Here is a 143,325-nt window from a genome sequence, read left to right on the forward strand (position 1 = left end):
TTTTAACTCTAATAAACTAAATAAAATTCAAAATCAACTATGAAATTATTAGTTGCTCTCACCTCAATTTCTGTAATATTCAAGAAATTGCTCCATAAATATAATGTAATGAGCAATTGATATTTCAAGCGAAATTTTAATCCTTTGTATGTTTGAGTTATTTATAGAGTGTCCCTTTAAATTAGAATTTTTTTTAAAGGAAAGAGCGATATACTTTATATAAAATGACGGTTCTAAATAACATATGTTGAAAGGGAAACATGATGTTTAGTAATCTATTGTATTATAATTGTGATAATTTTTAATAACAGTCATATTAAAACTACCACAACTTATATGTTTTTGTAGTGAAAAATGAAAAATATTTAATTTGGTATAATTGTATATGCGAATTATGGATTTACAATAAATCATTACATTTGAAATATTATTCATTTTGTAATTAAAATTTTGCTTTATTTGATTTTATCCTTAAGAGATTCCACATTTAGTTAAGAGATGAGATTATTTATAAATTATCATTGACCTTAACTCTTAAAGAATGTGAAACTTTTGGATATGTCGTAATAAACCCCTCAATTGAGAACTAAGAGATGAGAGTGACTTACACCTCTTTATTACGTTTTTTTTAATCGACAAATAATAAATTGAAACATTTAAGGAATGTTCTAACCTGTATACAAAACAACCTAAACTAAACTTATGTTCCCATATGCATACAAAAAGACAACCAAGAAAAATCCAAGAGAGAACATTAGCTAACCCTTAGAACATACATGCTAATATGAAACATCTATACCAAGCTACCATAAAAGATATATCTACACTAACCAACTTTGAACATATCAGTTCCACAATTTATCAGATTAACTAGTGTAGCACTAATGGCAGCACAAATAGCCACTCAAGCAAAAAAGCCTCTTTATTAAGTTAATATTGTTAAGGTCAAAAAATGAATTTGATATATTTTCCATTTTGGTGCTTAGACTTGTATAATTCATGATTTTGTCCTTGAAAGATATCTTTTATGGTGTATTTTTCTAGGCGCAGAAACATTCAAAGGAAGAAAAAACAAAGAGTGTGTCAATTTCAAGAATTTGAAACTTAAGAAAATGTTAAAAATGAGACAAAGTTATTTGTAATAAAAACTTTCACTCATACAAGAAGAGATTTATCAAAAAGTACTCTTCACTTCAAAAAGATAATTCATTATATTTATTTTAATAATTATGTTTATTATAATAAAATAAATAAATGAGGGTAAAAATATTAAATTAATATATTAAACAAATTAAATTATTCTTAAATAATTATAATTTATAAATCATTTTAAATTTTTATTTTACAAATTATTTTTTAAATATATTAATATAAAAAAAGTATTATATTATATCAATCAAATCATTTACAATATTTCTATTCAAATCCATTATATTTTCCTTAAACAAAATAATCTCATTTTCTTTAGACTTTTTTTTTTCAAATCAATCATTTTTCACTCCCTCATATCTCTTATCTAATCCAAACAAGCATTAATGACAAAATCGTGATGGTTCCACCAAACTTCAAAGTGAATAATATATAAAATTAAATGATTGATCATAATTATGAAAAAAAACACTGATAATATAAAACTCTCATAATTAATTACAAAATTATGACAAATTTGAGCTCAAAATCTAAATTAAATAATACTTCAAATGTTATAATTAACTTTAACAATACTAACAAACTTAATGTTATAGACAGTTATCAAAAACAAATAGAAGAGTTTTATACATACTACCAATATTCCAACTTTAAATGTTCTAAAATAACATTAGTATGATGAAATATCACATATAAAATATCATTAGCTATTGAGGTTAGTGTAGTATCACAAACAACTTCAAACATAGTAATATGGATTGGAACAATAGGATCTGAAGAAGCTTAACGAGAGACGTTAATTGAGTGGAAGCAAAAGATGCATTAAAAATGTAGATGTTCGTTTTGGGGAATTGGTAGTAATAGCTGGGAATGAGTAGATGAGCAAGTTCGAGAAGAGATCGATGGCGTTCTCCTCATTCCACTTTTCTGATACACCGAATCTTCCAAATAGATTATGATAATAGTTGGACTTAACCATTAACGTCTTACATCTGTTGATGATTTCAATTTCGTCACCACTAATTTCCACCGTGCATTTCACACTTTAGGACTATCCCAACTCACAAATACCGTTCAACTTGTCCCCTTTCTTTAAAGTTGAAAGTGCCTACAACCCAAGAGCTTGGCATAAAGCAAATAGGGTGTTATTACCACAAAGGAAAATGCTCTTGTGGGGCACTCACATTTCTTCAAAAAGCACCAAACATTGTTCTGCCAAAAAGGACCTGATACCACCATTTTTGCTTACACATAAGCCACGAGGAGGACTCCACCCTTTACGAGTGATTGAAACTTAAGATAAGATAGAGAAACAAAAAAGAAAAAAGAAAAAAGAAAAACAGCTCAATAATAAGCAATTGTGAGGTACGATGTTAGTGGTCGTGTGGGATACATATATTTTGTTTTTTCCGCGTCCTTTGAAGTTTTAGCTAATAGCTTAAACTTACATTCAAATATCATGTCAATGTAGACACATGTAGCAGTCAATCAAGCTTTTTTTCAGAGAACAATTTAGGGTCCCATCTTTATCTCTTTGTTAAATAAAGCCCCTAGAGTTCAAGTACATGAAGAACCTTGAGCAGAGACCTCAACCAACTTTTTCTGCTAACTACTCTCATATGCACCGCAAACGTTTGTCTCCAACTTGACCACAGGAGCTTTTGGAACCATAGAAATTAGAAAGACGTACCAACCAAACTACTGCTACTTCCTCTGGAGCATGCATGTCAGGCCTTAAAATATCTCTCACCCTTTCACCTTTATCACTTATCTATTCATCTCCTCTTTCACAGTGGAAAAGGATAAAAAGATAAAACGGATAGAAATTCGAATGGTCTTGTCTTGCTTTTCAGCTTCACAAGTACCAAAGGGCATATTGTATTTCAAGTTTTGGAGTGAAAGAAAAAATTAGCTATTTTGGTCACATATTCTCTATTCTCTGTATGACGTTATTGAGTTAACAAGGTTAGCCGTTCAAACAAAGCATCTCATCTCATCACATCTCATCTCATCTGCAGGCAATTGCAAATTTCATCACTCATTTGACAGCAACAATACATATGCATGCCTTAAGATAAGAATATGCCTTAAAAAGTTAAATAAACTTTAAGCTATATTTGTCTCTAAGTTGCTATCCATAAAAATATATCTGGCATACAGTATTATGTGGTACAAAAAAAAGCTCTTTATACCTTGTATCTTCCTTGCTGCTTCCCACCCTGCAATCTTAGAATTTCTAACATTAGGGTCGTTAAATCTTGTAAGGTAGGTATATGCAAATCATGAACCATACGAAACTTGCATGAGAAGTAGTAGAAAAAAGGGAAAATTGAGAGTTACGCGTGAGAAAGGGATACAAGGTTTGGTGCCTGAGTTAAGTGATGAAAAATAACCTTTTCGGCGGTGAAGTAATAAATTTCGTATCTATTACAGCTGCACGCTAGGAAACAAGGCAATCTAACTTTATCAAAAGTACGAGACAAGTCGGGGACAATCACACATGTTTCACCTAAAATTTTGATAGCTAGTCACTGTGAAACAATTCGTATACTCCAATAAAAGGAATAAGTGTTAGTTTCGCATAAACTGGTCCTTACAGTTGCTGCCACTTCATTTTTTACTGATAAGACTCCTAAATAGTTCATAACTAGCACTGTGATCTGTGCTTCTTTGAGTGCACCAAAAGATGGATGGTTTATTAACATCTTCCTAAAGTTTTTCAGTTGTTTTTATCAACACAAGTTATTTACAAAATAAGGTACATCACTTGAATTTAAAAAATTCTAATTTATGATTACTTTTCAACTATTCTTTTCCAGTTTCACACGTAATTATTTTCTTACACGAAAATTGTGTACTCTTCTTCCAGTTATAAGATAAAGAAGATGCTATTGCACATGAAAAGAAAAGTACTGGAAATGTTGTGGTAGCCAGAGCCAGAGCCATGGTCAAGTCCAATGACTCATCGAACCCTAAGAACACGCACCTTGTGTTGGGTTGTCTGAGTATTCTATTAAATGAATCCCTCACCTAAGGCCCCCACTTTCACGGGAATAGGTTAGAATGTACGCACACCATGGAACTCAATTATATATAATCACTGTGTTCATCACTCATTATTGTAAATCATATACTTATAATTAGCTCAAGTATATACTTTGACCAATGTTAGCCATTGTACCAGTCTTAAACCCTAACTAGAAATTCAGAGTATCTTTGTAGGTTCTAATTCCTGCACTGCATCACTTGGAAACACTCACGGAAAATATCACTGTTCATAAAAGCAGACAAAAGTATAAGCACTGACTGATCTACATGGGAGGTTCTGGGGCACTAACTTTATAGTTTTCCTCTATCAAATATAGATGTATGATTATAAATTATTCCATAACTTGAAATTTAGTATAAAAAACATGAGTATTTCATGTAAGTGAGTATTGCTTTGCAACATAAGTTTGTTGAATCCATTATCATACATCATACATATAAGGTGATTATTCATTAAAACATTATAAATTTTAACAAGTTATAATGAGATTATCTATAGGTGGAATAAAATGGATATAAGATGTTGTAAACATTATTAATTGTATATTGCAGGTGACTCTTAATGTGGTTATTTAAAACTGAAAAAAGGTAGTAAAGTAAATTTAGCATTCACCTATATATTCAGAACGGCTTTGGAAGCTTTAGCAGAAAGATGTTTGAAAATTCAAACAGGAGAATTGCTGAGTGAGAGTGATTTCACATTAGAAAATGACCTAAAACTTCATCCTTCCTGAGAAGCAAAAGTACTGAGATGCTTTTGGTAATACTTTATTTTTGTTTTTGCCTACAACTTTTCCATTTTTGGTTGTTGGTGTTGTGATAAATGTGAAATGGGAGATTAATTTGAAGTAGAGTTTCGTGAATAGTTAAAGACCCCACCCTGGGCATTAACATCACGCAAAGCCGGATCGTGCGGCTTTGGATCAGTGGTCCTTTCTTTTTCCAACTTCCAAGAACTGGTTGGTTGACTGAATGGTTACCATCGCGTGAGAAAAAGTTGAAACTAAACTTGGGATTGTTGCACACGAAAATCCTTCATGCCTTGTTAGTTTTTTCAATCACCCCCAACTTACTCACGTAATTTAATCAATCTCTCATTCCACGAATGTGTCAGGTGAACCAATCGTGCTGCATGTCAACCAACAAATCAACACTCATCACTCACTTTAATTCTTCTCTGTAAAAGGTTAAATGATTTCTATGGCTTCAAAGAATTAAATACTTTTATGGCTTCACACACGCTTTCTTCATCTTTTATGACCGATCTTTATGGCCAATTAACAAATAAAGTTTTCTTAGCTAGCCTAGGTTCATCACGATTGACACAAACTCGATCAAAAGTCACTGAAGTGCCTAAGACAAGACATCCAAATGCAGATCACCACCTAGTATAAAGAAAGCTCTATCAAAGTATAACCACTTCAATAATAAATGCCTAGGTCTTTACCTCCACATTTCATATCATCATACTTCTCTTTTGGTTACAAAATGTTCAGATTCAATTCATATGCTCCTTCCCGGATAAAAAAGAAAAATTATAAAATTTATATATTAAATTAAGAATTTTAAACTTAATTTAATTTTATAAAATTAATTTATAAGATTAGACTAAAGAATGAAATATTTTAATATCTAATTGACGTATTATATACTTAAAAAAAAAACATATAAAAACATTTATACGTAGTAGGTATAATGTTATAGTTACTGTTATAAGGAGTATGTTTATTGGTGGAACTGTTATGCTAAATGTTAATATTAGATTAGATAAGAGGATAAATATAATATAATGATAAAAGTTAGTCAAATATTTTTTTTAAAAGATATTGTTTAAGATTTTAGCTTTTTTTGTGTATATATATTTATGTCTAGAAACTTTACCTTTTAAGATGTTTTGTATAGAAGTTGTTCCATTCATTAGATGCTCCAATTTATTTAATTTTTTATTGATAAAAAAATCAACTAAAAAAAACTTATATATTTATATATGAATTAACTCTCTTAAAACGTTTTTTTTTCCCTTTTAGAAAATTTACAACATGAATAAATAAGTCCTTTTATATACTATCAATGAACTTAAATTATCTTATATCTTCATATTTGCCTTTGTATTGAGATACCTCTAACACTCATCAAACAATTTTATCCTTAATATATGTATTAATTGGAGCTAACTAACATGTAAATAATTAACCTATATCATATACAAGATTTTCTTTGTGTCATATACAGGTTGGATCAAACTTTCGAAAACAAATATTAAATAACTTAAGATTATTTTTTATAGTAGTGATATAAATTATTTATAGAACGGGTATTCTCCGCCCAACAACGTGAGCATTTCATCATTAATATATATATATTTTTTGAAACTGAATAATTTGAGTATCATTAGTAATCGCGTGAAATAATTAGATCCAAATATTAAAGGTGCGTGCACATCACTGCTCAAATTGACATATACAAAACTCTTTACACAAGTATTATATATGTATCACATCCTCTAATTGATATATAATTCATACTTTTTCCGTATTTGAAATAATTCACAACGTCATTCCCATTGTGTATAACTTTTGCAGTACATGCTCTCTTATTTCTACCATTTAGACATTTTTTATTCAAACATTTAGACAAGGACAATAAAACCATCCATTATATACGAGGTTCATTTTTCTGAGAAGATTATAAAAAATGTTTCCACCCAGTCACATATTCTACTCTTGTGTGCCTATCACTTACCTAACAATCCTCCTTAGTTCATAAAATTAATACATTCTTGAAAACATCTATTTTATCTTATATAGGGAGCGACTCTTAATTCCCTATAATTCTCCAAGTATACAATAACCTAAAAGTATATATATTTTATAGAGTAATTGTTGTAATATCTATGTACTACTTTTTTTATACACAACTGGATGAAGATGCATGTTAAGTTTGTAGGTAGTCCATCTTAATTTTCACAATCTACTTTAACACTACTTTAACATAACGGAAGGTATTCTGAAAAGGAGGAATGCATCTGAATTTGTTAATTTAGTTTTGGGAAGTGTGTAGATTGCGATAATAAGGAAGAGTTGGTGCCATAGGAATAAAGTCATTTTCAAAGGTGGTGTGGTGGATCACTCTGATTTTTTTTTTCTCAACAGAAGACTTAGTCTTAGGTTACTTCTAAAGTTCTCTCTGCTTGCTTCTCATTTTTAGATTTGTGTCTTGACCCCTGGTATGTCTATATTCGATTTAGTTTGTTGGTGAGTTATTGTTGTTGGGGTGACTCCTGCTTGACTGTAAGGTTGTTCTTTGGTTGTTGTTGGTTTTGAGGCGATCTATTTTTAGTTTTAAGCTCTGGTGCTTTCCTTTTGTTTAGTGTTTGTTATGGATTTTCCGGTTTGGTGATGACTTCTCTTGATGTTCTGGAATTAGTTGTTAAGTATTAGTTTCTTTATGAGTTTGGGTTATGTGGACGTGACATTTGTTTTTGGTGATTTCTATAAAGATTGAATTACTCAATTCCTATTTATTTATTATTTTCTGCTGATAAAAAAAAGTTTGTAGGTTTATCAAGAACCTAATTTAATTTATTCAAAATAAAACAATTTAAAAAAAGTATTTCTTTTTTAGATCGTTTTCTTTGCAATTTAGATAGTAACATGGTAATGGTAATAGATTAATCTAAATGACTTTTTCTAGGATATATAAATGCTTAAAAATACTTCAACATTCTACTTTAATTATTAAACGAGAAATAGTAGCGACATTATATATTGTGGCTAACAGTATCTCCAAAACTTTTGTTATTGTTGAATTTTCATTTATCGCAAATCACAATTATGTACCTTGTTGTGTTTGTGTTCATTTATAATAAAATTTAATAATTAATATTTATCTTGCTCACTCCCTCCTAAGAAAAATCTTTTCACCTTATTAAAATGCTTAAATATTATAGTTACAAATCTCTCTAACTGATTTTTTTAAAAAAAAAATAAAGACAGATATTATTACTCTGAGAAACAAGAGAAAGAAGCAGAAGGAGTGGCAGAGCATTGCAAGTGAAGTACAATAAGCAAACAAAATCATAACATTAGAAAACATGAAAATAGGAGCAAGCTGTCATCAAAAGTGCAAAACAGAAGCGAACAAAAGTATGGGGAGTCAATAACGCTGAAAGTATCATAAAGATTAATTGAAAGTTTGAGAGAAAACTTCAAATGCAAGTATCCCACAGATTTAGTTTTATGGAACTTGCCAAAAGAAGTGTTGCACAGTTTTGAGTTGATGATAGCACTAGCACAGATACTATTTGTTCTCATGATATTCAAGTGATACAGCAAACAAAGATTGAGAGAAGTCTCAGATTTTATCCCTTTTTTTCTCTCTTTTTCAATTTCCCCATCCAAAATAATTTTCTGAGCCATGATTATTCTACCTTTTTCCAACCATGCATATGCAATGGAAGCAAAAGGTCCAACAAAAATCATTATACCTAATGCGTCCGATTCAAAAAGCAACACTTTCATGCATTATTACTCTAGCCAACTCCCGCTAATTTTAGCAACTTCTCTATTCTATAATGTCAAGAGAATACATATCTCACACTATATAACTATAATTTATAATTCTTCATCACGTTTAATCAAGCTAGATATTAAATTACAATTTTTTTTCTATTCTTCGGATATATTTTTATAAATCTTTTTTACATTTCTTTCCTCTTTATCTTAGTATTTCACCATCTTATCTTTTATTCTCTTTATTTCTTATTCATTGACACTTTTATTTTGAAGGAAATATTAAAAGTTTTTTTTTCTAGTTTTGTCTTCAATTAAATATGTAATTAGGTATAGTGAGAAAAAAAGTAACAATATTTGAGTAAAATGATCTCACTGATTGAAAACATTTGTTGTTTTTTTAATTATTTTTATCAACAAATAATAATAAAAAAATTAAATATTTTAGGGTGTTTCGAAGTTCAATACATTGTGAAATTAAAAACTTTAAATAATGTCAATAAATTGTTAGTTTGGATTAAATGGACTTGTATCTTTGATTAAAATCTCAACATATAAATGAAAAATGTGAAAGGAGATATTCTTGTAGATAAATTTTTAATAAATATTTTTTTTCATCAATAATAATGAATAAATAAATATGGGTCACTTCAGGGATGATTCAACCCTTATACAACACCAAAACAGCCGGTCAATATAATACAATCCAAACTACTCAAAAAGCCATTTAAACTAGTCTAAAACAAGAAGTTCCAAAACCAGAAACAAACAAGCAAAATCCAAAACTAAATCAAGTATAAACAAACCATAAGTTCAAGACACCAATTTGAATAAGAAAAACAAGCAAATGAAATTTTAAAAAAAAATCAAATATAAACCTTCAATAAAGATTAATTATTAATAAAATATTACTAATATTTTGCATGATAACAAATAAATAGGGATTCCTATCTTGATCATAGAAAAATTGTTAGAAGTGTAATAAATAGAATTTTGGTACTAACAAAAGTTGAGTCTAGCAAAAAGACTAACTTTCAATGATGTAGCCAATTGAGACTCAAATCCCTACTAGAAAGGTGCTAATATGTTTAATGTGTGAGTGTAATTTAATTAGGATTGCTCTACATTACGATTTTTTTAAGAGGGTAAATGCTACCAATCCTCATTTTAAATATTGACTAAAATTGATTGAAAAATCATAAACTTTAGAAGATTTTCCTTCTCATGTATTTGAAAAATAATATTTACAGAATTTGTCTTAAAATTATAACCAACTACCTGCTTCCAAACAAACACTCACAATGAGTTAACATGGGGAAGCCAATCAATGTCCAAGTTTGTGGGGATGAAGATGAAAAAGAAAGGGAAAAAATATTGTCTTAGTCATCTTCCAACTCCTACAATGTCCCTTTACATCATAGTTGTGAAATACTCATTGACCAATAGTGAAAAGCTATGGTACATAAAGACAGACTTTGGGAGGAGTAATTAGCAAAAGTCATTATCTACTATAACAAACAAACCTTGTTTTCGTGTAGATTGGGTATGATGTTTAATACACTTCATGAGCGTAATGGCTGAGCTATTCTCTCTTAACTTCTTCATCAACCTCAAGCCAATTAGAATGAAGAGAAATGACTTCCCCGTTAAGAACCAATTAAAATTTCATGGTCCCAAGCTACATGCATGTTTGGAGGGCTAAATTTCCTTTAAAAAATGGTGAAAGTGCATTCCATTTTGGGATGTATCAGTGGATGAAAGAGAGAAAATAAAGGAAGAGAGAAAAATATAATATGTAGCCAGAAAACCAAAACAAAAATAGAAAGAAAAACCAGACAAAAAACACAACTTTTTTTACTATTATGAACACGTACAAACTTAATAATCATGTATGTAATTGGATTAAAGTGAGTAATAAGAAAGCAGAAGAAGATGGGTTAGGGGTTAAAAAAATTACAAGAAAGCTTGACTAGTTGGTGACTTGCGTGTGTAAGCCATGTTAGATTAACTTAGGAGTTCAATAGAGCTATAATATTGTTTTAATTCTATTGTGTAAAAGGTTTCTTAGTTTCTTTCCTCACCAACCACAAAGGATAATTAACTCCACTGTGTTGAAAAGCTCTAAAGAAGAAACAATCTTTTCTAACTGCCCAAGTTTTCAAATGTAATCATCATCATGGTTCCAAAATGAACCAACCTTTTTGTTCTTCCACAGATCAAAATCAAAGTTACCAATCCAAGGAAGCAAAATAAGAGAAAGGTAAAACCGAAAGCATATCCAACCTCTTAATAAAATCTAAAAATATTCATATTCTTCTCTTAACCCCTCTTGCGAAACCAACTCCACCTGTTTCCAACTAAGATAAATTAAAACCAAGATTTTTGCTAAGCAAGGCAGATAGAATCATCCACCTTAGCTTTTATTTAAAGTGACCAAATCTTCTTTTGGGTTTGACATGTTTGAATAAAATATTTCAATTTATATATATATAATGGGTGGCAAAAGCACCGACCTTGTGTTATCCTAATTCCATTTAGTACACATTCAATATTTCTGAACTTCACTTTAAGTCATGAGAAAGATATAAAGATCGAGAATTTTGGGAATATACCACTTGTCAACATGACCGTTTCTGGCTAGCTCATCACTCTCTTCCCCCAAAATTTATTCCTTTCTGTCCTTAGGAAAGGGTTCTTGTTGAGATATAATTTTGGACCTCAAACTATTTCTTCACAACTGTTGATTGAAAAAGATACTGATGTTAACAATATACCACAATTTATCATGAGATAAAAGGTTTCTGCCATCAAATATTATTATAAAGTGAATTTTAAATTTAACGATCAATAGCGGATGGTAGCGGATGGTGTGATAAGTTCACAATTTATCGGCCATTAAGTTTAAAGTCCATAAATTTAACAAACTTTTGTTAGAATAGATTTGAGATGGTTGAATCTAACTTAATATAATAAAATCGATTTATAAAATGAGATTTGTACACATTTATAAAAAAAAATAAAAAATTATAACGTTAATTTATTACATGTTTGCATATTTTTAATATGAGAACAAACCCTGACACAATGACAAAGTCGTATCTCGATGGTGTGTTGAGTTTAAAATCGAAAATGGTCTCTTTGCATATGCAATTATATATAATAGTTATCTCTCATTTTTACACAACCAAGAAACTTTCTAATGCTGGAGTGTGCTAGATTTTTTTATATATTTTTAATGTAATAAACAATGTATTTTCTGATTAAAACTTTCCCTTTTTAAATACTAGTAAAAGGCTTGTCTTTACTCTTACCCACAAGTCTCTTCAGAGTAAGCAGCAATTCTTGTCTATTATTTTCTCAACAAATAAAAACCCTCTCTGTCACCATCCTTGTGTTTGGACAGCAACTTATTGAACATAGATATATAAAGTTTGTTCAGTGAATTATGGAAGACAACGAAAGATTGTAGCAGAATGAAACACTTTTTTTTTCAATCAGCTAATCAAAGTAAACTGCATTTCCAAATTACCTTTTCTCAGATATTAATCTTCTTGCTATTGGTCCCACATTTTATCAACTCTTTTATATGTTGAAGAAGAAAATAAGGTACCAACAAAGCATCGAAGGGTTAATATAGAAGCTCTCAGTGTCTAGAAATATTGCAATATTAATATTTGACGTTGTTTGAGAGACATAATAAAGATCTTGAAAATCAATTAAGGGAAAGAACGGAATTAATTAATACATCAATCTTCTTCCAAGATTCTATCTCTTTCTTGCATGGTTACTGTTATTGAAGCATATATATTTATACTGACAATTTATGTAACAAGGGACACAATTATTTGGTTTTTCATTGATGTCTCCAATCAGCTATGAGGTATTCGTGTTTGATAAGGCATCAAATGTGGCATTATAACATGGTGACAGAAAGAAACAGACCAGTTATCATTCCCCTCCTCACCCATCATATGTTGCACAAAATGTTTACCCAGAAGCTTCCCCTTTACACTTGAGTAAAACTTAATAATTATTGTTGATTTTTCGTTTTCAAAGCATTCCTTGAATCGTGTCATTGCTCAATAATAGACACAGAGCTTCATATGTTGTGACCACGTGATTCTGACAGTATTGTTATTCTCACGATTAACCATTGATCCAAGGACAGAAGCAATAAAACCATGAAAGGAAGGTAAAAAAGATTGCGTACTACTTTCTGCATAATATGTACACACATGTATCTAACCTAATTAAATACACACTTATAAAATCTTCCTTCGTGGCTACCAATAATTTTTGGAACTGTCATTTTGGCCTTAACTGCTATATTTATCTGTAATTTCCAGAATAGTTAAAGGTTACAATGAAAATGTTGGCTTAGATAATCATATATATATATATATATATATATATTTATTCTGATACCATGTAACAAGTATTGGGCAGTTACCATACGTTGGAATGCTTTATCTTTTTCTGATTTTTCACCTCAACTAAGTACAATAGTTTCATAGACTACTGATGATGTGAAGAAACTTTTGAACATTTCACAATCACAGCTGAACATTTGTGAAATTGCTCATACTTTTATTTTGATTATGCTATATTCTAATAAAACCTTTCACTAAAAATTTACAGCTAAAATAATTTTGAAACCCACTCTTATTACGTTAATGGCTTGAAATGATTTTACTGAACATTAAATGAATGGTATAATATTTTCACATTGATTGTACTTTCTGTGCACAGTCTGTCTAAACACGTAGTTGGTAATATAGTAACTATGTCTGTGTAAACACTTTAATTTCTTTTTCACCACAGGAATATATGTGGTTATAGCTTGAACATCCTGGTAAAAAATCCAAATCCAGTCTTCAAATCTTCAACACGATAAAATAAATATCAGATATGTTAAAGTAACAATCCAGACATAAACATCTGATATACAAATTGACGTTTTAATTCTCTTAAATTAATGTAGTCGCTTGCCCACTAGCAAGACTTTTCTGACATAAAAAATTAATTAAAAAAGCTAATCATATGTTTTCTGGTTATTGAAAGGTATATTAGCATCCTTTCATTATATTAATGGACCACAATGTGCTCAATAAGAATAGTGCACCGATTCCATGCTAAAGATTACAAATATGAGCATCTTTATTAATGATACTAAATTGATTGTTGCAATAATTTTATATATATAAGTGAGCTAAAACTCTGATGAGATCTAAACAATAACTTATATAAGTTACCTACACAAATTAACTCACTAAAGAGTATAACTGATTAAGATACGTTTTCTCGAGTTTAAGGTACTAATTTTGATTTATTAATTAGGTACGTTTATCAATTATTTATTAGTCTTCTTAAATCCGTTTAGGTGTATAGTAAGACGAAAATTAAAAAAAATAAAAAAAACTTGTAAATGTAGATTGGTGATGTACAAATTTTGAAGGGTAGAAAAGAGAAGTAAAAGGAAAATTAGTGGGTGTGAATTTATATGAGCAGTTGTAATGTGTACTAAGTGAAATAATTTACGTGAAAAAATAGCAATTAAATATGAAAATGTACAATATAGGAAGCTGAAACAGCTAATATATATATGCCCTTAAACGGCGCGTCAAGCCTGAACAAAGAGACGGTTACACTCACTGAATTTCAAGCCGAGCTGAGCCAAGAGGTCACGGCGCAGCTGGCGCAAGACTAAGGTGCAAGTCCAAGCCCCATGCATCATCAAATTTGGGCCCACCATCCCCTTTGGAGAACCTACTCAAAGAGGGCCCATCAACCGTAGCGTGGTGGGCCCGGGCCTGCACCTGCACCGTTGACAAAGCTAATTGCGAATCACCTACAACGCCAACATAGGGAAACATCCCTGCACCCGCGGATTTCACACCCGTTATGGTAACGTTGCTATTGTTATTACTACTCAACCCGTTGTGGCCATTCGCCGACGGGAACGCACAACCGTGCGATACTGACACGTGGAAGGGAGGAGGCGCGGCACGTGGTGGCACGTACACCCATGGAGAACCCGGGACCACCATGGACCCCGGCGGAGCCAGCAGGTGCGGCGGTGGGGCGAAGGCGGAGATCATAGGGTTTCGCGTGAAGGAAACGGCGGCGTTTCGCGTGGCCTGTAATTGTGCACGCTTCAATTGTTGACGCTCTTTTTTGTGCGCGTTCTGGTGCCCACCAAGTGCTTGTGAATTTGCGAACTCTCGGCAGCAGTATTGGCACTCGTATTTCCGGTCGCCGGAGGACGGAGTTCCGGAACCGGCACCGGCGGAGTCCCGCGAGGCAGATGGGGAAGTGGAAGAGGCCTTGGTGGTTGTGTCTTCCGCGTCATCATGCATGACCACCTCGTCTTCCTCTTCCACGGTGATGTCTTCATGGACGCTGAATCCGAAGAGCTTCAAGCTCGTTGGGGAAGTGGGGTTTGCTCTTTTGGTTTTGTAGTCAAGTTGGGTTTCCATGGGCGTGATTTGAGTTGAGTTGAAGAAGGGGTAGTGAAAGTGTGGAACAACAAAGGTAGGGGTAGTTTAATGTGCTTGTATTAAGGAGTAGTTTGTTGCATTGGTTGGGGTCTATTTATACCCAGGATTCAATGGGTTTTGACAAAAAGCAAATTTTGTGTAGAAATTTAGAAATAAAAGGTGAGGAAAGTGGGGTCCTTGCGGATGTCCCAAGGAGAAGAAAGTGTGTGAAAATATGGGAACACCACCCTAGAAGACCCACATCCAAGGGACCCAAAGGCTTGGAATTTGTCTCTTGATACAGTTTTTATCTCCATTGCCTTTTTACTCCTTTCTTCAAATTACAAAGGTATCCCTCTTAAGCCTGTGCTCAGATTCATAATCACTTTACATTTTCAATTAATGTTCTGTATTTGGTTTAATCTTGAAAGTGATTATAGATATAAAGTTGATTCAGAATTGAAATAGATTTATATACTTTGTTAACTTACTTTTTACATAAAACATTCATTTTGAAATTAATTTCTTTTCAATTTTGCAAATGTTATTTGAGTTGTGAACAGTCTGAATGAATTATTTGAGCTGTGTGAACAGTCTGGGGTAAAAGAAGAATTGATATATGCAAAAAATCGGAGGGGAATGGAATGAGAGGGAGGTTTGAGAATGTGATGCATGTGATGGGAGTATGGCACGGGATGAAAGTGTTAATGATTGGGTTTGGAACGGAGCCATATATAATTCTCTTTTCTGCCTCACACACTTAAACTCCCTCGTGTATGTACGAGGCACTGTACATAAAATTATGTATAGTTGGTGTGACTCACCAACAAAATAAAGGGTAGCTATTTTGAAGGGCAACTCATAGTCTCTTTCAATCAACTTGCATTTGGTGAATTATTTATATGTAGCAGCATCAAAGGCATTAAACTAGCTGACTAACATATTCACAATTTAATAGACAGTTGGACCCATTCCTTGGTTTATCATCCCAACCCATCACAGACTTTAATAATTGGTATGTCTAACTCAAATCACTCATTGGACTCTCTATTTATGAATTAGGGTTTGGAGAAATTTTAAGCTATATATATGCTGTCTTACTATAAGTATTCTAGTCAACATTAAAACTTTGTGAGGATTTATGTTAAAAATAAACTCTACATTTATATATACATGTTTAGTTTTAGCATGATGCCTAAGGATTTTTCAACAGGTTAGAAAAGTTTTTGAGATATTTGGCCATTTTCAACCTAAGTTCATGCATTTGAACGTTGCTTAAGATGGCCAATCAAAAGCTTGCCACCTTGCATAATCTACTGATAAACATTTGTTAAAGGTCTGACTCAACATGAACTTCAGCTCATTCAGAGCCAATTCATTCATGACACGTACACACACATATATATCACTCCATAATGCTCATGCCACCCTTTTCTCCATGACTTTATTTAAGATTGCTAAACAATTAATTAATCAGGCATCAATTCACAAAACAGATGTTCCATTTCAAATCGAAAGTTCTCTTTATTGGACACTTTTGACATAACATATTCTATCATTTAAAACATATTATTATTATTATTATTGAATATTGACGAAGGAACGAAACCCAATAAACCACCGTGAAGCCCATGTCTCTATCCTCCCACCCTGGCTTCTGCTGACTCCAACTAATTCTGCAGCTGATACAAAGAATTATGAAAGCTATTGAATGTCCCAAAATCAGATATTGAATCCATCCATACCTCACTACCTTATTTTATTTCTTTCCATTTTTAGCTTCTCTCAGCATCACGTGAATGAAAATTCCTACTACTACTTAACAAAATTCATAGAAAACTCATCTGAAAATTTAAAATTTTCAGAGCTATATTACTAGTATTTGTTGATTGAGTCTCTAAACCGACAGCTTCACCCACCACCATTGCACATATCTCTCTCTAGAAAAAGCAGATGGGGCCCTACAAGTGAGATAGAGAAAACAGCTTTCATAGTATAGCATCCAAGATCCTAAACCAGACCATATATGGCGCTCAGATCTAATTAACACCGCCCCACTAATCACTGCTGCATGTCCCACGTGTCAACATCGTATTCACTCCGTATTCATCTCAGGCTAGATACCTTCTTTCAGACAAGGGATGTGTTTTTTGGTATAAACACAAAAATGCTCCAACCAACACATGCATCATCTATGGATATTTTTGTATTATAATGTATCAGCTTGGACAATTTTTATTTTATATATTCATTTTTTCTAGTGCTCTTATACTGATATCTTGTGTGTAATTTCAGACAGATGTTTGTGAGAAATAGGAAAGAATTTGCTACATCTTTATCCTTTCACATTATTCCAAGTTGGATTCTTGTAATACATGGCATGGCATGAGAAGCCATGATGGCAATTTAGTGAGTAAAGTCAAAGTTAGAAGAATAAGCTTGGAACATGGCTCTGTGGCTGATACTAAGTTTTGGGATAGAGAGAAAGTTTAGTTATTGTAGACTTCCCAGTTGGGGTTGTCTGAAAGGGCATGGTAATGTTATGACATGGAGGGCATTGAATTGAATATTATAAGGTTCAGGTGTGTTTGCGAAACTTAGGGTTTGGGTCCCCACCGTTACGTGTTGATGATGATGAATTATTGTTTATGATGTTTGCGTGATTGACGTTGAAATCTATATAATTTATATATTGGTTTTAGCTTTGAGAGAGATCTCTGCGAATCTTACTAACTCCGAGAGAGAGTGAGAGTGAGAACTTTTTGTAGGCTTGTAGTCTCCCACTTAAAAAGCATAATTAATCATAATCCTAATACTTATACCAATATTTATCATACCAAATTTTAAATTAAAAAGTAAAGCCTTCTTCAATTCTAAAGTTTTCGTCACAACTCCTAATGTGACCCACCGTGTCCCCTCCTTCCAATATGCGTTATATTTTTAAACCATTCCCTCCAAATTAGTCAAATTTTCAACAAAAATATATATATTTCCAATATCCCTTGACACATATAACCTTTACAGTGAATGTTTATATTCCTTTTTAATTGCTGCCTAGATTCGTAATAATAAACTATCATTAGCATAATCTCTCTGTCGGTTCCAATTAATTAACAAGATGATTTCTCTTAAGGATCATGGATCCAATTCAATAAACTTAACCTTCAAAATCTGTTTTATTTTATCAGAATGAAGAATCAAAATATAGATGACAAGTTCCAGAACGCCATGACACGATCCTATGTTAGTATATAACATGATTGATAAGCTCTTCTGTATTTGTAAGAAACTTTTAATATTCCAAAAAAAAAAAAAATCGGTAAAATTCATTAAGTTATGGATTGTTATTTGCAAATTATTATATTTAATTTATTGATTTAAAACTATGATTTAAGCTTAACTCCACTGTTTGTTGAGTTTGACTCTTGGGTAAGGTCCTCCAGCATGATGACAAAGACCTTGTTTAGTTGTTGGATGTTTATCTGTGTTTGAGGGTGTGACCTCTCTGGTGGGGTGATATAACTGTATTTGTTGGGCTTCTTTACCTTTGTCTGGGATTTTAGCTTGATCTATAGTACAATATTTGTTGGATCCTTAGTTGGTAGGGTTCTAGAGAACCTGTTTTTGGGAGTTTTGTATAAGGGTTTAGACACCTCTGAAGTATCTCATTTTATTTTATTTATTCTTTGCTGATAAAAAAAAAATTAGCTTATAAATAAAGTTTGTATTCATTTATATACTATAAAATGTGAGATTTCCAACACAAACTTTCATGTTGAGATTGTCAACTATACATGAGACTATATATTTATTGATAATCCAATAATGGTCTGATAATTAGTAACATGATAAATTCAACAAATTCGGATAAATTATAATAACTCTAATACTATATTAATAAATATACACAGAGTTATATGATATAAAATATCCTAATTGTAATAAATGTTGGAATCTCCAAGATGTTTTAACTTATAATATGAACTTGTAGTTTCTGAAATGTAGCCAGTTGCATTAAATATGTGAAAGAAATATTAATTTCTTAAAAGAATTTGATGGAAGTATATATAGAGATGACAGAAGATGAATTAGTTTGAATAATATATTAAAGTGAATAGAAAAATGTAGGTTGGGCAAAGTAGGTGGAGGTGGCCACTAAAATTGGAACATGAGGATGAAGAGTGAGGATGTGTGGCTACAGGCCCCCCTGAGAGAGAAATGAAAAACCTTACAGAGGGAATTGACAATCTCATATTGATGTGTGTAGTCTGATTGAAAAAGGTTAAAAGGAGTTTCACGTAGAGACAGTAGTTGTTGTTGGGACCAGGGGTGACCAACCAAAATGTTTGTACCAATTTTTGGCTTCATCTTGTGTGTTGTTGCCTTCCATAAATGGCTTTCTTAATTTCTTCTTCTACCCACTTTGCTTTACTTTGTTTGATTACGATGTTTGACACTGCTAAGTAATTTCCAAATCATATCCTCACAATCTGCTGCAGTAACATTTCCAATCTCCCATCTACTTCTCACTCATTCATGCATCCTTCCAAACCTATTATGTCTATACTTTACTTCACAAAGTTCATTTTCACTCAATTTCATTTTTAAGTCATATCATTTCTATTTCAACTTAATCTCATCAAAAACTTCCCCAAAATTACTTCCAACTTTCTACCAAAATCAATACTTCAATATGAGACTAAAGCATGTAAAATTTGCATACAATCATGTTAGTTTAAGAGATAATGTATTTCAAGTTCAATTAAAATTATAATATACAAAAAATTTAATTTAATTTAATAGGAAGAAGGGGTGATTTTAGGATTTAGTATCGGCGTTTTAATCTAGTATTTTATAAATTAAAAAATTATTGATATTTAAAATAATTTTTATTATTAATAAAAAAATTATAAATTAATTTTTTAAATTGTTATTTAATTAGTTGAAAGTTTTAACAAATAATTAGTTGATTACATATAAAGTTTTTTTAATTTTTATGAAATTAAAAATAATTATTTTTATCTCCAGTAGTTATATATTCAATGAAATATTAAGTGTCAATTTAAAATGTTGTTTATATAAATTTTAATTAATAATAAAAATTATTTTAAATTTGAATATTTATTTTAGTATATAAAATAGTAACTAATTATTTTTTATTTTATAATTTATTGTTATTTAATATTTTTTATTGATAATTAAATAACTTCTTACAAAATTAACAGGTAATATATATATATATATATATATATATATATATATATATATATATATATATTACGTGTTAAGGATTGTGCATAATTATTTCAAATCTTACAAAAATAAAAATATTATAATAGGAATTAAAATCATATTTAATTTTCCAAAATAAAACTTAACATGATTAACAATGACAACATGACGTTAGACAGTGTTAATATAACATTATTTTGATTATATGTTGTGCTTTTTTATTTAGTCCATACACTGAAAAAATATTTTTTGGCTTTTATCACTATAGTTACCAACTTTTAACATTGGATAAAACACGTTTTGTATCCTTATTGAATTTCTAAAATATTAAATGTCTTTCTAAAAAAAATTGTATTATTCTCGTTTCTCTAAAATTTGAACATATTTTTAATACATTCTAAAATTTAAATATAAATTAAAAAGTATTATATGTATCTTTCTAACAAATTTTGTAAATATTTTTGCTTGTCTAAAATTTAAATATATTTTTAAGTCTGTATTAGTAATAATGATAGATGAAAAACTAACGTGAATGATAATCTTTACATAATATTAATTATATATTCAACCAAAATTACTTTTAATTATAAATTTTTCATATTAAAATTGTTATCCGTATAAAATTTTCATATTAAAATTGTTATCCGTATAAATTTTTCATATTAAAATTGTTATCCGTATAAATTTTTCGTCTGCATTCTTACTAACAAGACTTAAGAAATATTTAAATTTTAGATAACAAAGAATAATATAATTTTTTTGAAGATATGTAAGTAAAGTTTTCCAAGACGCGAAATACATTTTATCCTTTAATATTTTAGTATATGTGAACATTTTTTATATCTTAATACTCGTCAAAACCTGTCCTTATTTTATCGTCTTCTCTTTATCCTCATTAGCCTTTTTTTTTAAAAAAAACCTCTTGCATTAATTAACATTAACCTTTTCAAGATTGCAGGGGCTTCGACTAATTTTTTTTAATAAGACATGGTAGTTTGGGAGTAGCATTTATGTGATAGTTTTTTTTTTCTTTCATATTGATGAATTAATTCACCTAATTTATGGATGCCACAGAGCAATTAATATATCAACTACAACATCTTTTGCATTTTTTATTCCCTTTCTGTTTCTTAATTAAATACTCCTATATATTATAATATTAAAATTACTACCAATATATCTTATATTGTTTATGAAATATGTTTGAACTCTTCAATTGCAATTCTTATGATATTTTCTGATGTGAAAATCTCACTACCACTACAAGAAAATCATGAAATAGAAACCAATTTGTAGAAATCAAAATAATTAGTTGCAATAGTAACTAAATTAGAAATCATTTTATAAACTAAAAATAAATTTGGTTTCTAAATTAGTTTATATTATTTTCTATTATTGTTAAATAGTTTCTAAATTGGTATCTAATTAGCAACCAAGATTTTTCTACCAAATTTAGAAACTAAATAATTGGTAGTTAAAATCTTAGTTGTTAATTAGATACTAATTTAGAAACTATTTAACAATAATAGAAAATAATATAAACTAATTTAGAAACCAATTTTTTTTTAGTTTCTAAAATGATCTCTATTTTAGTTCCTATTGTAACTAATTATTTTGGTATCTAAAAATTGATTTCTATTTCATGATTTTCTTGTAGTGTACATACTGCAAGAGTAGCTGGATGGAATATAAATTTAATCTATTCAGTGTCTTTTTTCTATAACAAATTCAGGTTTGTATGGCATGGAAATAATTAGGCAGGGAACACAGATATATATATAGATGCACCTTTTTTTTGTGTTAATTTTGTTTTGTTTTGTTTTTATTTGTGTATTTTCAACACTAAATATGAAAAGTTGTAGTTACAAGGAAAGAAAAAAGAGTGAGAAAAAACATAATAAATTAATATCGTAAACAATCTAAGCACCTACTTAAATTTAACAGGCGAGACAGAAAAATAACCGATGATAGAAAATACAAGAGAAATTATGGATAACAACAAATTAATACATAAAGAGTTAATCAATATCAAAGTTAGTGGTAAAGAATTTTCTAATACAACTCTATAAGGTTTATGGTGTTTTCATTTCTTTTGACTTAACAGATGTACTTTTCTTGTATAGCTTTAGTCGGAGTTTATGTCTTGCTTATACTAGTCTTTTTTGGAAAGTATTTAGTTTATTTTCTTAGACTAATATTTATTTAGATCATGTGGATCTAAATGGAAGTATATACAATGAGATTAGATTTTTTGATGGATTACTTTTATTATTTTTTTTATAAAGACTTTGGTATTCTTTAAACACTCTTGTTAATTTGTTAATAAAAAATGTTTAATCTCTTAATAAACACAAAATAAGTGACTTGATTTTTTTTATAAAAATTATCATATTAGGTATCATTATGAAACTTGACATCTCAGCTAGACTGATATATCAAATAACAACAATCATCTGCCACCATATAAAAAAATATATTATTAAAAAAATAAAGAAAAAACAAGTAAATATGGAGAAATAGATTAAAATCTATACATTGACAAAAACAGATAGCCATAAACAAATCACTTGATTTAAGGTCAATATAATTAATTGATAAGTTGGTAATATAAAAAATAAAGAAAAATAAGAAAGTCAAAAGAAAAAGAAAAATATTCAAATAGACTAAAAACAATATATACAAACATATTTCACTACAAGAAAATGATGAAATAGAAATCAATTTTTAGATACCAAAATAATTAATTGCAATAGTAACTAAATTAGAGACCATTTTGGAAACTAAAACAAAAATTGGTTTCTAAATTAGTTTCTATTATTTTCTATTATTGTTAAATAGTTTCTAAATTGGTCTCTAATTAGCAACCAAGGTTTTAGAGACTAAATTTAGAAACTAAATAATTGGTAGATAAAATATTGGTTGCTAATTAGATACTAATTTAGAAACTATTTAACAATAATAGAAAATAATAGAAACTAATTTAAAAACTAATTTTTGTTTTAGTTTCTAAAATGGTCTCTAATTTAGTTACTATTGCAACTAATTATTTTGGTTTCTAAAAATTGGTTTCTATTTATGATTTTCTTGTAGTGATTGTTTTGTATGTATCAAGATCAAAATATAAAAAGAGCATATAAACTAAAATGAAAAATGAAAAAATTAACATCACATAATTGTTAATAAAGTTAAGTTTTATTTAGTATAATAATAAATAAAACATAAATATCTGCTATAAAAATAGGAAACAAAAATGTTAAAATTATGCAAGTACAAGAAAAAAAGAAAGAAAAATAAACTGATTTAAAAAAGACAATGAATATTTTAACCCTTCTATAAAGTACTATAAACTTACAAAAAAGTAAATACACTGATCTGAATAAAAGAGCAGACTTTTTAAATAAACCCAAAAAACATGACTAAACAAACAAGTCATCTCAAAAACAGGTTCATATCCAAGCAAGAATGCAAACCCAAAATTGGATAAAAAGGAGCAATACAGTACCAAACTTATAAAAATAATTTCTGGTCTACCTTATTTCAAAATACTTTACACAATAGCTCATGAAAAAACGTTGAACTTTATTTTTCTTACAAGTATTAAAATCATAAAAAATTATCCAATGAAATTTTGATATTATAATTTTTTTGGGGGGACCACATGAGTTTTATGGCATGCACTAGAAGGCACTTGATGAGATGAACACTTAAAATGTGTCTTGATATAAGTTGGGCAATGACACTTTAGAATTGTTATTGATTGATAAAGAACTGTTGTGAAAAGAATTAAGTAAGTGTTAGTTCCTAATATTATTTTAAAAATTGATTAGAAGTTGTTGTAATGGTTTCCACCATGAATTTTAGAAAAACGAGTTCCGTGGAGGGCATTAATCATGCTTTCTTTTGTTGTTGTTGATTGAAGTGACGCCGATATTATCATTAAGATCACCCGGATCCTAATTATGGCCCACCAAGTTGTGCTTATAGTAAATTTAACCAATCAAATTATAAACCAAAATATTTAATAAGATTATTGATAGACATGATCCTATCATATTAGAACCCCATTAACTTTCTAATCATCTTTCTTTCTTTTTGCAACCATTACTTTGGAAGCATCCATAAAGGATTAAAAGATAGCCTCAATGTGACTTAGATTTCAAGTTGGAAATCCTTTTTATAGATATGTTCCAAACTGCTTTTCTAAGCACCCCAAACAATGTTTTTCTGACTCAATTGCCCCTCCATCTATTCCAACTCACATTACCTACTTCATTTTAAAACTATTATTTCCCCTTTTTCAAAACCCATTTTCTTGGATATTTTGTGGGGTGGAGTTACCTTTAAGTATATCTACTTCTTCTTCTTCTCTCTCTCTCTCATATAATTAACAAAGGAACAATTAATAATGTAATTAACGTGAAAGGTAAGCTAGAATTAGATTAGATGGTGAAGAATGTCCACATTTATAAGAAATGAAAGAAGAAAAACGTAATTTGAAAACCCCTTGCACTTTTTATGGGGTTTAAATATGCATTTAAAGTTTTGGAGAATGAAGTTTTTGATAGATGAGAGGGAACTGTTGTAGTCAATCAATGAGACAAGAACAAGTGCTTGGTTTGCTAATAAAGTGACCAACATTTAGACCACTATGTGCTAATGCAATATGCCACTCACATAACATATAACCCAAACCCATCCATGCCTAGGGAACATTTGCACGTGACATTTTTTTCATCTAACATTAATTATACATCACCCTTATTTATATATATATATATATATATATATATATAATGATTTTCTTATAGTGTCGGTTTTACCTAGTTAATACATACGTACTCAATAAATCAGGTAAAATCAACACTATAAGAAAATCATGAAATAAAAACTAATTTAGGGTTTAAACCCTAAACTAATTTCAGAGATAAAAGATAATTAGTTGCTATAATGATTAAATTAGAGACCAATTTAGAAATTTTTTTTTATATAAATTAGTTTCTATTATTGTTAAATGGTTTCTAAATTGGTATTTAATTAGCTATCAATGTTTTTGCTACCAAATTTAGAATCTAAATAATTGAGAGTTAAATTAGATACCAATTTAGAAATTATTTAACAATAATATAAATTAATCTAAAAACCATTTTTTTTAATCTCTAAAATGATATCTAATTTAGTCAGTATAGCAACTAATTATTTTTTATTTTTAAAATTAATTTACATTTCATGATTTTCTTGTAGTGGGATATCAATATTCTATACAAAGTACGTAAGAGAAGAAAAACAATTTTGTTAGATCACATGCCCACCAAACTATTTTCATCACTCCAGATAATCTTCATTCATCACTCATCATTTACCAAATACCAGTTTCTGTTGTTTGAACCTCATTCCTATTTAATTAAGTTTCATTGATCTGTATGATTGGAATGCTTTTTGATCTCTATATGTTCATTTATCAAACCTAGATTCTCCATCTTCATTCCCCCCACTTTTGCCAAACATAAGACAACTTTGATTTTTCTGGAACTCTTGTCTTTCTTGTAAAGACAAATGTTGATTCAGATTCCTATAATTAAAACTAATTAATATTATGCAATAGTTATAAAGTTAACTAACATGTATTTAAAATTAGATACCTCGACTATTGTTCACCAATATGATACAAATATTTGCTCTATAATTCAAATCACGCCTCATTCACTATTCTGCTCTCCTTTTTTTTATATATTTTTCAATTGCATGCTAAGGAAGTAGAAAATATAAAGTGTATTGTAATAGAATTGTTTATGAGAAGAGAAAACTCATTATGTGCACGTAATCTTAATGTGAAGAGAACTTTCAGAATAGAACCGTTGAGCAATTTAAGTTCTGTCCTTAAACAACAAAGAGTGATAAAAAAAACATGCTTTACTTTGCTACCTACTTAGGTACGACAATTACATAATTAATTGCAGTGGAAACTATAAAAAAATATAATTATTAGATTCTCATTCCTTGAACGAAGGAGGAACCTAGTTGAGTAAATCCAAGACTGGGAAACCAAAATAAATTTGGGAACCTGCATTTAAGACAAAAATAAATTAGAAAAAATATTTTTTTGTAATTTTAAAGAAAAAGAGAGAGATTTAGATATCAACTGGTTTATAATTTTGTTGGAATGTCGAGATATCATTACTTTTAAATTCCTCAAATCTACTTTGTGCATCTCAAAAAATTATTCACTAAGAATTGTTTTCAAAAGTATCTCCAATTAAAATTACAATAGTTGTTATAAATAAGAATATTATTTTAATATAGATCTTGCATACACGAGTATTTAAATTTAAAGAGAGTTATTTATAAATTAAATAATATTGTTTTGATAAACAACTCCAATTTTAGACAATTTATGTGTAATCTATATTAAAATAATATGTTTATTTTCAAATAACTCTTATAACTGACTTCAATTGAAGATGCTCTAACGAATAATTGGTAGATTCACAATTCTGAAGTTTTTGTTAAGATGTGTTCCATGTATAAGAAAAAAAAAAATTATAAGTTCAAGTTTGAAATATAAGCCTTATAATAAATAGATTTCCATTGAAATAAAATTTATTTTTTATCTTATGAAAACTTACATAAAAGTATAAATATAAAATCATGAAAGTGTCGATTTTATAAATACAAAATTGTAAAAGTGTAAATTATAAATTATAAATTTTTGCATTGAAATAAAACTTTGAAAGTTTGGGGTTGCAATCGAGGTTCTTTTGGTAACTAGATTTGTGACTTTTATTTGCATCACGAATATCTTTTTCTCTTGAAGTTGTTTGCAAAAGATTGTGATACATTTTTCTTAACCTTGTCTGTCACGAAATAAATATGAAATGTTCATCAAATGATTGTCATAGATTTTTCTTTCAAGTGCAATTATTTAACTTAAGATTTGTCATAAAAAATTTAAATTACATGAATTTTGCTACACCTCTATAAATATTTCAGTCAATAATTTCATCACAATTTTTTATTAAGTTATTATCAAAAGATATTGTAGACATTTTTTAGAAATGTGTTATTTAAATTCATGGATGTTATATATAAAAGGTTACTTTAAAAATAATTTGAAAATAGTTATTTTTGTTTTTTAAATCCAATTCTAAAAAGTAAGTAAACCGCTATTTTTTGAGTGATTTGATTATATGTAAATTTGTATATGTTATGATGTAGTACTAAATTTTCTAATGAATCCATTGAAAAATTAGGAAAATTATGGAGTTGATGTGTTGGTTAGGAATAAAAGGTGGAAAAGGAATAGAGTAAAACCAAGTCAATGGCAACTACACAGTGTAGAAGAAACCTGGGTCGATTAGGTTTGAAATATATTATTAAATTTTACTTTATGCACCCCATTTTTAACTTAAATCTTCATAATTGGATAAAATGACTAAATTGCCCTGTCTGCTTCACCTTCACTACACTCCACTACTGCTGGTGATGCACAGTCATCACAGTAGAAGAAGACAGGGAAAAGGTTGCAATTAAAAGCAAAAAAAAAAAAAAAATCTTGTTCGGAAAAACTCTTTCAGGAACATATGAGCATAAAATGTGTTTCAGATTGTTTCAAAAAATTCATTTTAAAATATTTTAAATATATTTCATAAAGTTTTTTTCCACAAATTCTATTAAGAAAGGTTGTTATTTCATGTGCTCTGAAAATTTTATTATAAAAATCTTGTTACATAAATCTTATCATGTTCATGAATGTATTTCATGAATTCTGAAAAATGTGTTCTGAAAAGCTTTCAGAATGTATAACCTGGAAATCAAAAGATAAAATAGTTATTTTAAAAATTATGGAAGTACAAGTTTAAAAATGGGAGTGCAATAAGCAAAAGACTTTATTATTGTTTGGAGCTTAATGAAAAGATGGCAATAACATCTTAGACCCATTCCTTGTTGGGAGTCAAAAGGTAAGGACAATCAATCTATAATGCCTTCTTCGTATCAAAACTCTTTAGGCCGTTTCTTCTTGCACCCTTACATTTTTCTTCCTACACACCCTATATTCTTTGAAATACCAAAAATATCCTTTCACGGTTTTGGGTGATTATGGAGTAAGGGTTCGTAAGAAAAAAATGTTTCTAGAACAGGAGTTCTGTAAGCAAAGAGTTTTCCAAAATTTTTATTTATTTTTGGATTGGTAAATCCGCAATTAATAAAATATATTCCAAAAAACATGTTTCAAAAATATTTCAAAAAAATAATTTGGAAGTCATTTTTAAAAGGAGTAAAATAGTCTTCTTCGAAAGATAGGGTGCAGGAAGAAATTTGTTAGAAGAAGAAACAGCCAAACTATCAACATATGTCTAAATGGTAATAACTATTAGGTCCTCTTTGGTACATCAAGCTAAATATACCATAAATAAAGAAACAAGTGAGAAGTACTTCATATGTTGAGTTGTTAATCTCTTTTCCCCCAATATCTGTAATTTAATTAAAAATAAATTTTCAATGAATGATGAATAAAAAGTTTATAAATAGATTATAATTCTTTAATTTTAAACTATCTGAACCCAAACTATCTCTAAACTTTGTAGGAGTTTGACGTTGAAATACTACTATATAAATATTTATATAGTTGTTGAAAGTTGAAATCATGCTCTTGAAGATGAGTTAATTATATTAGGTGTTTAATTAATGATTTGAAAGGTGGTATACGTGTTAAGATTGTAATGTATTTTTTCTCGAATAGTATGTATTTATAGACTTGATATAGCTGCTCAAGCACTAGACTATCATTAGAAAAAAAATACCCAATCGGTGAATCATTATTGTATATGCAGCTTAATGTTGTTGAAGTTAAAGCTGATATTTACCAAAATCTTGGGAAACTGGTGTTTTACGTGGCATTTTAACACATCAATATCAGAGCAGCAAGACGTGAAATAGTATAGGGCAGAAAAACTGGTGTTTTATGTTAAAATACTAATGAATATCATGTACATGGTATAGTATTTATAAATATACAAGAAATGTAAATAATATACACAAAATCATTAAAATTATATGGATGACAAACATGTATGTTAGTGCAGAAAAAAATAGCATGGAATCAAATTGATAATTATAAAATTTGTAAAACCATAAATATGTTTTGCAACTATTAAAAAATAATAATTTTAACATACATGAAAATATATGAATAAATATTAGGGTAAAACATACACTAAATTCTAAACAATTTCTACAGAAATCATCGTCTTTTAAAAAATACAGATTCAAACATACAATATAAAAATATCTACACAATGTTGTATATGCAGAGAGCATGGATGAAGAAAGTAACTTACAAGAATGAATTATCATTACAAATAACAATATCAAAATTATAAGTGTTGATGATAGGATTCTACAAGGAAATTGGATGGTGAGGGTCTTGTTTGTTTGTAGGAGTACAAAAATATAGGAAACAGTAAAACATATACTGTATACCTTCGAATGCATCACATACCAATGAACTGATTAACCAACTTGTCGGAACCAAGCAAATGAAAAATATTCCAGACATAAACTGCAACTGCAACCCAAGCTGATTCACAGAGAAGCAAAACCAAGGGCACTAACTAAAATATTAACCCAACCTCTTATCAGAACCCCTAATATTCAAGTTAAACCATTTCTTTTTGCCTGACTTGTCCTTCCCATCTGACCCTCCATCTTCCCCGGGGCTCTCTTCACCAGTCATTTTGCTAGAACTTCCATTGCTCAAATTACTACCATTTCCAGTAATACTGGTTGAATTCACAATGGTGAAGGAAGAATGGATACCATCCCTTTGTTTCAGAAGCTCGTCTACCTGCATACCAAAGCAGATAAGGCCTCAATAAGGTAAAAAAGACATAATAAAAAAACAAGTTTTAATTTATTCGCTTCACATATTTTTCACCAATAACTACAAAAGTATCACTTTATTTTCTATTTTAAAAAACTTACGAAGGAAATGGTGTAATAAACTAAAACATGTTTTCCGCAAAATTTCCCCAATATCTTCAGAACAAGTAAGTGAATACATGTACTAAACATTAAAACAAACCAAACCAAACCAAACAAGACTCGAAGTCTCCACGAGATAGAATTTTGATTTTGTAAGTCACAAAAAGAAAGCAACCGGAAATAACATTTTATAGGAAAAATGTTTACAATTCCAGAATACATAACTCAAGTCATGTTATAGACATGAAGTCTGCATTCATGCACCCAAAGGACATCCTATGCATTTAGGACTCGAGAGTAAGGGTTCTTTAACACCACATAGGAGTCAAGTTTGTCAAACTCTCGAGTCAAGAAACGAGTGAACAAGTTTGAAATCATGTAATTTTTGTCTGATTACCTCCACAACGACAATGTTATATAAGGGCTCGAATTATTTGAAGAAATTGACTCCTTTTTCAATTGCTTTCACATCAAGAATTTGTTTTTACAAATTTATATATAATTTAGGTGACTATGTAGTTTAATCTTATTTGGCACTAGTGTAAGTATCATACTTTATTATTGTGATTTACTACTTTTCTGTAGTATGAAGTGGAAATATTGAACTATTGTAGTATTAAGAGTATTATGTTATGCATACATGTCTTACGAGTTGACATCGGGTCTACAAAAGCTCCTCTCCTCGACCTCTCAAGTTTGACAATCTTGGCATGAACGACCCAGTGATAGAGTCTGCTAGTTGCCTGGAAACTATAATTGCTACCAAGGTCTGAGTGGGACTGCAATGTTTTCATGCTTGATGCTTCAAGCCCAAGTGACTAGAATTTGAATCTTATCCCAATGTTGAGTAACAAAATATGGTCATATTAGAGAAAGAAAGATAAAATCTTTATTAAACAAGGACTCACCATGATTTGTTGCAAGACCCGCAAATTATATTTGATAATTAATATGATTTTGTCCCCCCAATATGACCATATCCTGTTGCTTAACAAGAGAACATCCAATCCTAGTAACCATTGTATAGGGGTACATTAATAAGTTTATTTTAAAAGTCAATTCTTTGAAGTCGAGTACATCAATCATGTGATAATGTATATTAAGGAGAACCTAAGATGAGCATTATATGGCACAATAGTTGAATTATTTCCTTCGTCCCTTTCTTTAGCCCACCCACACCAAAACCCCCAGTATTAAAAAGAACGCAAATGTCTGCACTTAAAAATATACATTGATGTAGTAACTGTAGCACAAGTTGAAAGAACATACAGATTGTTTTTCTTTTGCGTATCTGTCTGTCACTTCCTGATAGCGCGCCAATGCCTGAAAAGTATTACAAGAAACAACAGTCCCTTATAAGTGTCCCAACCCAAGAAATACAATAACTATGTATGAGTAAAGGAAATAACCCTTCTATATTCTGCTTCAAATTGGCGTAGCTCATTCCTCTTTCTTAAAATTTGAGCTTCAACATCCTTCAGTTTTTGGGTGGTATCTTCATACGATTTTGCACATACTGCCTCAATCGTATAGCTAGCAGTCTTAAAGAAGTTATCTCCTAAACAATATTAAGTTGAATCAGGGTAGATGTAACTTAAACAGTTTACTTAAAATATAGCCTAAGTTGGCAAAAGAGCAATGTGATAAAATAAATTATTCAGACCATAAACAGCAAATATGTGAGTGCCGGCCTTTAGTTCTGAGAGTTCACAAGGCTGAAGACCTTCCAACCTCTTAAAGAAGGCCCCATCAGGATCCTTGGCCATCGCTAACTGCACATAGCACTTACAGTAACCACCTTTTCCAAACAGCCCGCAGCAAAAGAAAAATAAACCTAATGGGCATAACTTTCATACCGCATTCACCGTTGAATCCATTCTGTACACTTGAAAATGTAAAAAATACATTCCTGCAGATGTCACCTTGCCAGTCTTCTCACTATCTTCCTGTATAGAAAGATAGATGCATGCAATATCAACTACATATACACGCAATTGGGATCTCATATGCATTACGTCAAAAGATAACTAGCTGCAGTTTGTGCAATCTACAAATTTTACAAGTAGCTTAACAATAATCACATGGTGTAGCTTAATATTATTCATGCAAATAATTGGTTACAACTTGCAGGCCATGCAAAGCTCTTTCACAGAAAAATGGTGTTATGTTTCTCTGACTTGTGAGGAGCGGCCACTTACTCTATATAATCTATCTGCATGAAGCGTTTTGCAAACATTGGCATTTTGGGGGACTTGGTTTTATCCAGATGAGAAACACAATTACCAATAGTCTAAAAGGTTTAACAGTGGTCATGGAAGTACTCAAATTTGTGCCGTCATGCTTTTCAGTTTATTTAAAATTAAAAAAATCCCCGTGTTTTTTAACTAATGATCAATGACTATCAACATTATGTTACAAGGGAGAATCTAGAGAGAGAAGTTCAGCTATTTGTTCATGGATAACAGTTGAATAACCTAATAGTTTAGACTCTTCCACAGTTGAAGAAAACACTAGACTTCTCAAAGGTTCTGTACCTTTCCCACAAGAACTGGTTTCACTTTCACAACATTTAAACTCTCATTCTCAAGCCTAAATGGTTGATAAGGCTTACCATCCCACTCACTCACTGATGGTATAGTTATATAAATCTATTATCCATTAAACCAACAAGTCCAAAGGGTAGAAAGTGTAGAGCAGTAGAAGCACAAGAACAATGAAATTTACCTGCAATGCCAGACCATAGCCTCCATTCACATCTTGTTCAAAGTAGAGCAACTGAAAAGTAACCCTTCAATATTTCAATCCAATACCAAAACCAGAAGCAAAACCACAAACGGACAAGGGAATTGTTAATAAAGACATAAAAGAATAAGTGATACCTTGAATTTGCTTTGTGCTGTTGAAGTAACTCTTATTACAATGCCCGACTCAGCTTGCTGTTCGCTCATTGTCACACCAAAAAAATGAGCACATTGCTTCTCTACCTGCAACAAATTGACATAAGTGGAACACATACACCACCAAGAAGACTACTGTTTTGCTTCATCCATCATGAAGAAAGTAAGAACCTTTCCACTAACTGAAGTTCCAATTGGAAGGGGTCTGACTGTAACTGTTCCGTTCAGAGCTTCTTCAAGAACATTAGCTGAAATGGTAGTCTTGATAGGGACACCCAGTTTGCTGTAACAAAATAAAATAAGAAATAAATCCAAGCAAACCAAAAATAATTTTGAAGACAAATAGTCGTGCACTAAAATGTACACCTGAATAAAGCTGCAAACATTGTGTTCACTGTCCCCAGATTAGACAAATCAATCTCCATGTCCATGCTATCAGCATCAAGTGCCTGATATGTATTGGCAGAATATCTTAAAGAATGTTGCATATCAATTCGAGAACTATATCGGGAAGAATATGAACTGAAATGTTTAAAAGCTTTTAAGAGATATATACAGATAATACTACATAAATAAAGACATTTACAATACACCCATAAAAAGAGCAGAGTAGTGAAGAAAAATTAATTTTCAGATAATCAGAAAGCCAAAAGAATGAAGATGGATGTATGGATTGAAGACAAAGAAAATAGTATAACAAAATAAATCAAAGATAGGTAAACAAAAAGGTAGCACTTACGTACACGAAATCAATACTGAAATAAATGACAAAATAGTCACAACTAACGTGTATGAAATCCAGTTTTGGTTAAAAAAGTATCATAAGTGTATATATGCATTCCACTTGAATTCCAAGGTGCAGACAGGTAATATAAATGTTTTAGCTCCTCTCTCCCGAGATGTAAATGTTGTGTAATAATACAATCTGGCAGGTTCAATCATAGATCACAGGAAAATTAGGATGTTAAAACATGCAGGTCATGCTTCCCAGAAAAAAAAATACAGCTACCCAGAGAACACACATTTCTTCTCTGTCTGCTACTTTTCCCACCCAGATAACTTAAGATTTGTCCAATGTCACAAGCCATAACTTTTTTCACATTGTAGGAAGCGTTGGGAAAGAAAACAGAAAAAGGAAAGAAAACAGGGTTTGATTTCGGATGTAAAAGAAAGGAACCTCAAATCCAGCACTGTCATACTGCCTTCTCTTTTCTGGGTCAGACAAGATACTATAAGAATATGCAACCTCTTTAAATAGCTCCGAAGCTTCAGGATTGCTGGCATTTTTGTCAGGGTGATACCTGCCAATCGTATAGAAATGTGTAAAAAGATCCCATGCATGTTTTTCATCATAATTGGCATACTTAAACACAAAACAAGTAAACAAACTCCTTTTTTCTAGAAGACCAAAACAAAAAACTGACATCAGTACTTGTATATTGGTTTAAATTATGGATAAAACTTAAACGTAGTTCCTTATAGATGCTTTTGGTGTTATTCTACAATAAGAAATAGAGTTTCAAATCTATGTTATCTTTAATGCAAACTCTGTTTTGAATCCCAAGTGGCCAACCTCAAAAACAATGTAGTGGGATAGCTGTTATTTGGAAAGTTTTTATATAGTTTATATAATATAAACACACATTTTCATAAATAACAGAAGTCACTCAATATATAACGTTCACAATTAACAACAGAAAGTCACTGGTGTCTTAAACAAAAACATACTTGTAAATACCAACGAAAGTCAAATACAAGTTTCCTACATAGGAATCGTCAATCATCATCTTCTAAATCCAATTTTCCTTTACCATTTTCACCACCATTATAGAAGTAAATTTCATTTTTGGAATTGAAACCCCAGAAATAGCACCCGTAAAGTATAGTAACTTTTCAGAGGCTTTTGGAAAAAACTCATAGCACCGTCATCCCAGCCGCTATTCGGCCCGGCACAGGCCCCGATGGTGGCCAGCTTCCGCTATGCTGCTACAGAACACTATTTAAAACCCTAATGCAAACCTTTATTGAGTAGATAACTAAGGTGAAACTCCAAATAAGTTCCGTCCTTACCAGATTTAATCCTCCTCCCAGATCTCCGCACCCTAGTCCCCTTCTTTGATTCAGTGCCATTTGTTATAACATGAGAGGTTATTATTACTACAAATTATAGAAGAATGTTTATCACCTTCAAATGTTCTTCAATGAGCTATCTCACTTAAGAAGACACGCTAGTGTTTTACATAAGAAAAAATTCAGAGAAACCCTCTTTTTCATAAAAAATATTATCAGAAATCCAACAAGACAGACACTACTCCATTTGAATAGGAAAGTAAATCACTTAAAAACAAACAAAAATCCAAACACACTTAAAGAAAACAAAGACAGCAACTTCCTAAACAGACAGAACGACATGTGCAAGATGTGCAAGTACTGATTTCATAAATGAAAACAATACTAGACACACAAAATCAAAAGGGGAAATTGAAAAATCAAAAGAAAAGATGGAAACGTACTTAAGAGCAAGCTTTCTGTACGCCGTTTTAATTTCTTGATCGGTTGAATCCCTTGTCAAGGACAATACCTCGTATGGGTCACGTCGATTAGCAGGGGTAGACGGTCCTTCCATTTTTGAACCCATTCCCATTCGCTACCCCGTCTCTTTCTTTCTCTTCAAACACCGGGCAGCTCCAATGGTAATAAAAAAATGACCTTTGTGTTTCAGAAACAGTGTAACATGTTACTCATCGACCCAGCTGCCCCAAGATTCGAATTCAAAAGCAATAAGATGTTCCCACCGAAGGAGGATGGCACGCGATTCAAAGCGGCATTGGATCGGTCGCGAATTGGCTTCTTTCCTCGGAATGAGAAAAAGCAGAAAAATTGCGTGGTGGGATTTGGGATCCAAGCGAAACCGTGAGCGAGGTCAATTTGAAATGAAAGAAACGAAGCCAAAGGGAAAGATTGAGATTGGGTTTTGAATTTGCAGGAAGAGAAAGAAAGAAGCTCGATTGAGTCTCGTAGGTATGGCTTCTGTGTGATACGTGCCGCTCCAAGACAAAACTTCTTTCTTTTTATTTTATTTTATTTCATCTTTTAGTTTATTGGGAATTACGAATGCTCAAGGGTTAATGTTTGACCCCAATTACTCCTCTCGCTAGATTTTACTTTTTTGACATCTAATTTAGACTTTTTTATGAGGATATAAAATTATAATTTTGGATTTTTAAATACAGGTAACTCATTTTGAAAATTTTCTTTTTATTTTTATTTTTATGAAATTAAAGTGTTAAATTTAATTTTACTTTGTAACTCCTTTAAATAAGCGACTTTCGCGATAAATAGAGTTAAATGTATACAAAAATTTAAGATAAAATATATATTTAGATTGATTTTTTATTTTCAGTCCCTAAAAGATATTTTGTTTAATTTTTAGTAAAATGTAGTAATTATATAACAATATGTTTAACGTGTATTAAATTAGTCATTATTTTAGTATTTCGTGTTTTTATCAATTAAATTAAATTAATTAAGTACATCGATATATATATATATATATATATATATATATATATATTTGTTAAACATTTTAGTGTCCAAAGTTCTTGGTTTGTGATGGCGTAATGTTTTTTACATATAAAAAAAATACATGTAAAGTTTTTGAACTCACCTACTGCACTGAACCAACTCATAATAAATTAAGTTTTGCAACCACTGGGGGTGGCCCATAAATATTTGTAATACACTTTTCAGAAGTTTGTTTCAACTGTCTATTTATTTTGGAAATAATAAATAGTTAGAAGGAGGGACTGAACTTCACAGTTCCTTTGGCAATGGCAGCTCACAGACTTGCTCTCGTAATCCAAAGCTCTTCAAAGGACGATGAATTTCTGCTCCTGAAGCAGTCGCGCCCTCCCAAATTCCACGACGAAGAATACGACTCTTTCGTCGATTCTGATCTCTGGGACTTGCCCTCGGCGCAGTTAAACCCGCTGCCACCAGAGTCGGACCCACCGCTTCTGCTGGAAGCTGGGCCCTCGCATGCCGAATCCGAGGACTTCGATTTGAGGAAATTCGACATCCGTTCGGCTCTCGACGAGGTAGTGTTCTTAAATTTTGGATGTATCGAGTCTTTGTGCTTTGGTGATGATGAATTCGTGCGAAACGATTTTCCGATTAGGTGTTTGGACAACTAGGGTTTGGGGCGGTTGAAGGAGGAGGTTGGAAGTTCCTTAAGTATGTAAAGGAAGCTGCCTTTGGACCTGATTTGCCCGTTAACACAGTCTTCATTGTTGGAAAATTGGTAGCGGCTGAGGACAAGAACTCTATAGGTTTGATTGTTCTCATGTTTTTCGTTTGCACTTATCATCATCATCATCATCGTTACTAAAATTGTTTATTTCTAGGTGATATATGAATTGGGTTGTCTGCTATAAATTTGTAGAGAAATTATATTGAATTTTATCTGTGCCCAGGCCTCGGACTGCCTCAAGATGGTGATGCTTGTTTTTGTTTATCTCTGTCCCGTTAGTTTATGTTGCTCTGTTTTGTTTAAATTAAATGTAAAAACTCACGAGAATTCCTACCGGAAGGCTCCTCGCTATGTGAAGGTGTGAGAGATGGTCACTGTAGGCAGCCTTATCTTTGCATATGCAAAGAAGCTGTTTTGGATTCAAAGCTATGACCAACAACTGGTGACCTGGACTAAATTTTAGCCCCCACCTTTGTTAAATTAGATCGTTGAGAAATTTTTCTGTCTAAGAAAATATGCATTTTTTTTTCCTTTAAACAGAACTTGGAAAGCTGAAGGGTGTTTGTGTCTCTGTGACTGTGTTACTTTGTTTGTTATTTGTTAAAGGTTAACTTCCTCTTTCATTTGGATTTTGGATGCGTTGCTAAAGGTGTTTTGGAAAAAACCCAAGTCTCACATCCACTAGAGTAAGTGTCAAAATAGAACATATAAGTCCTCAACTCACAACTCGGTTTTTCTAGGGTTGAGTAGACCTAAACCACTTTCCAAGAATAACCAAACAATTTTTATTTGTACACATTTCAAAACTATATATGAAACTAGTCTTCACATATTTCAATGACTTGTTAAGTAATTTTGGATTAGTGTAAGATTTTATTTAAATGATATATATGATAGTGGATTACAATGGTAGATTTTGGATTACAATTATTTGCTAAATATTATTTATCAATGTAGGATTGATATAACTTATATTAGTGTAACTTGATCTCAACCAATTAGAATCATTTTTATTTTAAGGATGGGAGGATCATAAATTTGAACTATACACCCGTACATGAATGATCAAGATTAAAAGCTAGGTAGTGTAGTGGTTACTTGACTAGCGAGAACTTGGATTGGTCCTACTAGTCTTTGTGATTAGTGGGGGTCGCCATTCGCCACTAATTTATTACCCCATGCGAAACAAGACAACACGTTCTAGGATCCCAGACTTTCCTAAAATAGTCTCATATATAACATTCCACTACTGTATATAACTATCATCATTTTTATTTTTATATATTATTCCAAACATTAAACATACATAAAATATATAATCTTTGTGATATCTTCCATGAAATAATTTTTAGGAATTAATATTTGAGTACCACTTAATTAAAAAATCAAGTGTTGTGATAACAAATATTGATAAAAGCAACTCACTCTCTCCACTTGTTCATATAAAATTATAATTTGTATATACATTTGAGTTTTCGAAAGTTTAATTTGAATAATATTTAATAAGATTTCCAATTTTAATATGGTTTCTTTAACAAATTACAATAACATTTATTTTATTTTGTGAATTATATATATATATATATATATATATATATATATATGCGTAAATACATACTTTAAACGTATGTCAACTTATCGTATATCCTGTGTATTTTTTAAGATGAGACGAATCACCATGTTGGATACATGTCACATCCTATATTCGTATAGTATCCGTGCATCATAGAGAAAATGTTTTCTCCGTAAGCAATCTAGCTAGTTTGAATGAATCACAACCCATTCTCTAATGCTAATGTATACTTTCAAGCACCGTTAATCTATCTTGTTTTATTCATTTTTAAATTTCAATATCATAATATATCAATAACGTTAATTCTGGATATTTATAAACCTATGCAGATTCATATAGATGGATGACTATCCGAAGCTGTCTTAACTGGATTCAGCAAGTGAAACCAAGTGGAGATCGGGTTGGACCATTGATTGTTCTTGGTCTTATAAATGAATCATCTTTCTCTACAAAGTGGAAAGTCCCACCAGCCATAAACCATCAGGTTTTCTTTCTTTAAATTTCCTCCATTTCCTTGGTGGGAGCATATATTATTATTATGTATTGGGAAGTACAATTTTTAAATAAATCTGGAAGCTGCGATACTGGAGAAGCTTTACTTTTATTAAATTAGGGCAAGAATTTAAATAAACTGTAAACCACTTGTTTTCAGTGACTATTTCGGAAGATTTTGTTAAATCAAATCTCAGGTAGCAATAATCTTTGTCGATATATAACTTTCCAAATGCTGTCATGTCTTATTGCATGAATAGCACACTCCAGACCCCACTCTGCAAATTACTTTTTGGATTTGTTTTTAATGTTGAGGCAAGGCTCTAGCATTGAGATTTAGCATATGGTTTGTTTAGTAGATTTTCACTGCCTTTCTATATCTTCTCTGGCAAATTTCTCATTCACTTTGTTAAGTGCTTTGGGGTTAAATGGACAAAAGCATTCTCCAAATGAGTAACACATACTGTTAACTTTCAGCAACTCGATACTTTTTAGTCTAAGAACATAGCTGCATCTGGATATTTCTGTACAAAGAAAGGAGAAAGAGGAAGCTTGTTTTTTATCCTTCAAAGTCATTATGTTTATAATCTGGTGCAAAATGAAGTTTGGTTTCTTTCAGGAGTACCCACCTGGTGTTATCATTATACCTATGAGAAGTAGGACATTAAAGCCTTTTCACACGACAAATTTGGTGGTGTTTGCACCTGAAAATTTTCCAAATAATTCTGAAGAAAATAATTTTATTGCAAGTGGAGATGCACTCATAGTTGATCCAGGATGCCTATCTGAGTTCCATGGAGAGGTATACTTCCACATTACATCCCGCTTGTGCATGTAATCCATAGCATATGGCCTTTGGTTCATCTTTTTTCCTGTTTTCAATTCCATATTCATGGTATGTGCATTTCAGTTCATAGTTTCTTCATACTTGATCCTACTGAGTTGACTGTTTCTGAATTTAGTTTGATGTTACTTATTATTGATGGCAAAAGCAGAAATAAGTCATGTGTTTGAATTTAATGACTGCAAACTTTTTCTACTCTAATGCAAGTCATGCTATTTTTGAGGAATTCACGTCGAGATATATGTGTGATGCTTCATTCCCCTCCCCTATATACCTTCTATTATTGGTTAATTTCTTAGTTGACTTTTGAAATTTGGTCCTCATCAATTAAATCTTAACATGTCACTCTGTAATTATCAGCTAGAGAAAGTTGTTAATGCTTTGCCAAGACGACTAGTGGTCTTTGTCACTCATCATCATCATGATCATGTAGATGGTGAGTCTCTATTTAACTTTATTGACTTCTGCTTTTTAAAGTAGATTAATAGCTGGTGAATGGTGAGGTAGCAATGATAAATAGTCCTTTGTACATCGTTAGACCTTAAAGCTAAATGAGAACCAAGAAGCAGAAAAAGATATAGTCTTATGAATGTTAGTTCTGCACTAAAATCCACCATGTAAAAATCATTACTTGTAAATCTCTTCTGGTATGCCATTGTTGACTGTAATGGACATACTCTTGTAATTCAGAAACTTACATTTCAAATATATTTTTTCATCCTTTATGATAGGTCTCTCAGTTATCCAGAAGTGCAATCCTGAAGCTATTTTGGTAGCCCATGAAAAAACCATGCATCGAATAAGCAGAGGTTATATTGCTATTTTCATTTCAATAATGTTCATGCATGCATACAGTTTGCAAACACGTATTTTTCTAGTTTTGGATTAAGGCCATATTTGGATAAATTTTTCCTTAAGCACTTACAGGAAAAGAAAATAAGGAGGTAAAGTGAATTAAGCTTCTCTATAAGTTTAAAAAATCAACTTATGCCCCTAAACTTATATAGAAACACTTTCATTTAACTTCTCCAAAAGCTCTAGTACATAAATTTAGTTTGATTATGGAAGAAGAAACAAAGTGTATTTGACCTTCTTAGTTTCTTTTCCTGAAGGAACATGTGGAAAAATTTATCCAAATAATAGCCTAACTCAATAGATTTAAAACTAAAACAGATAAAATAAATTTACACAACTAGGAACTAAAGTACATACATCCATGGTGATGCAAAAGATATTCTGTATCTATGTTGAAATTTCATAAAAATCTTGGTTTTGAGTAAAGACTTATCAATCATGACTTTCATATGAACTTTAAAATGGTCACATTAAAGGTTCAAAACCCTAACTTTTGGTATCAACTTGATTAGTACTTGTGAGTCAATAATTGTTTTTATTGCTATTTATATGTTAGGTGAGACTAAAGGGCATGCTTGGTGTAGTTTTATGCCATCAGGGTCTAGATAAAGTTAGTGAAAATTTCAGGACAAGAGAGCAGAAGCAGTACATCTGATTGCAATATTTTTGGTGTGTTGGATCTTATTTTCTTACAATTAGATCTGAATTCAAACAGATTGTTTGGAATCATTAAAAATAGATTTGATTTGATTAAGAAATCAATTCCCAACTCATTTTAAAAAAATGATTTGCAACTCATTTAAAATTGGTTGGGGGGGAACATGCCACACATAAATTTAGTTCATTTTACTTTACTAGTTTCCCCTTTCCTTCTCCATTTCCATTGCTTAGAATAATAGAACTTCTCCCTCTAAAAATCTAATGAGTGCTAAATAATCAATCCAAATCATTAAAACTAAATTTGAATCAAATCCATTAATATGCGATTTCCACCTAATTTGAGCTAATTTCTTTATGTACACAGCACTTGTTTTCAAAGGATTTCAACATCTTATCAGTTTTGGTTTGATACTTTCCTAACAACTATATCAATATGCTTCCAAATTTTGGTTGCAGATTGACTAAAAGTGAGTTATCTTTCTCCATAATTTTCCATCATTTTCATGGATATTTTGAGCTTATATGACTCTGCTATAGACGTTCTCCTGTTGCATATTGGAGTCTATTCACAATTAATGTTATTCATATGTGTGTATATGACAACCGATATACAGTTCTATTAAACTTACATTTCATGATAACAGATGATTGGTCACTTGGCTATACCTCAGTTAGAGGGGATGAAGATATTGTCATTGGTGGTCATAGATTGAGCACTATTTATGCCCCGGTATTTTTCACATGCATAATCCTAGTTGATTTGAAATATCTTTTCTAGATCTTATGTTCTACCAAAATTTGAAAATTTTGTTTAAGATGCATGAGTGGGATAATGGCACACCCACTATTTTAACATTACCTAATAAACTTTCACAAAAGATTTGTATGAGATGTACATAAAAAATATTCAGGTGTGTATTTGAGAAGTTAAGCATTTATGAAGATAAACTTGAATAATGAAGGAAATAAAATTATATATTATTAATACAAATTATGCTAACCACGTTATCTTAAAAAAGGGAAAAAAATCTGATGGAATAAATGTGAAGAATCTAATGAGATGTTTTCCTAATTACTATTGGAGATATTTAGATATTTTTATTCTAATAATCTTCTATTTTCAACACTTCCTCTCAAGTTGGTAATTGAATATCAATCATTCCCAACTTACCTACAAAATCTTGGAATTTTTCTCTAGGAAGTCCCTTAGTGAAGATGTCTGCCAGCTAGAGAGTTCTCTGTCAAGATTATCTTTGATGAAGAGTTTGTCAATTTTAATATGTTGAGTTGTATCATCTTGTAGTGGATTATGAGTTGTTGTATATGTATATGTCTCGATCACAATATCCCTTCTCCACAAAAACATTATTTTTTATCATAACAGTCTTGTCATATTCAAATGACACTTTAACCCCAACTTTGCCCAGCAATGTTACAGAGATCAAATTAACTCTAATCGATGGCACATGTAGTACATCACTTAAAGCCAGAGTTTTACCAAATGTGAGCTTTAGAAGAACCTTTCCTTTTCTTAGGACAGTAGTTGTATTCGAATCATCGAGATAAACTTGTTCTTCTTCATCCCCCAAAGTAAACACTTTCCTGTTTGTACAAATGTGGTTGGTAGCTCCAGTGTCTACCACTCATTTACTCACATTGGTCACAAGGTTCACTTGTGAAACGACTGCAACAATGATATCTTCCCCTTCGACTATATTGGTCTTAGGAGGATTGTCATTTTTGACCCTATGTCTACACTGAGGTGCATGGTGAGTGACTTTCCACAGATAAAGCAATTTCCCTTCTTCTTGAAGGTGGGGTTAGTTTCATTGGGATGAGAAAACTTATATTTCTTTTTGTGATCAGGTTTTTTCTCGTACCTTTTTGGATCTGGTTTGTCTTCTACCATGTTTGCTTTGGCAGACAAGGCTTTGGTCCTTACAGTAGCACACTCCTTTTTGTTGGTGTCTTCAATGATAATGTGGGTGATCAGATGTGGCAGTGACATTTGTTTGTGACTGTTTTGTTTGTAGTCAGTCCAAGATAACTGAAGTTTTTCGATCAGCAGTTGGGACACGATTCACAAATAAATATGAAGATTCTAAGGATACTTTTTCCTAATTATCGTGGACATATTAGGATATTTTTATCCTAATAATCCCTTATTTGCAATAGATAATTTCTTAAAATAGTGAACCTGTGCTTTTTCCTTGCTTTTAGAGCCGTTTGTTTTTGCCTTAAGGAGTGTCTTGAAGTTGTAAATGAAAAGCCTTTTGAGTATTGGTAACATTTTTCGACTCAAGCTAAATTAAATATTACTTTAATTCTTAACTGAGTTTGTATTGAAGTTGTGAGTATGGTTAGAACACACTTGTTTTACATAAAGTTGGTTCTTTTTTCTGCAAAATCTGAAAATTATGTTCGGCTCAGGGACATACAGATGGCCATATGGCACTGCTTCATGCAAATTCTCATTCCTTGATTGTTGGTGATCATTGTTTGGGGTAAGATTCCATACAAGATAATAGATAGTAAGTAAAGAAATTTTAATTATCATGGATGGAATTGATACACTTTCAAATTTCATATATGTTTTATGTTTTTTACACATATTTGGATGATTGTGAAACTTTCATTACATTTGAATGTTAATTGGAATAATTTCTTAGTTGGGCTGTGGACTTATGTTTTGTAGATACTTGAAATTGTAGTAAAGTATTTTACTTTTACAGTCATGATGCCATTTTTGAAGTGCATGGAGGTTGTCTGTGCAGGTTTCTAATTACTAATTACATTTATTATTTGATAAAAAAATAAGCAAAATATTGGATATAACACTAGTTGGTGAACTTTCTGAGCTTATGAGACGGTTGAAGTTAGCATATTTGTTGTCTAGGAGTCAACAAAGAGTAGACTATCTACTTTCAAACTTTACTCCTTTTCGTTCTAGTTAGTTAATTTATTAAAGACACAAAGGTACAGGGAGACCCAGATATGATAGGACTGATATAGGAGAATCAATTTGCTAGAGTTACCTTCACCAAAATCCTCTTGTCAAGAATTGATGAGGAGTACATTGTCTACTTAGTTTTGATGCAAACAAGGAAATGGTTTGACATACTGAATGTGTTATTTTATACTAAGCTGAAGCCATCTTATTTCCTATCTGCGATTACAATTATTTTGAAAGACCTACTTACTTTATATTGAAGTTCTTTTTATAATTACTCTATTAAACTATTAATTTACTTGGTTTCAGTCAGGGAAGTGCTGTCTTGGACATAAGAGCTGGTGGAAATATGTCTGTAAGTGCAAAAAGATGCCATGTTGGAAATGCATGTTATGTAGTTATTATATTATAGACTGAGATTCTCTAATAAAAATGTTGAAGACTTGGAGTAAGACCATTTGTAAAATAAGATACCATAGTATGACCCTTGCGTTGGAGATGACATAACAAAGAATATAAAGTTAATAATATCTGTTTTTTAGATGTCCTTTTGCTCAACATAAACTGTCATTTGTAGGATTACTTTCAAACCACATACAAATTTCTGGAGCTTTCACCGCACGCTTTAATACCAATGCATGGGAGAGTTAATGTCTGGCCAAAACAGATGCTGTGTGGATATCTAAAGTACTAATAATCTATTAGTTCCTTCCCTTGACTAGACAAGTTAATGTTGATATTTTATGTCAAAGTCGACAACTATGTGGATTGTTATCATTATTTTCAGGAATCGCAGAAGTAGAGAAGCTAATATTCTGAAAGCAATTGAAGGTGGAGCAAAAACTTTGTTTGACATTATAGAATCTGTATATTCTGATGTTGATCGTCGTGCCTGGATTGCTGCATCATCAAATGTGAGGCTCCATGTGGATCATCTAGCTCAACAACACAAGTTACCAAAGGTAATGACTGATATGCTTCAAGATTTAAACTCACTCGTATTAATTTGAGAATATTTATTATCTGTTGGTGAAAAATCCTTTGTGTCTGCCTAGGATTGCAGTCCTAGTCAGCTTTATTTGCTTAGTTGTTGGTATTTTTATATTTACCACATGCTCTGCGTCTCTCCTTGAAGTCTCTTCCCCGAGTTTTTATTTTTTTCACATTCTCTGGGAGTATTATTACACTACTCAAATAAGACTGTAATTTTTTAGATTATGCCTCTAGATACTGTCAAAATAAGTATAAGTATTGTAGTGTACTTTGCAAAAAAATTTCTAGTTGTGTTGTCCAATAAAAATTACTTTTACAAATGAACAAACATGTTAGAATTTGTAAAACTTGTGGGTAATTGTCTGCAAAATTTTGAAGTTTGATTTACTTTTTTTAATCAATATTTTACATAACATATAAAATTGTCTATATGATCCTATGTATTGAATTATTATAAGGCTTCTAAATTTATAAAATGATTATTGTTTAACATAATTTCAAACAATAAAAGATTAAAAAACTTCTTTGATAATATTTTATATCTTCAGCTACCCCACTAAAAATATTCTAGCTCCGCTCCTGTCATGGAGCATGATCTTTTGTTCTGTTATTTAAGTGTGTATAAATATTGAGTCTTATTCAATAAAAATATTAGCTTATGCAGTACAAAAAACTCGATCAGGTTGTTTCCTTGTTCTGCTGTTTTTTCTTTATCCCAGAAATTAATACAAACAGTAGCACATTGGTGTTGCACCTTTTTCTTTTGTATTTTTCTTTATAAAAGTAAGAGAATATTTTCCTTTTATTTTATGCATCAGCAAATTTATGTTCATATTCGTCTCATGAAGTTTTTCAAAATGCATAGCATATGTTTGTTACACTGTATGCATTATATTACGTTAGGATGCATGCCAGTCATTTCATTTGTTTGATTTACTATTATATTCCATACTCCCTAGCATTGAGCTGAGATGTAACAATATATTACTGTTTCTTACAAAAGAAAATCACATACTGGCTGACAGGTTTGATATGCATGTGATGTGATGTTGTATGTACTTTTTTCAGTTGTTTTCATCCTTTACCCCTTTCTCATGTGACTTTCTAATAATGTGAAGAAAATAGCTCTGATCAATATAGACAGAAGAAAATAACAAAACCTTGGCTACTATTTCTAATATGGAAGATAATGTTTTTCTATAATGTCGGATTTTAGTAAGGGAAATCAGATTTTACACTGCTTCTAACTTTGGCTTTAATTACTTCCCCCGGCATATCAATATTTATTTTGTTTTTCTTATGCGATTGATTAGTTTGGGTGGCAGAAGAGTGCACGATTCATTGAATTGCAGTTTTACCTTGTGTCTTTTAGAAAATTGTTAAACATAATTTGATAAGTGTTCCACATTGAATGAAACTTAGACAATTTTTGTGAGAATGTGCAGGATTTTTCTCTGGAAACTTACAATTCCAGCTTGATTACATTTGTTGACAATGTGGGTAAACTATAATCATGAAGAGCTGCACTGATTGGTTCGGTGACTGCCGATCAATTACATCAATTGCAGTTTTTTGAGAAAAATATGTTTGTGTTGAAATGGCCCTAGATACGGAAACTCTATGCAAAATAGCCCTTGTATAATATCTGAGGATAATGACTTATGAGATTTGCCGTTATTCTTTCATGGAACTGACAAAACACTCTGTATCTACTTCAGGATTTTTCAATCCAGAAGTTCAAAAATACCTGTGGGCTGCATTTTTTATCACGATGGATATGGGCTTACACTAGTCGCACTTTATTACGTCAAATAGGGAAGTCTTCATTTCTTATTGCGGGTGTTCTTGCTTGCACTGTTGCATTTTACTGTCAAAACAAGTTCACTAAATAAAAAGATGGGTTTAGGGTTTAGTGGTTTGCGTAATGGTATAACTTGGAGGAAGGAACTAGAGTGTAAATTGTGAGCTTTGATGTAACATGCTATGTTATTACTGGATGACTTCTTCCAAACTCTACAGGCGTTTCAGATGTTCTCAGTGAGTTTGTCATCCATTTACTTGAAAAGAGATTTCATATTATTTTTGGTGCAATTTGCATGAACACACTGATGTCTTAAAAAACTTTAAGTTTATGAATCTTAAATTAGAAATATCATTATTGTTTAAGCTTAAATTGGGCGTATATTCGTATTCCGCATGATGCATTAAGAGTAATATCAAAATGATGCTTTCCAGTCATTCTCTCTCCTGTTAACAAGTAATATATTAATCAATGTAATTTGTCACATTATAAACACACAATTTGTGAATTAAGTTATTGTAGCATCGTCTATGAACATTTGGGCACGACATAAAAACAAGGAAGATCTGATATTAGTTGAGAAATAATTGATTGGAATAAAGGGATTAACATATAACTTCGGTGGCAACGGTTGTTGTCGTGTCTTCCATATTGCTTACTAAAATAACTTACATTGAAAACATCACAATAATATATTAATCTCAATCTCAACCACCCTTGCCAGTGGTTTCTGAAATCTTTCTGATGGGATATATCTAAAAAAAGTATGAGAAAAAAAGTACTAGAATATAAAAAAAAATAAAAAATTTACATTAATCTTTATTTTCTATTTAGTTTGGTGTTACTTTAAAAAAGAATAATTTATTCTTTTAAATTTTAAAGTGATTCAAATTGTTTCTATGGTGAACTTAGTGTTAATCTTCAATCTTCATCTCAACATTTATCTTCTTCCTCTGCTTCTCAAATGCATTTTGTCCATTCTCCACCATACTTAACTTCTTCCTCCCTCCCAACTTGCCCTCACACCCAATCTCTTCTTCAACAAAAAAAACAAAAGGAAAGAAACCTCGTTTCTTAAATAAAGAAAAAAACATTTTTTTAATCTTTTTTAATGTTGATAAAAAGAAAAACCAAAAGGGTTTATATTTACAATGTAAGAGAAGTTAAGTTGATGCAACATTTCAAATAAGGTCCAAGTTTATTTTGTTTTCTACTTTTGAGACAGAGAAAGAAGAAGAATATAATGAAAAAGAAAAAGAAAGGGATGAATGTGAGTATTTGATTACATATAACTTTTACTAAACATAATCTTGTCGTAATTGAACTAAATAATTTCGCATAAATCAGTGGGCATGTGTTTGTGGTTATTTCAATTAATTCTTAAATTCTTATGGTTAAAAATATGTGATTCTATTATTTTTTTTATTATATATATATATATATATATAAATGTGAACTTCTATTTTATGAAAGAAAAAGACTATACAAATCACGTTATCCATTTCTCCTCTTAAGATGGGTTGACACAAACAAACTCTCATATTTTTTGGATTTCCTTCAAACTAATTATTCATTTTCAGGTGAAAAAAGATTTTTGAAGAGAAACTTTACATATATATAACTAGATTATCAGTAAAGATTACTCATTATCTAAATGTTCAACTAAATTATAATATAGATAAATATAATGTTATCAAATTGGCATATGATGTTACATTGAAATTAATTAAAGTTAAATTTTTTAATTTGAGAGTAAAACTTGGACTATTATGGAATCTGTCATCGGAGTTTTCTTCTATTGTTACATTTAATGTTTATTAAGTACATGTTTGACCAAATTTGAGCACACAAATCTTATTTGATAACAAAAAGAAAATCACATTAATGAAAGAGGGTAAAAACGTAGGTCTTATTAGATCTTACCATTTGACCAAAACTTATTAGGTCTTATTGATTTTTAAATAACAAATTTTCGTTCTTACCATTTGACCAAAACTTATTAGGTCTTATTGATTTTTAAATAACAAATTTTCGTTTTTATATCATTTTCATTACATGAATAATGATATTTTCAATCTACTTCATCTTTTATTTTATTTTCGCACACTTTGTTTTATTTTCCTTTTTTTTCAACTGAAAACCGGTAACCAAAATAAGGTCTATTTTCCATGTTCAACGATATGCAATGCCACCCACATTGACTTTTCTTATAACTTTTTTGAAAAAAACCAAACTTCCACACCCTTCCCAAAAAAACACCGTTTAACAACGCTATTCTAATAATACCATTAGGAACAAGTACAAAGATAAACTTTTCTTTTCTCAAAAAACATAAATACACACGCGTCTAACATAATTACAATTGTAACAATGCTCCCACTAATTTTGTTGAGATAAAATTAAATTTTAATGAAAATTAATAATTTTGTTATATTACTCTGATTAAGTCATACAATATAGTCAAAAAAATAAAAGATGTAATTTAAAATTGTCACTGCTTTATTTGCTTATAAATGTTATTTACTATTTTTTTTTTAGGATGTGCAATTCTGAATATAATTTTTTATTTATTTATTTTACTGAAAAGTCCACGGAAATGGAATGGTGGAAACTTCAGAGACCAAAACATGGAAGAAACGGACGTGTTGAAAAATATTAGGTTGGCGGCTACATAACCAGGTCTTCGTCGTGACATACGTTTTGAAAGAAAGATAACGTCTTTGTCGTTTCATCATCGCACACTGTTCCAGCAACAGACGGCACCAGTTAACACAACGGAATCTGCATTTTCCTTGTTAACTTCAACGCATTAATTAATGGTTTCCTACTTCCAATCACCACATGTAATATATTTATTCGTTTCTTGTAACAAATTTCTATATAATTAATCTTCTGCTCCTCTCCCAAACCAGCGTAACTGTTTCTGGATTTTTCAACTTCAGCTTTCTTTCATAGCTGTTATTATTTCTAGGAGACCATAAAAACTAAAGGAATATACTACGAAAACCATAGGAGAAAAAGTCTCCAATTCGAAGCCATCAACTCCTGTTTTGAAGGGTCTGTTTCTGCCATAAATTGAGCAAACTCATAAATTTTCCTTCTGCCTTTCTTCATCTCTCTCCACTTTCATAGCTTTCTATCTCTTCTTTCTCTACCACCCCTTTTGTTCTTTCTTTAAGTTTCCATCATATTTTAAGTCTCAAACTAGGTGAACCTTACCATATTGAAAACACTTTCGTTTGATCTTTTTGGTATTGGTCTAATGCCTCTTGAGATATTTTAATTACAAGATTAGTTTGTTGCTGATACACTTGAGAGTTTCATAAAGTCAAGCATTTCTTATTGCTGATACCCCTCATATACACCCATAGAACAGATTCATTTGGGAATTTGGTGCTTCTGTCCCCTGTAGAATGAAGGGCCAAAATAATCAATACCCCTTGAACTCTGTTTCCAAGTTTTTCAATGCTCAATTTCACTTTGTTCGGTTTCTTGCATATATCCTTATTCTGGGCTTTGGTATAACCATTGGGGTTATCTTCAGTTTCTATCTTAAAGAGTGCAACTTTAGTCTACAATTCACGCAGCTGTCACTCTCTTCCTTTCCGCGAACACCTACCCTGCCAACACCAACTACAAAACCGGAAATATCTAATCAAACTCAAATTCAGACACAAGTTCAAACTCAGACAGAAATCCAAACTCAAACACAAACTGAAATTCAACAAACTGAGAGTAGTCACGTAGGATTGAAGGATTTCCTTCAGCCTCCTCATGTTGTGCATGATATGGACGACGAGGAATTGCTTTGGAGAGCTTCAATGACAGCAAAGATCCCCGATTACCCGTTTGACCGTGTTCCAAAGGTTGCCTTCATGTTCTTGACAAGGGGTCCTGTGTTTTTGGCACCTTTGTGGGAGAAATTCTTCCAAGGGAATGAAGGGTTGTACTCAATTTACGTGCACTCCAATCCATCGTACAATGGATCACGCCCAGAGAGTCCTGTATTTGAAGGTCGCAGAATTCCTAGTAAGGTCAGTCGATTTCTGATCCAGTTCCTTGTTACATTTACTATGATTTGTTTTCAATTATGGAAATGACTGTTCTTTGTGTGGGATCATTAACGTAGTCATCGACAAATATATCCTAGGTACTGATCTGATTATATCATATCATAGGTAAACAAATATAGTGAGAACCTATAGCTACCATTATAGATTTGTCTTGTTATATTCTTATACTTGTAGCTATGCAAATTGCTTTATGCAAAGGAAAAATTAAAAAACCAATAGAGGAAGATGTGAAGAAGAAAATAGAACCCAGAACAGAAGAGAAGTGATTATATATTTGCTTCGTATTGCTAGGATAAGGCTCAGCTACAATGATTATTTACAGTGAAGCAAATCAGCCAATTTCTATTATAAAAAAGTTATTTAGAAAAGCCACACAAAATAAGAATTATTTCTTTGTGAGCTTCTATCAGTTCGCTGACAATTATTATCGCATTCACCAATTACATGACTGCAATGTGGGATGCTGTATAGCTCCTTTTCACTCTCTAGTTATTAGACGATGTCAAAATTATTTTTTAAATCTTAGAAAAAGTAAAACATGGTCTAAGTTGAGCGTTCTTTTGTAGTTTAGGATCACTGAAATGTAGATATCATATTGCAAATCCGATTAAAAATAAGATGATCTTTACAAACGTTCCCATATTGTGATTAGCATCTAAAATGATAGCTCATGTCCCTCCTCCATTAACTGGTAAAAGCTAGCTGCTACTGGTTTGGCGAAACATTTCTAAATTAGCAGACCCCAGTTGATAAAAGGACAATGATATTTACTACCTTTTAGGGTAAATTGTACACCATGTCAATTCTTTTTTAATTGATTTATTTGTCTTCTCAGAAAGTACTCATCATTTGTGTGGATCCTGTATTACAGCCTTAATGTGTTGCGTATAAAAATAAAATAAAACGAATCTTAGTCCTCAAGAAAATTGTCCACACATGAATAAGGTACTACCGGTTCATTAAGATTTAAGTTCCAATACCTGCAATTTGCTTCAATTTAGAAAGAAACATTGGTCAATACTCTTAATCTCACTATCTGCTATTTTCATAATGCAGGAAGTGGAATGGGGCAATGTGAACATGATTGAAGCTGAACGTCGCTTGTTGGCCAATGCACTTCTTGATATCCAAAACCAACGCTTTGTACTGCTGTCAGAATCATGCATACCACTCTTCAATTTCTCAACCATCTACACTTACTTGATAAACTCCACCCAAAACAATGTCATGGCTTTTGATGATCCAAGTTCTGTTGGCCGAGGCCGGTATAGTATCCAGATGTTGCCTGATATCTCCATCAACCAATGGAGAAAAGGATCCCAATGGTTTGAAATGGACAGAGAGCTTGCACTAGAAGTAGTATCTGACAGAAAATATTTCCCAGTTTTTCAAGAGTACTGCAAAGGTTCATGTTACGCAGATGAACATTACTTGCCAACGTACGTGAGCATCAAGTTTTGGGAGGGGAATTCAAATAGGAGCCTCACTTGGGTTGATTGGTCAAAGGGTGGCCCACACCCAGCTAAATTTCTGAGGTCGGAGATTACTGTTCAGTTCTTGGAGAGTTTAAGGAATCAGAAATGCAAGTATAACGGAGATAGCATCAATGTCTGTTTTCTATTTGCTAGGAAATTTGCACCTAGTACGGTGTCAAAGCTCACGAAGATTGCACCCATGGTAATGCATTTCTAATATTACCATAGGTACAAAACATCCAAGTTACCATTATGACCAATTATTCATTCATTCTTTTCATTTTGTAAGTGCTTAACTATCCGGTATAGACTTAATCAAATACGGTGAGTTTCCAATTGGCTCCATACATCTGTTAATGATAACTGGATCTTTCAAAGATGGCAACAAAAAGTTGAAAAATACAAATCCATTAAAAGATTTGTACGGATGAAAGCACACAGAAAGAGCAAAACAAATAATTTGGATACCTCCATATTCCTAGACGGTCAAAAAAGACATGACAAATGTCAATAATAAGTTAAATTTGGCTAATCAAACCAGACATGTTTTTCTTTTGAATCATTACCGTCCACGTCAACCATTATTGAACTGACCCAACAATTAGTGTCTCACCAAAACATAGTTTTGCCCTTTATCTCAATCTGTTGATAACTCCTACAAACGAATCATTCATTTCACACAGCTTTAATTAGCGGAAAAGCTTGAACCAAAACCAATCTTGTCATTCAGGAAAGTGGGCAAAAAGGACTAGCATCAAAACAAATAATACGTGATTAAAAATAATTAGAAAAACAAAACCCTCAATAATCTGATTTACAATATACTACCACCACCCACACAACCTAGTTAGCTTAGCACCTACTTCCCTTATTTCACTGACTCGTTCCACAGGCATCTTCAGACATGGAAGGTGACTCCGAAACAGAGTCCGTCGAGTCATGACACGGCGACACCTCCACCCCACGCAACTCCTCAATCATCTTCACCACGTGGCTCATCCTGGGCCGTTGATCAGGTGCAGCAGCGGTACACGTCATTGCAATCTGAAGCAGCCCCACCATCTCCTCCTCAATATCCTTATACCTCATCAGCTCCAAATCAAACACTTCAGCCGTCCATTCCTCCCTCACCACTGACTGGACCCACCGCGGTAGGTCCACCACCCCACCGTAAGCACTGCCTGCACTCTCCACCACGGAGGGGCACTTCCCTGTCAGCATCTCCAGCAGGAGCACACCGAAAGAGTACACGTCGGACTTCTGTGTCTGTTTCCGACCATCCGAAGCCTCCGGCGCGCGGTAGCCGTTGGGTCTCCCACCCAATGGGCCTGGGCCCGCGAAAACCGAGAGCCCAAAATCAGACACGTGGGCGTTGCCCTGCTTGTCGAGTAAGACGTTGGTGGATTTGATGTTACCGTGGGTGAGTCTAAGGGACTTGCACGAGTTATGAATGAAAGCCACGCCTCTCGCGGCTCCCGCTGCTATCTTCAGCCTTGTGGTCCAGTCCAGTGGGGTTCGTCCGGGTCCTCTGTTTCCTGTCGGAACCACGCCAATTCCACCATCAGGTTTCATTTAATTACACATTTGCCACTAGTATACATAACTTTCAATTTCCTGATGCAAACCCTAGTATGCACTTTTTGGACATTCAATTGCCAAAGGATAAAGCTAAAGGCCAAATGTTGCAGCAAGAAAAGAACATAAAGCAATATACTTCTCCTATTCTTTAATTTTTTATTATCATTGAAAAGCAGCCCAAGACAATGGAAAATCAGTCTGCATGGTAGTACTATACTTTGTCCCGATTCCCAGGGTTTTATGATTGTGATTTGTACAGCAACTGTTCTGTTAACAGTTCCTTTATCAGCAATTGCTGGAAACAATGTATTAAAAAATTACTACAGTGTTGCAAGGAGGGAGAAGGTAGGAATCATGATAAAGAGACCCCATCCAATGCACATGGTTCATCATCAAAATTTGAAGAGCCTCGTAAGTGGACCCCCCCACCCCCCAAAAAACTAAAACCAAAACTACATACACACGCGGTGGCTATGGTCCTATAGCTGCAAAGAATCAATTTCAAAGCAGATAACCCACTCTTGAACTGAGGGGCAACTAAAGAACAAAAAATGTAGAACTTTTGTTTTATTTCATTCATGTGGCCTGTGACATACAAACAGAAACAGCCATGAATGTGCAAATGGAAAAAAGAAATGACGTAGGTAGGTAGGTTAGAGGTACCGTGAAGGAGCCAGAACAAGGTGGCATTGGGCATGTAATCATAGACCAGCAACTTCTCCTCGCGCGCAAAATAGTAAGCTCTCAAACTAACAACATTTGGATGCCTTAACCTTCCCAACACCTCCATGTGTTGCTCGAACTCCCTCTTCCCTGTAATCTGCGCGTCCTTCAGTCTCTTCACCGCAACCACGTTACCATCATCGAGCACTGCCTTGTACGCGGTCCCAAACCCTCCCTTTCCAAGCATTTCCGCAGAGGCTCGCAGCAGGTCCTCAAGTTCAAACCTTTTCTCACCCTCGAAGAACACCATGCGACCCCTCTCAAACCCTCCCTGAGCGGGGTACGGACTCGACGAATACACGATCTTCTCACTCTCAAAAAGCTTCGACCCTTTCCCCTCCTTTAACTTGTAGTTTCTCCAGAAGTAACAATACAATAGCAATGACACTATTGCAAGAACCAAAACATCACCTACTATAATAGCTATAAGTGCCACCGGGCCGATTCTAGAAGCACCCTTCTCGTGACTTTTACTACTTGACATTGGTGTTGACGTTTTCGGCATTGAACTTGGTGAAGATGATACGGTAGTTGTAGGGTTGTTGTTGTTATGTGGTAACAACGGCGAAGCAATAGCGCCTTCTGATCCGGGTTTGGTTGGGTCGGATGCGCATTTTTTAACTGGGGCACCGCAGAGAAGCTGGTTTTGTCCGAATGAGGATTCGGGGAAACTTGATAATGCTTTGGGTATCTCGCCGGAGAGGCGGTTTCCGGAGACGTTGAATTCTTGGAGATCGGGGAGGTTGACGTCGGGAATGTGGCCGGAGAAATCGTTCCCGTCGAGGCGGAGAGTGAGGAGGTGGGTCAGATGGGAAACCGTCGCCGGAATCTCGCCGGAGAAGTTGTTGTGGGACAGATCGAGCCGGTAGAGGCGGAAGAGCGACGTGGCGGTGCCCGGAAACTCGCCGGAGAAGGCGTTGCGAGACAAAAAGAGGAGTTTGAGGGCGGTGAGGTTGGAGAGGTCGGGAACGGGACCGGAGAAACGGTTTCCTTTGAGACTGAGAACTCGGAGCTGAGTTAAAGAAGTCAAGGGGTGAATGGAGCCTTGGAGGTCGAGGTTTTCGAGAACGAGTCGCGAGACTCGGTCGCGAATGCACGACACGCCGCTCCAGGAACAGGGGTTGGTGCTGCTGGTGTTCCATGTTGTGAGCTTCTGGGAAGCGTCGGAAGCGGTTTTGAAGGCCACGAGAGCGTCGAAATCTGGGTTATGGGAACCTTGAACAGTGAGAAGAAGAAAATGAAAAAGCAGAAAACGAGTAAGGTGAGAGAGTGTTGCTGCCATTGTTGTTGCTCTGAGAGAGGGAGAGTGAAGGGTGTTTGTGTTGTGGCTGTGTAAAAAGGGTTGGTGTTAAATGTGGAATTAATGTGAAAATGAAAGGGCTTAACGGTAATGGAATGGGAGTAATAATTTGGGTGAAGTTATTGGGATTAATTGAAACGAGCGTGTTGTGTTAATGCAGTGTGTGGTATTGGTGGTTTGGTTATACTGACACATCCTTCTGCCTCAAAAGACTATACTAATATGCAACTTTTTGCTGTTACCTTCAACTCAAAAGACCACTCTGTCCTTTCTCTTTTGTAAAATGCACCATTCTCATTCTCATGACCAATAATGGTTTGTGTTATTGGTAAGTACTGGTACAACTATTTTATTGTTTTCTACCTTTGATCATGACTTTATAATTTATTAATTTACTCTATATTCTGTTTTCACCTACTGCAGCTAGTAATAATAATTTAAGGTACTTTTTATATTTTTTAATTTATGCATTTTTATAACAACAAATTATTGTTTTGTATTGTTTAAAAAGTTGAAATTATTATTTTTACTTTTTATTATTATATAACATTGGTTAACTATTTAACATATGTTCGATATGTTAGTGTGTGAAAGTAACTGTTCTGTGCTGATATGTTAGTATGTGATATTTAAAAAAAAAAACAATTATATCACTGAATAAATTTTATTGTGTTTTAAAATAAGCATTACAGTGATTACAGACTATGATATGGTGAAAATTAAAAAAATCATTTAAGAGAGGTCAAAATAAAACAAATTGTTTACTTCATAAGGATTGAAAATTGATTTTAACTTTTCGATGGATATTTTTTTTTTCATTTTATAAAACTAAAAATATATCTAAGTTATAAAATTTATTAAAAATATTAAATTAAGAAAGAGTTTAGTGGATAAAAAGTAAAATAAATAATTTTTTTAATTTTGAATAAGTTTTAGTTATTGAAAAATCAATGTTAGTGTTGTTTCTCCAAGAATTTACTGTATTAAGTATAAAAGTATTTTATTATATGATTTATATCATACTGCGTATTAATATACTGTGATTATGAAACAAGTTCCTTTTATTAGATATATTTAGAAAAAAATAGGTTTATTATTTTGAGTTTTTTTGTTTCTTTTTCATTTCGAAAATTTTCTTTCTACATTTTAATTTATTCTTATATTTTTAATTGTGTGTTTTTTTTTACTACTAACGTATAATATTTATGTATTTATTGAAAGTGTTGATATGCTCGTGAAATAGAACATCGTATTAGTATACAGGTGTTCCGTGTTGGTGTGAAATTGTGATAAAGGTTATATTAATATTTTTTGTATGAGTGAAATATGTTTTTATTATTGTGATTTCATGTGAAATTAATTTTCTTTTCAATTTAAAGTTTAAATTTTTTAAATATTTACATCAGATGTTAAAATATTTTTTGTTAATTTATTTTTTATGTAAACATTATAATAATATTATAATATAGTCTATTTTGAAAATTAAATTTATGTAGAAAAAAATTAATAATAAATCATTTTAATAATTTTTTTACTATAAATATTTAATAAATCTAAAATTTAAATAGTGACAAAAATAATTTTACGTTATAATAGAGAGACAGAAAAATATATTTAATATTTTTTTATTAAATATGACATGTTAAAATTAAATTTAATAATAAAATTTGTGTAAAAATAAAGAGATATAAAGTATAATTAAAATAATTTTGTAATTGTACTACGATAGCTGTAATGTCTCAGACTTCATTATTGGACTGATAGACCGATCGATATAGTCAAGGCTCACATTTGTCGGGTCGATAACTCAGATTCAGTTATGCTCAACCTCGTGATTAAGAGATAGGTAATGCAGTTCTAAGTACGGTCTAACTCCTTAACCTGGTTCAACAAAGAAAATTCAAAAAATAATGTGATTGACCAATAAAAAAGAATGAGACGAATTCTCTAAATAGTTTTCTGGTCCACATAACCATAAGAAATAATATTTTGTTGATTTAATTAACAGAAGATGAATGTGGTGTCTAATAGTAAATAGTAAATTAGAAGCTTGAATCCTGAGGTATTAGAAGAAGTTGATTATAGTATTATAGACACTGATAGACTTCATTTTGTTTTTGGACATACTTGCAGGTGTTGTCCCCATTTCAACATGCATTAAATACTTCTCTTTCTGCAATCCTTCAGCGTTTTCTTCTTCTCCGTGCTTTCTCCATCAAAATCTTCTTTATTTTTTTTTGCCCCTCCATGGGGAACTTCAGTTTTTATATTGCATCGAGAAATGAACAGTGGAGGGCCAAAAACGAAGTTCGAATACAGAGATAGATCTTGGACTCAGCTGGGAAACACTTGTTTATTTAATCTTTTGAACTAACCCTCAATTATCAATTTCTTTTTACTCTTAAGTGCTAAAAGAATCTTTTAGAACTGAGCTGATCCGGGAGAAGCTACCTCTCTCTCTCTCTCTCTGTAATCAGTACTATAATATAACCAACTTCTGACACCAAATATGGAATGGGTCGGATTGACCCGTAAAATTAGAGTGCATAAATAAAAACCCTAAAATCAAAAGGCATAAGTGGTAACATTTACTCATAGTCTATTCGTATACAGCTAAAAGAATAAATTGCAATCAATATACCCCTAAGAAAAAGCAACAAAACTTACTGAAATTGTTCGGCAATTAAATTTAAAATTTTATTTTGATAACAATGTATGCTATTAAATACATGGTACCATTAAAAACAACACATAAACAAAGTTTTAATGTATCAACCTTATAATAAATAAAAATATGTTTTTTTATCAGTAAAAGAATTAAATTAATATAAAATACAAATGGTACTTCAAGTTTTCTTGAAAACATAAGACCTATACTTTTTCATCTCCATACCAAAATAGGTACTTAATGAATTAGTAACTATCTAGGCCTTATTATAAACTAACACAGTTAAGCTCAATCAGGGGCTTAATCCAATCCTATTGTTATGGCTTTAACAAATTAATCAGATTTTGTACCATGTCTCTGTTTTCCACTTAGTGTGCTCTTTTATCCTGCTACCTGCAAAACCAGAGAAACTTGCTTGTCCATTAACAGCTTGTTAGCAATAATGCAGCCTTGTCTGTAATATGCAGTCCTTGTTTTGTGAATTCCTGTTACACAGGAGACATATGGTGTAGAAAAGAATCAGTATTCAGAAGGATAAGTAGTGTGAGAGGTGTAGGTGGTGTGATCTGAGGAGCTAGGAGGTGATCTGGGAGGTGAAGATAGATAAGGTTTTGGTGGTATTTGCAAGACCTCCAAGCTTCCTTCCATCATATCTACCACTCTAGTCATTGCTGGCCTATTTGATGGGTCTGTCTGAATGCACCATAAGCTCACAATAATCAACTTTCGTATCATTTCTCTATCACTTTCACTTTTTATGCTTCGCAGTCTAGGCTCCTCATTCAGCTCAAGACGCTTGTAAACCCAGTTTGGAAAATATATTTCGCTTGAACCTTCAACATCAACATTATTATTCATCTTTCCCCCCACCATTTCCAAAACCACCATTCCATAGCTATATACATCAGATTTATGAGAGACTTCTCCAAAATTTCTAGAGAACACCTCGGGAGCAATGTATCCTGCAGTTCCCCTAGTTCCCAATAAGGACACAATACTTTCCTTTTTCTGACATATTTTAGCCAGTCCAAAGTCTGAAATTTTGGGGCAGAAATCCTCATCAATCAGTATATTGTGAGGCTTTATATCAAAATGCAAGATTTTGGTATTGCATCCTCTGTGTAAATACTCTAATCCTCGAGCAATGCCAATTGCAGTGCTGTAGATGGTTTTGCAGCTTAATTGAAGATTAAGCTTGCGTGGATCCTTGTCTTCATATATGAACTTCTCAAGGGATCCATTAGGCATGTACTTGTATATTAAAGCTCTTTTAGAACCTTCCTGACAGAATCCTAGTAAACTAACAATGTTAACATGAGAAGTAAGACTGATGCTAGCAACTTCATTGATGAACTCCTCACCGTTACCTTTGGACTCGCTTAATACTTTCACTGCCACAAGGCTTCCATCGTTTAACTTGCCCTTGTACACGCTACCGTACCCTCCTTCACCCAATTTGTTTCTGAAGGAGTTTGTGGCCTTCTTTATCTCTGAATAACTGTATCTTTTGGCTGCAAGATGACCGTGGGTGTTCAGAAACATCTCAATGATTTCGTAGGTGGGGTTTTTCTTGTAAAACCGTCTTCTAATGAACCACCCCAGAAATATCAGAACTCCTAGTGTTCCACCCACACATGCAACTGCACAGTTTATAATCTATCACAATTAAGAAACAAAGTTATGCACCATAAATTCTTTAAAGAATAAATAATTTTTTTCTGTAGACTGTGGAAAACGACAAACAAAGATGTAACATGATCTTTTTTTCTAAATATTTTGTTCAATACTTTTATTACTTTAAACAGAATCTATTTTCTAGAGACTAAAAATAAAAAAGAAATAGTTTTTGTAATAAAATGAACAGAAATGCTAAATCAAAAAGAAAGAAAAGTGTTATTTAAGTTTTTTTTTATATATTTTTGCATCATATCATAATTAGAAAGTATTCCTATTTACAATAGTGTAACTATTGATCACTTGACAAATGATTTTATATAACGAAAGTATATATATTATTAGTTAAGGGTAGAAGAGATTTATTCCATACCTGTTGTCACTATAAGACGAATTTTTGTTGATTTATTTCCTGAAAATTGGAAATAATAAAAAATTACAAAAATATGCAGAGCCACATAATCAAATAAAAAATTACAATTTAAAAACATCTTATTCTAAAATATTCGAACTATATATATTTTTTATTTCAAATTTTGAATCATTCTTATAAAAAATATTGAAATAGATTATTTTATAGGTAAATTTTAATTTTGAGTTTTACTTCATCAACCTATATAGTTGACATAAATATACAATCAAAACAATAATAAATTTTTTAAATAAATATTAACAATCATTTCAGAATAATTCATTTCAATATCAATTCATAATACAAATACGTTTATGGTTCAAAGTTTGAAAGAGAGACAAAATTAATTAATTTTGTTTTATAATACCAAAAAATATATTTAATCCAAAATATTTTAATATTATTGTATTAATTCTTTAAAAAATTATAATTAATTTATTATTACCATGATTATTATAAGACGATTTTTTCCAAGTACAGAAACAAAAACTTTAAAGGATGAAAAGATGTTTAATAAATTTTTGTATCGTGTAGAAGAGGGAACGAACCTTGGTCACAGTAGAACATTCCGGTGTTGTCAACTCGACATTGGCCGCCATTAGCATACAGACACCTAAAACAGTTCTGAGACAATTCTATTCCAATGCTGATTTCGTAAGTTACGAGCTTGAAAGGGTCATCGGGATCAAGATCCGCAAACACCATGTCGGAGCTCGTTGGAAGCTCAACCACTGAACATCCTTTGAGATGACTGTAGCTGGAAGAAGAATCGGTGTCAACCATTGAATACAGTGTTTCATTTTTGCAAATTGCAGAGTTAGAAACTGAATTGTTTGGCGGAGCACCGAGGGCGCGGTTACATCTGAGTACGTCTACGTAATGATTTAAACGAGAAATCTTAGCCAAAGGCGAGCTGACAGTGAAAGTGTAGTTGTGGTTGAAGGTGTCACAACTTCGCTGCAGCAAAAAGTCGCGGAGTTCATCGTCTTTGATGGTAATCGTCAACTGCTCCAGCTTCAGAATATCAAACCATTTGTTGTTGTTTTTTATGGTTTTTTGGGCCCCTGGTTCGTGGTCATCACAGCCGTGTATCACCAATATGCCGCAGTCTCGGTGACGTGTGTCGGTGAAAGGAAAACTTATGTTACCGAGATCGCCGCAGTTAATCAAGGAGGGACAGTTACCACCACCCAATACCACTTGTAAAAGCCATCCGAACAAAACCACTCCTGACACATGAAGTGCAGCCATCTTTGGGTTATTTGGTTCTCTAGAGTGCTACAGTACTCTCTTAATTTTGGGATCTAATCTAACCCAACTCTTATTGTAATGAAAAGTCTTGAAAAACATGAGCGGAAACAGTCATCACTGTTATCATCACAATTATTGAATGCAGCCGTTTCTGACTGAGTCAGCATTCAACAATATTACTATTAAATTCAACCTAAGATCAAACCAGTTCAGAATTCACTACATCAAATAGATAAATCATAAATCACTGTTATCATCGCAGTCTATTTTAGAAAGTAAAACAGAAAGAAGCAGAGTAGTGTCATTAAAAATTATAAATACTGTAACATTTAGTTCATCTTATGTAGTAGTATCCTAGTTCACAAGTTACAAATTACAATGTCTCACTTGATAAATAAACCGGAGAGGTTGGAGGAGAAGACAATAAAGGTTTAGGTGGAATTTGCAATAACTCAACTTTGCTTTCTAGCATTTCCAACACTCTGCTTATGGCAGGTCGGGTTGAAGGATGAGTTTGTATGCACCATAAGCCCACAATTGCCATCTTTCTTATCATTTTTTCATCACTTATATTTCTTATGTTTTGTAAACCAAATTCCTGATTTGATTCAAGACGATTGTATATCCAATCGGGAAAGTAAATTTCACTGGAGGGGTCTAGCCCAGTTATAGTGTTCTTTCTTCCTCCAATCAGTTCTAATATCATCATTCCATAGCTGTAAACATCTGATTTATGTGATACTACACCAAAATTTCTAGAAAAAACTTCTGGAGCAATGTAGCCTGCTGTTCCTCTAGCACCAAATATTGAAACAATGCTTTCTTTTCTGGAGCAAATTTTTGCTAGACCAAAATCTGAAATCTTGGGATTGAAATTCTCATCCAACAGAATGTTATGAGGTTTAATGTCAAAGTGTAGAATTCTAGTATTGCAACCTTTATGTAAGTATTGTAGTCCTCTAGCAACACCAATTACAATATGATACAACATTTGACAGTCCAATTGATGATGTGTCATTAGAGCATTCTCTTGATAGATAAATTTTTCAAGTGATCCATTGGACATAAACTCATAAACCAAAGCTCGTTTAGAACCATCGCAACAGAACCCCAAAAGCGTAACAATGTTAATATGAGAAGTTCTGCTAATGCTAGCAACTTCATTGATGAATTCCTCTCCGTCATCTTTCAATTCGCTTAGGATCTTCACTGCAACATAAGGCCCATCCTGCAACTTTCCCTTGTATACACTACCGAATCCTCCTTGGCCTAGTTTGTTTCGGAAACAGTTGGTCAGTTTCTTTATCTCAGAATAACCATACCTCTTAATCTGAAGGGCTCCGTGTTTTTTCAGAAAGACCTCAATCCGTTGATTGGCTGGATTTTGCTTCTGCCGTCTCGTATAGTAGATCTTCACCATCGCTACCAATAAAGCAACTGTAACAGCTGGAGAGGTTCTTCGTATCAGAAAGATTGTTTAAAAGGAATTAGAAAGAAATCGAAGAATTTAAAGTAAGCAATAACTAATTAATGATTGCAATGCAAGCTAATCCATTTAAGATACAAAGAAAGCCTAAACTCAGTAGATAGTATTTTATATGAAGACAGAGGAGACTACTCTACCATTAGAACAAAAAACAAACCCCAAAAATTATTTTTGTAAAGTTATAAAGAGTGGGCACATTTACTTAATAAATGGTGTGTTAGTAAACGAAAACACTAAACTATGTTGTCAAAAGTTATTTATTTTAATTAAAAAACAATAAATAATGACAAAAAAAAACCATCAAAAAAGAAAAATTAATCTATATGCATTACCTAATGCGAGTACCAGTACCATTTTCACAACCCAGCTTCTACTCCCTGCAGATGCTAGAATACAGTTAACAAGTATTTTGGTTAGAATTATTTGAAACAAAATCAATCGTTTAAATTATACTTCGAAAAGTCAAAAAAGAACACGAATACAGAGCAACTGTTTATTTTCAAATTTTACTTAGAGTTTAGCATACCATCTACCTTTCGCTAACTATCTGCAAATTTTATAGATCGGATAGAGTATACTGTATATGTAGGTGCGAAAAATGTTGTGTATTTCTGAATACCTGGGGTGCAATGGAATTCTCCTTTAGTGTCAAGTAAACATTGTCCTTTTCCATCAAGACACCTTTCACATTCATGAGATAACTGTACTTCAAGAACGATATTACTAGTTAGAAATTGAAAGGGGTCGTCGGAAGGACTTCCTTCAATAGGAAGCTGAATGGCTGAACATGGTGCTAAAGAGCTGGGCCGCTGGAAACCCGTAGAAGTCAGTGTATTTGGAAGACCATAGAAGATGTCGTACTCAGAAGAACAGTTTGAATAATTATGAAAATAGTTGGGAAGGGAGGGTTTGAGGGAGTAATTGCATCTGAAGATAGTGATATAATATTTGTTGCGGAAAGAAGCTATAGGAGAGGTGTGAGGAAGAGTAAAGTTCTTACTGAAAGCTTTGCAACTTCTGTTTCGCAAATAACGGTCTTGTTCATCATCTGCGATGATTATGGTACGAGGTTCTACCTTTAGAACAGAGTACGAGGTTGTTGTCGAGGTGCCTAGTTGGATAGTTTTGGGAGCGAAAGGATCATGTTGTTGACAGCCATGTATAGCTAATGAGCCGCAGCGTGGTTGCTCAGTGGTTGTGAAAGGAAACTGAATCTGGCCAAGAATTCCACAGTCAAAAGATGGTGGACACTTTTCGGTCTGATCAGCTGAAACAATCAGCAGAAGGTGTGAGAAATATACTATTAGTGATTTCAAAACAAGAACCCGGACCATTATTTCAATCTGCAAAGTGAATATGGTAGAATTTTTTTAAAAACAATCAACGCATTCAATGGATCAATCATGAAAAAAAAACCCTTTACTAAGTATAGGTGGAGACGGTTCAAGAGTTTAGAATTAAGAACATGGTCGCAGTAAGTTGTGTTGCATAATATTGTTCTTCAAAGTGTCCACAAGATATCATCATTTTGAAGTAATTGAGACGCAGTTGACTTCGAAAATGACGGCAGAAAATAGTTTTACATAAATTGCGATTTTAATTCTTATAAATATTATTTTTTGTTCTTATTAAGTAAGAAAAACAAGATAAATGGGTGAAACAATAGTGATAGGGACTGTGGTGCTAGGAAAGTAAGTGAGCCCTCAAAGAATTCCACATAATCAATCTAACAAAGATCTTGGACCAATTCAGGGTACATTTAATTAATATATTAAATAGAATATGATTCCATAGTTTTTATCAACAGGATTCATCTTTATGTAATTGGTATATATTTAACATTACTATATAAATGATTTTCTAGGAAGTTCAGTATCTCCATCTTTGTATGTAACATTTTCTAACAAATCTATTTCTTCCTTTTACGATACTTTTATACTCATAATTAGAATTTCAACCCATCTCCAATAAGTTTTAACATTTAAGATTAGTTAGAAAAAAATACTGTATATGAATACTATTAGATAAATTAATAAATATTTTAAATAATACAATATGAATATCAACAAGTTGAAACATAGATGTAAAAAGATTTTATCACAGTCACTCAAATAAATGCATCATTTTCAACAAATTTTAACATAATATAATATAATAAACTATAATACAATACCAGTAATAGGAGTAAACAAGATAATAATTAACTAAATAATTTAGAAATTAGAGATATCAACCTTAATCTTAAGAAAATAATTACAGATCCAAAAACTACTTAATTATAAATATAACTAATAAAATCAAGACAAGATTAAAATATACATCCGTTATCCCATGTAGAAACTAATAAAATTTTACTTTTAGTTAGTGCAGTTGAGTTGGAGAATGACTATGAAAGACTTAGTCTAATATTCCTTTGATTTAAGTGTGGAAAAAATAGAGTAATGGAACAGCATTTGTGGGACATAGTGAACCAGCGACACAAAAGAAAAGGTTCTCCTTCAGCTTATACTTACAAATTGTTTTGTTGTTCTCTTGTTGAATCTTCTCTGTAGGTTATGTCTTTTTATGAATGGTCCCAATGTTTGGTGTTAATGGTTCCCCAGCCGTTCAAAAGGGTGTATCTCATTTTCATCATCTCCCTCTCATATACTTGTCCATGTCCTATTCAATCACATCAATTTTTTTTTCAAATTTTCTCACTTTTCCTCTCTCTTCTAAACAATCTAAACCCAGAACATTCAAGGTAGTCAACAACAAGTGTGCTCTTAACCTAATTTGTGATTCGTTTATCTGTGAGGCTTTACTTAATATATATGAAGTCAGTCTTAACCATGTGTTTGTCATTATGATTCTCTATTTATTGTCATGTCTGATTAATGCTAATTAAACCAAATTCCCATCCTATGCTATTTTCTTTACATTATTCATTTACGTCGGCCTCCTAACTAATTGATCAAGGGTCGGCCCAAGGCCCATAACCTAACATGCCCCCAGTCTTATGCGCATGCAAATAAGGTTATTGTTGGCTTAAAGTTGTACTTGATCATCAGGTTGAACTACAACCACGATTATTAGATCAACATCATTCTTTAATCACCAAGGGTCGGCCCAAACCCATAACCCAACACTTTCCATTACTATATTTTCTATACCTTATCAATCATGCATTGAATAATTGATTACATCTAATAATAGTGAGAAAATATATCTTTCTATTTAAAAACATAAGTGTTACCATTCCAAAGTGATTTATATCAGGTGTCTAATGATTATTAACCAATTCTTACTAATTAAGTAGGATAGAAAAAGGTAAATTTTATTTAAAAAAATTTAAATACGTTATCAGTTTTTTGATAAATTACTGTTTTTTTTTCTCCAAATTTATTTGTTTCATACGTAGTCTTCAAAATACTCTTTAAAGTATTCTATATCATTTTTTCAAAACTTATTTATGGTACAAAATCAAAATATAATAATTCATTAAAATCAAGATCAGATTTCCATTACTTTTTTTTTTACATTCAATATTAATTGTTTACATTAGTGTGAATTTAATTTTTGCCTTTGTATATATCCAAGCTCTCCAAAATGTAAGTTAAAGAAAGAGAGGTTGACATCTCTCCTCTATCGAGCTGATTTAAAAAGAAATTAATTAGTTTTATCATTTTACTCTTAATTTCCTTTTCCTTTGTAATTAACTCTCATAACTTAACAAAAGTTCTTTAAATAGATCATTATCGATCATGTCTATTTAAAAAAAATTTATTAAGAAGAAAAAAAAATATTATACAAATAAGATATTTTTATTGTACACCAACGGTATAGTGGTTTAAAAAAAAGATGATTTTTATGGTAAATAATAATAGTAGTATTACCAATATGTTAAAAAAATTACAATTGTCAATTAATTAAGTTAAGGTTTTATATGTTTCCTATAATCTATGTCAAGTTCTTAATCAATATGTTTTTACTAACTAGGTAAAGAAACTAGTAGAATAAATAAATAAAGAAATTATAGATAAATAAGACATCTGTTTCTTCGAATAATAAGAAAATATGTGTGTATAAGATTGTAAAAATATATATGATACAAATGAATATTTACTTATCTTATAAATAAAAATTTGGTAGAAATAATTATCTAATGACAATTAAAATTTATTAATATTAAAGAGGATATATTATTATTGTGATAACAAGTAAATAACAAGTGATAAATTATAAAAAAAATCAACAAAATAAAATTTCTGGTTTATTATAAAATAGTACGTAATGATGATGAACAAAATAGGAGTAATTAGTTGGAATTATTAGAGAAAATGATTTAAATTACATTTAACAAGCAACTTCTGCGGAAATGGGATTTAGTGGGAATTGAGTGTCCCAAGCATAGTTGAATTCGATAGCACCTTTCCAGACAGGTTTACCTGAAGTAACAAGACAAACATCACCCGAAACTTTCAAAAGTGAAGGCTCGATTCCTTCAACGGTTTGAAAGCCTTTGCAATTCAATTTAACATTCTGTTGAACACATGCACACCAATTTGTGATAGTCACGCTCCATTCTGGCTTTCCACCTACTGTTCGTCCTGTTTTAGATTGCGTGACATGGATATCTTTCAACGAGCATTGTCCATAAGCTAAAATCATCAAACACAAACACAACTTGTCAATAATATTTTATAAATAATAATTTTATCTCTTTCATTGAGAAAAAAAAATCTACCTTGAGACACAAAGACAAGTAAGAGTGCTACAATGAAAATCTTCACCATTTTTTATAACACAAATGATAACTTCAATTCTTCAATTGATTATCTCAAAAAGTAACATGGAACACCATGTTATTTATAGGCATATTTGAATTAATCTCATTAATGTTAATAAATAATATTTAATTTAAAATCGCACTGTAAAAGAATTAAATTAAAATTTAATAATCGTAAGTTAAAAAAATAATCTAAATTAAGAGAAAATATATATTCTTAATTATATACATGATTATGTCAATAAATACATCAAGGATAGGAGAAAATCATCACATAAAATAGTAGTTGACCAATACTTCATATCTTGATAAGATTATTCTAACAGTATTGTAATTAATTAATTTTAAAATCTCAGGAAGGTAATGCAGGAATACATTTAATCTCCATTTCAAAACACCTTTGTAACAATTAATTTCTAATCAAATTCTTTATTAATAACTAATTTTGTTTTCTTGTATAAGACTACACTCTTTAAGTAATTCATAAATATTAAAAAACTAATTAATTTAGTTATTATTTCTAAATTTGTTAATAATTATATTTTCTAAAATTGTCTTTAAAATCAGTGGAACTAATCATAATTTTTTCCTGATTCGAATATTTTTATTAAATTAATTATTGTACAATGGGGAAATGTTTATGGAGTTATAATTATTTCTAAAAAATTATTATTATTATTATTATTATGAGAGAGAATTTATTTATTGAATAATTTGTTATAAATTAATTAAATATGTTCAATTTTGATTAAAAATAATTATCATATAAGATAATTTTTTTGAAAATTTATTTTACAAAAATTATTATCTCTCTAAAATATTTTCTTCTCTTTTCTTACTAAATTTAAGAAATAGTTGTCCGTTTTTCTATATGAGTTTATTTTAGAAATTTTGGTAGAAAGTAGAGTAATTTTGCGAGATTAAATGTTTTTTTTTAGCAAGTCTCTTTGTTAGTTTAGGTTTTGTGGAAAATGTTGTATGTATGTGGTTTAGAGCTTTACATAGTATGTTTATATGATAAAAATGAATATTTGTTAACATGATTTTGTATTTAGATTATTTTTAGAGTATTGTATGGATATATTTAGCTTTCTTATGAGTGATAAAACTGGGAACATAAGCTTGATTAGGTATTTTATAAAAGTAAAAGAAAACCCTAAACCCTAAAGTAGTTATACGTTTGATGGCACCTTAAGATATGTGATTTTCGGGGATGAGTTAGAATTTTTATTTTTATGTAAAGAATATGTTTTGTTTGAAAATATTTAATATTTATTGTCTTTAATATTTATAGATCTAATTAATACGAATTATACTTTAAGGACACCTTCTTCCCGTTACCCAAACCAACCTATTAATAAATATTTCCACCAGCTATGTGAATATAATGGTTGAATAATGAAAGAAAAAGTGCACATAAATAAAATAGACAATTTTAAGGTTAGGTATATATATATATATATATATCCTATATAACATATTTTTAATATCACTACAAGAAAATCATGAAATAAAAACTAATTTTAAAAACAAAAAATAATTAGTTGATATAGTGACTAGATTAGAGACAAAAAATAATTAGTTGCTACAATGACTAAATTAGAAACAAAATTGGTTTCTAAATTACTTTCTATTATTGTTAAATAATTTCTAACTTGATATGTAATTAGTACCAAGGTTTTAACTACCAATTTAGAAACTATTTAACAATAATAAAAACTAATTTAGAAATCATTTTTTTTAGTTTTTAAAATATTCTCTAATTTAATCACTATCACAACTAATTATTTTTTGTTTTAAAAATTGATTTCTATTTCATGATTTTCTTGTAGTGTATAAATTTGTTTAGTGTTTTGAAGTGGTGGATAATAAATGTGTATTTTTGCAGACAAATATGCCTTATTTGAATACTTTAAAAATTTATCAATATAGTAAAAATGTTGGTATAAAATAAAAATATTTAGTTTTACTTGTAAATAAGACTTTACAAATTAATTAGCAAAACAAAATTACATAATAAGAATAATAATGAATTTAAGCCAACAAAATTACAAAATAAGAATAAAAAATTAATTTAAGCCAACAAAAATTATTTGAGATATAAATTTTTACAATTAAATTAATTTATTACAAATATTTTATTAATTTAAAATACTTAATTAAAAGGATTCTACAAGAAGAAAAGTGTACCTAAATATTTCTTTTAAACATTGGATTGAACAAAATAGAACAAACCCATAATGCTCAAACATAACCAACATATAATCGATTATAATTATAATGTGACTTCCATATTTTACTTGTTTAATATATACTTATGTATAAATATTGATGATGTTATATCAATTTGTTGACGGAACACTAGTTGATTTTCTTAAAATGTTAATTAATATGCGATTGTAATTTTTAATTTGTTTTTTTTTAATTGTAAGTGGAATTTTTTTTACATCATTTTGTATCAATTATTTAAATATATTCAATTTCAATTTTTACATAATTTTTTAATATTATTTCTATTTTATAAATTAATCACTTCATGATTAATCATCTCTCAAATCTAATTCATACTTCTTCTTGTTCTTATTCTTATTAAAATAAAACTAATGATATTTTTTTAATTTATTTAAAGTTTTTTTTATCCTTCTTTTGTTTTTTCATAGATGAACTTTCTTATCTATGAAATTTCACTTTATATTATTACATTTCTACAACATTCTTTGACTCTTAACCCTTTCTTACCAACCATGAAATACCCTTAAAGTTGTATACATAATAAGTTTAAAAATAAATATATATAATAAAGAGTAAATTTAAAATCAAATAATATTAAAATATTAAAATATTAATATTAAAAATTGTAATGTACTTATATTAAAAAAAATGTTAAAAAAATAATATATAAAAATTGTCATGTATCAGTACTCATTCTATAATAAATTCAAATAACTTAAAAAAGGAACAACAAAGAATGTACCTTTTTAATGAAAAATGTGGGGTGGGTGGAAGCAAAGAGAAAACCTAAAATTCAACAACTTTAAGCAGCCATCAAAAACATATATTTAGCCAAAAATATAAGTAAAAACTATGAAGTAACAATACTCTTCCTCATAAACTTATGGCATCAAACTAAAAGTAAAAACAAGTAATAAGGGCAACGTACTTTAACAGAGACTACATCTTATTATCCTTATAAACTAAAACTTTCATGATATGAGAAATTGGCAGGAGATGTTGAAGGAGAAGACAAAAGTGGTTTAGGTGGAATTTGCAATAAATATTTACTTTCTAACATTTCCACCACTTTAATTATGGTTGGTCGAGTTGAAGGTTGAGTTTGTATGCACCACAATCCCACACTGTTGTCATCTTTCTCACCATTTGGTTCTCACTTTCATTTCTTACATTTTCTAAACCAAGCTCTAAATTTGATTCAAGACGACTGTAAATCCAATGAGGAAAATATATTTCACTCGACCGGTCTACTTTTGTCTTAATATTCTTTCTTCTTCCAACCATTTCTAAGACCATCATTCCATAACTATAAACATCTGATTTGTGTGACACAACACCAAAGTTTCTCGAAAAAACTTCGGGAGCAATATAGCCTGCAGTTCCTCTCGCACCAAATAAGGATACCATACTTTCTTTTCTAGGACATATTTTTGCAAGTCCAAAATCTGCAATTTTTGGACAGAAATCCTCATCAAGTAATATGTTGTGAGGTTTTATGTCAAAATGTAAAATTCTAAAGTTGCAACCACGGTATAAGTACTCTAATCCATGAGCAATGCCAATTGCAATATCATTCAATATTTTCCAATCAAGTTTGTGAACATCCTTTAATGCATATTTCTCTTCAAAAATAAACTTATCAAGAGATCCATTAGGCATAAACTCGTATATTAGAGCCCGGTGAGCATTGTCAAAACAAAATCCTAGAAGTCTAATGATATTAACATGTGAAGTTCTACTTATACTCACAACTTCATTGATGAATTCTTCTCCATTGCCTTTAGATATACTTAAGATTTTCACTGCAACAACACTTCCATCATGTAATTTTCCTTTGTAAACGCTACCGAATCCCCCTTGGCCTAATTTGTTTCTGAAGGAGTTTGTCATTTTCTTAACCTCTAAATAGCTGAACCTGGCTGTGGGAAGGGGTCCTTGTTTCTTCAAAATGTCCTCAATGATGCCATCAGTTGGATTTTCCCTCCAAAACAAAGGATAAAAGATCTTTGTCCTGAAGCACCAAACCAAGACCACCAGCACTACAAGTACAGCAGCCACCACGCTCGAAGCTGGAAAATTTATTTAATATAAAAGGAAAATATTTAGTGTATATAAGAAAGTAATGTTCTGTATGTATGAATGAAAGACACCAAACATGTTCACTGGCTAGATTTTGCCTTTTAGCAATAAACATTCCTAGTATTTAGACTCGAACAGAGCCTGAATGGTGGGCTTGTATGTTCATAAAAAAATGATTTAGAGAATAATTAATTCTGGACCATGATCGATCGTATAACAAAATAATAAAACTGAATTGGGTGTGTTTAAATTGTTCTACCTGTTGCCACCTTCAACATATTCTTTCTGGTTTTCTCTGCACGGGGAAAAAAAGAAGAAGAAATTAAAACAAATAGTTTTACATAAACTCTTTAATTCATGTCAAACATTTTGGTAACGCAGTTATCTTTTGATGATTTAAAATTGCAGAAGAATCGTACCGTAACTGTTGGAACAATAAAAAATTTCTCTGCTGTCAAGTTGACACTGCCCTCCTTGGCGATAGTAGCAATCTGAACATTGATCTGTTAATCCTACTTGAATAGTGACATCCCCAGTTATGAAACTAAATGGGTCAGTGGCGTCAGGCACGTCTTTAATTGGAAGCTTGACCTCTTTACATGCTTTGAAAGAAGACTTATCGTCATGTGTCATGAAGAGATTGTAGTAGAGATCGTAGTCACTGCAACTATACTTGCTCATATTTATATTTGTGGGAGGGTTGACATTGAGGGTCTGGTTGCACAAGAATAGAGTTGCTTTGTATAGCAATGTTAAAGCAGCAAAGTCAGAAATATGAGGAAGAGTATAACTGTTTCTGAAAGCTTCACAACTTTTGTTCTGCAGAAGGTCATAGAAATGTTTGTCTCTAAATTGCAAAGTTGAGAAATGAGTAGTAGGGCTACTCTGAAGCTGAGCTATGGTTATAACTTGAAACAACTTTCCATTTGGTGGTAATTGGAGAAATTGGATCTTATGTGGATCAGGATCATCACAATTTCGTATGGACAAGAAGCCACAGTCTTGGCGTTCAGTTATAGTAAAAGGGAAAGTGAGATTGCCAAGATATCCACAATGAAAAGAAGGTGGACACGTTCCTTGGTCCCCAGCCGCCAAGAGAAGTGCCAGAAACTTAGAAAACAAAAGCAGTGATACAAATCCATGAACCCGACTCATGCTTCTTCAATCGCAAACAACCTTTATGAATGAGCGAAAAGCGTTATGATTGAAGAAGAGGAGAGTGTCTTGAAGTATTTTAAGCATTGGTGGCCATATGAATTGCATAATACGGCAGTTGACTTGGAAAATGAGCATGGACGACTTAGTCTGAGAAATAAGCATGGAAAAGGGTAGCCATCATCATCGTGGGGCATGGCAATCGAACCCAGAAACACCAAAGACAATAACTACTATTACAAACTTATTATGACTCCCATCAATTAAGTGGTTTTGCCTATAAAAGTTAAAAACTAAGACTTCTTTCTATCCTATCCAGTACAAGTTCATAAACTGGACTCATCCCCTGGCAAATCTGTAATGGTTTATGTCCTGCATCTCACACAAAAGTAACATGTATTTTAACATGTAAAATTCACAAAAACATTTTCTGTAATTAAACTTTATAACACATTTTTATTTTACAGATGGAGCTAATGAACAAAAATCACACATCTTTGAGCAAAATTGTAGAAATGTCTATAAAACTTTCAAAGACCAAAGCCAACAAATCCGCCTAAATTGCAGAATAGTTTAAATTTTCAAATCATTTACAGAATGTCATCTTGTACCAACAAGGCCAATTCATCTACTGTTTTCCCTAAATTGCTAATATCTTCTCAAATCACAAAACCACGGTTCAACACTGCATCAAATCTTACACCAATAAGCATTAACCGTTGCATTATTCTTCGAGTTATTTGTAATGGGCAGAACACGCCCCCTCCTCAAAAAAGATAAGAAGGAGAGTGAACCAAATTATAATTAGATATTAATATTTTTTTATACTTTATATTTAATATATTTTCTTATTATCTTTAATCTTTTACCTATTATTTCATATTTTTTATTTTGTAAAGATACTTAATTACTACATTATTTTTACTATTTATTGGGTTAGCTTTTAATTTTTTATGTAATTAAAAATAAATAAAAAAGTTTTAACATTACAAATTGAAGAAATCAATCTTTCCATTCACCAATTAAATTATCAGCTAATTTTACCAAAATATTTTAAGTCAGTAAGTTAATTTTTCAGCTCAAAACTTATAAGTTAGGAACTTAACAACTATCAACTAGTTTATAAGTTAGTCTCATCAAATATATCCCTAATATATGCTTTACACTTAAAGCATTTATAGATATTAGAACAAAATAATTAATAAGAAAAACTTAAATCGTGTTTAATTTATCATATGTTCAATCATTTTAAAAAAAAATAGTGATACTCCGAAGCAAACATCAGTTATAGGATGTGATTGAAATTTGTTAAAGTGTTTAGTATTTAAAGGAAGAAATTAGTGTATGAGAGAGTAATAAAACATGTTTATAGCCTGTATTCAGTATCTTAACAAGCAAATTTTGTCTTTTCTATTTTCTATACAAAACCACCGTAACACATAAACGTTGTTTACCTAGTACTTCATGCGTAAATTGGGCTTGCATGTGATAAAAGATAAAATTGAGTCCGTTTCTTCCTGCACCCTATCAAATTTACTTTTGCACCCATCAATTTTCAAAAAGTTTTTTACCATTTTTTTGAATGACTTCTGGATTATCTTTTGCAGAAGCTTTCCAGTACATATTTTCTGGAATTCAACAAATGTATTTCCAAAAAAAAGAATTAAAAAGGATTTCCAGAAAAAAACTCTCCTATATAATATGTTTCAGAATATATTTTCTAGAATAACTTTTTCAGAGTGTTTTGAGAAAAACTTTTCAGAATAAGAACAATTTAGATAATCTATTGTCATTTCACCTATTTGATGGGTTGTCACATCCTAAAATTGAATTGGATGTGTTTATAGTGTTTTCCTGTTTTCCTCCGTACAAGAACAATGAAAGCAAATAACTTACGATCAAACATTTAACGCAGCCTATTGCATTTATTTTTTTGACGATTTAAGAATCAAGGAAGAAAGGGTGCACAAATGTGAGTTTAGTGAAAATTTGTAGTAAGTTCATTGATGAGATAATTTTACATGAATGAAGCAGAACAAATCAACTGGAGCCATCCCAAATTCCCTACTTTTTGAGAATGAAGTCTCTAAACAACAGGATTCTCTATTGATGTAATATAATTGGAGTTATGCTTAGTGTTCTTAATCTTACACAGATTGAAATTACGCTTTCTTGTACTGTATGAACCCTTCTAAAGTGTGTATTTGATTCAGAAGTTGACTTGGAAAAGGAGCATCAAATGCTTGGAGAGAAATTGAGGTAGATGACAAACATGTTTTCGGTTATGGGATCATCTTTATTGATCCAATAATGAAGCATGTGACCCACCACGTTTTCCCGTTCAATTTCTTTATGCAACGTGCTTCGTTTCTTATCTGTTTACCAAATATACAACAGTATTCATTTCTTCAACCATGGACGCTTTGCAGCTTCTTTTCAGGACACTTTCTCATCACCGTAGTTCTATTTTTCCTTTCATAGATCCTACTCTTTTGTGGTGAATACGAAACTATCCACGATGTACAGTAACTCCTTAACAAAAACGACTGAACTTTTATTCAGGTTTATTCTCTTCCGCTGTCACTTTTTAACATTTTGATCTTCTAATCATGTTGAGCTTCGACCATTTTTTGGTACTTTTTGAATTTTTTGTAAACCTAAATAATGCTACCAAAACACAGTGGGCCAAAAAAGTACTGTGCTTATTGGTCCACTCAAGTATTTGAATGAACTAATTCTTGCCCCGTAAATGGTCTTATTGGCTACATTATGCTTTTGTTACCAGTCTTTGATCATTGAAGCTCGTACGAACTTCAAATTGAAGTGATCAAGTGTTTTATGGCAGATGCTGTAAGAAAAAAGCTTTTCCTGCTAAACTGCTAAACATTGTCATGAATCGTAGCATTCCAAACACTTGCTGTCACCAAGTTAAAAAGTTCTACACATTTTAATTTTTGCTTTGAAAGAGATTGCGTACCATTTTTCAGCGTTGATGCTAAAAAAACATTACAATTTAATTTTGGTACCTTCATTTTTATAACAAGCTTAATGTTTTTTTTTCAACTTGTATACTAATAGAGATGAAAATACATAGAGATTTGCTCATTGGATTAATTTTTGAAAGCGTTGAATCCCCAAGGGTTGGAAAGGTGATGGAAATTTATACATAGCACGCAATGGTGCATAGAAGATGAAGATGACAGCCACTTTTGTGGGTACATTGACTACTATACAAAAGAATTTAGCAGGCACCGATTTTAACCATCCGAATCTAGCAATCAATCAGACATGAAGAATCTTCAGCCGCCAAAAAACCCTTCCAGCCACTTACCCTGCCTTCCATTTACCACTCAAACGCAATGCCCATTTTAGATGAATTCGCGGATATTACATATACATCTGTCGCTACTTGAAGTGAGATTCAATCAATTAATTTGCTATAAAAATGTTGAATACAAAAAAATGTGAAAGATAGCGTAAAGAATTCTAGAATAAGACCCCAATTTTGAGGCTATGACACCTTAACTCCACTTGGACGTTTCCCTTCCATGGCATCCTTCTTATCACGGCAATCAGAACAAAGAAAAGGACCTTGCCAGGGTTTGGAGCTGGTGGAGAAAATGGAACCCGCGTGAACAGAGATGCCCTCACTTGGAGCAAGATCAACTTGACAAACGGCACAAACAAAAATGCCAGATGTTGATTGCCCCGTGTTCAAGTTGTCATCATTTCCTAATCTGCATGCAGCACATACCAAGTTTATTAGCTACATGGCAACACTTCGTGAACTGAATAAACTATAAAATCTTCTGTAACACTGAAAATAAAGATCAAATTCTAGTTTGTTTGATCAGGAAGGGTGATTGTGATATGGATTTGACTTATATGAATCTCTCCTATGAATCTCCCCTCAAAAAAACCAACTATATATAAATATTTATAAGGGAAATACTGTTTTCAATAGTGACACTGTGTAAAAACAGAATTTGGCCCAATCATATACCGGTAACAGAAGACCTTTCTATCATAAATTCTTATCTTCAAAATTATGTCCAATTAACTTGTAATCCTATATCAAAACCTACTTGAATTGAAAATTATTTGTAGTAAATATTAACATCAGTCCAAACAAAAACAGAGTCTATAACCATGGGTGATAATATTCATAAATGGCAATGCATAATATTGAAAATCCTTAATGTTTGTTCTTTTTGTTGGGGAACAAGTTAATCAGGCAGGCAGAGAGAAGTCCTTTTCATGTTAGATGAAGAAAAAATCCTAGTTCATTGAACAAGATCAACTCAATAAACAATTGGAGGTCCAAAGATGGAAAACAAAATGCAAGTAACCTTCAAGAAATTTTCCAATTTTCCTCAATTGGATAATTTTTCCTATAAAAGAGAACGACAGATTACCTTTCTGCAAGCATTGCTGATCCTTCCTCAAACAGTTCCTCTACTATATTTATAGCTGAAAGCTTTTTTGACAGCTTACTGGCAGAATCACGGGACCTTTTCCTGAACGAAAGAAGATCTCTCAGCCTGTTCCGCTTTTGGGGGGGCGGTGTTGGTGGCAATTCATTATCAGGTGGGATTATGTCAACTACTATGCAAGTTGTATCATCCTTTAATCCTCTTGTTCGTAGTGCTTCCTGAATAACAGTTGGAATGTATATACATGTGAGAAGAAATGCCAACTTTGCAACACTATGCTAATGCCAAATCACAAGCCAGAAGACATGCTGATTTGGCTAAATTACGGATAGCATTGCAGTGGATACTACCTTGACAACCTGCATGGCTGCAAGTTCCGCAGGCAATCCTCGACAAGATTTTGCAGCCATTTCTGAGGATACAGCATCCCATATGCCATCAGAGGCAATTATAAGCCTCCCACCAGCCTTTGATAGCTATAATCAATCCATCACAAAGGGTAAGTTTTTATTCTGAACAAAGACCTCACAAGCTGCATAGGCATTGTAATCTCTAACCTAAAGAATAAGAAATTATCTGGAAACAATTATACCTTCACTTGTTTAACATATGGTATTGGAACTATGAACTCTCCAACATCCATGTCTCCAATTGACCTAGAAAGGCATAGACCCCCTGGCCAGCATCGTAGGGGACCAATCTGTAATGGTTCAGAACTATACTTCAAAACAAGGATAAGCTAAATGCAAAGTCCCTAAATGGAAGATTTCTTCTATCTTCCATTTTAGGATGAAAAAAATATATAACTACAACATAAATATGCTCACCTCAGCACCACCAACGATGCTAAGTCTCCCAACTTCACCTCCACTAGCAGTTACACGTTCCCTCCTGTGCACACAGAATAACCAATAACAAAAAGCATACAAAAAAAAAGCAAACTAACTAGGCCTTAAGAAATAAAAACATACTCTTCAATATTCTCTTCAAGTCTGTGATCAACAGTTAAGGAGGAAACAGCACCACCCTGGGCATCTAGTACACAACGGGAATCTCCAACAGATGCAACAGTAACAGTCCACCTATCCACTATTACAAACGTGGCTGTGGTTCCAGAAGTTTCTCCTGGACAAAACCAAATGAGAGCTCAGATAATCAGTAAAAAGGAGAAATATAATCCCGATTCTCTAGTTTCGTATTTTCACCCTCCCAATATGAATGCATAACTATATACTACCACCACATGTGCAAGAATAAAAGATGAAGTTCCACACCTCTGCTCTGAAATTCCTTGTCGGTCTTAACAAACCCTGCAACCAATGCCCTGGGTAAAGCATGCAACCACTCATCTCGTCCAAGCCCACGAGGAAGAGCACTCAACACGTGATTTAACAAATTCTCCCTAGTAAAAATAGCAGCAGCATTTCCATTATGCCCATCAAAGATCTGTTAACCAGAAGAAATGAGTGACCATCTCATAGGATGATGTTGCTTCAATCCAAAAGAACATTCATTTTAGTCCGAAAGGGAGTTGTCACACCCCAAGAGTAAAAAGTAAATCGAAAGTTCCATTGAAACATGCAGAGCAAAATATAATCTGAATCAGAAAAGTTGAACAATACCGCAAATACTGAAAAGGATGATGAAGGGTTTCCGGAGACTCGCTGACAATCCGTCTTAATTAGAAAGTAATCCTCCCCTTTCTTGGACTGAGCTGCATGTCCAAATCTCACAGTAGGCTTCTCCATCTTCTCACTCTTCATCTCTCTCTTGAGCAAGGCAGCAAGAGGCACAAGATCATGATGTCGCCGCCTCCCTTCACCAGAGGCCATATCTTGTCCCACCAAAGAACCTTCAACTTCACCTTCCTCTCTCGACCAATTACTCGAAGTCAAAAGGCCCTCACTCTCACAAGCATATTAGACCTCCAAACATAAAACACTCCTCCCACGAGTAAACACTTCTAACACTTGTTGGCTATATAAACTTTATCCCAACTTGATCTGCATTCATCACAAAGATCAACAATCACCTACTCATCCCCAAAAACAACCAAATAAAGCGTGTAAATCCAAAGTGGAAAGCAACTTTTCACAATTAGTATGACCCAGTTTTGACATCAACTAAGATTTTAAAGTACAATTACGGGAAATTGAAGACAAAAGCAACCACGATTGCAGTCACAGTTACGGGAAATTGCAACCACAACCCCAAAAGTCTCGACCTTGCAATTGAAATCGCATTAAAATCTTGGCCTATACTGACCTTGATGAACCACGAACTTGAATTACTTTTTTCTTTCAAAAAGAGGGGAAAACTTGTTGCTGAGTTCAAAGTAACCAAAACATAGAACACAAATTCCAACCATGAAAAAGAAGACAACAAAGTAGCTGAATTACCAGCGTGAATTTCTGGGCGTCCACCACGCGCAAAGCCAGATCAGATAAGACTGCTGCACCCAGCAAACTTGCACAAAAGAAGAAAGAAAGATTTCAATACGTAAACGAAACGCGTATTGGTGACTAGGTATGAACTGTTAAACCCAATAATGCAAACCCATATATAATCTTCCATTAAACAAATAGAAGCACCCAATTCCTAGAGAGAGAGAGAGAAAGTTATGCACTTTAAAGAAACAAGAAAACAAAAAAGCATAAAAAAAACCTTAGGACCAACCCAACACGAAGTCAGTTCGAAAAACAATTTCCACCACCAAGAAATGAAACAAAGATTTCAACTTTTATACGTAGATTCCACCCCAGAACCAAAAAGAATAACAATAAAGTAGATGCTGCTGGCGTGGTTGCACGGGATCAAGCTATTTCTCATGGCACGAAGAAAGTGGCTTTACTGAGTTATAAAGCCTTGCTTGCAAACACCCACATTCTGTTTCAGTTAAATGTCGGTATCTTTAAACTTTCTTTCTCTCTTACCTTCCCCAAGAGGGAAAAAAATAAACAAAAAAAAAATGCAACCCCTTTTTTCTTCTTTCTACTTTCCAAGAAAAACGAGTAAAATACAGTGAGGAAGTAGTGACAACTGGAAAACATGTTGTAGCAGGCAAGTGTGAAAGTGAGATGGACATACAACCTAAGCAGGAGACCAATTTCCGTCACAAACGAAGGGGAAGAGTGAATGATTTTGATTATCTATCTCGTTGGATTAGGACAAGAACAGCTAGAAGAAGAAGGGAAATTGAATTAAGGAAAGCAACAAAGGTGCAGACTTGGTGAAACTAAACAGATAAAAAAACGGGAGGGGGAGATGGTGGGGACCACTCGAAATGGTTTGTTTGCAAGAGAAAAAAAAAACAGGTTGGGAGGTGAAATTAATAAAGAAATGTGAGTATGGGAATTGGTGAATGGAAAGGGACACGTGTTGGAGGGGTTTGCATTTGTTTCTGGGATCGCAATGATGTCGACAACGATGCCTTGTTGTTTGTTTGGTTGAGAGAGAAAGTGCGCTGCAGCTTTGCTTTGCACACCTCACACTGGACCACATTTTCCTTCTTTCTCAATTCTACCCTCTTCACCCAAATCAATTTTTTTAGTTTAATTAATTGCACTTAGTATCCATACTTTAAATAATTATAAACAACTTATAATCTGACTTTTTAGTTAACTATTATTTATGACTAAAAAGGTATAAATTGTTCATTAATAGTATTTTGAGATTACTTATATAATTTTGTTTACAAATTTATTATAATAATCATAGGAAATTATTTTCCTAAATATTTGATATATAAAAATATATATGACTCGAACATACTAGACACACTTAGTTGATCCACCTGCTCGTAATTATTATTAAGTTTAAACTATTTTACAGGACAATTTGATCATTTTTCAGTTTTTAAAATATTTTAATTAAATGTTTATATGTATTTTTTCTACCTATAGTTGATAATTTAACATATAATATGTTTAAGTTTTAATAAATTAATAAGTGATTAGGGCAATGCTTATAGCAGTCATAATTAAAGTAAAGAGTGACAAATAGTGATTTTGAGGTGTTGCATATAGAAAGCAGGTTGGGTTTTAAAGTTGGACTGAGATATATACTTTAGATTAAAGAAGTTAGGAGTGTGAACTTAACAAGTTAGAGGGTGTGGATAGTAATTAGAAAAGTTCTCTTTTCTTTGCATCCTCAAACATAGAAACATATCTCCATAATACAAATATTTTGATATTTAATATTATTTAATATTTTTAGATATAATAGAGATATTTTAATGTTAATACTTTTTTAAGATTATTTATTTATTTAAACATAACATTAATATATTTTCAATATTATTTTTTCTTTTAAACATTATACAAATATTTTGATAGTGATAACTTCTCAACATTATCTTGTTTATCTAAATATTATATTATATATTTTCATTATTAACTTATGTTTTCAATATTGTATCATCATTTTCATATTAATTTATTTTCAGGACATTGGAAATTTATTTTCATATTAATTTCATATATTATAAAATTTAACATCCAAATTTTATGCTACCTTTTCAATTTTTGCATGTATAAATTGATGATAATATGTTAAGTCAAGATAAATATTTTTCAAAGACAGCTTCAAGATATTAAATTAAGAAAATAAATTTTATTATTTTTAAAATTATTATATTTAATATTTAATCCCACATTTATATTTTATGTTATTGAATTTGGAAATATATGTTAAGGAAAAAACACAAGAGCAAGATAAGGGCGTGTGGAAGGGGAAAAAACATAAATTTATTTGATAAAATCAACATATAATATGCACAAGTGCAATACCAAATGCAAAAAAAAAATTGTCTGGGGGCATATACCTAAATAGATTCAAACTAAGGATAATTTGAAAAAAAAAATTGTTGTAATCTTGGATACAAATTTATGTCTTCATGCCATTACAAATTGAATCTATACAACACCTTTTTCTGGAGTGTAGAGTAGCTAATTTTGTTTGGATCCAGTGTTTTAAGTAGATAGGAATTATAATTGTGCACATATATATAACTCTATTTTCAATCACTTCCACCAATTTAATTGTCCAAGTTTGAACAAAAAAAATAGAATATGGTATAAAAAACTATGTGGGTGGCAGTTACGAGAGAGGTTAGGAACCACAAAAACAAAGTATTAAAAAATGGAGTATGTGATTTTGGATTAGTACAATTGAAATGTTGGCCGTGGATTACAAATATGAATAAAAACAATTGTTTTCTTACTCAAATCAGTGCTTATGAAAACTTACTTACAAATGTGTTAATTCCTAGCCAATGTTCTTATGGTTAACATTCACTACAAAAAAAATATGTTCATTAGCATGGGTCAAAAAAGACATTAGCTATAATAAATAGACGCAAAAGTGTAGTTATTATTAAAATTTGGAAGCTAATATGTTCGACATAAAAATAGTGACGGGTGTGTGAGACACAAGTGGTGTGTTTTTTGCGTAGGCCTAGCCTACGTGCTCCTCACAAAATTATATTTTATATTGTTTATTTAAAGAAGCTTGGGCTTAGCCTACATGTTGCCCACGCAAAATTATGTTTTATATTGTTTATTCAAATAAGCGTGGGCTTAGTCAACGGATTAGCCACACAATCTTTAAACAAGCGTGGACTTAACCTTCATAATTTTATTACATATTTAAATTTAATTTAAAAATATATATTATGTTTGCGTGTGCTTAACCTACAAAATTTTAAATTTTTATTATTATTTATTATTTATAGTTCCAGTTGTGACTGTTTGACCCACACATTTTTTTTTCTTTTTTTTTAAGTTTATGTCCATATAACCCACACTTTATTATTTTTTTTAATAATGAAGGCTTAGTGGACACTATTTAGGGTTCCTAGTATCACCTTCACTTTCTTTTGCAGCTAATTTTACTTTTTGGTGTAGTGGTTGTGGTATGTATGGTGTGGTATGTACGTTGTTGTTGTTGTTGTTTTACAACTTGAGCAGCAGAAACTACACTGCTAGTTTTTTTTTTTTCTTTTTTCCTTTTGACAGGATAAGAGGACATGAAGTTTGGCTTTTTGGAAGTTGTTGTGGTATATAGAGGTTGACTTAAATTACACTCAACATAATTAATTTTCAGGATCTTTTTCACAACGGGTTTTTGTAAAGATAAGGGTGGTAATGATAATTTTGTCACATCTTAGATGCTTATAGTATTTTACTAGCTACCAATAAGTTTGTTCATTAATGTAATAGCTTAGAGGCTTTTTTGGGTGGGGTCTCTTAGGTGGAGTTTACTAGAATCACCACTCTTATGGTTAGGCAATGCAACTTCATGGTCCTTTATAGAAGGGTTGAGTCAATTTAGACATAGATGAGCTAAATACAATTATTGTTTTTTTTTTTTTTGTAAAGGGGTTAGAGTACCCTAAGTACTCCTATTCAATATATGTAATTTTCTATATTGGTACACTTATAACACTCATGTAGGTACAACCAATCTTCTATTGGTGAACCGTTCATGCAATTTTCTCACCTGATGCATCTTTTACATCGTGTTGAACACAAAACATATTTTTGTAAATAATTTTTTATATAGTTTTCATATTGGTGTGTCTTTTATATTCCTTTAGATGAAATCACAATTATATGAGTCGATTGCCTATGCAATTTTCATATCAACGTGTCTCTCGTATCCCTTTGTGACAAAACATAAAATTGTGAAAAAACTTATACAATTTCTATACTAAGATGTCTCTTACACCCATATGGTTGAAACCACACATCTATGAGATAACTCACACCAATTTTTTCTATAAGTATCTCGCACTATGTGGATGAATTTCTTATGTAATTTTATATCAATACGTCTTTAACATATTTATGGCGAAACTCTAATGCAATTTATTTATGTACTATTGTAAGTCTCACACTCATACATATGTAAACACAATTTGTTGGTTAACTTCTTATACAATTTTATCTAGCACACATTTTATTTTCATATTAATCCAATCACATCTTTGTAGATCTCAAGCATTTTTTATTTATAGAAGTGTCTTCCACATTTTACTACACAATTCATAAATTTTATCTTTATTAAACTTTACATTTGAAAATATCAATATTACTCCATATATTTATGTTTATTTATATTTGTCACATAAAATAACTATAGAAGAAAAAAAAAACGTATGACCATGTACATGATAAAGTGCAGCTAAATAATATTGCATTGTGAAGATTAATCATAATATAATATAACAAATGATTTAATTAATTCTTTTATCATGTATTTATATTATATTTGTTCAAAAGAAAAAAAAAAGGTAAAATAACACGTCACTCTATAATTAAGTGATGTTAACAACTTATCAACATACGAAATTATTGAATATTTGATTTTTTTTTACCCATTATCCCTAATTTGATTTCACACTTTAGGTTCTTTAACTACACACGTTAGGTCAATCATCACATTCGAGTTATTGTTTGAAATTTGGAGTTTCGTCACGGTTTTGTCTTTAAAAGACGTTTCAAAAGGTTAAGGGAAAAGTTTATATAAACTGACTCTTAAGCGATATGAGAATATTTGGCGTACTAGAACAAGACCCCTTAGTCAACATATCTAGGGGAACAGATTCCCCCTATTTGAGGGCTAAGAGAACCAAAGTTCGTCTGTGGAAATCTTTGGAACCTCGTTTTGTTTCCACAGACAGTGTCAATGTTTCAACCTTATGTTCGTTAAGATAACATCACTAGGGTTAATCACTGCATTCGATATATTGTCCACTTTGAAACTTGGAGCTCAAAAGATTAAGGAAGGAAGCTATATAAATTGACATTGACCTTGACTAAGTGAAATGAAACTATTGAACATATCAGACATATATTAAATGGACTAATCAATCTTTATAGTAACAATATTAAATGTCACTAAAAGTTGTTATTAATAATAAATTTTAAGAGTGACATTTCCATTAATGGAGGCTAACCGTTATTTTTTTTGCCACTTTACACGGAAGATTTTGACTTTTCATTATATTCTTATTTTCTTTTTAACAGCACACGATTCTTAATTATATGCACTTGTACATGTAAACCCTTTTGATTAATGGAAAACTATTTCGTTGCAGGCAACGCATGATTTATATGTGTTCTTATATATACATCAAATTCTTTTTATTAATGAAAGTTGTTTCCTTTCAGCTTCTGTATATACTGTCAATTTTTGTCCATGATACTATTTATCTTCTATCGCAATAAATTTCGAGCGTATATGACATTTTCTCAATAATTTTATCTTTAAATTTAATATTATTGTAACTTTTAACATATTACACGTTTTTTTGGGGAAAAATGTTAAGACTTTAAATATTTTAAACAAGACAACGGTAAAGTTGTTTTTTTATATGAAATACTAAACTAGATAGCTTAACAATTGAAATTTATTAACATTAAATAATTCAATAAAAAAATAGGATATATTATTACGGTAATAATAAGTGATAAATTATAAAAAAAAATCAACAACATAAAACTAATATTTTATTATAAAATGATAACGACGATGAACAAGATAGGAATAATAAGTTGAAATTATTAGAGAAAATTATATAGATTAAATTTAACAGACAACTTGTGCCGAAATGGGATTTAGTGGGAATTGAGTGTCCCAAGCATAGTTGAATTCGATAGCACCTTTCCAAACAGGTTTACCTGAAGTAACAAGACAAACATCACCTGAAACTTTCAGAACTGAAGGTTCAATTCCTTCAACGGTTTGAAAGCCTTTGCAATTCAATTTCACATTCTGTTGAACACATGCACACCAATTTGTGATAGTCACGCTCCATTCTGGCTTTCCACCTACTGTTCGTCCTGTTTTAGATTGGGTGACATGGATATCTTTCAACGAGCATTGTCCATAAGCTAAAATCATCAAACACAAACACAACGTGTCAATAATATTTTATAAATAATAATTTTATCTCTTTCATTGAGAAAAAAAACCTACCTTGAGACACAAAGACAAGTAAGAGTGCAGCAATCAAAATCTTCACCATTTTTTATAACAGAAATGATAACTTTAATTCTTCAATTGGTTATCCCAAAAGTAACATAGAACACCATGATATTTATAGGCATATTTGAATTAATCCCATTAATATTAATAAATAATATTTAATTTGAAATCACACACTGTAAAATAATTAAACTAAAATTTAATAATCATAAGTTAGAAAAATAATCCAAATTAGGAAAAAATGTATATTTTTAATTATATACATAATTATGTCATATACATTAGGAGAAAACAATCATATAAAACTAATACCTCATATCTTGATAAGATTATTCTAATAATACTGCAATTAATTAATTTTAAAATCTCACAAAGGTAATTAATTTCCTTTTCAAAAACACCTTTCTAACAATTAATTTAAAATCAAATTATTTTTAATACCTAATTTTGTTTCCTTGTATAAGCTACACTCTTTTAAGTAATTCATAAATATTAAAAAAATAGTTATTATTTCTAAATTTGATAATAATTGTATTTTCTAAAATAGTATTTAAAATAAGTGGGACTAAACATAATTTTTTTTCCTGACCCAAATATTTTTATTAAATTAGTTATTGTACAACGATGGAAAATGTTTATGGAATTATGATTCTTTCTCAATTATTATTATGATGAGAGAGAATTTATTTACTGAATAATTTATTATTAAATTAATTAAATATGTTCAATTTTAATTAAAAACAATTAACATATAAGATAATGTTTTTGAAAATTTAATTTACAAAAAATATTACCTCTCTAAGATATTTGTCTTCTCTTTCTTTCTATATTTAAGAAATAGTTGCTCGTTTTTTCCATGAGTTTATTTTAGAAATTTTGGTAGAAAGTAGAATAAGTTTAAGATTAATTAAATGTTATTGTTTTTAGCAAGATTCTCTTTGTCCATTTTTTAGTTGGTTTTAAGAGAAATGTCGTAGGTTTATGGTTTAGAGCTTTACAGATTATGTTTATTGGAAAAAAATGAATATTTGTTAACATGATTCTATGTTTAGATTATTTTTTAGAGTATTTTATGGATATATTTAGCTTTATTGCGAGAGTAGTAAAAGTGAGAAGTTAACCTTAATTAGGTACGTTATAAAAGGAAAAGAAACTAGTTATATTTTGGGGGTTTTGACTTTGTCACAATGTTGATTTTTACGTAGAGAATGTGTTTTATTTGAGAATATTTAAAGTATTAAGTTTTTTTTTTATATATATAAATAGTATATTTGATGATGATTTATTTAGATTTTGTCTTTTAGTAAAATTTTACCAGATGTACTTCTTAATTCAGTTTTACCAATTTTCTATCATATCATCAACTATTCCGTATCTTTTAGAATACTCAAAAAATACAAAAAGAAACTACTTTACAAAAATTATTATTTATATTAAATTTTTTCAAAAATCAATGAAATAATACCATTAACATTCTGAATGTAAATGTTTGTGTGGTTAAAAAGAGTAAATAATATTTTGTCCTATCGATATTTATCTTAAGTCTCATATGTAGCTATCGATGCTGTAAGTAGCTGCTGCATAAAGCCTATAACCTAAATGTATTAAGAGATTACTACCTATATTAATTAATCATTACATATACTAATTTTCAATTTGAGAAAAATATGATGCGTATCAGACCAATAATAAAGATGAGGAAGCACGTGATTGCATGAGTAAATCATTGTTCCCTCCCTCCAATTATATTACTAATATGCAGCTACAACCTATTCATCTACCATAGGTATCCAATGCTCAATAGTAAAATTAAGTATAATCAAATTTCACCAATATTCACAGAGCTAGTAGATCTGGAATAATACAAAGAAAACCATTTTCAACGTTGATAAAAATAACCAACTCTTCCTCCCCAAAACCTTGTATTTTTACAGCAGTGGATTTTCACTTGGTTAAACTGTGAAATTTGTCAAACTTATACTATAAAAATAAGTGATCGAGAATTAAGAATGTCATGAAGTTAGGCAAACAACAAGTTGCATGGTCTTTGATGCTGTTAAGGATATGGTTGGGTTGACACTGAAAAGTCTTTGTTATCTATGTAGCTATCAGCAACATTGTAGTGGGGCATTATTTATGTGGCTACTGTGATGCAACCAGTTGGGGGCGACAATGAAACATGCATTGGCCTATGGATAGTATATCTAAGAATTTGGATTAAAAGTAGTAGTTGGGGGAGAAAAGCTGTATCTTTCGGAGTTCTGTGCAACTTTTTTGAAAGTGACTTTCAGATTGTGTGGTTATCATAAAACAACAAATTGCCAAGTTGGCAAACTCATCGGTTTGTGTTGTAGCATCATGCAACAGTGTGCATTTAAGCAATTCAATTCAACCCTGTAATTTGTTTATTATCTTAAACATCGCTGTCCATTATGCTTCCATGTTCCTTTTGGCCATGGAAAACATGTACTAATATACTCACCACCACATGCATTGTGCTTTCCAGGGAAACTTTTATTTTTGCTCACATTCAAATTATGCATTCACAATTCTATTCAAAATATTACTAGACATTAAATTTAAACACCTTATCTTAGTGAACATTCAAAACCTTGTTAGTCATGTTACTAGACTTATGTTTTATCAAGTGAAAATAAAAAATATACTCTACTTGAAAGACATGGGTTTGGATTTACTGTGCTCGATATCGGTCTTGTCCAACTCGACTCAGTATCGATTTGAGTTGACTCGGTTCGATAGAAACGTGGGCAGACTCAACTTGATATGGGTCTGAATCGACTTGACTTGTCATGAACCTAGACCGAATTGGCTCGACATGAGTTTGAATTGACTTGGCATGACATGGATTTGGTGTCAACTCGACTTAGGTTATGGCCCACTCAGCTTGATTTGGGCCAGGATTTACTTGACTCGACTTTGGCCTGAACCAACTTGGCTCGACTTTGGCCCGAACCTAATTGGTTTGACTTTGGTCTGGACTAACTCGACTCGACATGGATTCAGACTGACTTTGCTTGACTTGGGCCCAGATTGACTCGACTCAACCTAGGTCGAGGTCAAATCAAAATCCAACTCAAAATTCATTTTAGATAATCCAAAAATGTATCCAATCTATACACTACAAGAAAATCATGAAATAGAAACCAATTTTTAGAGACCAAAATAATTAGTTGCAATAGTAACTAAATTAGAGACCATTTTAGAAACTAAAAAAAAATTAGTTTCTAAATTAGTTTCTATTATTGTTAAATAGTTTCTAAATTAATATCTAATTAGCAACCAAGGTTTTAACTACCAATTATTTAGTTTCTAAATTTGGTCTCTAAAACCTTAGTTGCTAATTAGATACCAATTTATAAACTATTTAACAATAAGATAAACTAATTTAGAAACCAATTTTTTTTTTAGTTTCTAAAATGGTCTCTAATTTAGTTACTATTGCAACTAATTATTTTGGTCTCTAAAAATTAGTTTCTATTTCATGATTTTCTTGTAGTGATATGTAATCTATATCAAATTAAATGGATTGGACTTAAAATCCAAAAATATAGATTTGAATTTGAGATAAATTTATTTAAATGGATTAAAAGTTATATGAATTTAGATAATTATAGATTGGATTTGACAATTTGAATTTTTTTTTTTCTGTTCTTTAACTAAAAGTGTGGGAAAATAGGAGAAAAGAAGAAAATTTGAGAATGTATAACAGAAGTGGTCTAATGTGACAGTAGATGCAGCTGGTGGATAAGTTAAAGCGAGAGAAGGTCATGTTCCAATAATTGTGAAGAAAGAAAGTGATGTAGAATGGGAAGGACACATTCTCCAAGTTGTATATATATACTATTAACACCCTCAGATCTTACTCCGGATTCCCAGACCAACAACTCTTGGATCACTGCTCATGATGCTTTTCTTTTCTTTTTTTCTTTTTTTCTTTTCTTTTCGCCTTTTTTTTAATACCAAAGATGGTACTTTTTTGTCCTCTCCATATTTCAACAAGCCTTTATTTAGAAGGATGGGCCTTTTATGGGCCCATAGTGAGAGGCCAGTTTGCTAAACGTACAGGGAACATACAACCACTGCTTGCCAACCCTTGGTACTGTCGTTTTAAATGCCATATATCCATACAACACTACGTATCAGATAACCGATCCCACCTTTGTTTAGTACTGAGAGAACAAATAAAGGGAGAAAAAGAAAACAGAAGGTCAAAAATCAACTAAAAGGGATGCTGTTTGGTTGAAGAAAAATAAAATGAAACTAAAGTGATAAGGTTTGCATTGAAAGAAAAAAATATATAATTTTTTATGCTGAAAATCTATGTTACCCTTCTTGTTTATTTATTAAATTGTGTTACAACTAAATAAATAATGAGAATATCATCCTAAAAGTTCAGTATAGAATGCCAAAATTTTAACATTTTCAAAGAATTATTTTTAAAATGGGTTAAAATTTTAATATTTAAAAAATTAATTTTCAAACAAATGTGTTAAAATGTTTCAATTTTGTTAAAATGAATTTCTGGCAGTGTTTAAATTTTAGCGTTCTACTCCCAAATATACTTTTAAAAAAATATATAAAAAGTAAATTAATAAAATTAGATTGTGTCAATAACAATTACCTTAATTTAATTGAGCTTAAACCCACAAGGCCCATTTTCAAAATTAACTTTTAAAAGTAGTTCATGAAAGGAAATTCTTTTAGGACCCACATAATTCTTTTCTGCACCACATAACATAACTATGAAAATCCTCACCTTTTTCTAGTGGTTTATGAAAAAATGATTTTTGAATTGTGTGACCTGGAAGTCCATTTTTAAATAAAGAAAACTTTTAATACAAAATTTGGAAGTATTCTTTTAGTTTTAGATTCTGCAAAAAAAAAATTGACATCCGATTGTATAATTTAAAAGTCATTGTTTTATGTTTTTTTTTAAATTATACAATTCAAAAAAATATTTTTTTATAAAAAATAACTTTAAAATTGTATAATTTGATAAGAGAGTATTTTATACTACATAACCCAAAACTCTCTTTTTTCTAATTTATTTATAACACAACACAGACAAGGTGATGACGATGGCAACAATAAGGAAGCATCAGCTGTGACAGCGAGGGAGCAATTTTGTCTTTTAACAGTTTCATGGGGTACACATAGAAATTATGGAATGCCGAAAGAAAGGCCTTTAGTCAAGTGGGATCAGATATAGACATCCATTCCTAGCCCAATCCTTACGAGAGAGAGAACCTAGAAACAATATTTTCTTTGAACATGTTTATTTTTTATACAATGTTAGTATGGTATTATAAAAATAAATGAATTTATCGCGTAATCGATGATAACTTGGAATTTAAAAAGAAAAAGACGAGAAATATTAATGACGGACATATTCTTGTAATGGAAATTGTAGAAGGATTAAGAAAGGGCAATTCTATCTTTAAAAAAATAAACGATAATATCATAATTTGACTAATTAATTGCCATATTCTCTTAATCCCAACTAATATTTCACTGTTTTCCTGAAGAAAATAGATTTAATTCAGACTTTTAGGAAATGCTTTTTCAATGAAAAAAAAACAAAAAAAAAAAACAAAGGAGTTGTTTTGGATGTCACAAAAGCATTCCTCTCTTTATCTTTTGTCTTACATGGACATTGTTTTGATTGTTATGCTTTAAGAAAGCCTTTCTTTACCTAATTCTAACTTCACTTTTCCTTTTTGTTTTTTGTTTTCCTAAAAATAACACTAATCTAAGAAACTGGGAAAAGAACAGCTTCTCCTCTCACAACACAACACAACAAGAATTTGAGTAAGTTAAATTGAGACGAACAATTTAAACTTATTAACATCCATTTGAATCGAAGAGACCGGTAGAAGTAACAATGTAGATGATTTCTCGTATCACAGAACAAGATAAGATGCAATTATATTTAAGGAGACTTAAATAGAGAACCAAAAGTTTGATATGGAGCAAAGGGAAGTGGTACGATGAGATTGCTTGAATGGATCATTCTGGAATCGTGAGGAGGAGAGGGCGCCAGTATTTCCTTTTCAACAACGACCTGCAACGAAAACCGGTCCAAGGCGAGTTGCTTGAACCGGGTTCGTTACTCCAAGAATGCGGAACCGCAACGGAAGCCAACATCGGAGTTTTTTCGTGATCGTGCAGGTGCTCCTCTCGTGGCGGCGAGGACACAAAGAGGGCCTTCAGTGAGTGTCTCCGCATGGGATCCTTCTCAACGGCTTGCCGAGGTGACCGGTTCAGGCTGAGAAGAGTTCGCAGGGATGTTTTGGGCCGCCGGAACTGAACCAACGGGCTCGTCCTTGGGCTTTGGGTCGGGCTTTGCCTCACTCCACAGGGCGTTGCGAAGAGTTTGAACTTCTGCAATGCAGCCATGTATTGAGTTATTTGTGGACGCTTCCTCCACTCTGTTCTCTGCTCTATTAAAAGAGTGTTAAAGTGAATTTGAATTTGAATATTGATAATTGTGAGGGGACAAAGGCGATTGATTGGTCTTAACAAGCATGGGATCTATTTTGGGAATGGTTGCGTCTTTTCTTCCATACACATTCATTACTTCTCTTTAATTCTTCCTTTGATACTTTGGACTAAAGAGCACTATGACTGATGCCAAGACCATGGAAATGGAATCACCACGTAGGCCCAACCATTTTCCCATCTCGCTTTTTTGGTTTTCAATAAAATCAATTTTTTAAGAACAAATGTATTTATCCTCCACAAAAACAAAGAACAAAATGTACTAGTACAACGTTATCCATGCGTTATGTTACATTGATTTGACTGATAAATAACGAATTATGTGACGTAGCAGCTCACAGAAATTTTCTTCTCCCTTCCATTTTTCTTTTTGGGCTCCCTTACCTTTTTTTCCACAGTCCTTGTCTCTTTGAAAATCTGAACCAATCATTAGTGTAATGGAATTAGGAGCATCGAGAGTACAAAAAAGGTTCGGCTATATATTCTTAATTTTTACCAAAACGTGAAAAACTGTTGTTATTATTAGACAAAAAGTGGTTAACCACTGACATTGGGCGTGGTGGATTCACTTTCCCATTTCTCAGAGAAGGACTTTTGCGAAGATAGCTTATTATTCATTAAAATTCCAATTTGACTCGAATTCCGTGACGCCGATGGTGGTGGTTGCACTTCTTCTTGGGATGTAGAAGGAATAACATTACCACCATCATCTCCTTTCTCTAGATTCTCATACTCATAATTCCCACTTTGGATTTTCTTGAGGGCTTCCAGAACTTGGTCCATAGAAGGCCTTAATTCATTGTCTCCTTGCACACACCGAAAGGCCAATTCTGCCACTGAAGTCACCATCCTTTTAACCACTTGGTCTGACTCAAACCCAAAGGAGGGGTCTACAAGCTCACCAAGCTTTCCTTTTTGAATCTTTTTCATGCAAAGATTTGCTAAGTTAACTTCATCCCTTTCCCTGGCTGCATCAACTGCTGGCATGGATGATATTAGCTCCATCAGCACAACCCCAAAGCTGTACACATCACTCTTATCAGTGAGCCTATAGCATTGAAAATATTCAGGATCAAGATACCCCGGAGACCCTTGTGGAGCTGTGGAAACGTGGCTTACATCATTGGGGAGCAATCTTGAAAGCCCAAAATCTGCTACCTTAACGGAAAAATTAATGTCAAGCAGAACGTTATTGGTTTTCACATCACGGTGAATGATGTTAGAAGCATGGAGATAGGACAATGCAGTAGCAGTGTCTACGGCAATTTGCATTCGAATAGGCCATGTCAGCAAACCAACTCTTGCTAATTCACCATGGAGATGGCTGGCAACTGTGCCATTTGGAATGTATTCATACACAAGCAATAGCTCGTGGTCATGACGTGAAGTGCAGCCATAAAGGGACACAAGATTTCTGTGGCGCAAGCGAGTAAGGATCTCAATTTCATTCATAAACTGTTCCACTCTCTTGTAGTTGTGCTCAAATAAATGTTTGATTGCAACTTCCCTTCCATCTCTCAGAGTCCCTGGTTTTTCAGAGATAAATGCTTAAGCGAATTAATAAGACCGAAAAGTGATTGTATCTGTGCAATGCAAATGAGGTATGTAGTGTGTTATATGCTGACCGTAGTAAACAATGCCAAAGCCTCCATCTCCGAGCTTTCTAGTGGGGTCAAAATTGTTGGTTGCATCTTGAAGTTCCTTATAAGAGAAGACGGGTACCCCAAAGAAGATCCTGTCACTCTCCGTGTCTGGATTTTGGAAGGAATCAGCACGAGTGTTTCTCGATTCAACATACTTCTTTTTGCAGTAGCGTAGCGTGAGGAACAACGCAAATATGACCCATGGTCCCAAACCGATTCCTTCAAAGATTGCCACTTTTATTTAGTTTCATAATTAACAGAGACTAAAATTCAACGCCAGTTAATGAATGAACCAAAGAGGAGAAGGGAGATAAAAAATTACTTCATGATTTAAAAGGATTCATGATGATTAATGTATATATATTAATTTCTTTATTAAATCTGCATACAAGATATGACAGGTGTACCAATAATATATTTAAAAAAAAAATACTTTTAACTATTTAATTTAGGCTCAATTCCCTGCACCATTTACATCTTTATTTCCCTATCTAGCACCTTTTTGTTTTTATTTCCCTATCTAGCACCCTTTTGTTTTTATTTCCATATCTAGCACTCTTTTATTTTTTATTTCCCTATCTAGCACCATTTTAAAATAAATAAATAAATAATAAATTATTATTTTTTTAATAATTTTAATTTTTGAATGCATTAAAAAATAAATATTTTTAATGTTTAAAATAATTAGAAATATAATTAATGAATAAATAAATGAATTTTTACAAAATAAAAATAAAAAAGTAATAAATTAAAAATGTTTAGTTTAAATTTTTTTTTTTTAAATGAAGAAAATAAAAAATTAAACTATACAACAACATAAAAGTTGAATCTATAAACATAAATTAGTATTTATTTTTATTATTATTAATGATATAATCATGTTAATTTCAAGTAAAAAATACAGGACATAATTATTAAAAAACCAAAGTCAATTAGTATTAATGAATAGTGAACACATAAATAATATTGAAGTATCTACCCTAAATGCAAAATTCTAAAAAAAAGCTAATGCAAATGCTACACTTAATACTACACTGAATGCATTAAAAAATAAATATTTTTAATGTTTAAAATAATTAGAAATATAATTAATGAATAAATAAATGAGTTTTTACAAAATAAAAACAAAAAAGTAATAAATTAAAAATGTTTAGTTTAAAATTATTTTTTTTAAAATGAAGAAAATAAAAAATTAAACTCTACAACAACATAAAAGTTGAATCTATAAACATACATTAGTATTTATTTTTATTATTATTGATGATGTAATCATGTTAATTTCAAGTAAAAAATACAGGACATATTTATAAAAAAAACCAAAGTCAATTAGTATTAATTAATAGTGGACACATAAATAATATTGAAGTGTTTACCTAAATGCAAAATTCTAAAAAAAACTAATACAAATGTTACACTTAATGCTTAAAAATGAGAAGAAAAAAATGCAAAAATAAATAAGTCTAGAAAATAAAAACAACAACAATAAAATAAAAACAAAAACCATAAATAAATAAATAAAGATTGCAGAAAAAATAATAATAACTAAAAACATAAAAGGTATAAAATAAAGGAAAAACAAAATAAGATAAAGATAAAAGATATAAAAAAAATCAAATAAATCAAAACAAAATAAATATAATAGATATAAGACAATACTAAATAAGTATATGTTGATCATAAAAAGGAAAATAAATGAGAGATGATCATTAATTTAATATGTTTCTAGTTATTATTATTTTTTCTGCCATTCTTTATTTATTTCTATTTATGTTTTTATTCATTAATTATATTTCTAACTATTTTAAATACTAAAAATATTTTTTTTTAATGCATTCAAAATTAAAATTATAAAAAAAATTACTGGATTGTGCAATTCTCGTCATTAATTATGTTTCATTTTGCACAAACTATTTAATGTACCACTGAAGAAAATATCAAATGAATGATCATCTTTTATTTATTTTTTTTTTATGATCAACATATACTTATTTAATATCGCCTTATATCTCTTATCTTTATCTTGTTTGAATTTTTTTTATATCTTTTATCTTTATCTTATTTTGTTTTGCCTTTATTTTATATCTTTTATGTTTTTAGTTGTTTTTTTTTCTGTCATTCTTTATTTATATCTATTTTTTGTTTTTATTTTATTGTTGCTGTTTTTATTTACTATACTTATTTTTTTATCTCATTTTTAAGCATTAAGTGTAACATTTGTATTAGTTTTTTTTAGAATTTTGCATTTAGGTAAACACTTCAATATTATTTATGTGTCCACTATTAATTAATACTAATTGACTTTGTTTTTTTTTTTATAAATATGTCCTGTATTTTTTTACTTGAAATTAATATGATTACATCAACAATAATAATAAAAATAAATACTAATTTATGTTTATAGATTCAACTTTTATGTTGTTGTAGAGTTTAATTTTTTATTTTCTTCATTTTTAAAAAAAATAATTTTAAACTAAACATTTTTAATTTATTACTTTTTTTTTGTAAAAACTCATTTATTTATTCATTAATTATATTTCTAATTATTTTAAACATTAAAAATATTTATTTTTTAATGCATTCAAAATTAAAATTATTAAAAAAATAATAATTTATTATTTATTTATTTATTTTTAAAATAGTGCTAGATAGGGAAATAAAAAATAAAAGAGTGCTAGATAGGGAAATAAAAACAAAAGGGTGCTAGATAGGGAAATAAAGATGTAAATGGTGCTAGATAGGGAATTGAGCCATTTAATTTAAGGTATTGATTAATTTTTTTCTAAATAATTTAAAGAAACTTACTGATGATGAAATCAAAATGACTTCCCTGTAGATGTTATGTTAAATTTGTGTCGATTTGTTTTTGAATGACTGAAAAAACATGTTTTATTGTAAATTTGGGAGTGAAGACTAAAATTTGGAAGCGGGAATGTGAAGATGTGTAAGTTACCTAGCATCAAAGGAAGCTTCCAAGTCAAAACTCTACTTTTCCTGCATAATTTAAAAGCAGCAGTTGTTCAGTTTAGATGATAAAGAAGTGAAGTGAGCCTGGTTAAATGTGGATGTCTGGATGGTAAAACAAATTTCTATGGTTTAAATATAGAAGTAATCAAGTAGAAATTAATTACCTAAATTTAAACTGTTGTGTTGATGTGGAAAAACATGCAGAGTTAAATTGGTTTTTAGCAGTTGGGAAATAAAAAAGTGTGAGCACAATAGAAATCTGGTTATATATGTAAACATTAACTTAGAAGTTTTGTTGAGATATTAGTATTACCTCACCACGCAATGTAACTTCCCGTTCCTGTCTGGTCGGCAATTGTCCTTTCCTCCAGGACACTGCTGACAGGCATTTGAAAACTGGAACTGATAGGTGATTTGAGAAGTTAAAAATCCAAATGGGTCTTTGAAGAACTCAGAATCTTTTCTGACGGAAAGTTCAACCTTTGAACATGAGGAGTTTAAAGAGCCTAGGTGGTCGTGGGCAGAGGAGGAAGGGGCAAAGTAAAAATCAAAGGAAGGACATGCAGTGTAGTTGATGAAATCATTTGAATGGCTGAGGTCTTTAAGGCGGCTGCAATTGAAGGCGGTTATGTTGTTTTTCAGATAAAAAACACCGAAAGGGGAGGAGGGAGGGACGCTGATATTATAGCTCAAGGCATCACAACTTGAATTTCTTAGAAGCTTGTCGAAATCATCATCTATAATGGAAATTTCAGAGCCCCTCCAACCACCAATATTTGTAACTTGTAAAATTTTTCCACCACTTCTCAACTGCACATGCTTTGGTGCTGTTTGGTTACTATTATTACAGCCATGGATTGCCAAAACGCCACAATTCTGGTGTTCAGAGGTGGTGAAGGGAAAGGAAATTGTCCCCAAACTTCCACAATCAAATGAGTCTGGACAACCAGAACTGTGCCCATTTGCTTCTGTCAGTTGCCAAAACAAAAGGATTACATAAACAAGGTACATTTTCATATGATAGAATAGAAGCACTACAACCATGGAATGCCTATATATATCTCCACTATTGTGTCTCTCACTATTTGTTCTTCACTTCTTCGCCCTGCATAAACCAACTCATACGCCAGTTGACTGCGAATATCAATGTCAATATATATGAATAACGTGATACTAAACAAGCACCAAGAATTGAGGTAATTTGGTTCTGACTTTTAATCTCCGTGTTAGCGTCTCAGTATGTGGATTTAATAATAAAGTATGTAAAATCTAAAAACCATACCATAAAAATGTGATAAATTCTTATAACTAATTACATCAATACTCACGAATTGAGTTGCTGATAGATACACTCTTGACCAGGTTGAAGTGTTTAACACTTTGTTTTCTTGGAACTTGACTTTGCAAAGATCGCTTTCTGACACTATACACGCCACGGTGTTAAACTCTGAATCAAACTTTCGCGTAACTAGTTGGTACAGATGCACTAAATGCATTGAGTCGTAGATCTGTCATCACTTAGGTCAAACAAAACAAACACTCAAGATTTTTGAAACTGATAAAATGATAAAAACTACTCAAAAGTAATACATGTTTATTTAATAAATACACTTGAATAAATAATCCAATTTTTTCACTTTTATTTTCGAATAAATAATTTTCGTTTCCTTAACCGAAATCTTCAACACGTCAAAAACTTATTGTCGGTATTTGTCAAAGAATAAAACCGTTGGGTCAGCATTTTCGGCTTCGCTGAAATTTAAGTTTGAAAAACTTACGTCAAAAATCAACCACGGAAGAACCAAAAGAAAAAGTTATTCATATAACAAAGCTGTCAGAGACTAAAATGCAAGTGGTCGGTTGACTTTTAAATATGATTTATTTAGATTATGATTTCAATTATTACAAAGAAAAAAATTTATCAAAGTTAAAAGTCTGTAAGTCAAAATAAAATAAAGGTAGCTTTAATGTTTCATCTTTACTTAGAGTTCGACCTTACGATTATAATTAGACTTAAATACGTTCTAGTACACTTGAGATTATGTTTCATATGATTCCTAACTTCCTCCTTTGCTTTCTTTATGTATTTTTTTGTAATTCCTCCGAGTACTCTGTTTTTTATCATAATATTTTTCTTTTATTTCGATATTCACCACAACAAGTCATTAAAATGAATAATAGAAGAATATATATATATATATATATATAGAAATAATTAATTAATTTTGGTACATTATATTCAATCCCATTACAATGGAAGATTGGTCACTCATCATGATATTGAATGAAAGCAATTCCCATTTACAAACAAAAGCACATAAATAAAAGAATAAAATTTGAGATTATGCTCTAACTTCCTGATTTATTATTAAAAAAGTATTAAATAAAAACTAATTTAAAAATTAATAATTAATTATTATATTAATTAAATTAAATATTAATTTAAAAAAAAATTATTAGTATCTAAATTAATTTTTATTATTGATAATTAATATTTAATTAAATACCAATGTTTTAACTACTAATTATTTATATTTTAAAATTAGTAGTTAAAATTTCAGAACTAGATATCAATTTAAAAATTATTTATCAATAATATAAACTAATTTAAATATTAATAATTTTTAAAAAAAATTAAAATAATATTTAATTTAATCAATATAATAATTAATTATTTTTATCTTTAAAACTAATTTTTGTTTAATGATATTTTCTCTTGTTTCTCTTTACTTTTAGTGTAATATTTTCCTTTTATATATTTAGATTCGGCTCAACAAGTCATCAAAGTGCTGAAACCACTAATTCTTTATTTTCTATATTTGTAAATCTTAGTTGCATGAAGTTTTTTCTTATCATGATTTTTTCTAGCTTTTGAAATTACATATTTAAATATTCAAACAATAATTTTATTTATAACCTTTCCCAAAATTCCTCTTAAAATTAATTTTTTTTTAGTGTGATAAGTAAACTTTTTTAATGTTGGAGCCTAAAAAGTATGAGCATTTTAATAAAATCATCTGTTTCCAAACAATAAAGAAAGTGGCTTAGGCAAGGCTTTCCCGGTGAAGATAGTTTAACTGACAGTGGCTTCTTATCGGAAAAATAAAATTCATTGATTGAGTCTGCGAGATCCCAGCACCAGCATTTCCCTTTTTCCTACATCTTCACACTCACCGATCCCAGTTTGAATTTTCTGCAGTGCTTCCAATACTTCATCCATGGAAGGTCTTAATTGCCTGTCTCCTTGCACGCACAGGAAGGCCAATTCCGCCACTGAACTCACCATCCTTTTCACTTCTTCGTCCGACTCAAAACCAAGCGATTGGCACACCAGCTCACTGAGTTTCCCATTTTGAATCTTCTTTATGGCAACACTCGCCAAGTTTATCTCATCATTTTTCCGGCCGGGATCAACCGCAGGCAACGACGATATCAGCTCAACAACCACAACCCCAAAGCTAAACACATCACTCTTGTCCGTCAGCTGGTAGTTCTGGAAATACCCAGGGTCAAGGTACCCCGGAGTCCCCTGCGGAGCGGTTGACACGTGGCTTGCATCGCTCGGAAGCAACCTCGAAAGACCAAAATCGGCCACCTTAACCATAAAATTTGTGTCGAGTAGAATGTTGCTGCTTTTCACGTCACGGTGAATGATGTCGGAAGCGTGGAGATAAGCCAACGCAGTGGCGGTCTCCACCGCAATTTGCATCCGAATCGGCCACGTCAGCAACTTGTCCCTTCCGTTGAGATGGTAAGCAAGAGTGCCGTTTGGGACGTATTCGTACACTAGCAGTAACTCACGGCTGTGACGCGAAGTGCAACCGTAGAGGGAGACGAGGTTCCTGTGTCGCAACTGAGTGAGTATCTCAATTTCGTTCAGAAATTGTTGCACTCTCCTGTAGTTGTGCTCGAACAAGAATTTCACTGCAACTTCCCTTCCATCTTCGAGTTTACCTGCATTTTAATTTTTACGTTTTAATTTAACAGGTGAATCAAGTTTTATATATTAATTTTTATACGGTACCCACCATAGTAAACGCTTCCAAATCCTCCCTCCCCTAGCTTTCTGGTGCGGTCAAAATTGTTAGTTGATTCTTGAAGCTCCTTATAAGAGAAGACGGGCACTCCAAAGAAGATCCTATCTGTCATCATGTCGGGATTCTCGTGAGGATCAGAACCAGTGTTTCTTGATCGGATTCGGAATAGTGCACCACCGTATTTCCATTTGCAGCGCCGTAATGTGAGGATCAACACCAATGTTACTGCAGTGCATAGTCCAGCACCTATACCTGCAAAATTGTTCCGTATTTCCAATTATTAAGTTTACATGCATAATTGGAAGCTAATTCCTTCAAATATAATACATTGTTTTTCAGCAACAAAATTGGTGAACAAAGAGGATTAAATATAAAATTAAAAAAACAGTGACACTTTATGCCATGCAAGATGCAGCGTGGAATATTAGATCATGTACATCACCTAATATTAATCCTAGCTTCCAAGCTGGACTTTTGTTCTTCCTGCATAATCCGAGGGGATGAAAGCAGTTATTTTGAGAAACTATTTGACGCGAATTATGAGAAGCCTAAAAATGAACAACCTAATATAATTAGGGCATGTTAAAATAATTTGATGGTTGGGACAGATTTAATACCTTGGGGCGCAATGAAGTTTTCGTTGGTTGTCGAGGTGGCATTGGCTTCTGGCATGCAAACACCGGATGCACTCATCTGATGGATGGAACAGCAAGGGAATGTCAGCAGTTAAGAATGCAAACGGATTTGCAGAGATTGCATAGCCATTGGCGGGAAGCTGGAGCATTGAACAGGAAGCTAGAGAGTTGTGAGAGACATCATCAGAGTGTGGAGGCCCCATGAAGATGTCATAGTCACAGCTTGTATTTCTGAGGAATGTTTTGGGGGTCTTAACTTGGAGGGTGCGGTTACACTTGTAAAGGGTTATGTTGTTGTTGATAGTAAAGTAACCTAAGGGAGAGCTAGGAGGGAGTGAAATATTGTGGCTGAATGTCTCACAACTATCGGATTGCAGGAGATTCTTGAGATGATCTTCAATGAAGTAGACAATAGTACTAAACATTTGCATCTCAAAATTTCTAACCCTAATCCATCTTGGTCCAATCTTTAACTTCACACCTTGCCCTGAATTTGGATTCTGATCATCACAACCATGGATTGGCCATATGCCACAGTCTTGGCGTTGTACCGTGGTGAAAGGGTAACCAAACTTCCCATGGTTTCCACAGTCAAACCAGAATGGACAATCAGCCTTGTGCCCACTTCCATTCCCTACCCACACAAAGAACACCATAATGAACATGTAAACAGAAAACATCCTCAGATGATGATGATGATGATAAGAAAAATGTTGTGATTGAACCCAGAAAAGAAAAACCCAATAATTTATAATCCATTCCTCGCCGCAAGCGTGTCACACGATTCGCCAGTTGTTTCATGGTACCCAGTGACCTGTTGAAACAATAACACATGTTCCATGGAATTTTTGAAAGATCCCTTACTTTCCTATTACTATTTTCATTTTTAGGCAACATGGTTATAAACTGCTACTACTTGCATATACTCCATTACCATTCGAGCTTGCATACTGTGCTTACAATTACAAAATTGTGACCCCAATTTGTAACCATGATAAACAACTAAAATTTGTAGGAAATAAATTTATGTATTTATAATAAATAAATTAAATTTTAAATAACAGTCAAAAAAATTATACTAAATAAGTATTTTTCATATATAAATATATCATAATTAAATTTTTAATAAATAATTTTAAATATATATATATATATTAGATTGGTAATAAATAATTTTTATTTTATATAAAGTTAATTTTTAACAAGAGGGTATGAAAAAATAGGTGTAAAATAAAATTTTAATATCAAAAACTATAAAAAAATATAGAAATAAAGTCATAAAGCTGACCATATGAATTTTGTTTTTGTTTTTTTGTATCTGTATACTCTGAATCAGAAAGTGAATAGTACAAATTGCTTTAAAATAGTATAAATCGTGGTTTGTTATTGAGCTGCATGGTTTTTGTAACATGGGTTGCACACCAAATTGTGTCGGTCATGCACGACCCAGTTTTATATAGAACCGCAGTAACATAATTTTCTTTCATAAAATGTTGGTAAAAAGAAAGGGAATAAGTTTGTCTTAAACCCCACTCTGACTCAATGTCTGGGTTTCAATTTCTTTTATGCTTTTTCGCTCACTATTTGTTCATATTCTCATGATTTCAGCACTTTCAATTGCAGTCATGTTATAGAACCACGAACATACCACACTTCAAAGAAGATAAATGCATCCCTTAACTATTGATCACTGAAATTAGGACTTGTAGAGTGACTCTTCCATTTATCTGTCACAGCCTTTGGCGAAGGTGGCAACTTCATATTCATCAACAATTTCACTTCATCGTGATCTGCTGAAGATGGTGATGATGGCTCTTCATCCTTCCGACTTTCTATTATTTTCAGCGCCTCCAACACTTCATCCATGGAGGGTCTCAATTCTTTGTTCTGTTGCAAGCATCGAAAAGCCAGTTCTGCTACTGCAGTGATTTGTGTTTTAACATCACCATTTGACTCAAAACCAAGGGAAGGATCCACCAGCTCAGCAATTGCATTTTTATGAATCTTCCTTATGGCTAGATCTGCCAAGTTTATTTCATCCTTATTCCGGTTCAGATCAATTGCTGGCATGGATGATATTAGCTCAATAAGCACAACCCCAAAACTATACACATCACTCTTGTTGGTAAGCTGGTAGCAACGGTGGTATTCAGGATCAACATAGCCAGGGGTGCCTTGTGGAGCAGTGGAAACATGGGTGACATCAAGTGGGAACAGTCTCGACAATCCAAAATCTGCTACTTTAACACAATAAGTGCTGTCAAGCAGAATGTTGCTGGTTTTGACATCACGGTGAATGATGTCAGAGGCATGGAGATAGGCCAATGCAGTAGCAGTCTCAATGGCCACTTTCATTCGGATAAGCCATGGCAAATAGCCATGATTCCCTGGTTCATGATGCTGGAGGTGACTGGCCACAGTTCCATTCGAAATGTATTCATAAACAAGCAGTAGTTCACGGCTGTCACGTGAAGTGCAGCCATAGAGAGACACTAAGTTTTTGTTGCGCAAGCGTGTGAGGATCTTGATTTCATTCATGAACTGTTCTACTCTCCTATAGTTGTGCTCATACAGCCGCTTCACAGCAACTTCACGTCCATCTCGGAGTTTTCCTAGTTGTCAAAATAGAGATGAAAGCAAGTGTTATTTGAGTACAGAGAAAGCGAAGACTCATTGATTTATCTTTTTCCACAGAAAGGTGGAGTTTGTTTGGCACATACCATAGTACACAATCCCAAAACCTCCTTCTCCTAGTTCTCTTGAAGGATCAAAACTTTTTGTTGCTATTACAAGATCCTTATAGGTGAAGACAGGAACCCCAAAGTAGATACTCGCACTTTCTGGGTTTGGATTTGAAAAGAAATCAAACACACATCTTGGTTTGCGGAGCCATATAATTAGTAGCACAATAATAACAATGCCCGAGATTCCAATACCTAGAAAGAAACCAACAAAAAGGAGAACTCCTATGAGTTCAAGATTATCTTGAAGAACGTGTAAATGTGAAATTTGAAACTGTTTGACTAATTGCTAGTGTATGACTCTGTCCTCGAGAATTGACATGGAAAGTTAAAATGAGAAACGAAAAAGGATACATAAGAAAGGAAGGAATGTTACCTACTCCAAACTTCCATGCCAAATTCCCACGCTCTGCAGGAGAAATTAAAGGGACCAATTAATTTAGAACAAACGATCAAGTTAAAATAATGTTGATCACCTATCCCATTCAAATTACAATTATATTTCTCAAAGTTTTTTCAGGATACACAAAATATTCCTATTTTTTTAATGGGTACAGAGCAGCTGCTCTCATGTAAACACATGTTGTAATATTTTAACAACAATTAAAGAGAATTAGTATGACATATTAAGGGTGTCAGCGTATAAATATAACGTGTTAAAACAATCAAGAATTTTTTATAGGTCTTTAGAAAAATGTATTGGACATAATCCAAAAAGAAGAGACAAATGTGATTTATTCAAGGGCTGGCTTAAAAAATAAATATGATTACTTTTATTTTAGAACTGATTAAAATTGAATAAATATAATCGTATTGATATACTGCATGAGTCGTTAGCTGAATATATAAATAAGATTAATTATGTCATGACTAAAATTTATAAAATGATTAATTTTAGCTATAAACAAATAATTATATTATGGGATTTTTTTTTGAAACTTTTAATAATTAATAATTATTTATAAATAGAAAAGATGTATTAAAAGATTTTAATGAGAATACCACTTTAATAAAAATAAATAAATCATTTCAAAATGGCATAATTTTAATAATAGAATGAAACAATATTAGAGTTAAAATCGGGTCAAGACACAATTTTAGTGTAATGATTTGACCGGTGTCGTTCAACACTAAAATTGTATCCCTTCAATCTCCTCCTGTAACCAAACTTGTGTTACCATAGCCACATGAGTTCATGAGTAAATTTAAAAAAAATTGCCCCAATAAAAAAATCTTTATAATTACCCAATTTTGATATAAAAAAAGCCTATATAAGTCAGAACACTTTGATTGTACTAGTTCTTAGCACCGTGTTATGTGCCTACTAAATATAGAACAGAGATGCGTCAAAATAAAAAACAAATCTCGAAGTAGATGTTTTCTGGTAATCCTTTATTGAAAATTCATTTGTTGTAACCTTTAGTTGAGGCTTGTGGCATTACCTGAACTTGAAAAATCCCCTTCTCCCCTGTTTTCTTTAACCAAAAAATAAAATTTGCATACCTCTGGTGCAATAGAATTCTCCATTAGTGTCAAGTAAACATTGTCCTTTTCCATGAAGACACCTTTCACATTCATGAGATAAGTGTACTTCAACAACGATATTACTAGTTAGAAATTGAAAGGGATCGTCGGAAGGACTTCCTTCAATAGGAAGCTGAATGGCTGAACATGGTGCTAAAGAGCTGGGCCGCTGGAAACCCGTAGAAGTCAGTGTATTTGGAAGACCATAGAAGATGCCGTACTCAGAAGAACAGTTTGAATAATTATGAAAATAGTTGGGAAGGGAGGGTTTGAGGGAGTGATTGCATCTGTAGATAGTGATATTATATTTGATGCCGAAAGAAGCTAAAGGAGAGGTGTGAGGAAGAGTAACATTCTTGCTGAAAGCTTTGCAACTCTTGTTTCGCAAATAACGGTCTTGTTCATCATCTGCGATGATTATGCTACGAGGTTCTACCTTTAGAACAGAGTACGAGGTTGATGTTGTCGAGGTGCCTAGTTGGAGAGTTTTGTTAGCGGAAGGATCATGTTGTTGACAGCCATGTATAGCCAATAAGCCGCAGTGTGGTTGCTGAGTGGTTGTGAAAGGAAACTGAATCTGGCCAAGAATTCCACAGTCAAAAGATGGTGGACACTTTTCGGTCTGATCAGCTGAAACAATCAGCAGAAGGTGAGAGAAATATAGTATTAGTGATTTCAAAACAAAACCCAGAAAATGTGTATGAAATATGAAATGAGAGAAAGGTTTTGGAACGGAAAACAATAAATGCATTGAATGCATCATAGAAGAGAAAACCCCTTGTTTACGGGAGATGACGGACACTTAAGAATTTAGATTAACACCGACAATAATATAAACCCCACAGTCAAAGAGTGCTGCACCTTTTTTCAAACTGTACACAAAAGCAAAAAAACATATTATCATTTTGAAGTATTTTATACGCCATTTGGCTTCGAAAATGAACCGAAAATGACGCTTTAGTTCATTTTCACTTTCAGTAATTTTAATTCAGTGTTAATAAAGGACAAGATAAATCAAGGATTTAGTATATAATGAGAGCGAGATCGATAACAAAATAGCTAAAATGTTCTCTATTCTAGCAACTCTTAATGCTTTAGTTTTTTAATTGTAGAGATAATATATTTATAGAATTTAGGATTGTTATTAAAAAGTTAATTTCAATTTCTCTACTTTTTTTTCAGAGAAATGAAATTTTAAAACGAAAGGAAGTCATTCTTGTAATAATTTGTTCAATAAAAAAAGTATTTGCTAGTGTTTACGTATGCTCTGGAGCGAAAAGACTCAGTGTATATACATTTGTTATGCCATTTTTTTCAACGAAACATTATGTCATGGTGAAAGGTATGTTAATATTATTATTTTCTTGCACTTATTCCTTATACAAATATTGCGGTAAAAGGTATTGAGAGATTAAAATTATTATATTAAAGATTTAGATTTACCATAGAATTTATATTGAATGTATGAAAACTCTATCCCTAATAATTTGGTTTTGATATCTTCCCTTACCCTTTTAAATCTTTTAGAAAAATTATAAACATCTTATTTAATTTATTGTTCAAATTTTAAAATAATAATTAATCTCTTTACTTCAATCTAGATTTAAAGTTCTTAAGTGGTAATTAATAAACATATAGTTATTCAACTAGTGAAAATTTCATCTGGTTTTGACATATTTTAGTGGGTTTAAAAGTTAAGATAAAATTAACTTTTAATTTGTGAATATTTTTTCTTAATAAGATACTACAATTTTTTTATATATATAATCGATAGAAATATTATAAATGACACAGTTATTCATTCAAATAGTTCACACACGTACATATCGATATACATTGAAGAAAGTAATTTACACTTATTTTATCTTTGGTTTAAATTTTGAGCTAAATTATTTCAAATTAAGTATGCATTGTTAATCAATTTGTGTTGAATTAATTAAATATATATTATTTAAGTATTTTCCTCTTTAATATATTTATATCTCAGACGCGTTATATTTTCTAGTTATTTTTTGCATTCCAATTATTAACTATGGGTTTATTGGGAGTAAACTTTGGTTGAAATTGTTTTCAAGATACTTACACAAGCAATATTTATACTAATTGAAAACTTCCTCATGATTTAAAAAAGTAATTATAATGAGTACAAAATTAATTATGTTAAAGATAAATATGGATTAAATATGTTTGTCATTAATCTACTTTCACGCGAAATTGATTTTCATATCTTTTTTAAATTTTAGATTTATTGGATACTTATATGAAGAAAACTACTGGAATTCTTACATGGTAAACAAATTTTCAATGGGAATTGGTACTGATAAATTCCAATAGTTTTTTTTTTTAATACTGTAGCGTTATGAGTTGAACTCAATATTAAGAGATATGTAGGTTGATAGGAGATCGGTTGAATAAACTTGGCTTTTACCTCATTGGCTTATGCCTGAGACTAGGGGGTTATAGCGTCATGGACCGGGCCTGATATTGTGTATAAATAAAATAAATCGCCTACCGATAATATTTAAGGACATTAATGTCGTATCAGCGCAAATCAAGGGATCCCAAATAATCAGCCTTGAATAGGAGGAGACAACATTTATACGACATTAAGATCAAATACAAGGAAAGGAGGAGAGCACTGCCTTATATAAGGGAAATAAAACAACTCACAAGATACACACAAACACAAAAGGAGTACTTTCGACTCATATTTTACACTATATTCACTATATTTTTATGTTCTTACTGACTTGAGTGTTGGAGTATCTTCTGCAAGTGGAACCTCCTCATTTTCTTGGAGCTCATGAAGCTTGCAAGAAAATGATCAGTAACCATCTCGGAGTTTAACCGACACTAACTACATGTTCTAGTTGAGAAACATCCTTCTTGGCTAGAACAACTATAAATGTCCATGAGATCTAAAATTTGAATTAGAAACAAGATAACAACTATAAATGTCCATGAGATCTAAAATTTGAATTAGAAACAAGATAGAAACCGGTATGCACATATTCCAATAGTCATAAATATCTAAAATTTAGACTAAGAAAAAAATCAATTTTATATTGATTTTTACATAACGTGTGTGAGATATTTAACCCGCTACATATTAATAAAAGAACTAATGACTTAATGTTGCTTGATACATGGAAACAAGAAGACAGAAACAGAAGACTCTATTATTGACGTTTTCAAAGTCACCTTTGGGAGTGAGATATGTTTATTGTATAAGACAAAATGGAATTACTAAGAAAAGTTACGTGGAGAGAAATTTGTTGAATGGTGATTTTGATGTTAATTCCGTAGCTGAAATAGTCCACACTCCATCATGCACACCACACGGCTTGCAAGTTAATTAAGGAGTTCATCAGAAGTTAGAAAACAAAACACAAGAAAATTAAAGAAAGGATTACTCCCTGATGATTCTAATTTAAGTTATTTATATTAAATCAGTATTAAAAAATAGAAACACATATCTAACATAACTTAACAAATTTAAACTAAATTAAAAACAATATATCATAATAACGTATTAATATATAAAATCAACAAGCTGATAAAAAAATATAAAATCAACAAAATATCATTTCGTAGTTTAATTTTTAAAAAGTATTTTTAAAATAATTATATTATTTTTATTGATAAGTAAAAATAAAAAATAAAAGAATATTTTCGCGTTTAATTTAAAGAATTACAATTATAATACTTTTAAGTGAGTGAGAATTTTGATTGATTGGACATAAAGCGGGAAGAGTTGATTGTGTGCACTGTGACAGCATCAAAACGCGTTGTTTTCTCTGCGTTTCAAGCACATCAAGTAGCCATAAGGTCTTTCACACGTTTGAATACCAAAAGTTAAGGTTTGACAACTTCAATGAAGGAATTGACCAATTATACAAAATTTTGGCGATTAAATTCATGGAAACTATCTCCTAAATCTTGGATGTTTGAAATTTGTATCAAATAGAAAGACCAAATGTTTTAACAAATCGTTTAGTGCAACTATTTCACCAATATTTTCCTAGTACTAATTAAATACAGAAACATAGTTACAAATTCTATTCAAAAACGAAATTTTGTTCTCAAATATAGATGCTCAATTATACTTATCAGTAGTTATTATTGTTTGACGGAATTTGTTTGTTAAGTATAGAGAGTCATTATAAGCTCCTTATTTACTCCCACACACATAGAGACAAAGAGAGGCCTTCACAAGAAAGTTATCCATCAAAATCAACAAGGCATTCAGTAATTCTTTTCCAAAAATTTGTTCTGAAAAACAAATATTACACTGCAGAAGGTTTTTATATAAATCCTAAACTTAACTTAACTTGAGTAACTCTAATAAGTAGTACTAAAAGAACTTCCTTATATGTTATTGCTTTTGTTCTTGATATAGAAATTTCCAAAATAAAAAATTACTGTTTGATGAATTTTATTTATTGTTTGTGTCAAGAAACCAAATTTTCCTTTGCCATTTGTCTTCATAAAGTCAAACTTATTCACCTAATCTATGTAATTTCAGTTACAACTGGAGATTGTAACTGTAACTAAAAAAGAACACAGTAAGAAACTGATTTACAATGACTAGTGTGTCAAAATTAAGCACTGGCATTAGAGGCAGTGGATTCACTGTGCCATCTATCAGTGACGGCTTTAGGTGAAGGTTGTACCGTAATCTTTCTCAATAATCCATTCACATCCGAATCTGGTGAAGGTAGAGAGGGTGGACTTAAATGTTCTTCATCCAGATGCTCAGGCATATCCTTCCCACTTTCAATTCTCATCAGCACCTTCGAAACCTCATCCATAGAGGGTCTCAAATCTCTGTCCCGTTGCAAACACTGAAAGGCCAATTCTGCCACTGAAATCATCATCCTCTTCACCTCACTGTCTGAATCAAAACCAAGAGAAGGATCAACCATCTCACTAAATTCACTTTGCTGAATCTTCTTTATTGCTAAGTTAGACAAGTTTATCTCATCCCTCTGCCTGCTCATATCAATAGCTAGCTTAGAAGAGATCAGTTCAATAAGCACAACCCCAAAACTATACACATCACTCTTGTTTGTAAGCTGGTAGCATTGGTGATATTCCGGGTCAAGGTAACCTGGGGTCCCCATTGGGGCAGTGGAGACATGCGTGACATCGTTTGGGAACAGCCTTGAAAGACCAAAGTCAGCAACCTTAACACTGAAACTTTGGGTAAGGAGGATGTTTTTGGTTTTAACATCACGGTGGATGATGTCAGAAGCATGGAGATAAGACAGTGCACTTGCGGTCTCTACGGCAATTTTCATTCTTATGTTCCATGGAAGACTGCATGGCCTTGCGAAATCACCGTGGAGATGGCAGGCAACAGTGCCATTTGGAACATGTTCGTACACAAGCAGTAGTTCACGACTGCGATGTGAAGTGCAGCCATAGAGGGACACCAGATTTGTGTGGCGCAAGCGAGTGAGGATGTGAACTTCGTTCATGAACTGTTCAACTCGCCTGCAGTTGTGCTCATAGAGACGCTTGATTGCAACTTCTCGCCCATCTCGTAGTTTTCCTGATTGTTAAACACCATGTCAATCACTAGTTACAAATTACAATTCATTCAAACAAAATATGTAGAAGTGTATAACATCAATACGAGAGAATGGTTTACCATAGTAAACGGTTCCAAAGCCTCCACTTCCAAGTTGTCTGGTGTGGTGGAAATTGTATGTAGCTTCTTTAAGCTCCTTGTAAGAGAAGAGAGGGACTCCATAGTAGAACCTATTATTTTCGGGGTTTGCATTTGAGCTGGGACCAATTAAATCAGTGTCTGCGTTTCTCGATTGGTGTTGGCCATCTGAAAGAATGTATTTTCGTCTATATATAAAGCATCCAATTAGCACAATGGCTAACAATATCACGCATAAACCTGTAAAAAGGGGATACAATTCTAAGATATATCATATGAAGATTTGGTTCATTAAAATTTATATTCGAAGGTTCTTAGAGCGTCTAGATATATAGTAAACCGTCTAAGGCATTAAAAAAAAAACAAATATTACAAACTTACCTATTACAAGTCCAAGTACCAGCTTCAAAGTTTTTCTACTATTCTTTGGCTCTGCAGATGAAGCAATATTGGAGAAACTTTTTAGTAAACAATGAAGTAAGAAGTGTTAGGCTAACATTAGTATAGAAAATTACGACAGTCAAACTAATCTAATTGCCAATTTGCCATGGTTATGCGAAGCTAACCTATGTGACAGTAGAACTTTTGATCGCTGTCAAGACGACATTGGCCTCCTCTGAGCTTATAGCACTTGTCACAATCCTTAGATAATTCTACTTCAACAACCATCTGAGCAGATACAAACGATAGAATGTCTTTGGTATCAGTCCTGTCCTTTTTTGGTAACTTAAGAACTGAGCAGGATGAGAAAAGGTTATGAGCCTCATGATTATCAGGGATGGTATGACTGTCATAATATATATCATAACCATAGTTAGTGCAGGAGTGATTGAAATAATGTGGTGGGGGTTTCTTTTTCAGGCCATGTTTGCATCGGAACAGTGTTACATTATATTTTATATGAATAGAATATAAAGGAGAATGGGATGGAAGACTATAGTCATTATTCAAAGTGTCACAGATGTTGTTTTCCAAACGCTTGTGCAAATCGTCATCCGAAATTGAAATCCCATCCTGCTGAGTGATGCCTGTAAGACCAAATTTTGTTCCATTTTTCTCCAGCTGGATCAATTTTGTAGGTGATTGAGGTTTATCACAATCATATATAGGTAGCAAGCCACAGTCTGGTTGTTCTGCCTTGGTAAAAGGGTAATGGAAATACCCAAGATGGCCACAAGAAAAGAAGTGTGGGCAACCTTGGTTCCCATATCCATAACCAGCACAGAGGATGAGTACAAGGTGATAAAAGAAGAGGAAGCAGAACAAATCTACGATAGCCATACCAAATTCCCAATTGCTACAAGGTGATAAAACACTATTTTGAGGAACAAGTGACTAACTCTCTTTACAATAACCAGATTCTCTATGAATGATGTTATGCTAGTGTTTTTAATCTTGCACGGTCACACCTTATTCACAATATATAGATGTCATGAATCAACTAATCTAGAAGAACGTCTTTGATCGGCAAGTTGACTTGGAACATGACCATGGAAGACTTGAAAAAAAAAAGTAAGTGTACAAACTCTACCGTCGGCGCCGGACGATCCATAATATCCGGTATCGAATGTCATCTAACTGACTAGTATAAATACATTAACATAAAAAGGAATCTGCAATCAATCAGTTAATTTCATTAGACAAAACAAAAATATGTTCTTATTATAGCATTAACAACACTCAAATACCCAAATACCGAATATTCACTTCAACATGAAAAAAAAAAAACTTAAAACTTCTATAAATACACCTTTTTACCGAGAATCCACGGAAACGCGAAAGGAATAAAAACAACAAAAGCTGAAAGAAAAAATAGAATCAATTGTTTGGTAGAACTCTCTTAACCCCTTTCAAACACAAACATGTTATTTTCTTCATCATTACTAGAATGAAAACTGACCCACTAAGTTTTCCGGTCAATTTCTCCTATTGACCCTATACAGTATATTCGCACCAACACAAGACTGGAATTGACTTCCAAAATCAACACATTTTCCAGTTTAAAGTTCAAAGGTGGAACTTTGAATGTCAGTATTTACTAATAATTAAAAACAGTTAAAAGTAGAGTGTGAAATTTTTGCTGAATAACTAGAAAAGGAAGTTAAATTTAGCACATGTGGTAATGAAACAGAAAGTGGAATTGGGTTGTGAGGATGGTGAGAAAGAATTGTGTGAAACTGAGGGTAGAAGCATAAGTATGAGTATAGATGTTGTAGAAAACGCGTGTTGACAAAGTCTGAAGCACATTTCATCATTTCAGGATTTCTCAGGAAGGAAATGAGAAGAGAATTTCAGAGCATTGGTACAAAGATTTTTCGATAAGTTCCTTTGAATTTAACTAACTTGATATGATATGATAGAAACTCGAACCTAACCATATAATTTCTGACATTGTAAAGAAAATTTTAATATTGTAAGTAGACCATAATATTCTAATTATCTCATTCAATATAACTATATAAAATTTGGAAATAATATCTTATTAAATATAAAACATGTTAAAAATACTAAAAATTAATATATTATAAGTCTATTCTTAATTTATTTTATTTATTAATTAAAAATTATTTAAAAATAGTATTACCATTATTTCGGTAGAAGTGTGGATGAATAAATTTATCCATACATCGCCTAGATTTATAGTAATATTAATGTATTATTTTATAAATATTGGTGTATTTAAAAACAATATATAATAAGAAAATTATTTTTATGAAAACTTACATGTTTATGAAAGTATAAAAGGAAACTGTAATCATCTCTTACATTACCAGAATCTTAGTTTTAACATAAATTAGTCTTTTTTTATGAAACATTTTCAATCAACAGTTAAAAAGATGTTTCTTTTTTAAAGAGAATACATAAATGTTTAAATAGTATAGTATTGTATTATTATTTTGCAGGAGAATTATTTTGAATACAATATTTTTTATTTTAATAAAATATATAATCTATTTTTTATTACTAGTTAAAGTACATTTATATTTCATTTCATAAAATAAAAAATATTGGTGGTTAAGAATAAATTATTGATAATTATTTTAATGATAAAAAACAAATTAGAAATATCTTTTGTATGAACTATAATATAACAAAAATCATTCATCAAACAAACAAAAATAAATAATATTAGTATATTATGTAAATCATTCAATTTAAAAAAGAAAATAAACTCGATGCTAAAAGTCAATATTGTGAAGTAGTTGTTTTGAGTTATTTTTTTAATCAAAAAGTTGAATGTAATATTACAAAATGCACAATGATATTTTGAGAATTCTTACTGTATATACAACTATTTCGTAACTTTATTATAATAACGTAATATTTAAAATTTCCTAATTAATTTAGATATCTATATTATTATATTACTATAATTAGTTGTCAAATAGTTATATAATATTGTCAAAATGTCTATGTTTAGATGACAAAAGTTATTATACTTACGTCAACTATTACATCACATCTTTATGGTATTTAATAAAAACTATGAGAATCTTTTTCAGAGAATAAAAATTAATAATATTAAATTTAAATTTTAAAAAACTATTAAAATCGTATAAATTTATTTTTAATCATATTTTTATGTATTTTGTATGAAATTTTATTTTGATGTATAAATATTATTCTTATGAAATACTCTCACCAAAATATGAGATTTTTTTTTTACTTTCTTTCAGTTTTTTTTCTCAATCTCAGATGACAAGAATACAATTTTATTTTCTCATTTTAAATGATTTTTTAAAACATAAACTGTGTTTTTTAGTTAATTTTTATAAAAGGTAGACTTTAAAGTTTTTAAAAGAATTAATCGCTGTATATATATCACTTTCATTTTACTTTTGTTTTTATGTATTTTTTTAATCATTTTAATGTCTCATGTTATTTTATTTTGTTTTATTTTACTTCTTGTGAAAAACTAAAAAGCATTAAAAATTATTTTTTAGAAGCAAATAAGATGTTTCTGGGTATAAAGAGTTAAGGAAAAAAAAATTAAACTGTAGAAATTAAACAATTGGAAAGGAAGAAATGAAAAAAAAATCAAAAATATTTATTTCTTGTCTATTTTTATTTAGTTTTATCTCTCTTTATTTACATAATTTTTTAAAAAGTTATTTAATGTTTATATTCACTACAAGAAAATCATGAAATAAAAACAAATTTTTAGATACCAAAATAATTAGTTACAATAGTAACTAAATTAGAGACTATTTTAAAAATTAAAAAAATATTGATTTTTAAATTAATTTCTATTATTATTAAATAGTTTTTAAATTTGTATTTAATTATCAACCAGGTTTTAACTACCAATTATTTAGTTTCTAAATTTGGTAGTAAAAATCTCGGTTGCTAGATACCAATTTAGAAACTATTTAACAATAATAGAAACTAATTTAAAAATATTTTTTTTAGTTTCTAAAAATAGTCTCTAATTTAGTTAATATTGTAACTAATTATTTTAGTCTCTAAAAATTAATTTATATTTCATGATTTTCTTATAGTGATTATTTTAAATAATAGTTTTAATTTATATTTTTCTTGTTCTCAGTGTGTTAGGTAACCCAACAAAATTACTATAATCAAGGAATGTCTCACTGATATGGTCTGGTTATGTACAAGATGGAGACATTGTACCACAATAAGGAAACAAACTCACTTATTATAGAGACTTATAGGAAGCATACATACATCTGGTAGCAGCTCAATCTTTGATTGTTCTCTTGAAGTTACTTGTCCTAACTTCATATTTATCATAGTTAATAGATAAGATTCGAAATTATAATCAGTTTTCCATGTACCAAAGTATTTAATTAGATTTGGGTAATAGATTTAGATTAAAAAAACATATAAACAGTGTCTATATCAATTTATTAAAAAAAAATCCAGTGTTATGTGAAACTCGTAGAACAGCCTAGCAAACGTGTGCCTATAACTTACTCTTTTTCCATATCTTTTTGTACAGAATTTTGTAATATTTGTATCTACTGATGTAGCCTTACCTGAACTCTTTGCAGGACAAGAATGTGCCCTGTAAATAATCATTCTCTCTCTTCACAATTAAACAAGCGATGCTGTGACTCAACAAATAATGAGCATGGTAAAATGGGATTATGGAGGAATAATGATAGAGCAAGTGATTAGCCACTTGCATTAGGTGTAGTACATTTACTTTCCCATTTATCAGTGACAGTGTCTGGGGAAGTAGGCTTCTTCATATTCTTCAAAAGTCCAACTTCATCCCACTCGGGTGAGACTGCTGCTGGTGCATCTGAAACTCCAACATTATCAACATCTATCTCATCCTTCCCACTCTTAATTCTCTGCAGTTCATGCAACACCTCATCCATCGAAGGTCTCAACTCCGTTTCCCCTTGCAAACACTGTAAAGCCAACCCTGCCACTGATATTATCATCCCTTTAACCCCACTGTCCGAATCAAACCCAAGGCAAGGATCTACAAGTTCACCAATTGCACATTCTTGAATCTTCCTTACTGCTAGATTTGACAAGTTAATCTCGTCCCTGCTCCTGTTCAAATCAACAGCAGGCTTGGATGATATCAGCTCAATAAGCACAACCCCAAAACTATACACATCACTCTTGCTAGTGAGCTGGTACCGGCTGTAATATTCAGGGTCAAGGTAACCCGGGGACCCTTGTGGGGCTGTGGAGACATGTGTGGCATCGTTCGGGAAATCTCTTGAAAGACCAAAATCTGCTACCTTGACACCGAAGTTGTTGTCCAGGAGAATGTTGTTTGTTTTCACGTCACGGTGGATGATGTCTGAGGCGTGGAGATAGGCCAATGCACTGGCAGTTTCTATGGCAATTTTCATACGTGTAGGCCATGGTAGCAAGCCAGGCTTGGCTAATCCACCGTGGAGATGACATGCTACGGTGCCGTTTGAAATGTATTCGTACACAAGGAGGAGTTCACGGCTGTGCCGAGAAGTGCAGCCGTAGAGTGACACGAGATTCTTGTGACGCAAACGTGTGAGGATCTTAACTTCGTTCATGAACTGTTCTACTCGCCTCCAGTTGTGCTCGTATAACCGTTTCACCGCAACTTCCCTTCCATCTGGGAGTTTCCCTGCATTTTCATTTCAATGGATAAGTGTTACAATAAGAATTACATGAGAAATATTGAACAGTTGAACTGATTTTAGCTTAGGAAAAAACTAGTTTTAGTTTTTCCTTTACAGATGTTTATGAATAAGTTTGTCCAAGCACACTCTGCTGTATATTCATTGTTTAATTCATCTTCACACTTTCAAAGTTCTATCCAATTTTCACCTTATATGTAATGCGATCATTTTTTCAGAGATCAAAGTTCTGGATCATGGATCATGTACAAGTTCTAAACTATACAATAAAGTGTTGTGTGTCAAACTATCAAAGAATTGTGTAATGTTTGATAAAGTAACTTACCGTAGTAGACAGTGCCGAAGCCTCCATCTCCAAGTTCCTGAGTATGGTCGAAATTGTTCGTGACTTCTTTAAGCTGCGCGTAAGAGAAGAGTGGAACTCCAAAGTATTCGCCACTACTTGCCTGATCAAGAATCGAGGATGAATCAGAATAAGAATCTTTTGACTCCATATGTCCACCTGAGGTAGCATGTTTTCGTTTGTAGCGTAGAAAGAAAAACAATAATCCAATTAGCATCATGCATGGGATTCCAATACCTAAACCTGTGAAAACGAACCAAGAGAAAATATCAATTGAAGATACTGCGAGACACAACAGAGTGCATGACTGCTGCTACTTTCCTGAGAGATTGAAATTAGCATTGATAGAGCTATACAAAATTTTAAAGAAGTTTTCATCATTCTGGGTAGAAAAAAAGAAATTGACAGATCCTCTTTATTCAACACACTGATGAACTTTGACACTAAGGATCAACGATTTTGAAATCACAAATTTGAAAAGGAATATCAAGTTATGTAAACAGTTCATTACCTAAAGCCAGTCTGGCATTCCCACGCAACCCTTGTTTCGGAACTGCAGCAATTACAAGAAACATTTTAGCAAAACAGCACAGATTTGAAGTGCGGAGATACATTTATGCAGAGAAAAATATAGCACGTTAATGGTTGGTGTTGCACCAAAAAATATTAGACATTAGACAAACAATCAAAGCAACTGAGCTCTTTCAATCTAAGTGTACTAAATTCTAGATTTGAAATTTTAGTAAAAGGAGAGAACATGGATTAGGCGCATCAAGGTCACTTCTCTTTGAGCTGTTTGATTCTGTTTATGATATAGGAGAAGGAACTGGGCTAGGGGCAATTTACAGAAAAATAAACTGTGAAGAAAACATTTAAGAACCTACAATGTGAAAAGTGGATAGAAGCAACAAGTATTAGTGCATTGCATTCATGGGTGCTTGTGTTTCCAGGGTTTTTGTTGTACTATACCATTGCCACAACAAAAAATTTCTCTGCTGTCAAGTTGACACTGCCCTCCTTGGCGATAGTAGCAATCTGAACAATTATCTGTTAATTCCACTTTACTATTGACATCCCCAGTTAGGAAAGAAAATGGGTCACTGGCGTCAGGCACGTCTTTAATTGGAAGCTGGACCTCTTTACATGCTGTGAAAGAAGGCTTATCGTCATCTTCCATGAAGAGCTTGTAGTAGATATCGTAGTCATCGCACTTATACTTGCTCATATTTATATTTGTGGGAGGGTTGACATGGAGGGTGTGGTTGCACAAGAATAGAGTTGTGGTGTGTACCAATGTAAAAGCAGCAAAGTCAGAAATATGAGGAAGAGTATAATTGTTTCTGAAAGCTTCACAACTTTTCTTCTGCAGAAGGTCATAGAAATGTTTGTCTCTAAATTGCAAAGTTGAGAAATGAGTAGTAGGGCTACTCAAAAGCTGCGCTATGCCTATAACTTGAAACAACTTTCCATTTGGTGGTAATTGGATAAATTTGAACTTTTTTGGATCATGATCATCACAATTTCGTATGGACAAGAAGCCACAGTCTTGGCGTTCAGTTGTAGTAAAAGGGAAAGTGAGATTGCCAAGATATCCACAATGAAAAGAAGGTGGACACGTTCCTTGGTCCCCAGCCGCAAAGAGAAGTGCCAGAAACTTAGAAAACAAAAGCAGTGATACAAATTGATGAACCCGACTCATGCTTCTTCAATCGCACACAACGTCTGTGAGCAAAATAGCATATAAGTAGCAGAAGTTTGTCTTACTTGCTTTTACACTCTTTCCAATAAAACACCACTTGAAGCGCTTGATACGTGAATTAGAAAATGAGTAGGAATTCACGGAACACTCCTTGAAAAAGTTTCCATGGAAGAGGGAGTGTGAAACCAAGACATTCATACATACGTACATATGTAGCCCTTAGGGGAGTGAGACCGATTCTTAGGACTTTCGACACAAGCGCAAAGACTTGACTTGTCTGTTCATTCTTTACAATCACTCAACTTACTCTGCTTCAAAACCCAAACTTGTGTGGTCCTGGAGGCTTTAAACCGTGTATGAGACAAAAAGCAGAATGAAAAGCACTTGCGTGCATGGTAATGAGAAGATTAAAAAAAATATGACAAGTGTGAGAGATGGGGTCCAGTGTGGAGAAGAGTTTGGAAATGCAGTGGGGCCAATGAGGTTGAAACACTTAAAAAGAGGTAGGAAAAAACAGCACTAAATGACGTTGAAAGAGTGTGAGAAATAATAAGACAAGGTTAAGGAGCGGTTAGGTCCTTTTAAGCGGTTAGGTCCTTTTAAGCGGTTAGGTTCACACTTTAGTTCAACATGACCAGTCAACGAGGCCATAGAGAAAACGCGTTCGCTGTCATAATCACTGACTTCAAATCTCTTTGCACCCACCCTCCTTCTCATTTCTCCTATCACCATTTTCAACCAGTTTGCTACTACTCTATTTCAAAATTGTAGCATCATGCGTCTATAAACGATCGTCTATCGTGAGATTAAAGGTACTTTCAGCACAAATCAGGAAATATCTTTAATAGAAAACAAATATTTATTATAAGTACACTTATTCTCAACCATTTGAGATCATTCATACTTGTCTCAACAGAAATAAAATTTTGCATAAACTTTAATAAGATAACTATAAGTATAATTAAGCCTTGTATCAGTTATCATGGTAGTTTCTCTGACAATCTGCTGTTCAAGTCCATAAAAAACATAAACGGAAAGAAAAGTCTCTTTATTTATCCTTTTTCAAGTGACTTGCCATCTTTTACGGCAATGTGAGTGAGACAAACAGTTTCCACTTATTATTTATTATTTATTTGCTTCTCCATTTCGTGTTTATCTTGCGTGGTACCATCTTATCTAAAATAGGAAAATTTTGATACCCAGCAAGATTATTTTCAATTTAAAACGTCAATTCTCTTAAGGTGACTTTTTTTTCATTTTTTAATATATTTTGCGATCTTTCTTTTACCACGAAATCTTCTCTTTTTTTTCTTTTCTTCCTTTTTATATCTCTTTATTTCACACACCACAGGGGATGTGAAACAGATTGTTTTAGTGTTTTTAAGATTTGAAATATTTATTTGTGTATAATATAAACTCTATTTTTTTTTTATGATATGTTTGATAGATGCGGACAGAGAAGAAAAAATGGAGAAGAAATGAAAAAGGTATAGCAATATAAATTACCCTAAGAAACACGTTAGTTTGAAGATTTTATACCCAAACTCCATCCATTATATGGTGTGAGGAAAAATGAAGGTATAGTGACATTAAATGTTAGATCTGTTCCGTGAACAAAGTAGTTTTCACAGAAAGTGTTAGAACTGTTCCGCCACTAGCCCGTTAATGGGGAGTAACATGAGTTGCTCTGTTTTAATAATTATAACAATAGGAAATTAAATTTACTTCTCTTAAGACTGTTAACTTCTATTCTAATTTTTTTTTAATTTTCATAAATAAATATTTATTGGTTGTGAATCTATTATGTGAATTCTACAAAATTGGTTTTGCAAAATTTGTCTAATGGATGAAATTTTGCTCATCTAATCTCAACTCGAAAACAAAAAGATGATTTCTAAATGCATTTCACTGAGCGAATAATTATTTGTACAACAGAATTAACAAATTCTTCCAAAAAATCTCAACTCCATGGTAATGGACTAATTTCTAATTTAATGTGTTGAGTGAACTGTACTTCGTTTTAAAATGGTAAATATAACTGAAAATGATAAATATATTTGGGATATATGATTTGTATATAATAATTAAAAACATATATATATATATATATGAAATTGACAGTGTTGAAATGTGATTTGATGAATGGAATGGAAGTTAAGCTAATGCAGGTTTGTGTTCAATTAAAATGTATATGTGTGTAATTGTTTGATAATGTAGTATTTGAGATTTTTTAACTTGTATTTAGTAATTATGTGTAAGTGTATTTAATTGAATATGTTATGTTATCTTGGATTAGATTATTTGAGGTGAGATACCTATTATGTGTTATGGTATATTGAACCAATTTGTAAAATTGGTGTCCGTACACCAAAAATATTTTGGATAATAATCTATAGTCAAACATATTTAATATAAATCTTCCACACTATATTTATCTCTTATTTTGTATTCTTTAGAGTTGAGGTTTTTAAATTAACAATGTTTTAAATAGTTCAGATAGAGTTGGTTTGATTGGATATAATTAATTTGAATATGACTAACTTATATGTATATTGACTACAACTTCTTGATAACTTATCTCTTCTTTTGTTTATTTATGTAATTTTTTTATTGTGATTGAAGTGCTTATATAAGCTATAGTGATTATATAAGCACATGAAATTTCATCAGAAAATAGTTCTAGATTAACATAGAAACAAAGTTTTGATATCATATTTGTATTTATTTTTTTTAACATATTTTGACCGTGTTCTTTTTAAGATACTTTCACGATATAAATCATTTGTGAACTTTTATAAATACGTTGTTCTCCTAAGTCCAATAGTTTTATACTATTTGTGAGTTGAGGTTAAGAGCGATTTAAATACAACTTCCTCATTTAACTCATTGAAGTGTCTTTTAAGGATCAAATTGTAATGGAGTTTTGAGTTCCAAAACGAATAATACCTCGAATGTGGTGATTGATCCTAGCGTGTTATTTCAACAAACTTAAAGTTGAAACATTAATATCGTGTCTGTGGAGACGAAACGAGGTTCTAAAGACGAATCCTTGTTTCCTTAGTCCTCAACTAAGGGTAGGGGGAATCCGTTTCCCTTAGACCTCAACTACGAGCTTGTTCTGGTATGTTAGTAGTTCCACGTCACTTAGAAGTTGAGGTCAATGATTATTTAAATGCACTTTTCTCCTTTCATCCACCAAGACACCTTAAAAACGCGATAGAACTCCCTCTCTAAAGGGACAATATCTTGGATGTAATGATTAATCTTAGAGATGTTATCTCAATTGACTTGAGATCGAAATAAATGTAATCTAAGCTTATTAATTTATATAATTAGTTATTATGTGGTACACAATTTGAATAAGAAATAGATAAAACATAAAATTATAAATAAAAGAAATTATTAGGAGATAAAACTTGGACAGAGATGTTTGCTTCCAAATTTATAAAATTGTTTCAGCTTAAAAAACATTGTTTAAATAGAATAGTCGTAAAAAAAATAATTCATATTCTAAGTTATTTTGGTTTTTTATTTTTAATTTTTATTACTCCTATTCTTTTTATACTATCACATTTTCTTCTCCCCTTATTTCAAAAAAAAAATATCAAAAATATTAACCTGGGCCAACTTTCCCGTCCTCACATCATAAAGCATAAATACCCCTAAGATGTAGAGTTAGCAAAGTATCCCAGCTTTCACACTTCAAAATAGTAAAATGTTGAATAAAAATACAAAAATTGACATATGAAGAGCTTCAAGCAATGACTTGCTTGTTAAAAGATATAAATAACCATTAATAAATATCTTACGATACTTCTTAACAAAAAAAAAAATAATAGTTAGTAGTAACATTCAACTAAGAATTTAACCTTTTAAGTTTGAATCAAATAAAAACACTAAAGGATAATAAACAATGTAAAATCTTTTACGTGTGGGAAGGGGAAGCGGCTAGATTTTTCAAACATATGCATGCTTAGATTTTCATTAAATAAAATTAAATAACAAACTCTGACCAAGAGGGAGAACGCTCTTCTTGAATAATTAAATTAGTAGCCATCAATAAAATAACTATACTTTGTTCTAGATTGGAAGAATTTCTGAAAAATTCCTTTATTTTCCAATATAAAAATATTTTCATCGATACCAAATATTAGACAGAAAAACTTTCTTTTCTGAGACTTCATAAACAAAACAAAAAATAAAAAATTATTACATTCGTACTGGATACTTAATTAATCCTTTAAAATCATCAAATGTTAATTAATCCTTTTCTGAAAAAATAATTAAGTTGATCCTTTAAAGAATTGAAGTTTTAATATTTAAACGAGGTCCAATTTAATCTCTCAACGTAACTTTAAATTAAACTATTTTCTCACTTCTTTATTTTATTTTATTTTACAACTAATAGTTCAAATCCCAGCCTAATAGTGGCCCAGTCTAGTAACTTCGGCCCATTATTGTGAAACTGACAGTATTAGGCCCACTCAAGTACTATCTATATATATATATATATATATATATATAGTATATTGTTATAAAGTAGTTCATATGTTCTTTTCCATTAAAAGCAGTATCAAATACAAATATATTTTTAATTGAAAATCAAAAGTTGAAATGTTGACTCATCTTAATATCTATTGTACGCAACAACAAAAAATCTGATTTTTTAAATACAGTATAAATTCTGAGAAATGGAAAACAAATTACAATACGAAGTCCGATTTTTATGAGCTCTAAAAATAATATCTAGAAAATAAATATTTTTTTGGTTATATTTTGAAAATTTTGTCATATTTTTTGACATCTTGCTAGGTTTTGAAAGCTTATTCAACAGTAATAAATAGTAATAACAGATTGGTATAATTAATGAAACTTATGCTTATTGGCTTATTTTAAAAAATATACTTCACATTTTATAAATAAAAAGTTATATGACCGACCAATTAGTTTTTGCGCAGCAAAAAAAATTTGTTCAACAATTTTATTTATACAAGTAATTATATTTATACGAGTGTTTTTTTATTCGATAGTACAAAAGTTAACTTTTTAAAAATACAAGAGTTTAATTTAATAGCCTTGATCGTGTTTTAGTAAGTTTCTAAAACAATAAAATGTTTGATGACGTACATAATCCTTAACATATTTTTATTAATATCTTCATATTTCTCAATAATATTGCCCATACCAAGATATATGCATATGCATTGAAAAATAGCCAATGGGAGCAGCACCCTAAATAATTGATATCGCATCAATCTTGGAATTGAGAAAAAAATTAAAGCCCAAGCAGTGGTTTGGAATATTCAAAATATGTTCTAAGTCAACTATTTTATTGATACAGAAGGAACTCTTTTTTATTTCAAAGATGTACTGACATTATTAATTATTTATTTTGGTACATGTGCAGATACATTAATTTAAGTTATAACCAATACGAATAATGTTTTTCATTAACAATATTCTAGTAATAATTAACACAATATTATGGCTTTGACTTATTACCTTAGGGTAGATATTTTCACTTCACTCACATACCCATCATCATTGAAGATTGAAGTAGTATTTTAAACCCTATTACAGGTTGAACCTGCGTTTCATAGTCTCAATTCTGCAGTTTTGTTTGCCACAGACAACTCGCTACAAACCAAGAAGACACACTAAATGCAAACATATACCACTTCTATTTTCTTTTCTAGTGTTCCAGTCTCCTTTCAGACAGGAAATTCACTTTTGTAACATGCTTAATTATCCTTAAAACTACGTTTGAGTACTGAATCTTGGTCTAAAAACTAGGTTCTGTAAATGCAAAGTATTTGCAAATCTATTAAATCGGTAAATGTAGTTCCAAAATTCAATATTTTAGTAGACACTGCAATTATGCAGATTGACATGAAGTTAGCATGTTGTCCCTTTTTAGTTGCGATGTCTTTCAATGAAATAAATGGCATCCATTCACTCTATTCACAGTAAAAATAAATTGGAAAAGTGCAAAAGGTTAATCAAGAGAAGAAGAGTGACTGACCTGGATCATCCCCACATTTGGCAGAATGAACTCTGTCAGTGCAATAACATCTGAAAGTGAACATAGCTGAATCGAAACCGCACCTTCCTCCGGTGCTGTTGCAGACGCTGCAGTTACCCGCAGTCCACGACAGCAAGAACCCTTTTCTCAACGCTTCACCTACCCCTTCTAATCCATCTTCCACCACCGTATCCACCGCCCCACCCTTGCAATTCTTTGCCACAAAGCTTATATTTGTATCCCTTTTATCCAATGCCAAAACTGAACTCGTTTCGTTTTCTGCAGAACACCCAACTCTCTGCTCGTCAAGCGAAGGTGCGTCACAGCCGTAGAACAATACCACATCCGTTTGATTGGGAGCAACACGTAACACGTTAGTAGGAGGAAGAGTGAGATTCTGAGTTGGAGCAAGACAAGCTTTGGTGGTGTTTGATTGCAAAGTTGAGAAGGCAGCATTGGAGACTCGCAGGGATTGGTTTTGGTAGAAAATTTGACGAATGAAGTATTGGGTGTGAGAGAGATTGAGGATAGGGAAGCCATGTGGAGAACAAGATATTGCAAAACCAGGGCTCCCACAATAAGGCTCTTGTGTTCCTTGGATGTAAAAAGGAAAGCTTATATTTTGGGTGTTGTTGGGGCAGGTTTTGGGTGCACATGCAGTGAATTTAGGGTCGATTTGAGAGGAAGTGATTTGGGCAAGGAGGTGGAAGATGATGATGCAGGAATGGGTGATGGGAGAAGAGAGGATAAAAAAATGGGTGTTTTGGTTGATCATGTTGGAGGGTTTTGTTTGTAGTTGTGGATGGAGATGATTGAAGATTGGTTATACGAAAAAGTTTGAACAGCGAGGATAATGGCGGCCAAAGGCTAAGGGGTTTGACCATGAAAGTTGGAATTGGGAGTGGATGCTTCTGACATCTTTGAGTGAAAAGGAATTGTCTAGTTGTCTCTTCGTCTTATCTCTGAATTCATCGTCTATCTCTCCACATACAAAAATGACCAATTTCAGAAAAAGGGAACAAGTTGAAAAGGTTGACCCCATTGCCCACTCTCTCACCACTTGTTTAATTGATTTCGACTTCGACTTGGCTGTGACGAGATGGTTGACGTTAGAGAGAGAGTTACAGAGAAATATTAATGCCTTTAAAGTGCTGAAATGTCTAAGTTGTTCTGCTAATCTTGACCACAAAATCTCCTGTCAAATAAATTTATCAATACAGTACATATAAAATAGAGACCAGACATATGGTTTGACACTAATGTTTTATACTAAAATAAGAGTTTTGCTTTTCATAATTTACCTTATTTTTCATATATCTTCTCTTTATATTGGGATTAGGAAAAAAAAATGAGATGGTTTAGATTGTGATTTGTTAGTGTAGATTTGTGAATTTTTTTTATTGAATTTTATGATTGATGTGATGATTAGATGAAAGTTTATGAGTGATTTAATAGATATAATAGATTTAAAGTAATTATAAATAATTTAATATAAAAATTTTAAAAATAAAATAAATTAAAAATCAATAAATAATAATAATAATACATATTAATAATTAAATTTAAATTTCTTTTTATTTATTATTTTAATTATTTATTTTATTATAATATAAAAATATATATTAAGTATTATACTTATATTTATATTAAAATATAATTTTTATTTATAATTAATTTAAAAAAATCAACTTTCTCCACGAATCTTCACATCATTAAAAAAAAGTAAAAACCATTATTTTTTTCATAATTTTTGATTTATTCATTTCTTTATCTTTTTCCTCCTAAAAACAAACAGATTCATAAATTTTGCTGGCAACATGATTGATGTGAAATTTTAATTTTGATTAATTAATCATGTTAAAAATATTATCTAAATTTTATCCAATAAAATATTATATATATATATATATATGTGTGTGTGTGTGTATAATGTGAGAAATGGAAGTGTTGGATGAGATGTTAATTAAAGGAAAAGGGTGCTATAACATAGTGTTATGTTAATGATTCTCTTTTATGAATTACCTTTGGTGATGAGCTCAGAGTGAAGATTTGCATTGAAAGTTGAATAAATTTTAAAGTTGAATAAATTTTTATAATTTCCCAAATTGCCCAACTCATTAATAATCACGGGATATTTGAAATGGTGATAGTTATTCAGATCTGATTTGTTAATTTGTGGGTAATATTATAATATATCATTAGTGTACGGATATTAACTCGAGAAAAATTGAGAATTCACACTACGCAAAATTACTCGTTTACAAAACTTTAACTCATTAATTACTTGTCACAAGCAGGTAACGTGATTTATATAGATGGAATCTTGTGTAAATTTCTACCTATTTAAAATTATCTTATTAAGTATTAACATCTCAATTATATATTAATCAGCATTTAAATTTTTAATAGAATTATGAAACAACTAATAAAAAAATAAGAATGATATGCATCTTGACGTCCAACAAGTAAAAACTACCCAAAAATTGTATAAATAAGTTATACTTAAAAATACACTAATTTATTATTTTATATTTACTATTTCAATATCTCTCAATTAACGTGAGCATAGAAGTATTGTTCTATATATATATATATATATATATATATATATATATATATATATATATATATATATATATATATATATATATATATATATATATATACTTCCATCCATTCATAATAATTAAAAGAAGGATAACTATAAAATCATTGAAAAGTATAAAGATCTTTGTGGAGATCCTCTTCATAAAAATAATTAATTCATTTTTTGAAGTTTACACCTAGTATTATGATTTCTAGTAGATAAAAGATCTCTGATCTTTTTTATAAGAATTTATATGTCATTTAATTTATATTTGGCCTGTGTTCACCAATTTTAATTGTGAATAAAAATGGATGTTATGATTAAGGAAAATTGTATTGGATTAGCTTTAGTAATTGTGGGTCAAATCTAAAGTATTGTAGCATTTTAAATATGCCTTAGCCTCTTGACCAAAGAAAGTAACTGACCAATTTATAAATTAGGGACAATGACACACATTTGACCCAAAACAATGGAAGACCAAATGATACAGATGCGTAAAAAAGTAAGCGTGTTTCAATTGAGTACAGTTAGAGGGGTAAAATTTTGAAGAAAATAAAAAGATATTTTTTTCTATTTTTCAAAAATGTTTTTATTTAATTTAAATAAAGAATTATAAACAATATCAAGTTATGTTTTCAGCTATCACAAAATTGAACGTAACAATTGCTTGGATGATGAATTAAAGAAAAAGTTTATTGACTATTCACATTCAAAGCAATCTCTGGTTTCACGGTGATTATGGGTTGGGCTTTGCACTATTCTGTGCGTTGAAGTTGTTTATTTTCTAAGTATGAATTTTGGTTATTTTGACTTCAAACGATGCATGCAGTTTTTGCTCTTGACAAATGAGCTACAAAAACAGTTTACTTTGATTATTATAAAGTTACATATAATTTATAAATAAGTCAAACCGTATGAGGGTATGTTTGTTCAAGATTAGATGGATATCCCTCTACGAAAGTGATGCACACCATCAAAATGGACTCTCTTTCAGATGGTCTCCCTCACATGCATTTCACTTCCATTTCCACCACACATTTTCTCTCTTTGTAACTCAACTTTAAATCTAAAATTGATAGGTATAAACATCAAGAAATGTGTTGAAAATATCATATCACTTAAAAGATAAAAACATTTCATGACAGATAAATAGATATAGATCTTATTTTATAAAATGTTCTTACAAGACCTTATAAACAATTAATTTTTTCTTTTTCTCCTCTCGACTTCTCGGTCTCTTGCTGGTTATTTAGGTTTTTGGTTTTTGGATCAACTGACATGGATTCTTGGTTATGGGGCTTGAGCTTGCTATCGACTACTGGATTTGAACTACCACTCAGTTATTGGATTCAGGCTCACTCTCAGTTGAATGTGTGTACCGGTGTTTCGATGATAAAGTCATAATTATTTCTTAATTATCAGATAAAAACACTTTTTTTATCGATTAAACAGATCACCTATTTATAATGTTCATTGTTGAGCTTTGTCTTGATTGAACTTTTATATTATTTCACACCTTACCGTTACTATATATATTAATGTTTTGAACTATTTTATTGAGTCTTAATACAATATCATCTTATTTTATTGTTTATTTATATTATTTTAACTTTATTTATTTTTTATGCGTTAGCAATCTTTTAGACTTTTCGACTTCTCTATTTAACGACTACATAAACCATTTTATAATGTCAACGTGGATTTAAAATTAATTTCTTAATACTCCCAAAATAACTACTTTCACAAAATCTCCCTTTTTTTTCTGCTTGCAAAATTACTCTTCTAGCAATACAACCTGAGCGTATCATAACTCTCCTGACTTGGTTTGGTCTACAGGCCCAATCACCAATGACCCAATCATCATCACATTAGCAATGACCCAAACAAATTTAAACAAACGTATGAAAATGTTCAGCATTGTAAATAAAAGTAAAAAATATTAATTATATATATATATCATTTTATCCTGTATATCAGAAGAGTTTAAAATTATTTTTCATTGTGGATGCAGTGACCACTTTTAGAAGAGCTACAAATATATTTTTCCAAATTTTATATTACCTCACCTACTTATCTAGTCCATTTTTTCAATGTACTTAATTACATAATTGAAAAATATTATCTCTTTAACTTCTAATAACAATAAGAAAAACCTCACCATAAATATTATAATATTTTTTTATTTATTAAATAATAACAATGCTTAAAGCATAAACATAAATAATAATTCTTAAAATAGAAGAACGTTAAAATTGGTAAAGATCTCGATTATAGATAAGAATATTTTTTTATGATATAACTGGATAGAAAACTTATTTTATAAATTGATTTTACAAGTTTTAGTTAAACTTAAAATTTATTTTTTAATAAAAATAATACATAAATAAATTTTACAGTATAGTGATAAAATATAATTTCAAACATATCACTTAATATTTAATGATTAAATATATTTATTGTAATGGCATTATGTGATATGAAGTATTTAAATTTTTTTTATAAAAATAAATAAATTAAATTAAATGAAGTATTTTAGGTCTCTCAATCTTATTAAAAAAAATATGTACATAATCAATGGTAAAAGTATGTATATAATCAATTTTGAAGTATTTAATTGTAATATATATATATATATATATATATATATATATATATATATATATATATATATAATCAACGGTAAAAGTAATTTTTTATAGAAAAAAAATTAAGTAAAGGTTTTTAGTACATAATTAAGTTGGATTTAACTTATTGAGTTTGAAATTTGTAAAGTTATTATTTACTTTATTTTAGGTAAACGTAATGAACAAAACTTCACTCAATTCAGTTTACTCCATAAATCCCGTAGAATATAATTAGGTTCAGTTAGATGATTTTATAGTATCACCCCAACGCAACGCATTTCAAACTCTAACATTATTTTCTAATAATCGAAAATAATACTTTTTTTTATAATTTTCTTTCTTCTCTATATATATGTTGGAATAATATAAAAATTTTGTACTTATTTATGATTGTATTTTTTTTATTACTTGTCTTATTCTATATCTGGACTTAACAATCCATTTTTTTTCCTTTTGTCTCTTCTTTCAACTAAAATAAAGCATTGAATTATTAATATTATTATTATCGGAAAAAATAAAATTAAAAAAATAATTTATATAATAATTATTAAAATGAAAAAATAATTGCCAAAATTTATATTAAAGTTACAAAAAATATACATAAATAATAATTTATAATATTTTTTATACATAAAAAATAGTCATAGAAGCAAGTTTTTTTTCATTTTATAATATTATAATTATATAATATGACTATTTGTAATTTTTCATCAAAATAAATGTTACTATTGTATAATTCTTTACAAATCATAAAATCAATAAAGTTTGTTGTGTTAATAAAGATAAACGACAAAAAAATATGCATAAAAAAATTACAAAAGTAAATCTACATTATTAGTTGTCATATTATTATTATGGGTATTTATATAATTTTTTAATGTAAAACGTAAAACAAAAACAAGAACTATCATTATTATATTATTATAAATTCTTCTTAATCTTGAGATACCCAAGTCCAAGACATGCTAGAGAAAGATTGCATTCAAATGGGATGTTTACGTATGATGTTGAGAAACTATCATGTTGTTTTTTTCATTGTGACAAAAACATTAACCAAATTATAAGTATTTTTTTTTAGCATAGTCGATTATAATAATAACCATAATTAATCAATTCAAATTAAACTCTTCTTTTAAATTGTTTTCCAAAGCTGAACAGAAAGTGTAGATTTAGTGGGTATTTTCCGTATAAAATGATTTTACTATTGCCTTTATCTCAATTTGATGGTTAAATAAGTGCACATTTAATCTATTAAAGTGTAATTTATCACTTTAAAGGAGTATTTTTTTATTTGACTTATATATCGTAATAAAGAAAATTATTGTTGACTATCCATATTCAAAGCCATCTCACAGGTTGTACATTATTCTCCACTTTCAAGTTGTTTATTTTCTAAGTGTAAATTTTCTTTAATTGACTTAAAGATGCGTGTACTTTTTCTTCTTGAAAAGTAAAACATTATATATAAAAATCGCTTCATATAATTTGTTCAAAATTTGATGGTCCAGTGTGAACTGATGCCAAATGACCAATAGCCAATTGTTTGTTTGTGTTTTAGCATAGAATAAAATTAGTATTGCAAATAAAAAATGGAAATAGAAATAGAAAGTGTATAAATTTTTTTATCAACAAATAATAAATAATAATTTATATATATGATATTTGTAACTTAATAATTTATTAAGTTGTAACGAACTAACTGATACATGCAAACGGAAACAGATAAAACTGATATAGACGGTAGTTTTCATTAACTATATATCAAGAAATGATATTAACTGATATATCGTTTGTCAACTTTTATCTTAAATATATAAGTGGAATATATCTAAGTCAAACATAAATCGAAATTTAAATTAAATATTTTGTAACACGATACTTACGTTGATTCTCCTAATATCAAATTAAATAATTATAAATAATCTAACAAAAATTTAATAATAAGTGACAACAGTTTTAATAAATTTAATTAGAATATAATAAACCTCATTCAATACGAGATAAAATTTGAATTTATATATTATGATTTGAATTTATCATTAGTTAAATATGGAATCTCCAGTAAAATATATTTTTTGAAATAAGATGTGTACTATGTTTAATATATATATATATATATATAACAAAATATTTATCACAAAAATGTAGAAATATTTATGATTTCAACGGAAATCTTGTTATAAATACAACTTTGATTCATTTTTCAAATAGTTCTTAATATATTAATCAAAATATATTTTAGTTTTTCATATAGAGTCTACATTTTATTTTAATAATAACATAGGAGACAAAATTGTATTTTAATAACAGATACGATTAAATTGTATTTTAATTATAATATATAGATAACTATCTGAAAGGAATGAAGGTGAAAGGTGAAAAATATTTTCAAAGTCTTTTAGTTTATTTAAATTTTAATATTAAATTATAATCTCAATATATTTTCAAGAAATAAAATAATTATTTTTATCGAAAATCAACTATAACAAAATTACACTTGTACCCTTTAGGTCATATGACACCAAAGTTGATTTACCAAAATCCAATCTGGCATATTGAAGGTGGCACACGTCCAATTTAATATCCTACTATATGCACACTCGTATAACTGGAAAACATGTGTTCGAAAGTCAAGTGAAAAATTATGTCGAAAAGTCGTATAATGAATAAATGACTTATTTTCGTCCAATTCAAAAGAAAATAAAAAATTGTAAAATTTGAAAACTGAAACTTACATTTTAAAAACTTAATTCTTAAATATTTTATTTGATGTAATATATATATTAAAAATATTATATTTTAATTATTTTAAACTATAGTTATTATATACTAAAAATGGATTGTTTATGTCTAAATTTATTTTTAAATTAATAGACTAAAATTAATCCACTTCAATTTATATCGACATTTGATAATATGATCTATTCTATTTTGGAAGTTATTTGCTCACTCGTCAACTTAAGTGTATTTCACCTACTCTGCACATTAAATCTATAAATATTATTGATTCCCAAAAAAACCATAAGTAGTATATGGTATGGGGTTGAGGGGTTGTTTCTGCTGGACCACTTTAGTAAGTTTTTTATTAAATTAAAGTATTATATGTACAATGTGTATTGGTATTCAAGTATATAATTTATATTTAATTTATTTTTGCAAAAAAAAATTAAGACATACAACATATATATGGTTGATTTTAGTGGTACAGTATTCAGTTCCTTAAATAAAGTTTCAAATTTAAATTTTGTAGATAAAAAAATATGATTAATTAGAAAAGAAGATTCCACAAATTGTGAGTTATGTACTCCAATATATATTAATCATCAAAGTGAATGGATATTAACGTGATCAAATATATAAGAAATAAATATATTTATTTTAACAAATTAAAAGCAGAAAATAAGTGGTATAAATATAATATCGTACAACATGATCCACATCTTAATCTCATAAATTATACTGTCTGGTCTAACAAATGAATCGGCGAAGATAAATGAACCGGAGATGGTGAAGGAGAAGATAAAAACGATTTAGGCGGAAGTTGCAATAACTCAACTCTGTTTTCTAACATTTCCACCACACTACTTATGGTTGGTCGAGTGGAGGGGTTGGTTTGTATGCACCATAAACCTATCACAGCCATTTTTCTCATCGTTTTCTCATCAATTTCATTTTTCACAATCTCTAGATCAAGTTCATTATTTGACTCAAGACGATCATAAATCCAATGAGGAAAATATAATTCACTTGAACAATCGACTTCAACTTCAATATTCTTTCTTCTTCCAACCATTTCTAAGATCATCATTCCATAACTGTAAACATCTGATTTATGTGAAACAACACCAAAATTCCTGGAAAAAACTTCTGGAGCAATATAACCTACAGTTCCCCTTGCACCAGTAATAGATACCGCACTTTCTTTTTTTGGACATATTTTTGCTAGTCCAAAATCTGAAATTTTCGGACTAAAATTCTCATCTAGTAATATGTTGTGAGGTTTTATGTCAAAATGCAAGATTTTGGTGTTGCAACCTCTATGCAAGATACTCTAATCCACGAGCAATGCCAATCGCAATATTATACAATATCTTGCAATCCAATTGATGAGAAACCTGTAATAAATTTTTCTGTTCATATATGAACTTGTTAAGAGATCCATTTAACATAAACTCATATATTAGAGCACGTTTAGAACCATGAAAACAAAACTCCAGAAGTCTGACAATATTAACATGTGAAGTTCTACTAATACTTGCCACTTCATTGATAAATTCTTGTCCATTGCCTTTTGCTTCGACTAAAATCTTGACTGCAACAACACTTCCATCATGCAACTTCCCTTTATATACGCTACCGAAGCCTCCTTGCCCTAACTTGTTTTTAAAAGAGTTGGTCATTTTCTTAATCTCTGAATAATTGTACCTAGTTATAGGAAGAGGTCCTTGTTCCTTCAAAAACTCCTGAATAACATTATTGGTTCGATTCTCCCTCCAAAATAAGAGAGATGAGGGAAAGATCTTTGTCCTAAACCACCATACCAAGACCACCAGCACTACAATTCCAACAACCCCCACTGTTGAAGCTGGAGAATTTACATAATATAAAAGGAAAATGTTTAGGGTAACTAACAACCAATACATAAATCTCTTTAATACTTTGATAGTTATCTCATGTATTATAAAAAAAAAAATTATAGAATAATTAATTTTCAGACTCTAGTAACAAAATAACGAAATTGAATTGAGTTTGTTTGTATACCTATTTTCACCATTGTAGTCTTGTTCTTATTGGTTATTCCTGTGGTTATCCCTGCAGAAGACAGATAAATATCAAAATGTTAATGTTGGATATATTATTTAGGTTGTTAATATATACTTTTTTTTTTCTTTTGAGTATGTACTAATTAGTATTTATTTTAATTTAAGTCTTAAGAATATTTTTAAATTTTCCCTTCTATCATTCAATACTTTTAATCATAAAATTATCAATATATTTTATACCATATAACTACGCTTATATTATTACAAAAAAATTGAAAGATATCTTCCACAGATAAGTTCCGGAAAATGTTATATAAATGTTAAGTTAGTGTTTGATATATTTTTATGATAATTGTTAGATGGTATTATTATGTATGTCCTTCTCATTAATTTAGTCACATTTTATATATGTTATTTATAACAATAACAATATTACTGTATAAATAGATGAATTGATATGGTATTTTATAAAATACATAATTATCTTCTTGAATAGTTTTTTTTTATAGTCTCGAAAGAACAAGATGTTTCTTTTATTTTTTTTAACAATTTTTTATATCTAGTAGCCTTAGAGGAGGAATGAAATTTTGATCAAACCCATATGAAATTTTGACTAGATAAAAAATAATGAATAGCTCTGGCAGGATTTTCAAGAAATTCTTCGATTTCTTCTAGAAGAAGATGATTCTCACGTTCCATGAATAGTTGGCACATTGAGAAATATCCAAAAAGAAATTTAAGGAATCGCTAGTGACTTATCATCATAAACTTTATGTTTTTTTAATTGTAGTTGAGTAAGATTTTGCTGTGAAAGAGAAACTGTTAATTTAGAGGACAAACTGTTTAATTGTAGTTGGACATTGCATTCGATCTCAATTTAGAGGTCTATATCACCATTATGATGTCATGTCTGAGGAGGACAAATTGAAATGGTGAACTGACTTTCAGGTAATTTTAATTTTTGACAAACTACAATCACTTGTTTTCTTGTTTTTCTTGTGCACTCAAAGTAACTATTTTCTTCTTTTTAACAGACTAGAGTCACTTGGGCACCCCATGATGAATGCCAAATTAAAAATGTCTACGAGTCTAAAGTCAAAAAAAGACTTTGTGACATGTTGACCAAAGCTAAGGGCAAAGGCTGTCTGGCCTATTTGGATAGGTGAGCAAGCATGGGCCGAACTTATAAACTATTGGAATTCACAACAATTCAAAGATAAATCAACTCAAAATAAAGCCAATAGGGGTTCAGCTCGTGGTGGAGCACTGGACTCCACAGGTCGAAAATCACATTCAGATATTGCAGTTACCTTGGTAAGTACTTGTCACTGCCTTACATGAAAATCATTTTACATTTGCAACCTATAATGCTTTTAATTGTACAACATTATTAGGAACGTCAATATGGTTGTCCTCCAAAACCTGATGAACTATTTAGGGCCACCCACACAAATAAGAAGGGTAAATGGGTTGATACTCGTGCTCGAGAAACTTATGTAAGTTAATCTTTTAACTTTTTTTATATTTATATTTTAATTTTCTAACATTTTCATTTCGTAATGATCTGTGTAGGAAAACTATCATGAGCCCTTGAATGCCCTTCAAGCAAATAGTTCTTAGGACTCTAACACTGATGTCCACCAACTTGATCCTGCAACTAAGCTTCAAACATGGAAGGAAGTTGCCGAAGGAAAGAGTAGAGGTCGGGTGTATGGTACGGCAGACTTGGTTGCTAACTTCCGCCAAGGAGTCTCTTCTCTCACTCAAGCCTCTGCTTCCGACACTTCACAATCTGGGCATGTGATTGAAAATCAAATGCTTCGTGCTGAACTTAGTATGTGGAGTCAGAAGTATGCACACTTGGAGGATGAACTGAAGGTTATAAAAGATAAACTTATCTCAATGGAACGTGACAAAAATGCTTCCAATAGCACAACACAATTCGATCATGAGTATGATCTAGAACAAGATGATCAACCTATTCCTTAAAGTGCATCCTATATTGTAAGTTTAACTATTTGACATTTTTATTATATACTAAGTATTTTAATTATTTCATTTATTTATTTATATTGTTTATATTTTTTTACAGGTTTATCACATCACTATGAGATTCATTTGCTACTTTTAGTTAAATTTGTAAAGTACAATTTTAATTGCAATATTTTTTTAAAATATTCATATCATTTTGAATATTTGAATTGATCAAAGATTTTGTTTAACTATTTGTATTACTTTTGTACTTTGGATGTGTTTGTGGATGTATTGTGAATGATAGTAATTTGTCTGAATGTGATTTGGTTGGTATTTATTCTTTGGCTATTTACAGGTAAACTGGCTAGAAAACAAAATAATTTTTTTTCTTCCCTTTATGCACCGACCACTGGCCCACGCTAGCTGTTTTTTTAATATGCGTCGGCTTTTGCGTGGGCATATATATATATATATATATATATATATATATATATATATATATACATACATATATTATTTTATTTTTTTTCATTTTCGTCGGCCAAGCAAACGCATAGGCGATATTTAAATTGTGGGTCGGTTTGGCCCACGCATAAGTCGCCGCATATGCGTCCATTTTGCGTCCACCCAGATTTTGCGTGTTGCGTCCATTTTGTGTGGGCTTGCCCCACGCAACATGCGTCCAACTTGTTGGCTCACGCTAGTTTCCATTTGCTTACAAGGTTTTTTCGTCGGAACTGTAGCCGACAAAATTTCAACACATAAGCGTCCGTTTTTTGCCTTTTACGTCCGTTTTTGACCCACGCAAAATCGTTGTATTCTTGTTGTGCTGTGAGAGATTGAGAGAGTGACTTCACATTGTTTGTTCTGTGGTGAATTTAAAAGAAGTAATTCCTTACAAATTTAATATTAAAATTTACTCAACTCAAAACTTAAAATTATTGGACATATTAAACGGTTGCTTTAGCTCACATGTTTAATAACCAATTGACTTAAAAACATAAAAAAAAAAATATTTTGTACTCCTCATCTCAAATATAACAGAGGTTGAGTTCTCTCGTATGTATGATTGGTTACTGTGCGAAAATAAAAGTGTTGAAGAGTGAATGAACCTAATACGTATTTTTTTCACCCACTTTTATATTAGTCTTTAAATTCTATTTTCATTTATATTTTATTTCCTTCCCCGAACACCTTTAACTTCTACTTTATTATTTATTTATTTTTATCCTCCTTTCTTACAAACTTTTATTTTCCTTCAACAAGTGTGTAGAATCATAATTGCCATAAATACATGTGAGGTCATGGGTTGATGATTGAGGGGTTATGAGGTTATGGGTCGATCACTGAGGGGATGCGAGGTCATGGGCCGATTCAATTAATATATTATAACATTCTCATCCAAGAAATTAATGACAATATCCGCAAAATCTTCATAAAGAATAAAGTGTGAAATTAGCGGAGGTGGGGTTACGAGAATTTATGAAGGAATTAAGTCATGAAAGAGAACAATTACTAAGAAGGGCAGGGGAAAAGTTTTCTATAAGAAAAAAGGGAGGTCGAACAGGAAAGGGGACCAAAAATGGGAAACCACTGTTTTCGAATACCTTTGATGCTCTAGCTAAGGGTCATCTGTCTTGGCTAGAACATTTTCGCGCCCACCATGGGACATGTAAAATTATCATGCACCATTCTTAGTAATGCAAATGATAGGAAGGACTATGACACAAAAGAAAGGGGAGATAATACGTCTAATCTTGGATGAGAAATATCGCAAAGCTTCATGTTTAAGTTATGTACTTTTTTTATTATAGATTTTTACATTTTGTTTTTATAAGGTTTTTAATGTGGCATAATGAAAGTAATTATCATTTGTTTATCATGTGTTGTTAACATTTTCAGTGAAACCATATCGCATTGGTGGAGGAGTAAGAAGGGAAGCATATCGTTTGGGAATTTGGAGGTTGTGGTATCATGAGCCGAACTTGATATTGTCATGAACAGATTAGGAGGAGCCCCCCTCGTTTCCTGAAGGTTGAATCACTAGAGCTTGAGGGGAGACCATTAGGAGCTCATCCAAATTCCGACCAACCTCGAGTTGGTAAGAACACCTTACATGAAGAAAAACCTATTAAGAAGACCATGCAATGTATGATGAGATATCCTCATTTTGACTGGGTAAGAAACCGATATTGTTCGGTTACAATATCAAAATCATTAAGAAGATCATGCACTGCATGATGAGATCTCTTCAGTTTAACTGAGTGGGATACCGATCTTGTTCAGTTAAAATATTAATTATTAAGAAGGTCATGCATTGCATGACGAAACCTCACCGGTCTTAATTGGGTGGGGTGCCGACATCGCTCGGTCCAATTTGTGAAGGAAATGCCGATCTCACTCAATCCAATTGGTAAGTTTTAAATCATATCTATACCAGGTAAAGGAAATGTCGACTTTTCTTGGTGCGGTTTGTGAGGGAAATTCCCATCTCACTCGGTCTAGTTTGTAAGTTTTAAATCATATTTATAGTAGGTAAAGGAAATGCTGACCTATCAGGTGGAAGAAATGTCGACCTCGCTTGGTCAAGTTTGTAAGTTTTAAATCATATATATAAAAGGGTTAAACACGTGGATGAAGGCAGCAAAAATAATGGTCGATGGGATGTGTTCAAAGATAATAATAGGGTGTGAACATCAAGAAGTGCTTGCATAAGAAAGTCCAGTAGCATTTGTGCCATCATTGAGCCGATCTCACTGCATGGGCGATAAAAGGGGCTGATATCAAAAGCTTATTAAGCCTCATTGGCTTATGCCTGAGGTTAAGGGGTTGTAGGTCATGGGCCGATCAAGATGAGGCTGAGGGAAGCATAAGCCGATCATGCTAGAAGGACGTGTTGAAGGCCTGTTTAGCCTCATTGGCTCATGTTTGAGGCTGAGGGGCTGTGAGGTCATGGGCTAATTACTCAGGGGCTGTGAGGTCATGGGTTGATTACTCAGGGGTTGTGAGGTCATGGGCTGATTGCTCAGGGGCTGAGGTCATGGGCCGATCACTCAGGGGTCGTGAGGTCATGGGCCGATCATTCAGGGGCTGTGAGGTCATGGGCCGATCACTCCGGGACTATGAAGTTACGGGTCGATCACTGAGGAACTGTGAGGTCATGGGCCGATCCAATTAATATATTATAACAGTTTAATCCAAGAAATTAATGACGATACCCGCAGAATCTTCATAAAGAATAAAATGTGAAATTAGCGAAGGTGTGGGGTTACGAGAATTTATGAAGGAATTAAGTCATGAAAGAGAACAATTACAAAAAAAAAAGGACAAGAGAAAAGTTTTCTATAAAAAAGGAGGGAGGACCAGGAAAGGGGACAAAAATGGAAAACCATTGTTTTCGAATACCTTTGATGCTCTAGCTAAAGTTCCTTTATTGTCTGTCTTGGCTAGAACAATACCTCCTAATTCTCTTAAT

General features: G+C 31.3%; 15 protein-coding genes, 1 long non-coding RNA gene and 1 pseudogene across 32 annotated transcripts; 3 read left to right on the forward strand and 14 right to left on the reverse strand.

Annotated features, from left to right (window-relative positions):
* Nucleotides 1–14,224: 14,224 nt before the first annotated feature.
* Nucleotides 14,225–17,437, reverse strand: LOC137828648 (zinc finger protein GIS3). The gene has a single exon (XM_068635305.1). It carries the CDS (start codon nt 15,182–15,184, stop codon nt 14,390–14,392), a length of 795 nt encoding a protein of 264 aa, XP_068491406.1. The 5' UTR covers nt 15,185–17,437; the 3' UTR covers nt 14,225–14,389.
* A 12,310-nt stretch (nt 17,438–29,747) lies between these two features.
* On the reverse strand, nt 29,748–36,444 carry LOC137827821 (chaperone protein dnaJ 15). 2 transcript variants are annotated; one of them, XR_011083781.1, is made up of 12 exons: nt 35,805–36,353; nt 34,469–34,592; nt 33,658–33,740; nt 33,463–33,574; nt 33,274–33,378; nt 33,119–33,169; nt 32,251–32,340; nt 32,058–32,166; nt 31,804–31,952; nt 31,664–31,717; nt 31,035–31,144; nt 29,748–30,257 (listed from the first exon to the last, which is right to left on the reverse strand). XR_011083781.1 is itself a non-coding variant. In XM_068634161.1 (11 exons), the coding sequence occupies exons 1-11, from the start codon at nt 35,933–35,935 to the stop codon at nt 30,033–30,035; spliced, it is 1,233 nt and encodes a 410-aa protein (XP_068490262.1). In that variant the 5' UTR covers nt 35,936–36,444; the 3' UTR covers nt 29,748–30,032. The 2 variants fall into 2 exon arrangements, 1 of the variants encoding a protein (XP_068490262.1); XM_068634161.1 differs by lacking the exon at nt 31,035–31,144 and having other exon boundaries at nt 35,805–36,444.
* Nucleotides 36,445–36,956: 512 nt separating this feature from the next.
* Nucleotides 36,957–47,986, forward strand: LOC137827657 (uncharacterized). Of its 4 annotated transcripts, none has more exons than XM_068633877.1 (12): nt 36,957–37,388; nt 37,469–37,619; nt 39,443–39,597; nt 40,225–40,407; nt 40,810–40,885; nt 41,181–41,258; nt 42,609–42,694; nt 44,395–44,468; nt 45,224–45,269; nt 45,492–45,601; nt 45,702–45,876; nt 47,626–47,986. In XM_068633877.1, the coding sequence occupies exons 1-12, from the start codon at nt 37,122–37,124 to the stop codon at nt 47,797–47,799; spliced, it is 1,575 nt and encodes a 524-aa protein (XP_068489978.1). In that variant the 5' UTR covers nt 36,957–37,121; the 3' UTR covers nt 47,800–47,986. The 4 variants fall into 4 exon arrangements, with proteins under 4 accessions (XP_068489978.1, XP_068489980.1, XP_068489979.1 ...); XM_068633879.1 differs by having other exon boundaries at nt 47,353–47,740; XM_068633878.1 differs by lacking the exon at nt 41,181–41,258.
* A 2,424-nt stretch (nt 47,987–50,410) lies between these two features.
* On the forward strand, nt 50,411–53,599 carry LOC137827931 (glycosyltransferase BC10-like). The gene is made up of 2 exons (XM_068634307.1): nt 50,411–51,742; nt 52,838–53,599. The coding sequence occupies exons 1-2, from the start codon at nt 51,122–51,124 to the stop codon at nt 53,471–53,473; spliced, it is 1,257 nt and encodes a 418-aa protein (XP_068490408.1). The 5' UTR covers nt 50,411–51,121; the 3' UTR covers nt 53,474–53,599.
* Nucleotides 53,600–53,958: 359 nt separating this feature from the next.
* Nucleotides 53,959–57,266, reverse strand: LOC137827930 (probable leucine-rich repeat receptor-like protein kinase At1g68400). Its single transcript, XM_068634306.1, has 2 exons — nt 55,498–57,266; nt 53,959–54,791 (listed from the first exon to the last, which is right to left on the reverse strand). Exons 1-2 carry the CDS (start codon nt 56,837–56,839, stop codon nt 54,130–54,132), a joined length of 2,004 nt encoding a protein of 667 aa, XP_068490407.1. The 5' UTR covers nt 56,840–57,266; the 3' UTR covers nt 53,959–54,129.
* LOC137827932 (uncharacterized) lies at nt 54,683–59,245 on the forward strand. The gene is made up of 2 exons (XR_011083802.1): nt 54,683–54,821; nt 58,991–59,245. It is a non-coding gene; the product is annotated as an uncharacterized lncRNA (long non-coding RNA).
* A 263-nt stretch (nt 59,246–59,508) lies between these two features.
* LOC137827664 (LEAF RUST 10 DISEASE-RESISTANCE LOCUS RECEPTOR-LIKE PROTEIN KINASE-like 2.1) lies at nt 59,509–63,015 on the reverse strand. The gene is made up of 3 exons (XM_068633894.1): nt 62,160–63,015; nt 61,573–61,611; nt 59,509–61,165 (listed from the first exon to the last, which is right to left on the reverse strand). Exons 1-3 carry the CDS (start codon nt 62,860–62,862, stop codon nt 60,045–60,047), a joined length of 1,863 nt encoding a protein of 620 aa, XP_068489995.1. The 5' UTR covers nt 62,863–63,015; the 3' UTR covers nt 59,509–60,044.
* Nucleotides 63,016–63,158: 143 nt separating this feature from the next.
* On the reverse strand, nt 63,159–74,717 carry LOC137827663 (LEAF RUST 10 DISEASE-RESISTANCE LOCUS RECEPTOR-LIKE PROTEIN KINASE-like 2.1). 2 transcript variants are annotated; one of them, XM_068633892.1, is made up of 4 exons: nt 73,847–74,717; nt 73,687–73,722; nt 64,681–64,734; nt 63,159–64,308 (listed from the first exon to the last, which is right to left on the reverse strand). In XM_068633892.1, the coding sequence occupies exons 1-4, from the start codon at nt 74,580–74,582 to the stop codon at nt 63,236–63,238; spliced, it is 1,899 nt and encodes a 632-aa protein (XP_068489993.1). In that variant the 5' UTR covers nt 74,583–74,717; the 3' UTR covers nt 63,159–63,235. The 2 variants fall into 2 exon arrangements, with proteins under 2 accessions (XP_068489993.1, XP_068489994.1); XM_068633893.1 differs by lacking the exons at nt 73,687–73,722; nt 73,847–74,717 and adding an exon at nt 64,968–65,892.
* A 2,952-nt stretch (nt 74,718–77,669) lies between these two features.
* On the reverse strand, nt 77,670–82,425 carry LOC137827666 (probable protein phosphatase 2C 15). 7 transcript variants are annotated; one of them, XM_068633896.1, is made up of 10 exons: nt 82,106–82,425; nt 81,415–81,481; nt 80,638–81,018; nt 80,290–80,461; nt 79,987–80,140; nt 79,843–79,906; nt 79,608–79,715; nt 79,366–79,491; nt 78,998–79,233; nt 77,670–78,319 (listed from the first exon to the last, which is right to left on the reverse strand). In XM_068633896.1, exons 3-10 carry the CDS (start codon nt 80,845–80,847, stop codon nt 78,094–78,096), a joined length of 1,296 nt encoding a protein of 431 aa, XP_068489997.1. In that variant the 5' UTR covers nt 80,848–81,018; nt 81,415–81,481; nt 82,106–82,425; the 3' UTR covers nt 77,670–78,093. The 7 variants fall into 7 exon arrangements, with proteins under 7 accessions (XP_068489997.1, XP_068489999.1, XP_068490002.1 ...); XM_068633898.1 differs by having other exon boundaries at nt 82,103–82,332; XM_068633901.1 differs by having other exon boundaries at nt 80,638–81,047; nt 82,106–82,326.
* Nucleotides 82,426–87,604: 5,179 nt separating this feature from the next.
* LOC137827957 (uncharacterized) lies at nt 87,605–88,043 on the reverse strand. Its single transcript, XM_068634343.1, has 2 exons — nt 87,995–88,043; nt 87,605–87,909 (listed from the first exon to the last, which is right to left on the reverse strand). The coding sequence occupies exons 1-2, from the start codon at nt 88,041–88,043 to the stop codon at nt 87,605–87,607; spliced, it is 354 nt and encodes a 117-aa protein (XP_068490444.1).
* Nucleotides 88,044–94,030: 5,987 nt separating this feature from the next.
* LOC137827960 (uncharacterized) lies at nt 94,031–94,420 on the reverse strand. The gene has a single exon (XM_068634345.1). The coding sequence runs from the start codon at nt 94,418–94,420 to the stop codon at nt 94,031–94,033; it is 390 nt and encodes a 129-aa protein (XP_068490446.1).
* A 587-nt stretch (nt 94,421–95,007) lies between these two features.
* On the reverse strand, nt 95,008–100,315 carry LOC137827660 (LEAF RUST 10 DISEASE-RESISTANCE LOCUS RECEPTOR-LIKE PROTEIN KINASE-like 1.1). The gene is made up of 4 exons (XM_068633888.1): nt 99,443–100,315; nt 99,116–99,156; nt 96,148–96,384; nt 95,008–96,048 (listed from the first exon to the last, which is right to left on the reverse strand). The coding sequence occupies exons 1-4, from the start codon at nt 100,171–100,173 to the stop codon at nt 95,060–95,062; spliced, it is 1,998 nt and encodes a 665-aa protein (XP_068489989.1). The 5' UTR covers nt 100,174–100,315; the 3' UTR covers nt 95,008–95,059.
* A 1,732-nt stretch (nt 100,316–102,047) lies between these two features.
* Nucleotides 102,048–104,516, reverse strand: LOC137827665 (LEAF RUST 10 DISEASE-RESISTANCE LOCUS RECEPTOR-LIKE PROTEIN KINASE-like 1.1). The gene is made up of 4 exons (XM_068633895.1): nt 103,784–104,516; nt 103,609–103,649; nt 103,158–103,418; nt 102,048–103,083 (listed from the first exon to the last, which is right to left on the reverse strand). The coding sequence occupies exons 1-4, from the start codon at nt 104,479–104,481 to the stop codon at nt 102,239–102,241; spliced, it is 1,845 nt and encodes a 614-aa protein (XP_068489996.1). The 5' UTR covers nt 104,482–104,516; the 3' UTR covers nt 102,048–102,238.
* A 684-nt stretch (nt 104,517–105,200) lies between these two features.
* On the reverse strand, nt 105,201–108,900 carry LOC137827662 (LEAF RUST 10 DISEASE-RESISTANCE LOCUS RECEPTOR-LIKE PROTEIN KINASE-like 1.1). The gene is made up of 4 exons (XM_068633890.1): nt 108,046–108,900; nt 106,919–106,951; nt 106,522–106,737; nt 105,201–106,413 (listed from the first exon to the last, which is right to left on the reverse strand). Exons 1-4 carry the CDS (start codon nt 108,827–108,829, stop codon nt 105,482–105,484), a joined length of 1,965 nt encoding a protein of 654 aa, XP_068489991.1. The 5' UTR covers nt 108,830–108,900; the 3' UTR covers nt 105,201–105,481.
* Nucleotides 108,901–112,468: 3,568 nt separating this feature from the next.
* On the reverse strand, nt 112,469–115,156 carry LOC137827661 (LEAF RUST 10 DISEASE-RESISTANCE LOCUS RECEPTOR-LIKE PROTEIN KINASE-like 1.1). Its single transcript, XM_068633889.1, has 4 exons — nt 114,304–115,156; nt 114,119–114,169; nt 113,720–113,977; nt 112,469–113,620 (listed from the first exon to the last, which is right to left on the reverse strand). The coding sequence occupies exons 1-4, from the start codon at nt 115,016–115,018 to the stop codon at nt 112,668–112,670; spliced, it is 1,977 nt and encodes a 658-aa protein (XP_068489990.1). The 5' UTR covers nt 115,019–115,156; the 3' UTR covers nt 112,469–112,667.
* Nucleotides 115,157–118,569: 3,413 nt separating this feature from the next.
* LOC137827659 (LEAF RUST 10 DISEASE-RESISTANCE LOCUS RECEPTOR-LIKE PROTEIN KINASE-like 1.1) lies at nt 118,570–128,942 on the reverse strand. 6 transcript variants are annotated; one of them, XM_068633881.1, is made up of 4 exons: nt 127,903–128,942; nt 120,693–120,734; nt 120,164–120,424; nt 118,570–119,825 (listed from the first exon to the last, which is right to left on the reverse strand). In XM_068633881.1, exons 1-4 carry the CDS (start codon nt 128,675–128,677, stop codon nt 118,873–118,875), a joined length of 2,031 nt encoding a protein of 676 aa, XP_068489982.1. In that variant the 5' UTR covers nt 128,678–128,942; the 3' UTR covers nt 118,570–118,872. The 6 variants fall into 6 exon arrangements, with proteins under 6 accessions (XP_068489982.1, XP_068489985.1, XP_068489988.1 ...); XM_068633884.1 differs by having other exon boundaries at nt 120,164–120,340; nt 127,903–128,879; XM_068633887.1 differs by lacking the exon at nt 127,903–128,942 and adding an exon at nt 121,946–122,204 and having other exon boundaries at nt 120,164–120,340.
* Nucleotides 128,943–136,499: 7,557 nt separating this feature from the next.
* Nucleotides 136,500–143,325, reverse strand: part of LOC137827667 (LEAF RUST 10 DISEASE-RESISTANCE LOCUS RECEPTOR-LIKE PROTEIN KINASE-like 2.1) — an 8,068-nt pseudogene continuing 1,242 nt past the window's right edge.

This window comes from Phaseolus vulgaris, chromosome 7, assembly GCF_000499845.2.
Source record: "Phaseolus vulgaris cultivar G19833 chromosome 7, P. vulgaris v2.0, whole genome shotgun sequence".
Lineage (NCBI taxonomy): Eukaryota > Viridiplantae > Streptophyta > Magnoliopsida > Fabales > Fabaceae > Phaseolus > Phaseolus vulgaris.

Coding starts and splice junctions, on each gene's coding strand:
- LOC137828648 (XM_068635305.1), bottom strand. CDS start 15,184: ATGGAAACCCAACTTGACTACAAAACCAAAAGAGCAAACCCCACTTCC.
- LOC137827821 (XM_068634161.1), bottom strand. CDS start 35,935: ATGGGAATGGGTTCAAAAATGGAAGGACCGTCTACCCCTGCTAATCGA. Junction 33,741..34,468: donor ATGACAGTGCTGGATTTGAG/GTTCCTTTCTTT, acceptor AATACATATCAG/GCACTTGATGCTGATAGCAT. Junction 33,575..33,657: donor ATGTTTGCAGCTTTATTCAG/GTGTACATTTTA, acceptor ATTTTGTTACAG/CAAACTGGGTGTCCCTATCA.
- LOC137827657 (XM_068633877.1), top strand. CDS start 37,122: ATGGCAGCTCACAGACTTGCTCTCGTAATCCAAAGCTCTTCAAAGGAC. Junction 42,695..44,394: donor TGAGCACTATTTATGCCCCG/GTATTTTTCACA, acceptor TGTTCGGCTCAG/GGACATACAGATGGCCATAT. Junction 45,877..47,625: donor AACAACACAAGTTACCAAAG/GTAATGACTGAT, acceptor TATCTACTTCAG/GATTTTTCAATCCAGAAGTT.
- LOC137827931 (XM_068634307.1), top strand. CDS start 51,122: ATGAAGGGCCAAAATAATCAATACCCCTTGAACTCTGTTTCCAAGTTT. Junction 51,743..52,837: donor GTCGCAGAATTCCTAGTAAG/GTCAGTCGATTT, acceptor TTCATAATGCAG/GAAGTGGAATGGGGCAATGT.
- LOC137827930 (XM_068634306.1), bottom strand. CDS start 56,839: ATGGCAGCAACACTCTCTCACCTTACTCGTTTTCTGCTTTTTCATTTT. Junction 54,792..55,497: donor CTTGTTCTGGCTCCTTCACG/GTACCTCTAACC, acceptor TGGTTCCGACAG/GAAACAGAGGACCCGGACGA.
- LOC137827664 (XM_068633894.1), bottom strand. CDS start 62,862: ATGGCTGCACTTCATGTGTCAGGAGTGGTTTTGTTCGGATGGCTTTTA. Junction 61,612..62,159: donor AATGTTCTACTGTGACCAAG/GTTCGTTCCCTC, acceptor TCCAATTTTCAG/GAAATAAATCAACAAAAATT. Junction 61,166..61,572: donor TCGTCTTATAGTGACAACAG/GTATGGAATAAA, acceptor TAAACTGTGCAG/TTGCATGTGTGGGTGGAACA.
- LOC137827663 (XM_068633892.1), bottom strand. CDS start 74,582: ATGAGTCGGGTTCATGGATTTGTATCACTGCTTTTGTTTTCTAAGTTT. Junction 73,723..73,846: donor TTATTGTTCCAACAGTTACG/GTACGATTCTTC, acceptor TTCCCCGTGCAG/AGAAAACCAGAAAGAATATG. Junction 64,735..73,686: donor TATGTTGAAGGTGGCAACAG/GTAGAACAATTT, acceptor ACTGTATTCTAG/CATCTGCAGGGAGTAGAAGC.
- LOC137827666 (XM_068633896.1), bottom strand. CDS start 80,847: ATGGCCTCTGGTGAAGGGAGGCGGCGACATCATGATCTTGTGCCTCTT. Junction 79,907..79,986: donor CTTGAAGAGAATATTGAAGA/GTATGTTTTTAT, acceptor CTGTGTGCACAG/GAGGGAACGTGTAACTGCTA. Junction 79,234..79,365: donor CAGCCATGCAGGTTGTCAAG/GTAGTATCCACT, acceptor ACTGTTATTCAG/GAAGCACTACGAACAAGAGG.
- LOC137827957 (XM_068634343.1), bottom strand. CDS start 88,043: ATGGTGAAGATTTTGATTGCTGCACTCTTACTTGTCTTTGTGTCTCAA. Junction 87,910..87,994: donor ACTTGTCTTTGTGTCTCAAG/GTAGGTTTTTTT, acceptor TGATGATTTTAG/CTTATGGACAATGCTCGTTG.
- LOC137827960 (XM_068634345.1), bottom strand. CDS start 94,420: ATGGCTGCATTGCAGAAGTTCAAACTCTTCGCAACGCCCTGTGGAGTG.
- LOC137827660 (XM_068633888.1), bottom strand. CDS start 100,173: ATGGTTGTAGTGCTTCTATTCTATCATATGAAAATGTACCTTGTTTAT. Junction 99,157..99,442: donor AAGTTACATTGCGTGGTGAG/GTAATACTAATA, acceptor TAAATTATGCAG/GAAAAGTAGAGTTTTGACTT. Junction 96,385..99,115: donor GAAGCTTCCTTTGATGCTAG/GTAACTTACACA, acceptor CAATCTTTGAAG/GAATCGGTTTGGGACCATGG.
- LOC137827665 (XM_068633895.1), bottom strand. CDS start 104,481: ATGTTTTCTGTTTACATGTTCATTATGGTGTTCTTTGTGTGGGTAGGG. Junction 103,650..103,783: donor AAACTTCATTGCGCCCCAAG/GTATTAAATCTG, acceptor CGGATTATGCAG/GAAGAACAAAAGTCCAGCTT. Junction 103,084..103,157: donor ATTTGGAAGCGTTTACTATG/GTGGGTACCGTA, acceptor ATTAAAATGCAG/GTAAACTCGAAGATGGAAGG.
- LOC137827662 (XM_068633890.1), bottom strand. CDS start 108,829: ATGATGCATTCAATGCATTTATTGTTTTCCGTTCCAAAACCTTTCTCT. Junction 106,952..108,045: donor AGAATTCTATTGCACCAGAG/GTATGCAAATTT, acceptor TTTCTCCTGCAG/AGCGTGGGAATTTGGCATGG. Junction 106,738..106,918: donor GGCATGGAAGTTTGGAGTAG/GTAACATTCCTT, acceptor GTTTCTTTCTAG/GTATTGGAATCTCGGGCATT.
- LOC137827661 (XM_068633889.1), bottom strand. CDS start 115,018: ATGGCTATCGTAGATTTGTTCTGCTTCCTCTTCTTTTATCACCTTGTA. Junction 114,170..114,303: donor AAAGTTCTACTGTCACATAG/GTTAGCTTCGCA, acceptor CTTCATCTGCAG/AGCCAAAGAATAGTAGAAAA. Junction 113,621..113,719: donor CTTTGGAACCGTTTACTATG/GTAAACCATTCT, acceptor TTTAACAATCAG/GAAAACTACGAGATGGGCGA.
- LOC137827659 (XM_068633881.1), bottom strand. CDS start 128,677: ATGATCAACCAAAACACCCATTTTTTTATCCTCTCTTCTCCCATCACC. Junction 120,735..127,902: donor CAAATGTGGGGATGATCCAG/GTCAGTCACTCT, acceptor TAATTGCTGCAG/TTCCGAAACAAGGGTTGCGT. Junction 120,425..120,692: donor GAATGCCAGACTGGCTTTAG/GTAATGAACTGT, acceptor TCGTTTTCACAG/GTTTAGGTATTGGAATCCCA.